Below are 144179 nucleotides of genomic sequence, written 5' to 3'. Positions count from 1 at the left end.
TAGTTCGCCCATTATTTATGGGAGAAGTAAAAAGTTCGTTACACTGTGTAGATAGTACTACTATCTACACAGTGCAACGCACTTTCACTGAAGATAGAGGTACTATCTACACAGGGCAACGCACTTTCACTAAAGATTATCCAAAAGCGCACTAAAACAGGCGTAATTAAGCGCGCATTACCAATGAGCGCAATTAAAGCAAACACATGCGCGCACCGTACCCTCAAGGGGTTGGGTTAAACATTTAACTTTTTTGGTGGGAATTTGGGCCTGGTGTCTTTCATGTAGATGCATACACGTCCTTTTATTTTTGTAGTTAAATTGTTTTAGATGTGGAATATAAAGCAAATAACCACCTTTTGGTTTCAGGCGATGGCAAAATATCACTTCCTCGTCGATCAGAATGTATACGCTATCTTTCCTCAGCTTCGCTTCGGAAAGATAGCGACATCCAGATCGCCTCGGAAGTGATAGTTTGTCCCATCACCTTCACCAACGGTAGTTATTTGCTTACTAACGTAATTTGTTTAGTATTTTAACAACATGCCTCTTGTATTATTTAATTTTTATTCCTCGTCCAAGTTTTTTTATTTTTGTATTATCATGATAATAATGATATTAATTATAATCTTTTAATAATAGTAAAACAGCAATAAGAACAGCAACATTGATAATAATGATACTAAAGCAAAAGCGGAGTATATCATTATGCCTACGTTAATTCCCATGATATTATATCGTGCTCTTTTATTAGTGATTAATTAAACGCTACAAATAACCCTATTGCAAGTAGAAAAGGTAGTAGAAGAAGAAGAAGTAGTATAGTAGACGAAACAGCAACAACAGCAGGAGTGCTGTAGAAGTAGAAGAAATAGAAGTAGCAGTAGTAGTAGTAGTAGTAGTAGCGGTAGCATTAGTAGTAATATTAGTAGTAGTAATAGTAGTAGTAGTAGTAGTAGTAGTAGTAGTAGTAGTAGTAGTAGCAGCAGCAGCAGCAGAAGAAACAACAACATCAGCAGGAGTGCAGTAGAATTAGAAGAAATAGTAGTAGTAGTAGTAGTAGTAGTAGTAGTAGTAGTAGTAGTAGTAGCGGTAGCAGTAGTAGTAATAGTAGTAGTAGTAGTAGTAGTAGTGGTAGTAGTAGTAGTAGTAGTAGTAGTAGTAGTAGTAGTAGTAGTAGCAGCAGCAGTATTATAAATAGTACCAGTAGCAGCAGCAGCATGAGTTGTTTAGTAGTAGACTCGTAGTACTTAGTCGTCGCGGTACTAGTGTATAAACCTCCTACGTATTTCCATTTGTCTGGGGTGGGTTTCACTTACCACATCAGAGCACAAAAGATGGATATTAGAACAAGTCCTATCCCGCTCCATCCTAGGGCAATACCGATAGAAACTAATCAAACAGAGAAGTGGGAGATCGAAATATAATTGTTAAATGTGGTATATATATTTTTGTTTACAATGACAGAGATTTTATTGTTATCGATTGTACGGCAAACAAATTTAACTTTACCAATGTATCCTCGATAAACGGATGTCTCTTGGTATTTGATAATGATTTTAGGGATTTTAAGGGATTTTAGTCTGAGCGACTTGTAATAACAAGACCATTTTAATTCAAGCAAATAAATGTTTCAATAAATTGATCACAAAACTATTTAAAGAAGGCATAATATCCTTTTCAACAACTACTGATTTTAGTCTACAATGTTCCAACAAATGAATAATGGCTGTCCTTGAGATCATTAATTTTTCAGGGGCGGATCTACGGGGGGTAGGGGGTTTACCCCCCCCCCCCCCCCCCCCCCAATTGGGCTGCCAAGTGAAAATATGATATGCACTAACACAATGGCATTGTGTTAGTAGATGCCAGGAAAACATCACTTACGGGGGTTCTAAATAACTAACAAAAATCGCCTCGCCGTTACTCGGCTCGGACTTTGCGGCTGGTGGACGATGCCCTGCATCGTCATTGTGTCAACCCCCCCCCCCCCCCTCCCCCTTTAATAGCAAACAGCTAGATCCGCCCCTGTATTTCACGAAACACGGTTATGTCAAAGAAGTTTTACAGTAATATATTAGACCACGTTATGAAAATAATTGATCGACTGCTTTCAAACTAAAATGGAATTTCAGTTAGATTTTTCTTTCATAAATGTATGAGAAATAGCCTACGTGTTAGTTTTACACACTTACTCTCTGATTCTGTAGTCCCTGTATAAATACAAAGACACGGTGCACATAGGAGTCCGAAAAATATCAAACACTGTCCAAGAATCATGGTGAAAGTAGATAACTGAAGATTAAATCTATTTACACGTTTCCTCAAGCACAACTATAATGGATAATAACAAAACAGGTTTAAGAGGAAGTCATAGCAATTATCGTATGTCAACTAAATGTGAACTGTGATTTTACATGGAACGTCATATTTAAAGGCATTGGTTAACAATGTTAAATCTGGGATACACGGCCTACGTGTTATCAGTGTCTGTGGTATGGTGTAATAAAACCTAACAAAATCCCGCTTCAAAATGATCAAGAAGTGCCTCAAAAAAGTAAAAATCTTTGAGTGACCGGTTTTACCATACCTGTTTTTCCCAACAGACTGTAGTGTTATGAAAACCGTTTCGATTTCCAATCATAAATATCTTGATAATCAGACAGGCGATAGGCTTGTAAAAGTCATGGAGTTCCTGACTGACCTAAAGGTTTATAATTATCATCGCAGCATGAGCTGAACCCAGGATTTTGTTTCAGAATCTGAGACAAAGTTACCGGATCCCTTTAAATACAATCATATATGCCTACACATTAATTTGCTTCAGTCAGGATGTCTGGTACAAATGTGTTGGGATTTTTTCCTGTGAGTCATCGTTCAAATTGTTTTTTTAATTATGAAGTGGATATGAAAACACCGGGGAAATAGGTGTGCTTCTCATTGTTTCATAATTGTTTTGTTATTATAAGTTCTTTGATGTTTCAATTAGATTTTTTTTTTTAAGAGAAAGGGGGTATATACCCAAGCAAGCAAGCGGAAACAAACAAACGACCAAACAAACAAAAACAAACAATGAAGACCAAAGACGCGTTAAATCATGGTTATGGTTGTTTCTGGTCATGCCCACTGCATGAAGTTTGACATGAAAGACTTGTTCGTTTGTTTTTCCTGCGACTTCCAACGGAATCACTGCAAATGATCTTCAGTTGTGTTAATTTTATTTCACAGAATCAAACCCAAGCTTCTTCAAACACTCTGGGATATAATTATGCTAGTGTGCAGTGGCTAAGCGCGAGTGCAGCCATTGAGGGCGCACTTGCATCACAGGCGCTAGTGTTTATAAAGGGACACTTACAGGCGCCAAAGCCATCTATACACAGAATTTGGCCAACATGGCGTATATTATTGTGTTTTGTGCTTGACCAACAAAGCACTAGTCGCCATATTGTGTCCAACTCGAACCTTCGTTGGCCAAACTCTGTGTATAGATGGCTCTGACAGGCACAATGAACTCTATGGTTTATTGAGGGGCACTGGTCTGACACGAACAAATGAAATGCAAATAACAAGACGACCGATTGATCAGGGGGTGGACACTATCGTCCCCTCTGCTTGTCTTTTTCTCCTAATTCTACCTTTCCTATACTCTCTTTTTTTTCCTCTTTTTCATTATTTTTCTTCTTGGTTATTCTATCAGGTGTGCGTGTCCCTGTGCCCCCCGTAGGAGGTAGCTACGCCTTTGAACAAATACAGGTGGAAATAGAGCTACATGATTGTGGTGAGTTTACGAAGTCGAAATATATCTTTCCCCCCCCCCCCCCCCGGTGAAATCGACTTTCAGCTAATTTGTGTATGTTTGTCAAATATATTTTTCCGCTGCTGCCCCCCCCCCCCTTTCTCTCTCTCTCTCTCTCTCTCTCTCACTTTCTACTCTTTTCTGCATTTTGTTTCCTCTGGTTTTCTTTGCTACTCCTATTCTTTCACTCATTACCTCTCGTTTCCTCACTATTCTCCCACTTTCACTCTCTCTCTCTCTCTCTCTCTCTCTCTCTCTTTCTCACTCTCTCTCTCTCTCTTTCTTTCTCTTTCTTTCTCTCTCTCTCTCTCTCTCTGTCTGTCTCTCTCTTTCTCTCTCTTTCTCTCTTTGTTTTTGTTTTAGTATCCCTCTGAATCCTTTTCTACTTTCTCTTTGTTTTACTTTCTGGACTCATTCCAAAGAAACTCGAACATAATATTTAATCAAACACGCCTGTTGTTGTGTTTTACATGCATTGTATGGTTTAATCCAATACGATTTAAGGAACATTTTATTATGGTATCTGTAAAAAATTTGCCGTATTAAAAGGCGTATCAAAACGAAATATACAAATTTACAAAACTACGCCAAATATAACTGCAAATAAGTAATTTCCTTCTTAGTTGTTGCTGTTTATTTGTTCCGTTTTTCTTTCTTTATTCATTTGTGAAAGGCACCTGTACAGCATGACGATGATGATGATGATGATGATAGCGTTTTATCTATAGCATTGTCTAGGATTAACTGGCAGCACTTTTTTCCTCAATTAATAATATTAACAATTATATTGGGTCTACCCAGGGTAGCCACATCATTAGGTATATCGCTCTTCCTGAGGGCCCTTCATGTATTATTATCCCAGCAAGTGAGAGATACCAATTAATACCTTGGTGGAGAGCGGCAAATGTGAAATATATTATTTTATAATATATACAATGGCGTTACACGACAACAAAATACAATTTATGATTATGTACACCATTAATTTCATACAATTAACTATTTTATAATGGATCTGTTTTCTTCAGTTATATCAACCACTATGCACAAACTATATATATATATTTCTTATTTTCAAGTACAGTTGCATAATATAGGAAAAAACATCAACATATCGAATCATTACGTTGTAATATAAAAGCACTCGTTTGAACGCTTTTAAAACTATCACGGCGAGGAAGATGCACACAATTTCAAATATGCTCGCCCCTTGACATACAAGAATCATATGAGAAGAGTATTACGCAAAGTTTGTTTCTCTAAAATGCCACATATCATCTGCTCCCTCAAGAGTACAAATTTACATCTAATTCTATCAGGAACACCGTGGCCAACAGTTTTTATCCCATTTGGAATGGCATGTGAGCGCTTGTAAAATGGCGTCTGGTCGGAATACTCCCCAGGAAGCGGAGCGTGTACACTACTAGTATCATGTGCGGCCTAGCAATTGAATCCAATGACCGGGATAATAATAATTACAATGTAAAGTGATTAGAAACGGAACATTAAGCGCTATAGAAATGATCTTATGGAGAAATTAAAAAAAATATCTATAGCTATGATTTCCAATCTTATATAAATACCACTTTAATAGGGGAGACAATATGAGCGATCTTTATGTGCAGACGGTCTTTACGGCCGGGTTCCTTTAAAGGCAGGCTTTACTACTTAAGCAAGAAGGATTAGACCACCCAGTGAGCCAGCGAGGTCACTGTGACAGGTGGCTATATCATCAACTCAGCTCTCAATTAACATAAGAAAAAGATAATTATGGGGGACCAACAGGCACCGATTGGGGAAGTTTTCTATATAGAGGGAGCAAGTAGATACAAGTAGGACAGTGTGCCTTTAATACGTGTATCAATGAGAAACCTCCTACAAGGGAAACACAACATGTGGTCTGTAGAGACAGGTGGCGTTCTATACAAGTGGATGGTAACACAGGTTTGACTGTATACGTCTAAATGTCTCTTTACGAAAGGCAGCTAGAGAAACAGAACAATTTGGATAGTTTCAATGTTTATGGTGGCACTCTGTTTCTTCCAAATGTCATTGGTTCAACAACAAGTATAAAGTCAAGATAACAATAGCGGTTCTAGAGGGGGGTGGGCAAAAAGTATGGATAATGAGTTGCAGAGGTAGAGATGTTGAAAATGAATACAAGAACCTGCAAGCACAAAATCTTTTTGGACATCATTGTATTTTGTTTGTTAGAACGCTCAGACTTCGGTGGTAAGCGCTATACAAGCACCATATATCTTTATTATTCTTACTTGGATATCTATTGTGTCTAGAGTGACTAGCGTGAATCCTAACCCCTCTCCACCCTGGCTGGACCAAAGCAGTCAAAGTACATGCAGTCTATAATCTGCAAAGTTCGGACTTTGTTATGCATTACGACAGATTAATATGTGTGCATCATCCTTAGCATGCACGGCTTCTTACATTAAAACCCCGTCTTAACTGGAAAATAAAGTCGCGGTGACGTCCGGTCGTCGTCCGGACGACATTTACCCCCTTCTAATTAAGACGCGTCAATCGGGTAACGTCCGGACGATATCGAGGTAAATCTAACCTAAGACGAGCCAGGGTGACATTACCCGGGTGACATTTACCCGGGTAAATTACGTCATCGCCGTGAAAAATGTATACATGTACACAGCGCGAGCCAGCTGATCGCCATGAGACAGGTGCGGTTGTTATGGTAACCTACCCGGGTGAGGTTTTTGCGGATGGCTGATTAAGACGGTGTTCAAAAGCTCACCCCGTGTTTTACGATCAGACCCCCCACTGTTTCTCATCCACATATCGCTCGGGTGAGATCGAACAAGTTCTATTTAGACGGGGCTTTAAGATGCATACAACCTCAACTCAAGCGCGTATAGATCGAAAAATGAAGTCGTTCCCTTCCATCATGTGTATACTATTCTTTAAAAAACCATCAACGTCACAAGAAAATTCCACGTCCATTTATCGACACGACGCTTGTTATATATCTTCTTTCGCTCTATGTGTGTGACCTTTCCGGCCTTCCGTTTTAAACATCTGCTTGTTGTTGTAATGATTTGTTGAGGGACTGGAACTGACAACACCGGTCATTTCTTTCGGATCACTATACTCATGGTAGTCATCGTCGCTGACCGAATCGTTATCGTCTTCATTCTGCGATCTATCGGCTGTACGGACGTGTTTCAGCACCGGTGCTGGATCGACATAAGTATATTCTGACGGACGTTCATCTTCCACATGCGCTGGATGTGAAGGGTCGAAGGGGATGTCGTAGATCTTGCTGTCTCTTGGCGCCTCCACCAGCGTTCCTGTCGCCGTGCTTCCCGGTGGTAAAGTTGGCATCTTGATGCCCAGCACGTCATCAAGCAGAAGAGAAGGATTTGACAGCTTACGACCTTTTGGCATTGCGTTGACATAAACATTGTCCTTCTCCGGATATCTTTACCTCCCTTATTTCCCAGTGGCAAAGTAGCCGTTTTATGGTACTCGTTGTTGACATTGTCATCATCAAGTTTTGTTTCGTCCACATGAACAACATCGTTTGTCTGCATATTCTTTCTTGGAAGTTCGTTGAGCAAATCCAGATCTTCCTTACCGACGGGACAAACTTCTTCTTCTTCTACCGGAAATATTTCGACGGGAGAAACCGAAAAGTTCGGTCCTGTGCTCATCCGGTACGAAGATGATCCATCTTGTTCAGCTTCTCTGTCAGGTTTGCGCATTCTGAGGTACAGCACCCTGTAGAGTAGTGAAGAAAATGACTGGATAATAAATTAATTTATATAATGCATGTTCCCGTTATGAGGACTAATTTTTTCGACAATATGGTTGACGTGTTCACAGAGATAACTAACACGACAGCAAAGACTGCTTCTTTATATTGCATAATGTACCTCTCTTTCCCGTGTTCTTCTTTTCTCTCTCTCTCTCTCTCTCTTCCATTTTCCTTTGCCCTCTTTCTCTCTCATCGCCCCCTCTCTCTCTCTCTCTCTCTCTCTCTCTCTTTCTCTCTCCCTCTCTTTCTCTCTCACTCCTCTCCCTCTCTTTCTCTCTCTTCCATTCTCTCTCTCTATTTCTCCTCTCTCTCCTCTCGCTCCCTCGCTCCCTCTCTCCCTCTCTCCGTCACACACACTCACTCACACACATTCTCCCTCCCTCTCCTCTCTCTCCCTCTCTCTCTCCCTCTCCATCCCCCTCTCTCCCTGTGGCTATGTTATGTGGTTGTTCTTTGGGTTGCTTTCTGTTAACAAGAGTTGAAAGTAACAAGATGTCAGCCATCTTCAATGAAATCCATCACTCACATCCCCAGTGTACTATGCTTTTACTCATTGTGTGATGCCAAATACTTCCATGTAGTTCTTTATCAACGTTTAATCTCGAACATATTGAGCTATAAAATTCTCTTCCTTACATTTTATATTTTACTGTTTGAGTGAAAATAAATTCGAATTGAATTGAACTTCCATAACTCTCATCCCGTGCAGGGCTCCAGTTTCCAGTGGGACGTGTTCATCGGACGTCCCACTGGAAACTGGAGCCCTGCACGGGATGAGCGCGTCTTTGCCTTGGTGCGGGCCTTTCCACTTTATTGGTAAATCAATAATGATAAATCAAAATCGATTTTAGCAACTGTCCACCAAAAAAAGTATATTCTAATCTCAATTGCATTAACTTCATCACATAGATCACTTGAAGTGAGTTTAAGAATATCCTTTATTTCAATAGCCACCTATTGAAATGTTGAAACACGACAATGACATATTACGTATTCCGAAGATGATTCTTTTATTACAGGTATTCCAACGGCGTACTAAAACTGTCATTAATTTAATTTCTTCAAAAGATTTGGGATCGATACGTACTATTATAAAAAAAAAATATTAGAGAGTGTACATAGTATAAACGTATTTATTCTCATAACGACTCCATAATACTATAGTTCGTGATTTCTTACCGGAAAAGAAGGAATAACAGAAGAATTAAAGCCAGGATTCCAACGAGTGCAAGTGACACAAGGAGTCCCAAGGTGACTGCGAACACAAAAACAAACAATACGAATAATAATGTCACACAAAAAAAATATTGCTATGTTTTGAATTTAAACGAGGACTTTTGGTACACTCTTTATGGCGTAACGAAAAAGAAAATACGGATTCATTACATACTTTACGATCAATAAGCTGGTACTAGGACAATTATCCCCTCACAATACCCCCGGCCAATTACCAGCGGGTCAATTACCCCCAAGGACAACAACCCCCATCCCCCGGAAAACTAGCACCGGAAAATTACCCCAATGACAACCACCCTCGAGGGCAATTACACACCTCCCCCAGAAAATTACCCCCTATGACAATCCCCCCCCCCCCCCCAGGACAATTTACTCCCCGCCCCTGAACATTATTCCTTAGGACAATGCAGTTCATCTTTACCGGAAGTAATTGTTATGGTTTTCTGGTCAGGAGTGGTGAGCTGAGATACTGGTGGTGTTGTCGAAGCCATTGTCGGGGTGTTTGTCGTTGTACTGGTTGTCGGATTCGTTGGCAGAGTGGTAGACGTTGTCGGATTTGTTGGCGAAGTGGTAGTCGTAACTAAGAAAAGGAAAAAGAACTCATAGTTTTAACTCCTCTACTACTCTATTTCAACGTGGTCCTTATGACATTTAGGGCTACTTGAGATATCAAATAATTATATAAAAGCGGTCATTAACCTTTCTTAATACATTTTCTAAGTGACTTCCAGTATTGTTCCTAAGCACGCGTCATACTGATTCTAAATGTACGGGTTCCAGATTTATGAAACGGTACTCGGGATAAGAAGCCAATGACGAAGTTTTAAACTTTACAACATTTTATCCTAAAAATACCCCTATTCCACTTGTGTTTGATTGTCTTAATTCAACTCTATAATAGAGGGGAGAACTCTGTGCATGTTAATCCATAGCAGTTTATAGTGTCACATTTTAATTAAAAAAATATATCACTTAGTGGAAGGGAGAATCCATGTTCGGACAATTCCGGGTGAACATGCAAGTGCTTTAAATCAATTTTGTCTCTAAACTGAGAACATGTTTATTAATCGCATCACAGATTTTAATCATCATCAGTTTAGGGACAGATCCAAGCCAATTCCTTTAAAAATAACATTCGCATGTTTTGTTACATCTAGTCATCCACATGCAAATACTTACAATTATATTACTTCGTAAATTAAATATATGACTTACTGTTTTCTGCTGATATAATGACCAAGACCACCATCTGCATCACTATCATAAGCCAGTTGCATACCCACGCCATGTTGTACACAATATGCTCGCGGTATTTTCCACAAATGCTATAAAAGTCAAATGCTAAAACAGCCACCGTATTATTTGTTGGTTTCAAAACCACAATTCAGCAGGAAGAAATATGATGAACCCCAACCAACAGCATGACGAACGTAGTATCAATAGTTCTGGCTGGGTAATAGCGGAAGCGACTGACGAAAACTATATCCACTTTTTAGCATGTCTGAGTGATGATGTTTTTTGTCTGTTTTTAAATATAATATGGTAAAACGACAAACGTACCCAAGAATGGAAGGGGAACACCTTAATCAAATTCTTGAATTATCTTCCACAATTCGCCAAAATGACGATGTGAGGAAAGAGGAAATGCTGCCACAAACACAATACGTCCTTCGCTGACGGTGTTTATTTGTCCTTTGGAAAGATTCAACTTCAATTAACAAACCGTGAATAATAAAAAAATAAAAAAACTTCACGGTCTGAAAGCCATGACTGCAGGGAATTTTAATAGAGCATTTCCTCTTTGACATCATTATGACAAAATTAGCTTTAATTTGTGAGCTAAATAACACGCATTAAGTGTGAACTTTATTTGAAATCGGTTGTATTTGCCCCTTTAATTCCTAACCTTCTATTCAATATTATATTACTTTTGTTTTTTAAAAATCCCGTTGATTCCCAATGTGCCTATAAACTTGATCTCTAGATTTCGGTTTAACGTCATGTTACTATGCGTACAAATATAGAAAAGATATGATTACCGATATGTTTAATCCATCAATACATGTATAATAAAAACTGGCAGAGGAATATTTCAATTTGAAAGCTATGAAACTAGAAAAAATCGGAGTGTGGTGTTAGTAACGGAGCTAAAGGGGTTGCGGTGGGAACGTGCCCCCCCCCCCCCCCCCCCCCCATGATGACAAAAGATGGAGAGGGAGAGAGAGAGAGAGAAGGAGAGAGAGAGAGACAGACAGACAGACAGGCAGAGACAGAGAGAGCGGGAGACAGAGAGAGACAGAGAGAGACAGAAATACAGGAACAAACCGCCCAGTAAGTGCACCCCCCCCCCCTCGAAACCAGGAAAAGCGCCCCTCCGTTGCTGAATCTACACTATGCCATTACCCTTGGCCAATATGCCTTTTAGGTTCATAACACCAAACGTTATGACGTCACAATCATTAAGCATTCAATGTTAATTAGTTAGTTTTCAATGCCTATCTCATCTCCAATGCCGGTTACACATGAGGCATCATAAGCTGACGTACAGGACTGCGTCAGGAATGGGCGCGGATTTGACGCGCCGTTATGTAAGTGCGACATCGTACACCGATCAAGGGAAGAATCAACCTTTTGTTCAATTATTGACGTATGCGCTAATTTATCTGTAATAGGATTAATACGCACATGAAATAACACAACCGAAATAACGCCTCCTGTGCAATGGGCTTGAGGTCGATATCGGGCCATCAAAAACACTGTGATATCATCGTATTTCTCCTGTGTCATAATGTCCGATCACATGTCATGTGAAACATTTTGTATTACTTCAAGACACTTTTTATTACCAAATTATGATTTAAATTTTACCATAAGGTTTTTCTTTTGAGGCCGCAATCCTAGTCAAGCGTCGCTCATGATAGGGGTCTCCTGCACTTTTCCAAAGATAGTTAGGATATACTTTAAAATAATAATATTATATTACGGAAATTAGATAAAATAGATCAAAATTCATATCAGATATGACTTATAAAGCTCTAGTATGTGTGTCGTGCTATGCCTTATTGCATCGAGGTTGCATTCTAGGAACCTCAGGCGGAAGTAGTAGTTTGATGTCAACAACGAATAGATATGCATAAACTGTGCCACGGTAAACTGAATGTGAACGTGGATTAAGTATCGATTGGTTGTATAATAATGCATTATTTATTTGTGGGTTTTTCGCTCAGGACGACTATACCTAGACATGTATTATGCTAGTACGAATAACCAATGACTGCTTCATAGCACCTTACCAATTATAAAGTAACCGACCACAGAGCTTCCCCTGTTATCAACCCCGGTCACTGGATTGAACTATGAACCACCGGACAACAATCTTCTGGACAACTATCTTCTCAGACTACGAGCTTCTTCTTCCTTCCATCATACCATTTGGCAGCTACCTATACCGACTATTCTGGGTTCTGGGGGACATTAATTTTGTCCTAGAATCATTTTTGTCATTTTGTTGTTGTTAATTTCATACCGAATTTGCATGGAATTAAGCTGATCTTCTACACCGTTATTTCCGGATAAATTAGGCGCATTGTATTAGCTCAACGTGATTAACCCAATTCCGTTTAGTTTTTATCTGTGACGGAATGTATCGGTTCCGAATAATTCTTGTTATATGGTATAGTCCATAACCATTGTGACGTTCATGGAAAGGAGTTCCCTTTTCTATTTACTCTGTCGGGATAATGATGTCCTTTAGCATAATACGTGGTTATAAATTATATTGAACATAGTTCCGTAAAGGACGATTGAAACTAAATGTGTCGTTGGGGTAAACAAGCACTGACCAGGTAGAATATGGTTTAATATCTTTCTCTTCCTGATCCGGTTTTCCCCTCTCTTGTTTATTTTCTCTTCTTCTTCTCTTTCATACTATCAACTCTCTCCATCTCCTGTATTAGGCTTCTTAGCATTTTGCACAACATTTACCTTCTTCTGCTACATAACGCCGCTCCCCTAACTTTGCTTTCCTCTGTTTTCTCTTTTTCATCTCCTTCGTCTCCTGCCTATATCCTCCAGCTATTCTTCTCTTCCTCTTGCTTCTTCACCTCCTCTTCTTCCTTCTCCTCCTTCTATCTCTCCGTCTGCTACTTCCCACATGATCATACTCCAGATCTCTTCTTCGTTTATCCTTCCTTCTTCTCTCCGCCTCCTCCCTTTAAAATATCCCTTCCTTTCTTCTACTCCTACCCCTCTTCCTGTCACTCATTCTGCCCTCCTCCTTTCTACCACTCCTCCTTATCATGCCCCTTCTCCTTCATATTTTTACAGAATTATGCTTACACATTCGAACATGGAAGAAATAAAAGCTAATAGGTTAATTGGGCATTCTGGATGTTGGTGATGTCCCCCTTTAAAGTTTTGTTTATACTCGACACGTTTATGTTGTTTCCGATTACATGTAGTGGCATTTCTATTGGTTTTTCTTCAGTAAAATGTATTATCTCTCTTTGATACCAAATATCAAGCGGATTCTCATTTGTAAATATGTCTTTCCGTGAGGAAATGTCAAAAGGAATAGAGTGGTATTACATGTGTCTTTATTCTTTCTCACTTTCTCTTTCTCTCTCTCTCTCTCTCTTTCTCTCTCTCTCTCTTCCTTCCTTTCTCTCTCTCTCTCTCTTTCTCCCTCTCTCTTTCTTCCTTTATATCTCTCTCTCTCTCTCTCTCTCTCTCTCTCTTTTAAGTTCAAATTCCGGGTTCCAAACATATTAATCACACTTAGACAGAAAGCAAAATGTGCTACCCTTCAAACGGAATATATTATTAAAGTCACTTTTAGGGAATCACTAACTAGTATTTTACCCGAAAAAATAGCATGATGGAAAGATGACTCCCCTGATCATAAAAATATACTGTAGCTATATACAAGGACATGAGAATAAGTGCCCCGATCGGCGAGGGAAGAAACTAACTAAACGAGAGGAAGAACGAGAGGGACAAGGAGGGGGAGGGAACGTGAAAAGGAGATGATACGTCCCCTTCAGCACCGTCTTCCTCCTAACCGATTGTTAATGTGATATTTCACTCATTGATTCCACCTCTCTCCTATCCTGATGAATAGTGCCCCCCCCCCCCCCATCAACAATGCCTTGTTCCACACTACGCCGCTGTATAGGCCTACTTTATTACGAGTTTGTAAGAGACCTGCCTACTATGTATTTCAATGTGTCTTTCTTGAACCCTTGGCTCCCAAATGTTATGCAAAATTGCATACATTGGTTGTTGCCATGTCGCGCAAGCCTCTGGCAAGCTTTTTAGTCATCAGGAGAAACTTTTGTTAAAACGTAAACATCAAATTTGCAAAAAGGTCTATGAACCCCAGACAATTAGGATATCAACAAAATTCATGACTTTGCATTTATAATTTCCCCTCTAAAAAAGCGTGGGGTCGTGAAGTTTCACATCAAAAGGCAGTGTACCGTATTTGGCATTCAAATTGACGAACAATACTCGCCATTCATCTTGTTCACAATTGCGTATCAATCAATGGTAATATCCGTGATATTCATCCATGACTGCTCTAAAACCCCAACCAAAGGACAATAATGAGGGAAGACCCGTGTTATTGATTTTTAAAAATGACAAAATGTGTACCACCACAAAAACGAAAGAATACGGTTCCTCCATGCTATAGGGTTTGATCAGGGATATCACCCTAAATGGACGTCGATCTGTAATTGATATATATTGTTCATGGGGGGGGGATGATCTATTCATTCCACCCCCCCCCCCCCCTCCACCCTGAACAATAGATTTTAGGTAAGGATCGAGGCCCACGCCAGTCTCCCATTTCTTCAGAATCTATACTGCTTACTTTGTTTCATCAAGTTCTTATTCCCGAAGGGTTGGATGTAATATTTGCGAAATACACCCCTCGTATCGCCAATGCGTCGGATTCAGTTTATCCGACCTTTCGTTAATATAGAGGCATGTTTTCACTCAGGCGCGTACCCCCCCCCTCAATTTGTTTTGTATGTGTGTGTTTTGGAGGGAAACACCCCCCCCCCCCCCCTTACTGAACGAAATATCGGGCGACCAAATTTTAAAATTTCCGGGACAAAAAAAAATGTGCTCTTATCTGCTGTGATCACACTTTGGTAATAGATTCTATCTATTTTGTGACCTTCGTCAATGTTTTCCTCCCATTTCCGTTTCTAATATTTACACGGTGCATACATTTATACAAAATTGCACCAACAAGTCTTTTTATTGATGACTCGTGTAACTGACATGGGTTTTCCCCTAAACTCAGAGGGCTGTTGTGTTTTGACTTGCGTCCGAAAAGTAGAGGGCGCAGATTTTCAAGCACAAACTCTTGTCAGTCGCTGTGCTGTGTGTAAATTCTTTTCTCGTTACTTTCGCCCTGTCTCCTTTCCCCTCTCTCTCTCTCTCCTTCTCCTTTTTGTAATATATTAATTTATTTATGTATATATTTTGTCACCACTTGACTCGGGAATGTACCCCTTGTCTTGCTTGTATAGCTACGCAGCTAGTTGACATGCGGAAGACCATGCACCTCAGTGGCTCAGTCTATGCGTTAATATGTAATCAATTTAAATAGCGTAGCTACTATATGAATATACTCTACTGCGCTTAATACAAGTATCATTATTATTACCCCGGCTGTAGCTTTAGCTGAACTGCCATAATAAGCCGCTAAAGCATTCAAGGAATGTCTTCCTACCAGGTACCCATTTACCTCACCTGGGTGGAGAGTGGCAAATCGATATATTAATGTCTTGTCAAAGGACATGAGTGTCGCGGTGGGACTCGAACCGCGAACCATGTGACCCACAGTCATGTGACGTATCCGCTAGACAACGACACCTCTACAACAGGCTTTATTTTGAATCATCGGGTCATAACACTACCGTGTGTGTCAAAAAAAAAGTTTACACCTAAAAAATTGCTTATTATTCTAAAAATCATCTATGAACAGTAAATTATTATACATCTTATGAAAGAGTGTTTTATCCCACATCATTTGGTACCATTTTTGTGTGGTATATGTTCACGCTTGGATGAACAGGAGGCATTGTTTGCGAGAGTGCAAAAATCGACTTGCGCCAAAGATGCTCATGTGATGTTTGAATAAAACTATTGGGATTTGGGTATTAATTAGGTTTTTGCAGACCAAAATAACATCCCTAACAAAACTAATCATGCCACACATATCAAAAATCGAATATCAAATATCAACGAACATTTTGTGCGCGTGTGTGGGTGTTTGTGACTTTGCCCTTTGCAAAAGGCATATGCAATGCATTTCATTTGATACATTCAATGCATTCTGTCACTCCACTAATCCCAACATCATACATATACTGTAGGCATCACTTTGGCGCAAGTCGATTTTGCACTCTCGCAAACAATGCCTCCTGTTCATCCAAGCGTGAACACATACCACACAAAAATGATACCAAATGATTTGCGATAAAACACTCTTTCATGAGATGTATAATAATTTAAAAATAATTAGCAATTTTCTAAGAGTAAACTTTTTTTGACTCACACTGTATACTAACCGGGAAATCAATGACCTCCAAATCAACTTGTTACTCAACAGAGAGGGGTTGATCTACACAGCAAAATATACAGATCAGAATAAAGTCGAATTATCATTGTGGAATTGTGCATTCACATTAAAAGTATGGAAACACAGACACATCGGAATAACATAAGAAGTCAAATATTTAAACGATATATTGGCATCTAAACAGTTCAAGTTCATTTTAGATAACACTTTTTCATGAAGGAAAGCTCTACATTAGAATAATTTATTTCGATCTCGTTTTATTGTATTTTTCTCTTTTTCTCAATGATCCTGATGAAAATAATTTCCATAGAAATGCATCTCGTGGCACGTCCATATCGTTGTTGATATGATTGCAATACAGACCTATCACTACAGGCGCGGGAACCTCGAAAACATTTTGTTTTCTTCCTAAAATAATACATTATATAGAAACAAAACCAAAGGTCCGTTTATCGAAACTTGCGGTGAAATCTTAACGACTATGGAAGCTGGAAGCTTATCTAACATTAAAGGTAAAGACCAGTATTGGAATCGCCCCAATTTCAAAAAATGAAATGGAAGCTCTCATTACCAATCATGTGAAAGAATATGTTTTGACTAATACATGATGATAACAAATTTGCCGGGAAACGGCCTACTAATTCATATATTTGGTAAATTTGTTTCTCTCATGGTCTGTGAGAGATATAGGGTAGTCCCATATACATCTTTCTGTGTATAGTGCTTGTAACTTTACGAAGAATGGGCCAAATTTCTTATCATTTTGATGATTCCAGAACCTTGCAGATGCTAGATGCTAGATGATCAACCTTTTCTGATCGATTCCACAACGTTTCTTTCACAATGCAGTCGCATGACTGGTCTTTACCTTTAATGGTACTGTACTTCCTCGTAAAGGAATAATGTAAATGATATGCTATATTTACAGATTACGATGAATAATATTCGTAGAAATGTAAGGGTCGTGCTATATACATGAGGGTGAGTGAAAAGCAAATCCACAATGCCATTGACCCGCTGACAACTGAATTCTCACATCCATGTAGGCTCAATACAATCATCGCTTATTACCCGTAGTCAATGTACTTATTATCATTTCTATCATCAGTTGAATTTGGTTATTATCATTATCATCATTATTATCTTTAAATTAAAAAAAAAAATCTTTTATGTCTGTAAATATTACTATATGTCTGTCGGGGAGCCCACTGGAAATAAGTTCTCGAGCTTTCGTGGATTATCCTGTTCAAGCTGACTTAATTTTGATCTGTTATTCTTGTATATCGTATGTTGGAAACTTGGTGAATAAAGATCAACCAATCAATCAATGGGCTTATCGGGAAAGAGTGGTAGAGGGGTCGGGTCGTGGTTAGCCTTTAAACAAGGCCACTTGTCTGATAGACGCCGAGCGACTAAAACGAGACTAATCGCGAAAACCCGAGTGAACGAGAGAGCGAGAAGCTCGTGACAATTCGTCACTCGGTCGCGCCTTCACTCCGGGTATCTAGACTCATCTCAGCCGCTTAGCCAGAGTCACGAGGCCTTGTCAAAAGGCTAGGTCGTGGTATCTTGCTTTCACGTTCATTTTTTTCCCATCTGCCATTTCTCCCTCTCCTCCTCATTGACGTTTCATTAAACTATTAGAGAAAGCAGACGATTCGCTGTACCGTTTTCGACTCTTAATAAGTCCTATTTATCTTAATTCAGTTTCCCCCTCTCGCGCGAAGCGCGGAAGCCTTGACGTTTCCTTAAATTATTAGAGAAAGCAGACCATTGGGTGTACTGTTCTCGACTCTTAATTCTCGTCTGAATTTAGTTTCCCCTTCCCGCGCGAAGCGCGAAATGCTTAGACGTTTGATTTAATTATTATATATAGCAAGAAGACGATTCGTTGCACCGTTTTCGACTCTTAATAAGCCCTATTTATCTGAATTCAGTTTCCCCCTCTCGCGCGAAGCGCGGAAGCCTTGACGTTTCCTTAAATTATTAGAGAAAGCAAACGATTGGGTGTACTGTTCTCGACTCTTAATTCTCGTCTGAATTCAGTTTCCCCTTCCCGCGCGAAAAGCTTAGACGTTTGATTTAATTATTATAGAAAGAAGACGATTCGTTGCACCATTTTCGACTCTTATTAAGCCCTATTAATCTGATTCAATTCAATTCATTCAATATAAACAACAAATTAATTCATTCATAGACCTACACAAACATCACATGCATTGCAGCCCTTAAATATCATCCCCTTGTCCCTTAAGTTTTAGGTGTGAACAAATGACAAACCACCGAGTAGGACTTGGGCTATGCAACAGTTACCGTATTATTTATCACTCTCAATCAGATGCGTTCACAGTTTTCACACCTCTTGAAAAATGTTTCTGGAATTCATATAATGATACATGTACTGTGTTTATTATTTAAATCTAATGAATTCTTTAATTTCCTCAGCCAAATCCTTTCTCAAATATAAAAATAATAAGAATGTGTACAGACTTACCTTGAAATAACTGAAGAGACAAACGGCCACTGTAAGTCTTGAACACGCCAGGTCTGGAACTTCAGTCTTCATCTACCCCCCCCCCCCTCCCAAACACACACACACACACACACACACACACACTCCGGGGTCGGAGGGACCGCATGCGCGTTCCTAAAATCTCCAGGAAAGGGGTATTTTTTCGCGCGACAAAATCCGGCCCGAGAATTGTAAAAAAAAAAAGGGGGTGTATTTGACTTTTTACCCGGAGATTGGGTTGGGGTGGGTTTTTTTTCTCTCTCTCTTTGGACTCCTGAGAAATGTAAAAAGGGGGTTATCAAATATCTTGAATATCATAGAAAAATTGATCGAATCCCGGGATCAAATTCCTGAAACTCCTGCTAGCTTTGAAAGCTCATTCAGGATTATTTCATTTTGAAAAGTAAAAACATTGGCCCCCAGCCCCCAGTCCCCCTCGATCGACTAGAGCTCACCTGAAATTGGGGGGGGGGGGGTGGTACATTTAGCAGTGTTCCGGATTTGGGGGGGGGGGGGTCTCCAAGGCAGGAAAAGCCAGCGAAAAGCCGGCGAAAGGGGGGATTCAGAAATTCAGAGGGAACGAGCATAGGCGTACCCTAAATAACACTGAGCGGGGTGGGGAGAGAGCCGGGCATCTATTGTACATGATTGCACTTTTTAAGCGCTCGCGCGCTGGCGCACTTTACGTCTAGGCTATAATAATACCTTGCAAAATAACGAAAAATTATTCTGAAGTTTATGAAGTGCTTGTTCGCGCACGTCGCGCAACTACTCTTAATGATCGTGACATACTGTGTACGTGTAGGCTATACAGTTATACATACATTAAAAAAAAACTCATTTCTCATGCATTATGCTGAAAGTGAAACCATCACATTTTTTTTTCTTCTTCTTCTTCCTTTTTTTTCTCTCTTTTTTTTTGTAATCTCAGGGGGGGGGGAATGATTGTACAGGTCACCCCCCTACTTCAAGCCAGGGGGGGATGCAGCCCCCCCCTCCCCATCCCCCCGGGATTTACGCCCCTGACCTGCCTTCTTACCTATACTACTGAATAGAAGCATATCTCGATAGAAACTGAGTCACGGACTATAATTGTTTTCTTAATCGGTTGATGGATATGTTTGCACAAGGAAAATATTACCCAAAGTTTCCTGGAAAGAACCATCATAGAAAACCGATAGGGCAAATATTATTTGCATATAGAGTATAGACGTACGAGGCGAGAGCTATGCCCCGCCCCCGGCCTCCCTCCCCCCGGCCTCCCTCCCCCACAAATTGTCATTTTACCAATAATCATGGAATCACCAACTCCTACTCGTGCAACCAACACGTCATTCGGCCAGAAATGGCGTTGTGGTTGTGATACACAGACTAAATGGTATCGGTCGCAAGAGGGCCTTATTACAGTTTTGTTTCAGCTTGAATTGATGTCATTATTACGGTATCAAAACTTTATCTGGGGAAAACGAGCCAGAATACTATTACAGGCAGGGGCTTACGCAGGGGGGGGGGGGGGTTGGGGTTCAAACCCCCCCTTTGGTATTTTTTTTATGTGTGTAAACCCCCCTAAAAAAACTAACCCCCCCCCCTTTGTTTTGTTTTGTTTTGTTTAGTTTTTTGCCCACGGCTAACGTAAAGTTACCTTACCCCCCCCCCCCCCCCCCCAACGAAAAAAAATGTCAAATTTTCAAATTTCGAGACCAAAAAAAAAAAAAAAAGGTGTCCGCTTGTTTTGACTAATACATGATCATACAAATGTTGTCGGGAAACCGCCTACTAAACGATATATTTGGTAAATTATCATATCGATCCGGCCTGGATAGATCAGTGGCGGATCCAGGGGGGGGGGGGGCCGAAACGGCCGCGGCCCCCCCTATTGGCGGCGCAAAAAAAGAAAAAAAGAGAAAGAAAAGAAGAGAAAAAAGAAAGAAGAGAAGAAAAAAAGGAGAAGAGAAAAGAAAGGAGAAGAGAAAAGAAAAGAAAAGAGAAAAGAAAGAAGAGAAAAGAAGCAGAAAGAGAGGGAAAAAAAGGAGAAAAGAAAAAAAGAAAGGCCCCCCCCCCCCCTCCTCCCTCTCTCCCACTCCGGGAATCTCCGATAAAGGGTAACTTTTCACGCAACAAAGTCCGGCCCGTAATACACAAAATCCGGCCCGTACTGACTTTACACACAGCTCTCATTTAACATAAGAAAAAGAGGATCATGGGGGACCAGCAGACGCCGATTGGGGAAGTTTTCTATATAGAGGGAGCAAGTAGCTACAAGTAGGACAGTGTACCTTTAAGAGTCGAGAATGGAACAACCAATCATCTTCTTCCTCTAACAATATCATTAAACTATGAAAAGTCAAAGCTGCCGCGCTTCGCGCGGGAAGGGGAAAGACTGAATTCAAACAAGGATTAAGAGTCGAGAATGGTACAACGAATGGTCTTCTTTCTCTCATAATTTAATGAAGCGTCCGAAAATTACGCGCTACGCGCGAGCGGGGGAAAACTGAATTCAGACAAGGATTATTTTAGAGTCGAGAATATAACAACGAATCATCTTCTTTCTCTAATAATTTAATGAAACTTTTGTCATGAAAGAGGCTTTAACCCCCCCCCCCCCCCCCCGATGAAAATGTCAAAAATTGTACCGGTATGGTGCTTCTAATATGACCTTGTCAGTATTGGTATGTTGAGTTGAAAAAATGGTCTGCACACTTTCCAAATTTCCGGCTCCCCTATTGGAAAATCCTAGATCCGCGCCTGCCTTAGGTACTAGTCGTACAATCAAGCTTTGTTTTAAATTGCCGTATAGTTTGGAAATTAAGAGGCAAACATCCGCCTGCAAGATTGTGTCATATTGCCAGGAGAAAAAGACATGATAGATAAGAGTGCGAGAGAGAAAGAGACAGACAGAAAGAAAGAGTCAGAGGGGAGGGTAAGGGCAGGGGAGTGGGATGGGAGTGGGATGGGGAGGGGGAGCTTAAGAAAGATAAAGAGAGAGGGAGAGGGCGAGAAGGCGAGAGGGCGAGAAGAAGAAAGATCGCGGAGACTATTAAAAAAAAATCAATTTAAGGCACTTTCAAAAGCTTAAAGCATCACAAATTGAAATATAGAAACATTACAATTGCATGATGACCTTCAATACCCCCCTCCCCCTTTGGATCTTCCATCGAGCTAGGTTCTTACGCCGGATCATCTCTATACTAGATAATCCACTGTTAAGAACGGATACATACAGTGTGAGTCAAAAAAAAAAGTTTACACCTAGATAGTTGCTAATTATTTCAAAAATCATCTATGAACAGTATATTATCATACATCTTATGAAAGATTGTTTTATCCCATATCATTTAGTATCATTTTTGTGTGGTATGTGTTCACGCTTGGATGAACAGGAGGCATTGTTTGCGAGAGTGCAAAAATCGACTTAAATGCGCCAAAGTTTCTTATGGGATGTTTGAATAAAACAATTGGGATTTGGGTATTAATTCGTTCTTTGCAGATCCAAATAACACCCGTAACAAAATAAATCATGCCACACAATATCAAATATCAAATGTATGTGTGTGTGACTTTGCTTCTGCAAAAAGCCTATGCAATGCATCTTATTTGATACATTTAATTCATCCTCTATTACTCTAATACATCACATAAGCAACTTTGGCGCAAGTCGATTTTTGCACCCTTGCAAACAATGCCTCCTGTGAACACATACCACACAAAAAGATACCAAATGATTTGGGATATAACACTCTTTCATAAGATGTATAATAATTTACTGTCCATAGATGATCTTTAAAATAATTAGCCATTTTCTAGGTGTAAACTTTTTTGTTGACTCACACGGTTTAGAGCTAAGGTGCTGTGGTCTAGTGGATAAATCACCGGACTATAGATCACAAGCTACAGGGTTCAGGATCGACAAGTGGACATGAATTTTCCTCGCCCTTCCCTCTTTGGTTTTCTGCACTCTTTCTCGTAAAGTTGGAATAAGTTTGTCCTTCGCCTTTTCATGAAATGGTTCAGCCAATATGGTTTGTATAAAGTTTATATCTTCTCCGAACTTTATTGATCAATCTAAAAAGGTAAAATATTGATCTATAAGGTTATGAGAAGTCACAAACTTATAAATCATATTGTCGGAGGTTTATTCAGGATGAGAGGTAAGAACATGTATTCCAACTTCATATGCAACTGTATATTGTCAATACTACGGATAAAAATAAAACGTACCAAAAAATTATTCTTGCTGGCTGTATGTCGTTCAAACAATATTGAGTGATTGATTTAAAAAATGAAACGGATTTCATATTTTCTTTGTTTGTCATGAGAATTCATAGTATCACGTGGCACTTATTGATGTATTTTCTTTTAACGTCCTGTTGCATGCATCACATCTACAAAAGGTATTAGAAATGGTACCCTGCATGTCTGCAAATGATGAATTTGATTTTAAAAGTACAGGTACACTCATATCCTGTTTACAGATATTCGTTTGATTTCGTCGATAGATTTACCATATATCTTACATTAAAAGAGGATTATGAATGGGCCTTGGCCTTGGCCTTGGCGGGGGAGACCCGAGAATCTGGCGCGGGCGGGTGGGTTCGCGCGTCTCTGGTTTCTCTGGGAGCGGACATGTGCAGATTTTGATGCACTTTGTTGATGGTCCATTATTTGATTTATACTGGGAATCTCGCTCAACAAACCTAGCTTTTCTGAGGTTCCCCTTTTCCCCCTCTCAGTTAAGTCAAGCAATATAAAATATTTTCTCTTATTCTCAAACTTGAATGTACTCTGTAAACTTATTTGATTACGAACATACTTGTCAGTATTTCGTTACTTCTATAATTCATTTGTTCTATTATATATTGTATTATTGTATGGTTTATATATGTCATTTAATTTGTGGATATTTGAGTGAAAAATAAATCAAATCAAATCCAAAAAAAAACAATTAAAAAATGATGAAACTTGTAAAACAATCTTCCAACTTGAATCTGTAAGATATTTATGTCTTCAACCATATTCAATAACTGTCATTAGAAATTGCCGTCATTACTATTTCGTCTCGTCATTTACACTTTAATAGACGGTGGCTGCGACCTTGTGTAAAATAAACTAATATAGATGGAGACTATGTAGTTTGATTATTGGATAAATAAACGCACTATTAACAAAGAGTTAAATATTAGGGTTCGAACCCCTGCCACAGCGCGAATGTCCTTCGGCAAAACATCAATCTACATTTGCCATCCTTCACCCAGGTGAAATAAATGGGTACCCGGTAGGAAGAGATAGATTGCTTCAATGCTTATCATGGCCGCAGGGCTAAAAGCCGGTGTTATAATGTGATCGAGAGTAGTATACATATTATTGAAAATATCCTGCGTATAAACCTCTTCAAACAAAAACTATTATAGACATCTATCTCATTCGTTTTATTTGTATACGTAAGGAAGATGTGCGTGAAGCCAAGCTCAGACAATATGAGTTGGACAATACATGGGTATGTGGAAATACCCGTACCATTAAGCAGCATATAATTATAATAATAATAATAGTAATAATAATAATAATAATAATAATAATAATAATAATAATAATAATAATAATAATATATAATCTTTTATAGTCCATATTTTGTAATCTTTTATTAAGTTAAACCGAAAATGGAAATTCTTTTTGCCCAATTGATCGTGAGCCCGGCAGCCACTGAGCAGCGCCAGATCGACATTGCTCTATCCCTTATTGTTGAACACCAAACAAGGTCTTTTAACGTCTTTTGATATGACGCGGCCGGGGTTCGAACCCTCGACCTCCCGGTTGTGATGCGGACGCTCTACTGACTTAGCCAACACAGGTACATGGACACGGGCAGGGGCGGCGATCCTGGGCCCGATAGGGGGACACGTCGCCCTGGAAATTTAAAAATACAGCTAGAAAGACATATAGCGGAAAGAATTATTGGGCTTAGGGATTTTCTAGAATGCATAATTTCAGCATTCAACATTGCAAAATCTCGCTTGGTCGCTACGCCCCGGCCCTCGCCCGATAACACAAAACTATTAAATGATATGATATGATATGACGCTCCCGGCCGTGATTTATCCATGGTTGGTGTAATAGATATTTTTTTCCTTTCGTTTCTACTAACCTAATTGTGTGCTATCACAATCATGATTGCTTCATGTTCCCTTTAAAGCAGGCGTGTAGCCAAGGGCGGTAGGGGCAGTAAGAGGACATAAGACAAAAAAGGAGCAGACAAAGAAATATTTTTGAAAATTCCGAAAACGGTACAACGAATCGTCTTATTTCTCTAATAATTTAATGACATGTTAAGCTTCTGTGCTTAGCGCGGGAGGGGGAGGGGACTGAATTCAGTGAAGGATTAAAGGCACGCTTTACTACTTCAGCCAGAAGGGGTTAGACCACCAAGCGAGCCAGCAAGGTCACTGTGACAGGTGGCTATCTCATTAACTCAGCTCTCATTTAACGTAAGAAAAAGAGGATCATGGGGGAACAAAAGACACCGATTGGGGAAGTTTTCTATATAGAGGGAGCAGGTAGCTACAAGTAGGACAGTCGAGAATGGAACAACCAATCATCTTCTTCCTCTAACAATATCATTAAACTATGGAAAGTTAAAGCTTCCGCGCTTCGCGCGGGAGGGGGGGAGGAACTGAATTCAGACAAGGATCGAGATTCGAGAATGGTACAACGAATCCTCTCCTTTCTCTAATAATTTAATGAAACGTCAAAGCTGCCGCGCTTCGCGCGGGAAGGGGAAAGACTGAATTCAAACAAGGATTAAGAGTCGAGAATGGTACAACGAATGGTCTTCTTTCTCTCATAATTTAATAAAGCGTCCGAAAATTACGCGCTACGGGCGGGCGGGGGAAAACTGAATTCAGACAAGGATTATTTTAGAGTCGAGAATATAACGAATCATCTTCTTTCTCTAATAATTTAATAAAACTTTTGTCATGAAAGAGGCTTTAGCCCCTCCCCCCCCCCCCCCCCCCGATGAAAATGTCAAAAATTGTACCGGTATGGTGCTTCTGATATGACCTTGTCAGTATTGGTATGTTGAGTTGTAAAAATGGTCTGCACACTTTCCAAATTTCCGGCCCCCCCCCCCCCCTATTGGAAAATCCTGGATCCGCGCCTGTAGATGATAATAATAATAATAGCTAGTTCTTATATAGCGCTTCTCAGGACCGAAGGCCCTCTCAAAGCGCTTTACTGATATATATATTATTACCGTGAATGATATCGTGAATGTACTTCAACATTGAACATTTGGGCATATATTTCTGCTTTTTTTTGCGAATTTAGGTTGAAGAATTGCCACCTAAACCTCTGAAGGCAATATTTAAACAATATTAAATGGATATTTTGCACCAAATTCCCTTTAACCGCAATGTTACCACTACCGGTCTTTACCTTTAACTTGAAGCTTCAATGCGACAATGGAGGCTTGCTGTCCTCCATCCCGGGCCCCCCCCCTTTTTTTCTTCATGTAAACATTCAAAATTCAATAAAAAAGAACATGAAAAATGCTTATATCTTTTCTAAAAGGATGCACATTTCTAATAGTGCAACTCTAGGAAAACGATCCCCCCCCCCCCCACCCCCTGCCATATCGAAATCTTGAATCTGCCCCGAATCAGAATTAATTTCAAACACCAGCGATGCATTTCATGACAACTATAACACCGACATAGCAACAACCAATGCCTGTAAAGCCTCAGTCACACATAACATTACGACGATTTTGTAAGATCTTCTTAAGAAGGCCGTACGAAAACAGCGTTAATAGACCGTTCGTAAGTCGCAGACTTGTCGATAGTCTTGTCTAAGATTTTTATCAACCTCGTTCGAAACCCTCTCTTCGTAAGGCGGTCTTACGAACGTCGTAATAGCATTGTAAGAACCACGCAAGGTCTTCGTACATTTCGTAGAATCGAGAGACAATTCTAGAAGCCTGAAATTCTTACGATGATCGTAAGAACGCCTTAAGTTGTTGTAGGGGGATCCTACGGTGTTCGTAAGAATGCCTTACGAACAAAGATTCGTATGGCATTCATACGAAAGACTCCTGGCGTTCGTTAGGCGTTCATATAGTGCTTGTAAATCCTCGGTCACAAATGCCATAACGAACTGCTACGAACGCCGTACGAACGATTTTCAGACAATGGAAATTTGGGAAGACAATGGAAAAAAAGGGAGATTCGTACGAACCTTTGTGACTGTAGCTTAAAGCTACGGTCACAAAGGTGTACGAATACAATTTATGCAGCGCCCTTTTTTTTTTTGCAACCCGACAAAATATACCAAAAAATCGTAAGATCTTCATGCGAATGACTCGAGAATTCCGTCAGTTACACGTACGACCAACTTGCGAGAACAACAACTCGTAAGATGGCCGTAAGCCTCACGTTAGAAGAACTCAAGGCATTCTTACGAGAGAAAAAAAACGAAAAGTTGAACGCGTTCGTTCGAACTCCGGAAGAAGGACGTAAGAAACTATGCCCCATCAGATCTACGAATCTCTACGAACTCTGGAATTCGTACGAACATGGGGATTCGTGCGAACCTTCGTGACCGTGGGCTAGAAGCTAGGGGAGAGAAACATGTAGAAATCACAAAGTAAACATTTGTTGATTGGATATCAAGAAATGACATACACAAATTTATCAAGTATCAGTTGACATTTCTTGGAGAGCATATCAAATAAAATATATATGTTCATTAGTAAACAGGTTCAATGTTTGAATGGTATTCGAATTCTAATACCATCGGCGTGAAAAACGGGAGAAATCAATCATACATATATTATTGCCAAAATATGATTGGTATCAATAAGATTATAGGAATCTAAAATTCTTCCAGATATCACGCACATAAACAGGTGCATTAAAATCCATGTTGCGTAATGTATGAAGACGACGTTTTAAAACAAATTGCTTTGAGACTGTTCCATTATAGCTTTAGAGGGGTAAATTGTGAGAAAATATGTACATCATTTTGAAGTTTGTCTTTCTTATTATCATCATCTATCTAAAAGGTTAACATTTTAGAATATATTTTAATCTATGCATTGAAATAATGTATGCTAAATGAAAAGGCGCAAAGTAAAGGAACTTGATGTATTTTTAGTGCAGTTGACTACCCTTTGAGAAATCGACGAGCTTTCACAAACTTTCTTCTATTTTGAGAGGAGCGGTGACGGGTTCTGGTATCCTCGTCCAGCAGGTGACTGCGCCGCACGGTAAGACATGTAACGTATGTACATGTAAGCTGTATGTAAGGTAAAAGACGGAATGCACGGAACTATTGAACCGATAACTGCTGTTAGCTCATCTATTCTTATTCAAATTTTACCCTTTCACAATTGAGAGCACCTGGCTAGTTTGCTGCGATCGAATACAGCATATGTACACTGTAGGGCAAAACATAACAAGACCGCGATAACAAAATGGAGAATACTGGAACTGTAATATCTTGATCAAGTTGACTGCAAAGTTTTGAGGAGGTGTGGATGTTGTTACCACCAGCCTCATCTTGGCCCTGCACTTTCGGGTGGAAACTCTTTCAAGATGTCGCTGATCGTACACGTCCAGAGTGCCCGCGGGTTCCATTCCAAGGGGGAACGGCTTGCTAAAATAACTTTTAGAGGTAAGTTTGTGGTTATTGATTCTTCACTGTCTTCTAATCGTGTTTACCACACATAACTCGCATATAACGACAGGGTGTTACAGCTAAATTTGGAAGGAAGACCTGCTTGATTATAACTGTCCAACTTCAATTATAATCGGATCTTGATAAATGTGAAGTCGATTGTGTTTCGATTTTCGTGATATTGACTTGCCATAGAGATGTTTATCACTGAATTGTGTAGGTTGCATAAGCCTATGTCTTGCAATCTTGGTTCTACCATTTGATTGTAATTCAGGCCTGTATCCATACAGCTGCAAGAATGAGCAAAGTATCTTGAGGTAACTGATCCTCGCCTCATTTTCAAAGAGATTCATTTTCAGGAGAAAATATAGGTCAAAGCTCAGAGAAGCTGTTAACTTGTAAGAGAGATGAGTAAATAAAAACAAAAACAAACTAAACCATTAAACAATTAAACCACGTGTCTACTTTGGTGTCAATTCTTTCTTGGCCACCGCTCTGAGCTTTGGCACGAATATGTAAAAAAATGTCAGACTGTCAACCAATTCAAAACACATTTATTCAAAATTGCTTTCGATGATTAACTTACTCTGTTCACAGTGATGTATATTTCATATGTATTGTAATTTGTAGGTTTATTTGTAATTTAGTTTTGTTTAATATGTAATTATTTATTAGTCTATTTTGTTTGTTATAGAGCTTAGAGACTTCAGTGGAAAGCGCTTTATAAGCACTGTTTTTTAATTTTTATTATTTGGAAACAGATGAGGCCTATATAAAGCAGAGTTCAACTCACAGATTATATTATCAAAAAAAAAGAAAAAAAGAGAAGCTTAGAGTATGAATTTACAAATAGTAAAAAAAAAGATAAAAAAAAGTGAATGGCGTAAATATTCTAAAAAAGAATGAAACGCCGATAATACCAAACATTAACAACAACAACAGAGGCTGTGAGTGAAGGAGAAATATGAGGCAGAGAATGGTGGGAAAGAAGAGAAATAATCGATAGATGAGATGCCAAGAGCTTTGAATAGACAGAGGGGATTAAAGATTTAAAGTAAGCACAAAGTACACTTTTTGAAAGAAAATGATGGGACAAAAATGGGGTATTGGGAAAGGTTTAAAGATGAATGAAAGATGAATTTAAAGTGCTACAATTACTAAAACAGTTGATGGTGATGATGATGGTGAGAGATGGGGGAGGGGGTCCAGATAAAAGGTAGAATGCTGTCCCCTCCTTGGGCATGGCCTATCAATTCTCATAACAATAATCATCCCTAGAGGTGACCATCTGCCTCCTCCTTGTTATTGAATAATCCAGAAATAGACTTATTGCAGTTTAAAGCCCCACTGTTCCACTTGTAGCTACTTGCTCTCTCTATATAGAAAAGTTCCCCAATCGGTGCCTGTTGGTCCCCCGTGATCCTCTTTTTCTTGTTGATACATTGTAGCTGAGTTAATGAGATAGCCACCTGTCAGTGACCTTGCTGTGTGGTCTTATCCCCTCTGGCCCAGTAGTATTGACGGTCTTTAAAAGGAGCAAAGTACAAGAAAATCAAGAAGTGGTATAAGCCTACCAGGATGCCGGATGACAGTGATGAAGAAGGAACACAAAATGTGTGAATTTATGGGTGGTATTATAGAGCAGACAAGATGAGAAAGTAAAATTGGGAAGATATGAAAACTTGCAAACTTAACTTTTTTAAGAAAGAAGAAATTTGTTTTGCCTACTGTATATTGAAGTACAAGTTTGAAGATTCATTAGAAATGTATTGATTTTGAAAGAATAATGTCAGTTGTATTTAAGGAACACACAATGTGTGAATTTATGGGTGGTATTATAGAGTAGATAAGATGAGAAAAGTAAAATTGAGAAAAGTAAAATTGGGAAGATATGAAGACTTGCAAACTTAACTTTTTTAAGAAAGAAGAAAGTTGTTTGGCCTACTGTATATTGCAGTACAAGTTTGAAGTCGATTCATTAGAAATGTATTGATTTTGAAAGAATAATGTCAATTGTATTTCAATAAAGAAGAGTGAATCATAGTGATTGTATACTTCAAGGGTGTTAAAGTTTATCCACAACATCATTATGGAAAATTGGAAATGAGATCACATGAAAATTGAAGGAAACATCAGTTGAGAGTTTAGTTACATGGTGTTACTCAAGTTCCATAAATCATAAACACACTGTTTTTACACAAAAGTGTTCTTAACATTATCATAATTTGCTCGCAAAATATATATGACAAAATATTGTTTACACCATCACTGTACACTGTAGCTCTCTGGAACCCTACCATATGGTTAGGCAAGTGGAAATTAATAAATAGTTGTTTGGAGCAGTTGAGTCCATTTAGAACTTTCACTACTGTACTTTATTAAGTATCCTAACTGATTATACACAGTCTTCCATACGGTCCTGTGTTTATATGGTTTGACCATCTCTATTGTGCCAGAGAAAATCAATATCCATTCTTTCTCGAATGGTGCAGTTATCAGGTCCGCCCTTACTCTTTGTCTAATTTAGCATGAATAGGAACACAATGACACTGTATTTCCATTTCCATTTCCATACTATATGTCTGTTCTGTTAATTAAGCTAGCTGTGTTATTATTATATTTTAATTATGATATTGGTGGCTGCAGGTATGACAATGTTTTGAAGTCTGCAAACTTGTCATATATCATTAACACAGGAACATTCTAGATTATAGTTATAGAAAACTGTGTGTTTGCTAAAAGAATTCGGACAGATGTACATGTGCATACACAGTACATGTATGGTGAAACATGTAGCAATTGCAATGGAACTATTGTTATTTGAAACATAACTGTGAAGGTACATGTACATGTACACCTACATGTATGTTGGATCTTTTTATTGTATCATTATTTTATAATTATTTTTAAAGGGCTTGGATCAAATTTAATTAGGCTGTGTTTATTATTCACATACCGAAAATGAGACAGAATTCAAGTAACACTTTTGATTTTTAAGGTTTTCTTTAACATTAACCATCATGTTTAATAGCTGTAGGCGAAATACCAGAAATTTGATAGCAATTTTTTTTTGGTGCTGTTGACTTTTGTTCGATTTCCCTGTAACTTTAGACAGGTTACAAATATTGTCTTGTTTAACTAATAGATCATTGGCTGTAGGCAGGAAGGTTGTCACTTCCATTGACAATGCATACTGTAGCTCGTATTGCCTTTTTGTGGACAGAGGATAAGATGTGGGGGGGGGGGGAGCCAAATGAGTGTAATTAACTTTTAAAGGGAATGTTTAAATATTTGATATATACAGTAGATCTAGGTTTTCAGGCATGATTTAGATCTACATGTACTATACATGTAGAGCAAACTCTACTTAAGTTCCCCAAACCATTACAGGCATAATTTTAATCTTCCAGTTTTATGTAAATCACTTTAAACAAAATTTGGCTAAGGGCTATACATATGTACATTTATATACATGTAACTGTTGTGTATTATTATATTATTTTTTCATCACATTGTTATCCAGTAATAAATCTCTTGTTAATTTTGTATTCTGGTAATTCAGTTTAATAGGAAACTCCATCTTTCTAAAGGATGGAGCCCTTTTGTAACATGCATTTTTGCCATTCTCTGTACACTTTCAAGTCATGGAATAAAAAAAATTATATTTTGTTGTTATTCTCTGATGACTAAAATGTATTTAAAATATATTGGATGATTTGATAGGGCATCAAATATCTTAAGATGCATCAACACATTAACGTTGAGACTGTTAGTGCATACCAAGTCTTCAACAAAGAGAATTGGTACTGATGGTGGCACTAGATTCAAGAACAAACCTTTCTGGGTTTTTTTTCTTCAAATTTATCCCTGAAGACTGTTTGCAAAAGGAAGGTCTGTTGTTGTGCAAATATTTCCTGAAAATGTCAAAACTGTTCACCTTTTGATATTCCTTGCACTGGTATTGTCTAGCCAAAGATTTACAATACCATAGATTTATTTGAGTTGTGCGAGAATATGCTCAAACAATATCTCCTGTACATACATGATGTATCTCTACAGTATGTATATTTGTGCATTTACAAGTTGTCAAACAAATTATTTGAATTGATCTCCAAGGAAATGTCAACTGATACTTGATAACTTTGTGTTTTTCCATTTCTTGATATCCAATGAACAAATGTTTACTTTGTGAATGATCATTCTTAAAGGCTCCCTTGCTTTGCCTTAGCACCATGAATGTTGTCTAATGTTGACAACCCAGTTATTGGGAGATGTAACAGTATCTATTCTTTGTATTTCTTTCTTTTCTTTTAGGTGTAAGCCAAATGACACAAACCTATGAAAATATCGCAGATGAGGTGGTTTGGGATGAGGTTAGTTTGTCAAAAAAATTGTCCCAGTTCTATATCAATCTCTTTCATCATTTGTCTCCCCCCCCCCCCCTTTCTCTCTCCCTCTCTTTCTCTCTGTGTCTCTCACTCTTTCACTTTTTATTTCCTTCCTGTTTTTGTAATTATAGTTCTTTTACTTTATCTTCATATCTATTCCTTTTAACTCTGTAAACCTCTCTCTTTCTCTCTCTCTCCCTCTCTCTCTCCCTCTTTCTCTCTCTCTCTCTCTCTCTCTCTCTCTCTCTCTCCTCTCTCCCTCTCTCTCTCTCTCCTCTCTCCCTCTCTCTCTCTCCCCCTCTCCCTCTCTCTCCCCCTCTCCCTCAATATCAATATCAATATCAATATCCATCTATACATGTATATATCGCTCTCTCTCTCTTACTGCTTATTATCTCTCAATCTGTAATGTTAAAGCCCAGTCTGTTTCATAAAACTTGATATCAATAACAAGTTACAAGCTACTGTTATAAGCTACTGAAATCATGGCATCTAATTGGCTGAGAGCAAACTTGATATCAATAACAAGTTACAAGCTACTGTTATAAGCTACTGAAATCATGGCATCTAATTGGCTGAGAGCAAACTTGATATCAATAACAAGTTACAAGCTACTGTTATAAGCTACTGAAATCATGGCATCTAATTGGCTGAGAGCAAACTTGATATCAATAACAAGTTACAAGCTACTGTTATAAGCTACTGAAATCATGGCATCTGATTGGCTGAGAACAAATTTGTCATAGAAATTTAGCAGTTGTTATACATGTAGATAACAAGTTTTATGAAACGGGCCCCTGATCTTTCCTTCTTGACAAGTCTCTTACATGTTATTCTTTCTGGTCAGAAGTTTCTCAGCTGGATATTTTTTTTTTTTAATTCACTACACAATTTAAATTCTGTCAGTACAAATGTTTGTAATGATGCTAGGTACATATTCTAGTGTACATGTAGACAAGAACTGCATTAATGATTTAAATGAGTTGTTGGGATACTTTTATGACAGCCCTGTGATTGTTTTCTTTACTTAGCAATTTGAATGGGCCATGGGGAGCGGTATTGTAGCAGATGAGATGCTGGAAATTACAGTCGTCAGCTTCAACAAATACCTTTCCAACAAGTAAGTTTCTGTTCAAATCTACCTGTTTCCTTCTCTTTTACTTTCTAACCATCCTCATCTCTTTTTTGGTCTGAAATTGTTTTAAAGGCCCACTGCACTACTTGTAGCTACTTGCGCCCTCTATGTAACAAACAATGCCTAATCGGTGACCATTGGTCCCCCATGATCCTCTTTTTCTTATGTTAACTGAGAGCTGAGTTGATGAGATAACCACCTGTCCAGTGACCTTGCAGGGCAGTCTAATCCCTCCTGTAAACTACGGCAGATAAGCTTTAAAACTCAGTATCACACACTTTCTCCATCTCACCCTGCCTCTCTTTCTCTCTCTCTGTGATTCCCTCTGCACATGTGATTATAAATCCCCTCCAAAAAAATGGAGCTTGGTGATTTTCATGAATCTTAGAGGACAGATCAAATTCAGTTTGCACAGGATAAAGATTAGCTTCTGCACCAACCACGTTTTAGACTACTTTGAGCTGTAGGCCTAAGTGGAGAGCGACACATCAGAGAGAGAGAGAGGAAAAAAGGCCCACATTTATTTGATTAAATGAGGTGCTTGCTCTTTATGATGTTATTGATGACCCGTTTTGTTTCATCAGATTAGAACGACTTGCATGAAAAATTCACTATTTTTTAAAGGACCCTTAATATGGAATAGTATACCTCAGGAAATTAAAAAATGCAAAACTCAAATCTTTTCAGTATTAATAGCATGGGCAAGTTTGACACTTTTTTTTACTCTGATTATACATGATAGTATGTTTTAGTTTGTTTTTTGTTGTGTTCTTTTGTTCTTGTTTTCCTGTATGTGTGTTTTTAGGGGAGGCTTTCATATAAGGAATCCCTCCTTTCTGCCTATCCCAAATGCTCTTATCAATTCCTGTTGTAATTTGTTATCACTTTCTTGTTGTTTTGTTATTCAATTCTGTATTTGTATGTTTTAAATGTTTTTATGAAGAGTGTTGGATAAACTTTGAATTGAATTTGAATTGAATCTCTTGGGTTGTCAGGTCGATAGGGTCATTCAGGATGGTGCTACAGGAGGTGATGGAGAGAGGGTCAGTGAAGATTGGAGAACCCCTCCTGGACAGTAACAACAGAGGCATGCATGTGAGTAGTCCACATTCTCTACCTTTTTTTAATATATTTTTTTTTAATTATTGGGACCCTACAAAAACAAGCTATGCTTTCCAGTAGGTTCCTGTTTCATTTCATAATTTTGAACTTACTTTGTTAACTATGTTCTTTATTATGCAAACAATTGTTATATGAAATGAAATAAAATTAATCAATCAATCAATCAATCAGTCTACATCATCCTCCCTTACACACATACCACACAGATCGCACAACCCCCGAAAATGCAAGGGTAAGAATGAAAGGCAAGCACTGTCTTCGGTTTAGCGTTGAGGGTGTGGTAATTTCATAATGTACTACACCCCCCTGTACATGTAAGTAAGGTCCATGATGTAGTCAACCTTAATCACATAACCTGCCCCAATTGCTTTCATTGCAGGCACAATATAACCACATAACAATGCCAGTACTCAACTTTATCTTTAAGAATCTGAATGTACTTTGAAATCAGACAAAAGATTAAGGCTGTATTGTAGTACTTCAGTGAAAGAGTTTGATTGAATCAAGAGCATTCAAGCATCAGTACATACATCCATGTAGTCTCAGTGCACACAGTAATTGCATGCACTCAAGCATGTAAAATGCAATGTGTCTTCTTTGATAGGTTATAAGTGTTGTAAGAAGAAGTTATAGTAACTCCAGTAACTCAAGGGCTGGCAAGAAATCAAACCTTGCTTAAATCACTGATTTTTAGTCATGATTTTTTTTTAGATATATGTAATTTGAATAACTTTCTTTCCATTAGTAGTTCTTTCAATTGTCCCCACAGTTATAAGCTTAATATTTTGTAAAAATTTCTTTAGATATTTATTGAATTTTTCTCTTAAAAAATTGCATGAGATTAATATGCTGTATAGTGTATACGTTTTCTATTTGATTTGATTAACCGATTTTATTTTTTACTTTGTAAAGCGCAAAGAGAAACTTCTGTTTATTATGTGCTCAATAAATCTATCTTTATTATTATTATTATATAAATGGGAGCCAAGTGGATCATGTATTAAGCCTTAATTGAGAGAATTCAGTAGTTGATGTATTGAAATAATCTCAAATATTCTTTAGCCTGCGATAGTTGGTTTATACATTTGCAAACCATGTCAAATCAAACTGAAGAAAAAGAATTCAAACTATGCATGTATGCTGTTTATCCAAACAGGTTGCCATCTTCTTTGAGGTGTTCTACCAGGCGCCGGACGGCACTGTGGGAGATTGGCAGCAGGAGACCTTCACGGCCCCTCCTCCTTCCCATCATGCATCAGATAACTTGGGTTTCATGGGACAGGAGATGGACTTCGATGAAGACGGGTCTCGGTCCGTCTACTCAGAGAGCTTCCAGCTCATGAAGAAAGGGGCGCACCATGGGTCCTCACAGAGTCTGAGCTCTAACAAGAGGTTTGTAAACTACTAATCCTTGGTGACCAGTGACATGGCATGAGTCCACCAGTAGAGGGGGCACTAGTCGTACTCAGAAATTTGAATTTAAAGGGAGAGAGTCATCAGCTTCTATGTGCAGAAGGTCATAATTCGCTGACACCAGACTTTTGTTTACTCAACACCCCCCCCCCCCCCTTGAGCAAAAAAAAAAGTTAAAATTGTGGTTACCATCTTTAAAAAAACTTTTTGTAGAGCCAGGGGTGGGACCCCAGACCCAAAAGCCACCCCCCCCCCCCCCGATCCACCATTGTCTATAAATACAAGTGCTATTTCCCCCCCCCCCCCCCAAAAAAAAAGAGTTTTAAAAAGCTAGAAAGTATGAACGTGTCCGACATCCATTAATATAATCATTGTAATTAGATTGCACAGAAAAATATAAATCGCCCAACTTTACCTTTTCTCCTCTAATATATATATATATATATATATATATATGTATATAATATATGCTGTAAATGTATATATTTAGGATTGATATATTTCTGATTCTCCTTCATTTCCTTAGTTCAAAGAGCATGCTTGGCAAGATGAAACTGAAGAAAAAGAAGAAGAAAGATGAATACGTAGCAGATGTTGGTATAGAGAGGATTGGCAGTAAGTATACAGGGCAAGGCTTTCTTACACTCTAATTAAGATGCATGTGTGGGATTATATTCAGGAAGGAAAACAAATGTAGCCCAAGAAGGAAAAAAGTTATCAATTTGTAGTCAAAAATGATTGTTCAGTGCCGACATGTATTCTTGAGCAGGTTTGTTACTTCACATAGTTCAAAGAAGTTATGGGAGAAACTAAAATTTTCTTGAAGATTGAAACAATGAAATGGATCGTTCATACACACTGAAAATTGAGTATTACAGCATTTATTTAAATAGGGATGTTTGGAGCAATGATATTTTTTAATGCAAATGTATTGCATCCCTTTTCTTGTACGAGTTAATGGAACAATTGATATGGTTGGTGTTCATCTGATAGACTTCAATTGTATTTTCTGGGAAAGCATGCAAGTTTGTTTTAAGTTTTACAAGAATTTATGATTTAGCTTGGGATTGAGATTATAGCTTCTTCATGGTGTTTGTGGGGGGTTCAATGTTCTTAGTTTTATTAATACATTGCAGGTTGATGATGTAATGTTTATTGCTTTATAACAGTCTACTTGGATTGATGTGTGTCTTGGGCTTTTATTTTTTCCTGTGCATTCATGTCAGGATATGCCTTGTAGAATTTATCTGTGTTGTTACTGAGTGGCCTTCCAACCTAGGCCTTAATTGATGGAGATATTAAGTCTTGCATGTCTCTCTTTGAATATTGTGACATGCTAATTAAATTGTAATACAATCATAAAATGTATTCTAACAGTTCGCAAGTTATGTAATTTTACTTCACTTCATTGTAACACTTCCATTCCATGCATACTTCTTTGCCCACTTACTGCCTTAGCCGTTATGCATCCACATGTATTGACATTTGGGGGCTTTTGAGCTCCTAGTTATTCATTCCATCCTAATTCGCTTTGATGTTATACTGGTACTGTAGTTCACTGATGCCCTTTTCTCGTCCAAAATGTACCTTTTCCCCTAACTATTAGTACCTAATTCTACACATGAGCCAACAGAGTCTTTTATTTGAATGTTTTGAATATCCCCTCTGTCTGTCACAGAAAAACATAACAAATCTATTGCACCTCAGGGCTCTTTTGCATTTACAGGTGTACTGCAGTCATGCATAGATGTTATAGTTAACTAAATCACTCTTTTCTATTGTATGTGCCTCCCATTAGTAAGCACTTCACATGAAAATATTTGCTCCTCATTGTGGGGCTCTTCTGCTCGTAATGAATCTATACATGTACCTTACTTGTAATAGTTCACTCATTCTATTCAGTTCCATGTTCTTCTGCTAACCACACCAACCATGTCCTACTTTAGAAGTATAGTTCACTCATTTATTCTTTCTATTCCTTGTACCTCTCTCTATACTAACCTCCTCATACTATCTATTGCCATTAGGAACTCTTTTGCACATATTGGCCCGAATTCACAAAGGAGGTTTGTCGACAAACCTCCTTTTGTTTCGTCAAACCTCCTTTTGTTCTTTACAAACCAGGTTTGTAAAAAACGCATAAAAACGCGTCATATGACGTACAAAAACCGAGGTTTGTCGACAAACCTCTTTTGTGAATTTGGGCCATTGAATCCATGCTTTACTAGCAAGCAAGCTTTCAGGAAATATCAGAAAATAAATGCTCTTGTTTGTTTTTAAATAGGGGCAAATGAAAGCAAGCTAAATGAGAAATCTGTTTGCTACACCACCATCTGATGATTTTGAAAATTCTATTCCATGCACGTTTTTCTAAGAACGACATCACTGTAGGTGTTATAGGTGACCACATGTACATGTACAGTACTTGTAATTCACTCAATGCATTCTAAACACCTTTCTTTTCTCGCCATCAAATCCCATGCATTTGAAGATCTTATGCTTATATTAAATCCATTCTTTTACTTTAGTAGTTAACTAATTCTGTTCCGTCCCATGCATATAGTTCTACTAACCACACTTACCATGCCTTAACTTAGATGTTATAGTAACACTAACTCACTCATTCTATTCTATGCATAGTTGTCTATACTAGTTACGTCATTTCAGAATAACATCTACATCTACATGTATTCCCCTTTGGGGCTCTTTTGCACTTATTGAATTCCTTCTCTACTTCAATGTTATAGTTACGATTCCACTCACTCATTCTATTTTATTCCATGCTTATTAATATTTTTCTTCATGTATTTTTCTACTTACCACACAAACCATGCATTACATACATGTACATGTTATACATGTAGTTAACTAATTCACTCGTTCTATGCACCTCTCTCTACTAACATCCTCATACTAACATCTATTGCCCTGCGGGGCTCTTTTGCACGTATTGAATCCATGCTTTACTTGGACACAGAGGAGGCACCGCTCCTGGAGATCGATGAGATGGACGTCAGCGTGATGGGGGATGAAAGCGACGTTGAAGAGGACCCTGGGATCCCTCCGTATAAGAAGATGGGGCCTATTGGCAGTGAGAATCCGGCACAGAAGTTTCAAGATTTCCAGGTTGGCTAGATCTCATTTCATTAAAACTTTTTGTCAATGATAATAATGAATAAGATTTTGGTGCCAAACCCACTTGAAGTCAGACCCTCAAAGCAAACTAGTGCAAAGGATAAAATCACATGAAACCATCTGCAGTATACTCAAAAGAACAACTGGGATATCGGCATACAAAAACTGTAAAAAAGAACAATGAATTATATGCCAAATCAAACATACGGTACACATTTTTAGATATTTGTTTAATACTTCAAGTGATCTGCTATCACAATTCTCTTGAGGGAGAGCATTCTTTCTCCTCACTTAGCACTGAGCTTAGGAAGAACAAGAAATCCATATGTTTGAGAGTGTGAAGAAAAAAAAAAAATCGTTTTTGAGAGTGGAAAGAACTAGATTGAATGTACCAGTAATGATTTGTAATGTTGTACTGTGGAGCAGAGCCATGGACACGATGAGATAATACCAAAAGAATAAAAGAAAAGGGTTTAAAGAGATATTGTCCGCTTCTTTCTGATATGAATCTTGTTGGAAATGTTAATTAATCTAAAATGTAGAGAAATACATTCTAAATGGAAATGGGGATGGTAAGTGCATTCCTCTTGAGCTGAATTTATTCAATTTTAAGGTTTCAAAAAAAAATTGCCTTTCACAATTCATAAGGTCCATTCATTCTATCATGCATGCTCCTCCTGGCCAACGTTAACTCTCATTTTTCACACGTCCCCTATTTTCTTTTGAGCCACTCTGTACATGTTTTGCTGTATATTAATCAATAGACAGGCACTTCAGCCGAGGCTGACAACAATAGCTCATTGTGTAACAGATGTTTATTCTAAAGTGTTCCAGTTTCGCAGACTCTGTGCTGGAAGAATTGCGCAATGTCAATTAAATTTTTGATGTTTATGGTGCTTGTGGAATGAATATGCAATTTAGGATAAATGTAGTATTGAAGTTATTTGCATTCTAAAGTTTATTAAAAAATGATTTACCGGTATTGCTAAGTACAACAAACCCCAGAAATGCAATGGATGCTCTAGAGAGAAAATAGTAATAATTCAATTCAAGATGAATTATTATCAAACAAATATACTTTTTAACTATAATTCATGTTGAAGCAATCATACAGAACATTTGTATGTATATTTTACAGAGATATTAGGTTTTTTTTTTGGTATTATTTATCTTGTTGAAATCAGCGTTACTTTGCATCAAACTTCACGTTTCAAGAGTCATTTTAGATTTATAGAGAAAAGAGGTGCCTTTTAATCTAGTATATCTGTATTCATTAGCCGATTGACGACTGAATTTGCACAATCCCATAGGCATAGTTTTACAGGTAACATCTGGTTCCCAGACACAATGTGTTAGCTTGCCAAAACTTGTAATGAACAAGTAGCCTGTGTTACAAGGCTCAAAATACACAGGGGCATAATCCCCTCCGTCAGATCGGTCACGGGGGCGAATGCAAAATTAAAAATCGCCCCCGTGGAATTATAAAATAAAGATTATCTTTTCTGTTTTAACTTTCACACAATATTGAGTTTCAACTTTCAAAACTTAAACCAATGAAATGGAAGTCAGATTAACGTGCAGCATTTCTCGCTCAAATTTTTCAGTGTCTAGAGGTCGCCATACTGTAAACAAATGTACACAATATTACCAATACAAACCGTGAAAGCCTGCAGTGCAGTGCGTCCATCAGCAATTAAATACTACATGTAGCTGCGCCGGTAGTACCGGTGTGCAGGCTGCATGCCGCCCCATATCAGCTGGCGCAGATAGGCTCACAGGGGCTCTTTTATTTTTGAAGAGCCCCCGTGGACAAAAAATTAATTTGAGCCCTGCTGTGTTATAAGTGTGCTTTTCAGAAAATTATGTTTGTGTGAGAAGTGACAAAGTTAATGTCAAAGCAGGAATGTTATTGTTCAAGGAAATGTAGCAAGTTTACTTGAAAGATGACAGTAAAGTGAAATCCGGTTAACTGCTAAAAATTATTCATAAAATTACCAAGTTTTGTAATTTTTAAGTTTGTGACAAGTTGATTTGTCCTGATTTACATTTCGTATGAATGTGATAAATTGAAGCTTACATCTAAAATATTCATCAAAGGCCCTTATTCAAGCATTGTTGAGTTACAAAACACACAAAATAAAAATAAAATTTACAAGGGTTTTGAATAATTTAGTTGTTAACTGTATTTAAAAATAAGGCTCTGAAAAGGTTAGGAACGATGTTAATCATTTTGATCTTTCGGTCATCTTGACCTCAGGTATCCATCACCGTACATGAAGCCAGGCAATTAGCAGGACTGGACATTGACCCGGTCATCTGTGTTGAGGTTGGAGACAAGAAGAAATACACCAGCGAGAAGAAATCTACCAACTGCCCCTTCTACAATGAGGTGAGTATCGTTCACTCTTGACAACCAAGGCAGGGTTTCACAAACCTGTAATAAGTACAAGTTCACTGACATCCCATTGAAATGCATTTATTAAGATTAACATGTTTGTTTTAATTGGGATGTCGGTGAACTTGTACTTATGACTGTTCGTGAAACGTTGCCGAGCTCTTCTCAATTTGCTCTCTACAGAAAATGTTATGAACTTTCATTTTCTTGTTATTGATGACTGAATAGATTTGTTTCATACAAGGCAAATGGGGTGAGTATCATTTACTGTCGTCATCCATCTGAAAGCAACAAATTGAGTTGGGTTTCACAAAAATCTCAGCATTATATTCGAGAAATAATATAAGAAGCATCTTGCTTGTTGTATTAATCATGACTTTACAAAGTGTGAAGTCTCCCATTTAAAAGCCCCTTCTACAATGAGAGTCATTTGCTGTGTCCATCCGTCTAAAAAACATACATGCTACACATGTTGGGTGTCAGAAAATGTCAACAATATGTTAATAAAAAATCATCATAGTCCTGTTTATTACAGTGTATGTGCTGTACTGTGACATCATTTGGAATAGTGGGATGAATGGGTATATGGTGGTTTTGACTTCATGGTGGATCTTTCCAAGAAGGCTCTGCCTACCCAACCAAACTCCACACTTTAAAACCTGTGAATAGTGACAAAAACAGTTCAATGCTAATGAAGCATTTGAAATGAATTATACTGACTATTGTTTTACCTGACTACTAGAATAGCATGTATATGCTTGTAAGTAAACAGTCAAGGAGCCAACGGCTTTAAGTCCTCTAGCTCCGAGAGACTAGGTAATGAGGATTAATGCCTTACCAAGGGGCATGGGCGTATTGAATTGCTTTTGTACCTGGGATCTCCCGGTTACGAGACCACTGAGCCAGAAAACTTATTGGAATATCAACATTTCTGTGTGTTTTTTTCCATTTGACAGATGTTTGTGTTTGACTACCATGAACCACCAGGGATCATGTTTGACAAGATCGTCAAAATCACAGTAAGTTATTCATTATCTACTTCAATCTTTTCCACTTAAATGCTTTTAAAAAAAGTTCATACATATTATATAGTACATGTATATTATTGCTCGGAATTAACACTTACCATTGGTGCTTGTGCAAATGTCTCTTTTGTTTTTATGCGAGCAATAATCTAAATCAAATCACAAGAAATCAAAATCAGGACAAGTAGTAGGTTGATGTCTGAGCCTGCATTTGCATGAGATTAAAACAGACAAGCGCCAACATTGTAAGTATTAGTTCCATGCCATTTCAGTTGTTATGACTATTAACATTGTTTTTCTAAGCATAAAAGATAGCGTTGTTTTCAGAATATAGCCCCTGTTTCATTTCGAAACGAATCATGGCTTTAAGAATGGTACAGTGAAACCTGTCTATAAAGACCACCCAAGGGAGACAAGAAAAGTGGTCTTTATAGGCAGAAGGTCTTTATGTACAGGTGCCTATAGTACATGTTTCAATAAGAAACCATTTTGAAGGGAGAAAACAAATGTGGTCTTTGTAGACAGGTGGTCACTAAAGCATGTTGAATGTATATTTATGATTTCATGTACTCTCTCTTCTTTACCCAGGCTCTACATTCCAGAAATGTCTTGCGGTCTGGGACGGTGATTGGATACTTTAAGTTTGACGTAGGCACACTATACCAGGCACCAGGTATATATGACGGTCAAGTTCACCTTGTTCATTGAAGATGCTTTTTGGGAAACTCCCTTTCAAGCCTTTTTTCAATGACAAATGACAAAAATCAGTGACAAATCTGCTGATAACCAATCAGAAGCAAGGATTTTCACTAGCTTATAACAAAAAATGTCATTTGTCATTGATGTCAAGTTTTGTGAAATGATGTTTAAATGTGAATTTTCCCTCTCAGCTTACATTTTCTCACTCCCCCAATCTATTTCTCTCTCTCTATCTCTCTCTCTATCTATCTATCTATCTCTCTCCCTCCTTAATTACCCACTCTCCTCTCTTTTCCTCTCTTTCCCTCTCTTTCACACTCTCTCTCTCCCTCTCACCTCACTGTCTGCCACTCACTTCTTCTCACCCCTCCTTCTCCCTTCTCCACCTCTCTTCCTCTCCTTCTCCCTCTTACTCACACTCTCCCAACGCCCTCCCCATACCACTTCATTCTTATCTATCTGTAATTCATTCCTCAACTTGTGCCTCCATTGTGCCTCCATGCAGACCACGCGTTCAACAACAAGTGGGCCATACTGACTGACCCGAACGACGTCAATGGAGGTCCCAAGGGGTACGTCAAATGTGACATCTTGGTCATGGGTAAGGGTGACTCGGTCAAGCCTCCCAAGAAGACCAAAGACGACGGTGAAAATATTGAAGGGTAAGATGATTTCCTCGTCTTAATCTTCTCATTAACATCTTTCTCATGTTGGTTGATTTTCTTAACAAGCAACACACTGCTTTAGTCAGTTTTTGTCACAAGTACTTGACAGAACACGGATTCAGTTTATGGCAAGCAAGTTAGGAGATTATATTCTTGTTATAATTATAATCTTGCCTTATTCACAAATATTATTCTGTTCTTCTTGAGGGTCCTGCTATTATAATTGTTGAAATTTCATAAGTGTGAATAAAGAGAAGGAAAGCAAAAAGAAACCTTCATATTAATCGCTTGAGATAGACCTTATTTTACCAAAAGTGTTGAATAAACCAATAAGGGAGAGGCTTTTCATATATATTTTCCTATATCTATATTTTGTTAGTAGGAGGGAAGTGTGTGCCTGAAAAGAGAATAACAATTAAAAGAATATAAGAAATGAAGAGATATATGCCTTTATCACTTCAATATATGTGTGCTGTTAAGTTGCACATTGGCAGCACTGTTCATGATTAATGTGGAGACAACATATCTATCAGTAATAATGAATTATACAAAAAATCATGTAATTGGACCATCTTTTGTAGGAACTACCTCCTCCCCGAGGGTATCCCAACGATCAGACCGAGAGCCACATTCAATGTGCGTGTCTACAGGGCTGAGGGTCTACCTATCATGAACTCTGGTCTACTAGCCAACGTCAAGAAAGCTATCACTGGAGAGCTCAATGATCTAGTCGATCCCTTCGTTGAAGTCACATTTGCAGGGCAAACGGTAATCCTTATTGCTGTTACAGTATTAAATCTCTCTTTCTCACTTTTTTTGTTTTTCTTTTTTTTTAATATAAATTTCTCTTTCTCTTTCTCTTGCCCTCCATTTCTCTGTCTTCCTCTCACTCTCACTATCTCTTTCTCTCACTCTTCCTATATCTTTCTCTCACTCTCCCTTTCTTTTTTCTCTCACTATCCCTCTATCTTTCTCTCACTCTCTCTTTATCTTTCTCTCGCTCTCCTTTTATCTTTCTCTCACTTTCCCTTTCTGTCTTTCTCTCACTCTCCCTCTATCTTTCTCTCACTCTCCCTTTCTCTTTCTCTCACTCTCCTTTTCTTTCTTTCACTTCCCCTTTCTGTCCTCATCTCACTCTCCCTATCTCTTTCACTCACCCTCCCTTTATCTTTCCCTCACTCTCCTTTTCTCTTTCTCTCACTTCCCCTTTCTGTCCTATCACTCTCCCTATCTCTTTCTCTCACTCTTCCTTTTTCCCCTCTCCCTGTCTCTTTCTCTCACTATTCCTCTCTCTTTCTCTCCCTTTCTCTCTCTCTCCCTTTCTCTTTCTCTCACTCTTCCTTTCTCTCTCTCTCTCTCTCTCTCTCTCTCTCTCTCTCTCTCTCACTAATGTACCTCCCTATGTTTCTCAGGGGGAAGGGAGTATGACTCCTCTGCCCCAGCCCATGAATCACTGTCAAACCAGAAACTTCAGTGCACATGAAATCTTTGCAATTTTTGTCAGTTGCTCAGATTTGCACAAGTTTCATGCTGAGAAATAAATGAATGACAAGTGACCCAACAATGAATTTCTGCAATTTGCAAAGATTTCTTGCCTTGGAAATCCCTTTCATTTACAAACTGTGATAGTATCCTTTTGCGCAAGCTTCTTGTTTGCAGTGAGCTAACTTTTATAATGATAACACTTGTTATATCGAACGATAGCAGATTGTCAAGCATTTCATTATAACATTCCTATTTTCATGATGCGTTCCTGTAGGGCAAGACATCGGTGAAGAAGCACCGGTATGATCCCAACTGGAATGAACAGATCTGCTTCAGTGAGATGTTTCCCCCGCTGTGTAGGCGCATGAAGATCGTTCTCAAGGATAAAGACAGCATGATCGACGACACGATCGGAACCCACTTCATCGACCTTGCCAAGATATCGAGTGAAAATGATGAAGGTACAGCATAATATGGATTAGAGTAGGGCACTATTAATTGTTTATGAATCTATTGGTGTTAAAACAAAGAAGGAGAAGAACAAGAAGGAGGAGGAGGAGAAGAAGAAGAGGAAGGTGAAGAAGAAAGAGGAGGAGACTTATTTGTGTATATTAATATTGATATTATACCTCCAATGTGGGGTATAGTTCAAAGGAACAAAATAATTTTGAAGAGCTTAAAATGCTTGGTTACTTAGCCCCATTGAATGTGTAGGATTTGTTCAATTTCTGTTCCTGTATACAGGGTAAAGGGCATTATGCACTATGCCTAACCCTTAACCTCACCCTATTCCTGACGCTTAAACCTGACCAAAACCAAATGCCATACATAGCCCTAACCTGATATCTTTGGTGATATAAGTCCTAGAGCAAATGGCAGGTCACCAATCAATGTGTGTAGAGTTTGGAGAGAAGAGCGATTCGAATAGTTCTATTGGTCCCTACTAACCATATGATAGATTATACCACTGTGTAATCCTCATACTGTTGCTCAACCTGCCTATTTTCTAGGGTTCTTGCCAACATTTGGACCCAGTTGGATCAACCTGTATGGCTCCACCAGAGACTACAATGCGGTGGACTCCAATCGCAAGCTGAACAAGGGTGTCGGGGAGGGCTGCATGTACAGAGGACGACTCCTGATAGCCATCAAGACAGAGGTCCAGGATAGTACCCTAGAGTCAGGCGCGGTCAGGGTGGATACAGAACCCTGTCTACCAATCTCAGAGGTGAGAAAGATGTGCAAAGTGGGGTGGGGTTGGGGAGGGCTGCATGTACAGGGGACGACTCCTGGTAGCATTCAAGACGAAGGTCCAGGATAGTACCCTAGAGTCGGGCGGGGTCAGGGTGGATACAGAACCCTGTCTACCGATCTCAGAGGTGAGGAAGATGTGAGGTGGGGTTGGGTTGGAGAGGGCTGCATGTACAGGGGACGACTCCTGGTAGCCATCAAGACAGAGGTCCAGGATAGCACCCTAGAGTCGGGCGGAGTCAGGGTGGATACAGAACCCTGTCTACCAATATCAGAGGTGAGGATGATGTGAGGTGGGGTGGGGTTGGGGAGGGGTGCATGTACAGGGGACGACTCCTGGTAGCCATCAAGACGGAGGTCCCGGATAGTACCCTAGAGTCGGGCAAGGTCAGGGTGGATACAGAACCCTGTCTACCAATCTCAGAGGTGAGAAGGATGTGACGTTGGGTGGGGTTGGGGAGGGGTGCATATACAGGGGACGACTCCTGGTAGCCATCAAGACAGAGGTCCAGGATAGCACCCTAGAGTCGGGCGGGGTCAGGGTGGATACAGAACCCTGTCTACCAATATCAGAGGTGAGGATGATGTGAGGTGGGGAGGGCTGCATGTACAGGGGACGACTCCTGGTAGCCATCAAGACAGAGGTCCAGGATAGCACCCTAGAGTTGGGCGGGGTCAGGGTGGATACAGAACCCTGTCTACCAATCTCAGAGGTGAGGAGGATGCGAGGTGGCGCTAATGATGATGGTGATGAGGATGATGATGATGGTAATGATGGTGGTGATGTTGATGAGGATGATGAGGACGATAATAATGGTAAGGATGATCTTTTGGTATAGAGAAATCTTTCAATCTCAGAGGTGAGGATGATGCGAGGTGGGGTTGATGATGATGGTGGTGATGAGGAGGATCATAAAAGTGATGGTGATCTGGGGGGTATTTCACAAAGATCCTAGGTTTAACTTATCCCTTAGTTGGACTAAAAATGTATGGAAAGCCGTTGTCATCTATGACAATATTCTGTACAAGTTACCGTAAATCTCCGTGTATAAGGCGCACCCCTATTTTTTTTTGCCGACACCAACTGAATCGGCTCTTTTCAGCATGCGGTCCCGTTCGGAAACCAAAGCCATGATGCAGGGAATTGCGAAGGACTTTTTATTTATTACGACTTTACAGTCAAAAAGTCAAAGTAAAAAAGAATAGTAACAATGTTGTTTTTAAACTAAAGATGACAGAAAAATTTTCCTCCCGAGGAATGATACTGCATGATACAGGTGAGTGAGCTGGAGACACGGGAGAGCTTAGGCCGGCAAAGTGCTTTGTGAAGGGGTATAATTTATCGAGACTGAAAAAGAAAAAAAGAAAAAACTCTCTTCCCTTCAAATTAGGAACGTAGTTTAACTTCAAATAGTAGATCCTATTCTTTATTTGCATTATGTAATTCATGTTGAGACACAGAGATTTTTGGAAACCACTAAAAAGTAGCATTTTGAGAACTCAAAATATCCTGTACCTGTGTATTAGGCCCACCCCAGACTTTCGATTTTTCCCGACGGAAAAAAAGTGCGCCTTATACCTGGAGATTTACGGTATTTTAAAAGGCATAAAATGTTGATTCATATTTTCTATTATCGAGGAGATTTCATGTTCTTGATATGGATTTAATAAAAAGTCTAAAATACTGGAATTTTTGCTTTTGGATATTTTTTTTTAAAGGCTACAAATGGCTCTCCATAAACTTTAAGTCCAACTTTAGAGTTTATTTCAACTATTTGAAACATCCCCCTGTTGGTATAGAGAAATCTTTCAATATTGAGGTACATGTAAAGCACAAGGATGATCGTCATCCTGGCGGCATTATGTTTTTGGTGATGTTGTTCATCTTTGTGCCAAGAGCTAGAGATCACTATTTCTCCACAATAATGATAATAATAATAACAATGTATTTATTAGCGCATTTTCCATACATGTTCAAGTGCGCCTTACCATAATGTCATTAACAGAAGAGGTGAGTTTTTAGATATTTTTTTAACGTGTTGAGAGATTGTTGGTTGCGAAGTCATCTGGGTAAATTATTCCACAGTTTGGGAGCAGCAGTTGTGAATGCTTTGTTACCGAGTGTGGGAAGCAGTTATCTGGTATTCTTCCTGGAATTTTTCTGATGAATCTTTTTTTTTCTTCACTCTGCAGGCTGCACCGGGAAGGAAAGATGAATTTTTCTTCTTTGCAAGTCTCTTTGAAGCTTCCATGATAGACAAGAAGCTTGGAGACAAACCAATCACCTTTGAGTTATCCATAGGTAAACAATAGTTCATAACTAGAATGTGTTGAGTTCATCATAGCTGAAATAGATTGTCATTTCAAGTCAGCACACTCGTAGGTTCTATGGAGACATCTTTCCCAGTAAATCAAACAGACTGAATCATATTTATATTTCAGTAGTCTAATCACAATCATAATACAATTTTTTTTTTTTAATAATGTATTCAAGGACTTTGTTGATGTTCTGTACTATGATTATAATTGATAACATGACATGAATGGAATAAAGATTGCTGTACATATAGGGGCCAAAGAATGTGGTCTTCAACATTTTAATCTAGTAGACTCATGGACAGAATGCATTAATACCTCTTTCAGACAGTGTGTTGCTAAAACATTTTCAAACAAATTATGCATATTCCAACTTTGGAAAGTTATCATGCATTTTTGGAATCCTACACAACACATTACCATTAATGTGTCAAGCTCCCATACAATTTCTACACGATTCTGTTCATGACATTGTATTGTATTGTATGTTATATACCTCACTTAAGTAATCCAGCAATCTGATTGGTCGAAATTGCATTCATAAACTTTAACTGTTCCCGAAAATTCCCAGTTACCATGGTTAAAACAGTTCTAAAATCCCAATAACCATGGTTACCGGGAAAATAGTTCAGTCTCCATGGTTACCCCATAGGTTCACATGTTAAAAAATGGTCTGAGCGATCGAGGATACCGTACGTGTGCGAAGAATTGGTCGGTAATTTCAATACAATTGAATCTCGATCGATCTTACCGACAATTTTATCTTGCATTGTTGACATGAAGACGAAAATAAACTTCCAAAAACAAAAAAACAATATCTGCCGATAGATCTTGATCTAAGTTTGTGCCAATATGCATTGCAAAAGTAAAAGAAGGGCCCGTTTAATGGAGCAGCGGCGAAGCATCCGTCACGATAAGCCGTTTTCAATCCATTTTAATGTATATATTAGAGAAAACTGCTATATATGGTGATAGAGCGCGCTGGCCGAGCGGTTTAAGGCGCTGGTTTTAGTTACATCACCTTTTGTACGCAAGAGATCGAATCCCATCTTCGACAAAAGTTTTTTTATTTTTTATTTTTTATTTTTTAGTCTATTTTTTTTTGGCATATAAAAGTATTAATGACTGCTTTAATATTCGAGAAATAGTTGTTTTTATACGCTCTCGGGAAGGTTACAATTGGGCTACTGCCCTCGGCACGCCTCGGGTAATAGCACAATTCTAACCTTCCCTTGAGCGTATAAAAACAACTATTTCTCTCAAAGCAGTCATTAATACTATATTGTATTGAATGTTCCATACTTAGCAACTTTTGACTATTTCCTCTGTAATACCATTCTAGGTAACCATGGGAACCAGATCGATGGACGCAACATGCACGCGGCTCGCACCACCTACGACGAATCAGACTCCGAAGAGGAGCAGCTAATCCAGCCGAACCCGTCTGAACCCGTGCAGGAGGTGGGCGTGTCCATGACCCCACCCATGCAGCCCAAGATGGTGGACAAGAACTACTACTACATGCCGTTTGACGAGAAGAAGCCGATCATGTATCTCAAGTTCACCACCGAGGACCATAGAAGGCGCTTCTATAACATGAACATCCTCTACAAGATCGCAGAGAAATTGGTAAGTCAATATAATGATAATATTATTTTCTCTGCATTTATATAGAGCTTAATAAATGTCTCTTAGTGCTTTACAGTCATATTATTACACCTGTCATCAGATTAAGGCTTGCTCACACACAATGTATGATGTATGCACATTCTCCACTCCCAAGCGCCATTTTACAGATGCTCACTTGCTGAGCAAACTACATTAACATTCGCACCCTATCAGGTACCCATTTAACACCTGGGTGGAGAGTGGCAAATGTAGACTAATGTCTTGCCAAAGTATGTTAGTGTCAGGCTGGGATTTGAACCCTGTACCTGGTGACCTGCAGTCGGGTGACTTATCCACTAGACCACAGCGCCTCTACATGCTGGCCTTTGAGCACCAGATGGGTGTTAATTCCTTAGCATAGAGTTTGCACCTTTTGGGGGGGTTCCGAGGATGTGCTTGTACAGTTTGTTGCTATGATTATTCTTGAATTCTTGGTTTGATAGAAAATGTGTATGTACTGAGGGAAACACTATTGAATGGAATCTTCAAGATTACAATGAACATGTAAATGAGATCTGCCAAGAGAATTAGGTAGAAAATATTGAAGGAAATCAACTTTGTTTTTCCCCCTATCTGGTAATGATGTGCATGAGAGGAACTTTTGCCACCACTACCTTCCTACCCTAGTTGATCATGCATGGCCCAGATAGGAGAAAACTAAATGTTGATTGGCACAAGGCCTTTTGACTTGAAGCAGAGTGAACGATGCACCACAGGTTTTATCATGAATCCAGCGCTACTGGAACCGGAGAGTTTGTGTATTAACTCTTTGGTTGCGTTCTTTACCTCTCTCATTTGCTACATGTGCATATCTGCCCAAAATAAGAAGCATCGACTTATGGTAGAATTACCTTGTACAACCCAATTGGTCTGTAACATTACCATTTTATGGTCTATATTAATTAGCTCTATAACAACCCTTTTATACCAATAGAGACACTAAACCTTGGATTGGAAAATATTGGAGCCTTTGGTATATCTATCCCATGAAGATAACGTCGCACATGGATATTATTTTTGTGGGATATAAAGGGTCAAGAGAATGAGAGAGTTCAGTATTTGATTGGTTCAATATGCTTTACCTGACATAACATATCTATCCCTGATTGTCCTGTTTATAGGAGCAGGGAATAGCTGATGTAACCGACAGACTCTCCAAAGAGAAACCAAACTGTGAGAAAGTGCTACGGAAGGTCTTCAAAGCATTTGTTGAGTCCTGCACGTAAGTATAACGATATGACATTCAATTCAATTTATTCATCATCCAACAATGTTAAAACACATATGACAGTCATAAGTACACAAATTGGCAAATTAATAGATGAAAGCATACATTTTCTAAAAGCACAAGTCTGGTAAAACAGAAGGCATCGAGTGTTTCATATGAAAAATGATAACAAAGTTGATACAGACACAGCGCATGAATGTGGACAATAAGATCTATACATACAGTTAGCAACTCAATTATTCATACCCTTACCAAGTTTCTGACATTTGTTATTATGTTGAAATTGATTTTTCCCCATTTTATGTTTCTTGAGAATGTGACATATCAAAGCTTATTACATCTAAGAGTATTCTACATAAGCCTTATTTCACCAATCCACCTTTCATACTTGAGTTAAGACAAACACAAACAAAATATGAAATTTACAAGGGGTGTGAATAATTAAGATGTAAATGGTACATGTACATGTATATTTCAGTAAAGGTGTTGATTGATTCTGAAAGACATCAACACAATGGACCTAGGATGCTCAATGGAAGAGGCTGAAGCTGCAGCAAAGGACCGCAGAAAACCTGAAGTTTCTCTCCTGTCAAGTGCAGTAATTCATGATACTATGCACTGAGTTGAACTGTTGTTGGTTATCAGAATTAAAGATAAACTTGAGTTCTGGTAAAAAAAGAAAATTAATTCTCACAGAATCTAACGAAACTTACACTGAATGTTCAAGATTACAAATGAATGTCATGTGCCAAACAATTTTGGAAGAAAATGTATACTGGCTGAGTAATGAGCATAGAAAGATAAGGAAATCAGGGTAGTACTAGCCCTGACACCATATGTGTTGTCCCATATACATCTTTTTGTGTAAGTGATTGTTACTTTACCAAGACTCTGCCAAATTTATGATGATTTTGATGACTCCAGAACCTTGCATTACACACCATTACTTACATGCTATATTTTTCTGATCCATTCTACACCTTTTCTTTCACAATGCAATCGCATTACCAGAACTCAAGTTTATCTTTAAGGCAACATGCAAACAAGATATCTTGAGCAAAATTGAAGTAAACAGTGAACTGACTTATTCCATTGATACCTGTATATAAATACCACCCTAGGGAGACAAGAAAAGTGATCTTTGTAGACAGGTTTCTTTAGTACAGGTTTCAATGAGAATCCATTTTTAAGGGAAATAAAAATGTGGTCTTTGTAGAAATGGTTGTCGCTAAACCAGGTTCGACTGTTGTATTGTATACTACATGAATATGTTCTACAGGTCAGATAAATATACACTTTCTAATTATTATCTGCAGACAATTCTCCAAGCTGACAAAGGGCACAGGTGGAGGGGCTAACGCAGGCAAGACTAAGCTGGACAGAGAAAGACATAAATGGCTGCTTTCTGAAATGGTTTGTATTTCACATACTATTCTCAATCTCATCAATAGTGATTTGTCCAAAGACATTGTCAGTGACCCAATAATTTTCCTCAAACAACTATCATCCCAAGTGCTTTGATTGAGAGCCATCTGCTTCACTTTACCAAATGCCAATAATCTTCACTTGCCATATTCCTTAAAACCACATTCTCATTTGATTTCCATAGTGATGCATAAACACTGTACTTGTATATTTACTCATTTTTATATTTATGAGAATATACAAGAATCAATGAAATGGAATTCTCAAGGTGTCTGCCACTCTGTCTTTCCATTTCTGTTATATGTTGATGACGTCGTACGGCTCATCGTGTGACGTCATCAATATATAACAATTTCCTTTAATCATTTTTTACAAGTTTCACACTTCAATTATCATCCCATAGATTCGTACTTAATATTTTGTTATCATTGATCAATTTGTGCTCATGCAATCTCTTTTTGGATATCACTAGCTTTTTTCATAGTCATTCATTGTTCCATCTGCATATGAATTATCATAGGTAGATATACTTGGAATCATTATACTCATGTATCATTACATAATATTACAATTGGATACTAATTCTAACATATGTCTTTACACCTTTTCCCCAAATTTTTAATGCTCTCATTGGCCACTGGACTGGAAACTAATTAATGTCTACAAATTCTTTGATTATTTATTGCGTTTATTCCTTTTACCATTATTTTGCCTGCACATTACATGCTGCTGTGGTTTTATCTGTCGTGCAATTGCCACTTGTCTCCTATTATCAATCATTTGTCATTAACTTTACTACTGTCTCCTTTGTGCTGAGGATTTCAATTGACAAATGTCTGTGCTTGTTTGCTTGCTTTGCTGTGCATGATGCAACTTTAATAATTTACGGAAAATATTTTTATCAATGCTGCACTTGATGAACTTGAAATATATCATATATATATTTCATTTTGCTTTGATATAAACTTACCTAATAATAACATGTGGGTCTTTATGTAATCATATTTTTTTTAAATGTCAATCTAATCCTTTATGATGTTGTGAATGAAAAATTATCTATGGATGTGACAAATGTTTCATTTTCGGTTGTATCTATATATTACATTACAAAAAAAATGATGACTAAATCTACAATCGAAAAAAAATATCGATCACTTTTTTTCCAATTATAAAAACTATGTCATTGAATATTCTTGGACCCAAATGGGGTATAACGACATACACGTGTACACTACCATTGGTGTTAAAATTGCACTGTGGGGGTTCAAAAATAGAAAGTGTTGATGATGGATGCCCAGGAGGTGCTGGGAGATGAACATAACGAGCTCAAGAGAGGGGGGCATGGGACATACAGGGGTGGGGGCGCAGAAAGGTCCCCTAGGGGTGTATCCCCAGCCCAGTCCCCTGTCAGACAATCCCCTAGGAAGGCCAAACCTCGATCTATGGATCTCTTCAATCAGGTATACCCTTACGCTGCCTGCTTAGAGTCTATCGGACTCGGTAGACATGAATTGGTTATGGATGTCCATTAGGTCAGATGATATTGAGGTCAATTTTGCTAGATAAAGTATGTTCACAACTATTCAGAATATGTTAACTTTAGTCACACTCACAATGTGTGTAAAATGTGATAGAAATACATGTATTTCACTTTTGGAAGATTACGTTGTTGTGAAAAATCACTGATAAGGTAAATTAAGGTAAATTAATATGTACTTGTACATGTAGAAAGAAAACAACAGTTGTTTTAGAGCTATTTGTGAACGTAAGATTATCAAATGACTATAGCTCCGTTCATTTACTTTGTTATTTGGGGTAATTCAAAAACTGTTTTGCCGCAAGTACATTACTGTAACTGTTTATGTTCATCGGAAAATAGCATTGGTCATGTACATTTTTACAGAGGTAACCATGCTAGCTTGATCAATGTAGCGAAATGTAGTAGCACACAAAAATGTGTGCCTTTTGAAGAAAGAAACTTTGTTTTAAAAGCCATTGTATATCATGTTTCTGCATCTGTTGAGCTACCTTATGATGCATGCAGACATACCTACTCAACCTTTGCCTTGGTACCTACCTGCCAAACATTTATACAAACAACATTTTGAGAAAGAAACTTTGCATTGTTCAATAACATGCATCCAGAGGGTAATATTCCTCAGTCTTATACAGTTAACAGCTCAATCTTTCATACCCTTACCAAGTGTGATCATTTTTTTTTTAAGAATGTGAAAAATTGTGGAGTTACAGAAATCACAAGAGAATATTAAATTTACGAGGGGTATGAATGATTAAGTTATTAAAGATAAACTCGAGTTCTGGTAATGCGATTGCATTGTGAAAGAAAAGGTGTGGAATGGATCAGAAAAGTTGATCATATAGCATGTAAGTAATGGTGTGTAATGCAACGTTCTGGAGTCATCAAAATCATCATAAATTTGGCAGAGTCTTGGTAAAGTAACAATCACTTACACAGAAAGATGTATATGGGACAACACACACAGTGTCGGGGCTAGTACTACCCTGATTTCCTTATCTTTCTATGCTCATTACTCAGCCAGTATACATTTTCTTCCAAAATTGTTTGGCACATGACATTTATTTGTAATCTTGAACATTCAGTGTAAGTTTTGTTAGATTCTGTGAGAATTCATTTTTTTTTTTACCAGAACTCAAGTTTATCTTTAACTGTAGATGTAAAAACACTCTCATACCTATCTAAAATGTTCAATATGATCCATGTATCTGCATGCTATCCATTTAGTCTTTTATTTGTTGCCTAAAACTAGCTGGCTATATCTATGCAGTTTTTATTGGACATAGAAATTGGTCTTCTTGATACTTGGTAAGGATGCTTGTTTTTAGTTGAATTTGAAACCGTGAGTGTGAATAACTCTTTGGTTGATCAGTAAGTGGGTATAGTTGGTGGGTTTTTCTTTTACCTTGCAAAAATCATAGTTTCTTGCTTAATGGGATATCTTGTTGTGTAAACTTTTTTGTCTCTATTTGGGTGTTATTTCCTTTCTGATCAAAGTTAGATTGTGATCTTGCAGTATCAACCATGAATGAATCTGCATTCCTTCTTTACTTTCATTTCAAAATTTTCAGAAGACTTTATTTAGTGTGTGAGAATTGCAGTTGGGCTAAAGGCACTATTTTTTTTTCATTTTAGGTGGTGGAATAGCGCATTTATCCATCTTGAGAAGCCTAGAAATAATACTTGGGAAATTCAAGCTAAAGGATTGTCACATACAGTCCTAAAGGGGAAAATGCTTTGTTTGTTTTCTTTATAATCAACGTCCTTGTGGCCAAATTGATCAGGGTGCCTGAAAATATAAACCATAGTTCAATTTGTTAACAAATGTCTTTTCACTGGATGTTCAATTCTAATGATTTTTTTGCTGTCCATGACTGATTTAGCATCAACGCACGTAAAATATAAATGCAAATGTACAATTGAATCATTTTAGCCGTAGGATAGCTCTCAACCCATTGCTAATTGGAAACAAGGGTTCCTGTATTAAAGGAAACAAGAGGGTTCGGTAGTCAACCAATTATTATCGACTTGTAATTAGTGTTTCCAATGCCCATGGATGGATAAGGACTTAAACCTCCATAAGCCAGTCCTGTGGATAGGATTGAATGTAGTTTGTCCTTTTTTGTATCTTACAACCATCTTGATTTACTTATGTTCATAATTTCTAAAGAAAAACAATCATGAATTAAGGTGATGCAATAGAGAAAGTAACAATTACTTAAAAGATATTAAGAGCAACATTTCCAAGCGCAACCATTTGGTGACATGGGAGAGAAATAACATCATGTGAATATTTAATTCCTCCTCATTAAATACCTCATTCATCTCATGCCTATCCAATCTTTATTCATGCATGCACTCACTGGTTTTGTCAGGATTTCGATTTGGATGACAACTTCATCACCAGACAGGCATGTTATCCTTTCTTATGTGTTAGAATCACTATTCTTGTGTGTGGGAGTAGCACAAAAGAATTGACAACCAGTCTTTGCTTTTGATGTACTTGTTACATGTATGTTTGTACAGATTACTGTTATAAAGTACTAATACATATTAACACAATGGGATTTTAACAATCTGTTTGTTGTGGAATCTCCACGTTGCCTATCACAAGATAACTTATCAAACGTTATGTTGCACATTTTGAGGTGTTTTTTACCATTTAAATTCAGAGCAAATATTCCATGAAACAATAAGATTTACACTGTTTTCATTTGAGGCAATAGCAGCCAATACAGGTAAATTTATGAATCCTTGCACAAATGGAGTGACCCGTAACACTTACAAGAATTTGTCTGCTTTGTTCAAGGAGATAGTGAGCATTGCTCGTGTAATATTAGTGTATTCAGTTATGTGAGCTATTCAGAAAAAACTCATAACCACACAAATTTTTCTCCCATTATCCTTGTGTGAATGGAGAGACCGTAGCACTGTGCATCTTTGTTTCGATTTGTGATCATTTCTTTGTCGTCATGACTAATATAGAACATGTATATGCTTCCTGTTTTTCCAGAATTTTGTTTATTTACACCAGTGTTATTCATGTTCTGCTTTGACTCTGTGGCAGTAATGCAGTTGGCTTGGGATTGTAACTGCTAGCTCACGATAGGTAGATGCTCTAGACAAAATTATTCACTTTTGAAGAATACTGGTTGCCATCATGTGAATCGCTTTGTCAATGTATTTATAGTGCGTGGCGTGTGGTGTAAACATTTTGCACAGATTTAGTGATGGCATGTATGAGGAGTCAAAAATCTTGTCCTTTCATGGATATTTCTCGTTGTATTTCAGGAGGAAATAAACAAGAAGACAAAGGACTTGTTGAAAGGTAGACGATGGACCCAAAGAGCCATTAAGGAGAAGCTTAAGGCCGTCAGGGGCTTCCTGCATCGTCTGAAGTTCCTTGCTGATGAGGTGGGTTCTAGCTCTCTAATGCTTCATTATGTTTATCAACAATAATCATAGATCACTATGAATATGACGGACAAAGAAAGCGGACAAAACATACAGTTCCTCAGGTAGATAAAGGAACATCCCTTTTACTGCTATTATGTAAAAATGTGTAGAACAGGTGAATATACATGTGACACCTGTTCTACACATTTTTACATAATAGCAGTGAAGGGATGATCCTTTGTCTACCTGAGGAACTGTTTATTTTGTCCGCTTTCTTTGCCGTCATGTTCATAGTGGATACATCTCCAAAAGTCAGAAATTACAGCCATCTTATATTTCATTCCCAATTTTTACTTTAATTGCATTCCATTAAAAAAAATTGTTTACAATACATGCACCTATCATTGCCTCTGGAAAATATTATTGGGAATGGCTCCGTAAGGATCTTTGCGTGATGTACATGTACACTTAGTGGAGAGAGAGAGAGAGACAAATAACTATGTTCATGAAACCCATAACCTATGTAAGTATTTGATAGTTTTTGAGGTTGCATACATTCATGCGTGTGAATGCTTGCGTAATACAAACGATTCCTATTGAGCATTATGATGCACACTTTTGCGTGTGCTGGAAACTCAGTGACCGCTGGAAGTATTCATGGTATGCTTTATGAATATATAATATTACTATTACTGTTATTTTAATTTAAGATAAGGAATTAGTAATAAGATTATATATGTATTGTATTCTTTCCTATTAGCCCCAGAACTGTCTTCCAGATCTGTTTGTTTGGATGATCAGTAACGGTAAGAGAGTGGCTTACACCAAGATCAAGGCCAGGAATCTCATGTATTCTATGGTGGAGGAAGAGAAAGGAGATCTCTGTGGCACCATGCAAACTCTCTTCTTGAAGGTAAGGACTACTACTTTAGGGCAAAACGTAAGGAAGTATGTTAATTGGCGATGGTAGTCAGTTTCCATGTGCAGTAGGTCATTATTTGCTAACGCCAGACTTGATGGAAATAACATTAATGGCTGTACAACCCCCTGTCCACACACAACATTTTCCGTGATTAGCTATACCGTTTCGCGATAGTGATACCGTTTCGCAATAGTTTTACGATGAAATTGTGTGTGTGGACGCTCACTAACGATACGTCGTATAACGAAACTAGTCTAACGAAACGCAGGTTTGGGCATCGTTTCGAACTGAAAGTCGATAAAGAATCACGCCTAATCACGAAAATGTTGTGTGTGGACAGGGGGAGTGTAACTAGTGTAACTAACTGGGCGGGGCTTAACGTGACCTCGAGCGAAAGGAGACCAGACTGTAGAGTTTCAGGATTACTTTCTTCTGTTTATGGACATCCTTGAATTTATACGATGATTATTTATATGACGTTTCTTGTGTGTGGACACTTTGACGCAGGTTTGGGCATCGTTTCGAACTGAAAGTCGATAAAGAATCACGCCTAATCACGAAAATGTTGTGTGTGGACAGGGGGAGTGTAACTAGTGTAACTAACTGGGCGGGGCTTAACGTGACCTCGAGCGAAAGGAGACCAGACTGTAGAGTTTCAGGATTACTTTCTTCTGTTTATGGACATCCTTGAATTTATACGATGATTATTTATATGTTGTTTCTTGTGTGTGGACACTTTGAAATTTATACTATGATTCTTTATACGACGTTTCGTTATAGAGTTTCGGGATAAATTGTTTTGTGTGTGGACACGCTGCAAGTCTTGTACACAGCAAACCTGTGATCCCATCAAGAAATACCTCCTAGTCTCTCAGAGAGTCTCAGAGAGGGAATGTAAGATGATTACTTTCCTTGTAGGGCAATTGATAGAAAACGCAGAGCATTACATAAGGTCTGTTGGTCATAAAACTGAATGCTAATCCTGGTGATTGACAGCACCTGTCATTGGGTAAACACCTGAATATTGTCAAATTCCCCATGAGAGCCCACTACTATGGGTCTTCAGCATGAGAGACTGTCTTGTCTCTCATATGAACTGTACAGTGTTCCAGTCAAGTCAGCTTCACCCTCATTAGATGGGATGGCTACTTCTTTTACCTCAAGAAATTAATTTACCATTTCACTCAAAGACCACAAATATTTGTGTGGTTTTGACCACAAACAATTTTCCATGATATGTTTGTATAGTCAGTAGGCTAGAAATGCCAAATTCCATGTGAGAATATCCGCGGTATCAAATAGTTAACCACCTTTTAATGCATTCGCTGACCATTAAGGTCGTGACTTTCCATAGACTTAGTGAATCTTCTTCTAAAGCTAGATTATTATACGGAACGGTAATGTTTCAATAATGATAACTCATGTCAGAAATGGGACACCTTCTTAACTAACCACCTCCCCCCTCCTTGCTACCAAAGTCCTGCAAATCAGAATATCTCCAGGACTTTGACCCTCTGCCTTAGTATGTTTTATGAAGTGCCCAGGGGAAATAGTAGTAACACAACAGTAAGATTCTAAAAGAATAATAATTGATACCAAAAAAACACAAGAGCAAACATTGTTTTAAAACATGTCATATGTTGCCAATTTGTCATGACAAACGTAGCTCCCAGGCAAGAAGGGGACTGGTTCCGGAGGCTGGTCAGTGCAGGCCAAGCTTGATGTCTTCCTATGGCTAGGTCTCAACAAGCATCGTAAGGACATGCTGAAGGGACTACCCAGTGGCTACCATATGGACCCAGAACTCAAGGCATCAGTCAAGCCTACCAAACTACCCCCTCCTCTCGTCTTCTATAGAGGTAAGGCCAATGACCAACTAAACTACTCTGGATCCATTGTAGCCCATATTTTTTTCTCAGGAGTATAAATTTTTTTACGCAGAACGACATAATTGAATACGTAGTATTCAACACCACCAGCATTTATATGCATACATTCATATTGCTGGTTTGCTGTGCAGTTTTTATCAAATTTTCTTGTCCAATATCTCCATTCAGTATTGCTATTAAGAAGCCAATACTTCTCACACTTTTTCAGAGCTTTGTTCTGCTGAAATAATTTGTAGGACAATTTACAACCACTATAATACCTAATGTATTCACAACAAATCAAAGGTACTGCATCCAATCTCTTAAAAAAAATATTGCGCGTAACAATTCATTACAAGATTTCAAGGACTGGTACGAGTGACATGGGTTTTTAAAAAGAAGTCAGAATCCACAAGTTTTAAAGGCCCACTGTACTACTTGTAGCTACTTGCTCCCTCTATATAGAAAACAATGCCTAATCGATGACCATTGGTCCCCCATGATTCTCTTTTTCTTACGTTAATTGAGAGCTGAGTTGATGAGATAGCCACCTGTCAGTGACCTTCCTGGATGGTCTAATCCCTCCTAGCCAAACTAGTACAGATGGGCTTTAAGTTAAGCAGCCTTTGCTTCTATTGCATTATTTTTTTACATGTGAACTCTGCCACCTGTACAAATTCTCCCTGTCCAAGATCCTCTGAAGATCCCCCAGAGCTAATCTCCCTGTTCCATTCGCTGCATGTATTACAATGCACATTTACCTCTTATATACTGTACCTCCCGCAGAGAAACTGGTCTTCCAGCTACGATGCCACATCTACCAGGCAAGGAGCCTCATTGGGTCAGACTCTTCCGGTCTCTCTGACCCCTTCGCTAGGGTCGTGCTTCGGGATGAGGTCAAACAGACAAGGGTAGGTTTATTATCCAAGGACAAGTGTGCCTGGCAGAAGGACCAAAACATGAGATTTTGGAGAAAATATTGTTTGTATTGCAATGATAGAGACTTTTTTATAAAGATGTTATAACATACATGTATCACCATCAAAAGAATTGTACCTCCTACCTTTTTGTCGCCCTCATACAAGACTTAACATCTAAACATTGTCAGGTTTGTTCCGATGAGAGTATACATTGTATTCTATGCCTATTATAAGTTTTACGAAATTCAACATTAAGGGCTACTGGTGACTTTCCTCTTCATCGAAGTACCCCTGTCCTAATGGAGACACTTGCACTCGGTTCCCTTGAAGTTTTAGAGATAATTTTAGATTTTAATCTTTAAAGGCCCAACATAGCAAGAGATATGATTGCAGAACAGTATAGGTGCATGCTAAGTACACCCTGAATGTCATTTTACTAATGTCCATTGCTGTCCTTGCCCAACATAGCAGCAATGGTGTGTCTGGCGGAAGGGTACAAGCGGATACATATATAGCTAGTGTTTATGTAAATGGGATTTAACTCCATCAAGATATTGCATGGGATTTATAATCACACTCTTTACTTAATACTATAGTAATATATGAAGCTGATATCGTGATTACATATACTTCACTAGTATGAAAAAACAAGAAACAAACAGAGAACTTTTTTTTAGAGATATTCCCCCATTGACTATTATTATTTGCGGTAGAAAACATTATTTGAAATCTGAAATCTATCATTCCCGTACCACCCTTTTCCCAACACAATGGATTTGGAGTCACCTGTGCTTGGGAGTGGAAACGCAAACTGAATCACTGTAACCCTTCGTTCTCTCCTCCGTGTGTAACTAATTGAGGTGTGCAGGTGTACCACTACACAGGGGTTTCCCCTAATCTCTTACGATGAATGTGTTTCTTTGTGTCCTTATTGAGCAGGTGATCCAAGAGACGCTAAGCCCGACCTGGGATGAGGTCCTCATCTTTGAGAGGTTTGTTGTTTATGGGAACAGAGCGAACATGAAGGAGGAACCACCCATCATCTGTATTGAGTTCTTTGATATTGACATTGGGGTGAGTAATGATGATCCTTGAGTTTTTTTTTTTTTAATTTATATGTTGAACCTTGAGTTTCATACATTTACATGTAGATCTTCTTTCTTATGTCATTTCACCAATGAAATTCCCTCTGCACATGTAATTACAGGTTGATTCATAGCCCTCTGTACAAAAAGTTTTTTAAACCTTTTTATTTTCTTAAAACCCTGGATTGCCACATTGTTTGTGGTATATGGACCTACACAGTGTATGTGTGCCAAAAGTCAGTTGTAGCAATCCACCGAATGGTCCATTCATCAACTGAAGCTAGTAATGGGTTAAATGCAACTTCATGTAATGAAAGCATAACTGGATTTTTAACCAATCATGATTGCACATTTGGGATATTCAGTAGTTTATTTTTTAACTTTTTTGAATGATAGATGCCACATTCCAAATTTATTTTCATTTCTTCTTAGTTCATAACACATTTGCTACATAGTACATACAAGCCATTGATTCTACTGCAAGCTAAATGCATGTGGTAAAGTTAAACGTTATTTTTATCCGTTTTTTAAATGTATGTTAATTTGTTTTTTTGCAAATTGTTCATGATGCTGACATCTACACATTGTGTTCCCAAACTTTCGGTCACGCTCAATAATTTTACACAGAAATTGCAGTAGATTAGATGATTTTCCACTGCGAGATGTCAGTGATGAAATACCACTAAAGTATTATGAATTTCTACTTTGATGACAGATCACAGATGCAACAAATCCGGTAATTTTTTGTATTCAGAGCTGTGCATTTAAGTCATGAAGATGCGCTGTTGGCTTTTCATCCCGTTTGGGTTGGTCACGGCATTCACTTCAATGTTTAGATACGGGATGTTAGAATATTGAGCTTCATGTAATGTTTTGCAGGTAATAATGTATACTGCAGGGCCATTATGATGTTAGCTAGACTGTGTGTAAATAATTATATTACTTTTATCACTGGGGAATGTCATTAGATTGGTACATTACTGGCAAAGAAGTCATTTCACAGTCCGATTATTCCATGAATAATTGTTAAATTTGGGAAGAAATTGGAGAAAAAACTTGGTGATCATTTAAGCCTCGGTCAGATATGCAGTGGTGAACCGAGGCGATAATTTGTATGATGACATAAGTGTGATACACTTCACATATCCCTATCTTATAACACATAGCTCAATGGATATGTGCAAATCCTTTATTGTGCGCAGATGCCGTTCATTTACACGTTTAAAACAATGTTTTTTGTATGGTTTACCACTTCATATCTGAACGAGCCTTCAGTCATGGCTTTTAAGAATAATCATTGTATATATAGATGGTGGTCCGATTCTCTCCTGTTCTGATACTATTGGTACAATGTACATTCATATTTACCTACATGTAGATATATATATATATATATATATATATGCAAATCTATCATAGACTTATGTATCATGCCAGCAACATCAAGAGAAAGTATTTTCATCATGAGGAAAAGATTTCATTCATCTTGATAGTCTCATTTCAGGCAGACATCATTCATGCACCACAATATAATGCCATTTGATTTTGTATCCAATTTTATGTACAAAATACATCTCATGAACTTGTGTAGTTAGTTCTTTTTTGTTGTTTGAACAAGTAAAGACACCTGTGTGCTTCTTATTGTGAAGTCACTGTGTTCAAATTCATGTTATGCGCAAACCGTTATATTTCATGTACGTTTCGCTTCTTATTTCTGTCTGACTGTTTGTCTGTCTGTGTTCCTATGTGTTTTTCTCGTCTGGGTCTCATTGTCTCATTGTCTCATTGTCGTCCTGTGCTCAGCAAAGGGTAAGAATCGATGCGTGCAAGTGCATCTAGCTGCTAGTGAATATATTGATCTTGCTCCGTCCAACAATAAAAAACCTAGAAATAGAGAATGGAATCTCCTCTAACTATAACAGCTGTCACACTCTCGAAGGACAATAGGCAAAGTTTGTAGTTGAAAAAAATCATGCTTTATGATTGCTAATTATTGTTAATTGTTACATTCTGCACTGGTATTCCATTCGTATCAGAAATTTACATGCACTAATTTATGTGTATGCAAAACATGCATGAATTGACCATTATATACAAAATGTTCTAAAACGTTTCATTGCTTGATTTTTAAGAAAAATTGCATAAAAAATATGAATGCAACTATATCAATAGGGAGATTACATTTTACTTTTACTCTCTTTTCCTGCCCTCTTCTGTATACATATATCATTTTATTGCAACATATCCCACAGTCAAGGGTAAGAGTTGATTGAAAAGATGTGAAAAAATGAATAAAACATTCAGTTCATACATTTATCCATCAGTAAAAATGGAATCTCACATAGTTTGTTTTCAAGATCTAGTTTACACATATGGGTATTCACATTGTGAGAACTATTTCAAAGAGATTTTGTGTGGTATTAAAAGATAAATATTGTTTTGCTTGGCAGTTCTAAAGCTGAAATAGTCATGCATTTCAATATATGATCAATAGCACTAATGAAAACTCTCAAATAACTAGAAATGCAATTTTAGAAGAAAGTTGTATTCTAAAAAATATGTAAGATTCCATTTTTGTCCTCGCCAATATGCATGGAAAATTTATACAAAAGGGTAATGAAAATTTGTTATTGGGAATATATTCACTGCATGGTAACTGAAATTTTTACTTTTTTATCAACTTTATGTAACTTCTTTGGCATGTTGCACAAATTGTGAACTTTTCGGATGGCTAAAAATTACTCCTCATGTACACGTTGCAAAATTATAATCCCTTCATAATATATGCAATTTTTTTTATACTGATTTATAAATAAAAAAGAAATAACCATTAAAATCTCCAAAGTTGCAATATGCTCAAATGCACGTCATAGTTCTTCTTCAAATATATTCATTTTTTGCTGTATGATATATTTATCCATTTAAAGAATATATATATTATATTTTGGCATGTGTTAGTACTGTGGGAAAATATTGGAGTTTCCATTTCAACATGCAAAAGCAGATTCATTCTAGCTTTCACCAAAACGTATTTTCTTTTATAATAGAAATTTCTATGTTTCAGAATAACAAGTCCCCCTTTTTTTTGGGGGGGGGGGGGGGAGGGGGGGGGGGCTGTATGTGTAAGTCATGCGCATGTACACCATTCAGAATTAAAACTAATTTATTAAGTTACGATGGTGATGATAATGATGATGAAGGTGATGATGATAAACATATTAATGCTGCTGCTCCTGCTTCTGCTGATGATGATATTGATGATGATGATGATGATGGTGATGCATTTGATAAAGTTTTAAAATTCTCATTTATTTTTCACATGTCAAATGATTTTGCTAGCTGTCTGTGTACAAGAGGTGTGTTTCAGATTGTGCTATTCTATAAGCAGTGCGCCCCGCATTTACAAATTAGAATCATACCATTACATTTTAGAGAAAGGAAAACTATAGTTAATTTTCAGAAATTAAAAAGGATGTCAGAAAATCCATAAAAGCTTACTAGTCATTGGGCATACCGATAGAAATATTTCCATACTTTATGTTGCTATTTTCAAAATTTGCCTCTTCCTCTTTGTTGCCGTTGCATTTTCATAGTCAGAAGATACATATCTATCTCTTCTGTTTTTCATCATCTTTTTCAAACAACTACTTCGGTTATTCTAGATCATAATGCCCTGCAATTTCACTCCATTGACAAATCTCTTAAAGTTTTGTAGAAGGTTGTTCATTAAGACCATTTAGTTTTTGCAATTTTATTTCCATAATCTTAAAACCTTTGCATTACTTTTCATTAAAATCCAAACTTAGACACCCAGACATGATCAAAAGCTTACATGTATTCTTTGAAAACATATTTGCAATTTAATTTGCAGTCTCTCTCCATGGTAGAGAATATATCCATAGAAATTACAGTTAAATCTGCATAAGTCAAATCTGATGGAACCACAAAAAATAGTTCAACATCCGTAAAATGCAACTTTGAAAGTATACCATTAGATTGAGCATACTCACACTGATTTGACAAGCTTTTTCCATTCAGTTCTATTTTCCATGATCTTTGGGAGTTCCTGCCTTGGTAGACTAGATAACACACATTTTGTATAGTTTCGTCCAAAGAATTGATTCAAATTATGGAAATTTTGACTTGTGAGACTTCAACTTATGCAGATTTAATTGTACATATATATTCCAGCTCCTTGAATCAAAATACTTTCAAATTTACATTTTCACTATCTAGAGTACTATTCTTTTATCATATTTGACAAATCATAGTCAAACTCATTTTAGAGAGAGGTTAACCTGTATTAACCATAATTGACATTCATTATATCACCTTTGTTCATCTAGATCATATTAGAATTGTAGAAAGCATAATTTTTTTTATACAAACATAGCAAAACTTAGCCAAACATGATGCATTTGAAGATATGAATTTTGATTGTTCTGTTGTCTTCTCATCATTCAAAATGTAAACCCTCTTCTAAATTGATCTACCCCTTCCTGATGACTTCCGGCTTAAAGATTCAGGTACGAGTATCAAATGTCTGTGTGTTTGTTTGTTTGTTTGTTTACTTGAATAACAATGACAAATATTGATATACATATACATGTACCACACTTGAATGACATTTCTAGGGCACCATTAATTTATTATTGTGCATTGAAAAGAACAAGAATGACTTGTGGAATACAGCCTGCCAATCATCCTATTGTGTCATCCACACAAATTACTTTAATTACAGAACTTATAAATATATTCATTATGATTGCACGATTCATGTGCACTACTGAAGATAAGGTATTAATAAAGCCTTGTCATTATACTTTCTATATTAAAGGTACTCATTAAAATGAGCAACTGTTTTGTATGTTGGTCAAAATGTTCGTAGAAAGCCAGGAAGATTGCAGAGAAGAACTTTTCATTTTTAATAAAGGAATGACAATCATTGAGTGTTTGTTATAAACTATTTTGACAGATTTGCACAAATTAATTACCCCCCCCCCCTTTAATATTCACTTGACATTGTTTGATTCCGATAGCACAAGTATCTTACGCCCAATAACTGTGTACCATTCATGGTTTGCATTTATTAATTACTGCAATTAATACGTAGCTGAATCACTTGCTGAGTTACTTTAGATGTATGCTAATTAAATGTGTATGATGTTGACATATGAGTGAGAGAGTATGTGAATGTGACATGAAAAGATTTATTTTTGTTTGCTGTGTTGTGATTTGATGATGGGGGCAATTATCACCCCCCCCCCTTCCCTTTCTCTTCATGTGTCATTGCTGTGATATAGGAGCACCAATACATGTAACTGATATCAGCTTACCAATATGTCTAGATCAATTTCCTGCTCATGTTTAGTAATCTAATTTCTTGCAAATAGAAAGTTGGATTTCTAGACTTTTCTTAAAAAGGGCATATAATGTCTTTATATGGTTTGCACTTGCTTTTTATCATAAAAATGTTGTAAGCTAGTGCATGGGTATGCATGCAGATTAGTCTCCTTTATGTTTTTTATTTTCGTAAAGCCTTTTAAATCACTTCTGAAAAGAGCAAATCAGGAATGTAGCCATGTTTTCTCGCGCGTTTTATGCAAATATTGTTCACATAGTCAGGGTTTTTTCTGAATTGCGTTCCACTTCATTTGTTTTTTTCATTCTATGAATGAATTAAACCAGTGATTGTTTATAGGTATAAGAGAATGCAGGATTAAAATAGTCTTGTTTGAAGTAATTGAATAGATATATCAAACGTTTAGTGTAGAAGTGAAAATAGAATTTAGTTTAATGTTAAGTCATGGAAAGTTGCAATATTTTCCTTTAAAACTGTTTTCTATCACTTACCGGTAGATTTCCATTATAATTAATATTATAACATTCTGCCAAGGGACCAATATTCTCAATCTGTTAGAGTAGAATACATCTAAGCCTTCATCAGTAAAAAATTAGCATTTTATACTTTGATCAAACATTTTGTATACCGGTGCAGCCATTGATTAAAGGTACACAAATATTACACATGCCAGAAGCAAAAATCAAAACACATATGAATGATAGAAAGAAACATGTTCATTCAATTTCATACATAATTTAACTTTGAGAAGGGGTAAGATCCTTGCTCACTGTACAAATTAATAATAACTGACATAATAAAATGATCATATTTTCTGATTCTGATGGTATTTTATTGGACTGTCTTCACCTCTTGTAGACCGGCTGTGAATTCATCGGTCGAACCCTGATCAGACCAATCGTCAACATGCTTGATGACTACTATGAAAAGCCACTCTTCCCTCCTATGCTACAGTGGCATGATATCTACAGGGGGCAGAGCCAAGGAGGACAGCTGCTTGCTGCGGTCGAGATGATTCAGGTAATAGTTCTTCTTCTTCATATTCTTCTTCTTCTTCATTTTCTTCTTCTTCCTTCCTTTTCTTCTACTTCTTCTTCTTCATCTTCTTCTTCAAAATGTACTACAGTTGTTCTGTTTTTTTTTATAGATCTCACCTGTTTGAAGCAAGACGAGCATAAACTCATAATCATAGAATAATTGCCCTTTTGGCTCTGTCACTCCAGACAGATGATACTTTTCATGAATTAAACATTAATAGGATGTTCACTTTTGATGTGTTTCTTTTTGTATTCCAGTTGACGAAGGGCAATGAACCTCTTCCTGATGGTATTCCAATCACCATATCGCTCCCTATGAGGAGAAAAAATAGATTCCAATAGATAATATCCAGAGGGAGGAAGGAAAGGGGAATGGCTCAAAATGTTGTATAGCTGTTCTGCGTGTTTAGCTAGATCTCAATTGTTTGAAGCCAGGTGATGATAAACTCATAATCATTGAATTATTGCCCTTCTGGCTCTGAATAGATGATACTTTTCATGAATTACATGTACATACTTAGTAGGATGATCACTTTTGATGTGTTTTTGTTTTGTATTCAAGTTGACGAAGGGCACTGAATCTCTCCCAGTTGGTATTCCAATCATCACCATCCCTCCCTATGATGAGAAGAAGAAGGAAACTCCAATTATCAACATCCCAAAAGAGATCAAGCCAAGACTGTGCAAGTTCAGAGTGGAAGTAAGCACCAAAGTTCAGTCATATTTTCACTAGCGAACACCCTATTGGTTCAAATGGCCAATAACTATTTGACGGTTTCAGGAGGTAAATTAATAATTATATGATGGAGTATTACATGGAGATTACTAGGCCCTGGAAACTACCTTGAGATGTTAGGTGTCATTAAATCAAAATATTGTGTTTTATTAAAGAAAACTCTACTGGAGTAAACTCTATTGTGTTAACTTGCTTAGAAATGTATACTGATTACAATGCGTATCACGTTTGCCTCATGGCATACCTTCATTTTACGCCATACATGTCCCGCTGACTCTTGAAGATTGAATGGGTTATTTACTTTCATTTTTATGCCTCCGTTACGAAGTAGCCGGAGGCATTATGTTTTCGGGTTGTCCGTCCGTCCGTCCGTACGTCCGTACGTCCCGTTCTCGTGATCGCGTTATCTGAAGAACCGATTGATGGATTCCTGCCAAACTTTGGTCATGTATGTTACTTGCAGAGCCGATGAACTGAATAGATTTTGGGGTCACGAGGTCAAAGGTCAAAGGTCACAGGGCTCATTATGTATGCAAAAATAGCTTGTGATCGCATTCTCATTAGAACAGATTGATGGATTCCTGCCAAATTTCGATCATGTATGTATCTTGCAGAGCCAATGAACTGAGTAGATTCATGGGTCATGAGGTCAAAGGTCATGGGCTCATTATGTATCCAAAAACAACTTGTGAACGCATTCTCATTAGAACTGACAGATGGATTACTATTTAACTCAGGACATCTTGCAGAGCCAATGAACTGAGTAGATTTTAGGGTCATCAGGTCAAAGATCAAAGGGTCATATATGTATATGAGAAATTGCTTGTAATCACGATATTCTGAGAACCTCTTAATGGATTACAATTGAACTTGAATTTGAAAAATTTCTTCTGTTTTGGTTTGTAAAATTGCTCTATGACGGAGGCATCATTTTCGACTGCGCGCAGTCGAAGTTCCATCTAGTTATCACATGAACCCCAGAAACTGTTTATGATCACAGGGTTGTGAACAATGGGCTTACATAATAATAAGTAATAAACAGTATCATAGATGTATTCACTTTATACCTCCCAAAGTTTAAATCAAAGACGCTTTGTTAACACCATGTCTAGTTTCAAATTGTACTCTTCTATTGGCTCAAGTCAGGTTCATGACTGCTTTAAAGTAAAAAGCTTTATCCATAGATGTTTTATGTATAGGGGTGCCAGTTTTCAGGCAATAGCCTGAATTCAGGCCCTGGCAAGTTATTGTCAGACCATAGTTTAGGCATTTTTGTGTACAAAATAGCTCATTCTAGGTAATTTTCAAGCCCTCTGATCAATTCTAACTGGCATCCCTGTACGTAGTATTTCGCGGAAAAATGACAATTTTGTGTTTTGTTAGCTTGAGAATAAAATCATGAAGTTAAATAGCATGGAAGGGTCGCTCAAAAAGCTAGGAGTACATTCAATCCATGGTTTTGTCATTGTATTAAGCATAATTACTAATTTACCACTTTATTGATTTTTGTTTAGATTCTGTTCTGGGGTGTGAGAGAGTTGAAGAGACTTCAGCTGATGACCGTAGACAAGCCTCGTTGTGACATAGAGGTCGGCGGGGTCACCATCTCTTCCAGTATCATCTCCAATGCTCAGCGCAACCCCAACTTCCCCAACAATGTCCAGTTCATTGATGTGGTAAGCAACATCACACAATGCATTCACTGAAGTGGAATTTATAGTTCATACTACAGTCCAACCTGCTGTAGTGACCACCTGTATACGAAGACCACCTGTCTACAAGGACCACATTTTTTGTTTCCCTTGAAAGTGGTTTCTCATTGACACATGTACTAAAGGAACTACAAAGACCACCTCTCTACAAAGACCATTTTTTTTGTTTCCCTTGAAAATCTTTTCTCATTGACACATGTACTAAAGGAACCTGTCTACAAAGACCACTTTTGTGTTTCCCTTAGATACATTCACGTGTATGGCTTAATTTCCTTAGCATTTTTTAACAGAACAGAAAAGAACTGAAGTGAATTAACCCAAACTGAACTGAATTGAAATGACTGAATGGAACTGAACTAAATAGAGCTCCGATGAACTGAAATAAATCAATTGATGAAAGAGAACTGAACTCAATTTGAATGCAAACTTCATTGAAGTGGACTTTAAAACTGAACTGAACTGACGAACAAAATTGAAATTAATTTAACTGACAAAGCCAAATATAATTGATCTGATCCTCATTATTCTCAGCTGACTTGCAATATCTAAATTTTACCAAACATCAATCTGTATGAATCTCAGTGGAATATAAATGAGCTGACCCAAAATGCATCGAATTAAATTGAATACGTCTCAAATGAACTAAATTGACTCGATTTGAACCAAAAAATACATCAATGATATTTCACTTCATCATCCTCCACAGGATTTGCCGGAGAATGACCTCTACTGCCCTCCACTGACCATCAGGGTGGTGGATTGTCGTCAGTTCGGACGTTTCACCCTGGTCGGTACCAACGTGGTGGGCAACCTTTCATCCTACAAACTCAAGGAGAAAGAAGAGAAACCACCGGAAGAAGAACTGGGTAGGTTCTTCATTCATGATCACAAAGCCCTCCACACAGTATATCACTTGACTTGACTACAATCCAATTTCAGTAGAATTCATGTCATGTGATAGTCTAGACTTGTAAAATCTACTTATTTAAAGCCCCACCGTACTACTTGTTGCTACTTGCTCCCTCTATATAGAATACAATACCTAAGCGGTGCCTTTTGGTCCCCCATGATCCTCTTTTTCGTACGTTAATTGAGAGCCGAGTTGATGAGATGACCACCTGCCAGTGACCACGCTGGGCGGTCTAATCCCTCCTGGCCAACTAGTGCAGACTGGCTTTTTTATAGTCATACAAATAGTAAAATCCCAGTAACACACAAAACAAGACTCCAGACTTGCCCCAAACCAAACATCTCTTAGCATTGGGAGGATAAATTTTTGTTCCGTCTGTTGTCTGTCTGGAATCGGTCTTGTCGGTATCACAAAGATATAAAACTGTAATTGTGGGGTGTGGTGGGTCTTCCAGTCAGAGAAAAGGCTTGTTCCGAAGTGCATTCCTTGAAATGCTTGAGTGCCGTAATGGCAGCCGTGCTAAAGCCAGGGTAATAATCAATAATTATTTTGTATTGGCTGCACTGTAAGTGTAATATTGTCTTTTTGTTTTAATGTAATGGATGGATTCAAACCTATTACTTACTTTGTTCTAGTCCATTGTGTCTTGACTATACATTATGTGGTATAACCGTACCAATGTCTAATTGTACAATGCTTCCTTTTGGTAAACGTGTCTGTTTTACCGTCTGTCTGTCTGTCTGTCTATTTGTCCTGGTTCCTATATTGTCTGCTTTTTAGAAATTCCCTTTGGTTTTAAGGGTGTCGGCCTGTTTTCCAAAGATACTCCTGCAACTGGTAGGTTATCCCCTCATTTATCAGTTCTGCATCAACGTGTAGCAGCAAAAGAGAAATAATATTCCATTGCTCGCAATAACAATTGAAAATCATGTGAAATACTAATAATTGTTTTTCTAAATGTTATTCAAGTGTGTTTCCATGTTTATAGCACTTAACAATTGATTTGTATGTGTGCTTTGTATACTGACTACAAGTACAGATAGGTTCCTTTAATATTTTCTGTCTTCTCTGTTGTTCTGTTTCTTCCTCTCTGTATTTGTAAATCTACACAGTACATCTCTCACTCACTCTCTAACTCTCTCTCTTTCTCTTTCTCTTTCTCTTTCTTTCAATTCATCATCATTTGTTTCAATCATGAAACCATAAAACAATATATATATACATAAAGTAACATGAAACAATCATAATCTTAAAATTCTGGAAATCATGAAGGAATTTGAGACTATAAAGGAATTTTGAAAAAAAATTGTAAGCAATAGTCCCTGTCTTTTCTATCGTTCTGTTCTTCCTCTTACATGTCTATACCTCTATCTCTCTCTCTCTCTCTCTTTCTCTTTCTATTTTCCCTTTCTCTCTCTCTCACTCACTCTCAATTTCTCTCTCTCTCATTTTCAATTTCTCTCTCTCTATCTCTATCCTTTCTCTTTCTATTTTCCCTTTTCTCTCTCTCTCTCACTCTCAATTTCCCTCTCTCTCTCTCTCTCTCTCTCTCTCTCTTTCTCTTAATATACTGTTTTTATACTGCTCCCTCTCCTTGCCCGTTCTCTCATACCTTCCTATTATCTGGATCCAGAAGGGCGTTAACTCCTATACTTAAACACAGAGTTAATGCCTTTCTGCTTTCAAGGAAAACATATTATGTTCTATATATGAATTTCTTTTCTTCATCTGATCGTTCAATCCCAAAATGTTAATGTTTCTCTAAACCTGCTCATTTTATATTCTACTACATTCTTTCTATATCTTTGACAAAATTGTCCTTTTTTTTTCTCCCCTTCTCATCTTCACCTTTACTTTTTTTTGTTTTCCTCCATTTCTTCAACTGTTTCTTATTCTTGACAAACTGCGTGCACCATCTTTGTATTGTGTGTTTGTATGTTGATGTTACGTTCACACATAAATGTATAAATGTGTCAGCATTCATCCGTAACCTTGTTTTTGCATTGTCTAGTTTTGTTTGTTTTTAGTCAAGCATGTACTTAGTTCCCTCATACCTTGTCACATTGTAAACATTAGAGAGAAAGGGGGAGGCTTAAATCCCATCGCATTCTGTGTCCACACGTTCGTCATCAAAATGCACCAAATATTAGTTATTGAGTTCAAATTGACAAACCCTACTGGATATTAAAGGAGTTAAGATGGGAAAGGAATAGTACCAAAGTTGATAACTACTATTAATCGTCATTTATAATAAATATTCTATATAGAGCTAGAAGTGTGGTTTTTTGATTGAAAGGTTTTATTGAAGAACAAAATACATGATAAAAAAGGCATAGTGTAATTAAATGTTTAGTTCCAGTGTAAAGTTAAGAATCTGTATAGTGTATGAAGTAAACTGCAGAGCAATCCATGCCGGAGCTTAGAATGGCAAGCAGCGAGTATTGTATTCTTCTTCTTCTTCTTCTTCTTCTTCCTTTCCCTTCTTTTACGTATCCTCTTATATGAATTTTCCATTGTCGCTTTCTACTACTACTTCCTATACCTTTTCCCCTCTCAGCCTTTTAACACTGTTCCAGTCTTTAAATCTATCCCACTCTTAATTTCAATAATTTACGGTGTATTTGCAAACGTTACTCCTCACCTTTCAGTTTTACTCTCGATTTTTTGCACCACATACACTTGCTCCGTTTACCGCTTATTGCTTACTTTAGTCCTTCTTTCACATGATTTCAGTGCTATTTAATGCTATTTAATTCAGATTTCTTTCTAATTTATGTTTCCATATGTTGCAATAAGCTATATTTCTCGTATTTATACTGATTTATTTTACAAATTCAATATATCATGTTATGCTATGTTATATATTACATTATGTGTTATTAATTTTGTTTGTAAACTTTTGTAATTTGGCTAAACGCCGCGATGAAAGTTTTATTTGAAATAAACCATTTTGAATTGAATTGAATTGAATTGAATTAAAAACTGCAGAAAAGTATGCTCTACAAAAGGAAGAGATGATTTCTCATGCCATATGTCGCTAAACTCCAGATCTATATTGCATTCATTAGAAATACATGCATACATGCTTTTGATTTTATTGCAGAAAGATTCTGTCAAATCCATGAATAACCTCCATGACATTTAGTAGCTCAAGAATGCATCTACATTTAACAACTGAATTATCAATTCATACCCTTGTAAATTTGATGTTTTTCGTAACTCAAGAATAAAAGGTAGTCTGGTTGAAATAGGGCATTTGTTGAATACTTTTAGATGTAAGCTTTATTATGTCACATTCTCAAGAAACATAAATTGGGACAAATCAATTCACAGATACTTTTTTGAAAAGTTGCAAAACTTGGTAAGGGTATGAATAATTTAGTTGGTAATTGTATTGGAATTCCTACTAATGGACATGTTCATTGAGTAGTCCATAGAGACAGAGCATTAATGTAGAATAGAAAGCAATTAGTAGTTTGTAGGAGATGCATCATCCAATCAAAAATCTGCAGACAGTTATGCTCTAGGAAAGCAAGCAAGATATAAGTTCATATATACATGTAATTGTTGAAAACCAAAATCTAGTTCTAATGAAAAGCCAGATCATGACCAACCTTGACTTGAAGGAAAGAAAATAGAAAAGGATGTGCAATGTAGGTTGTACAAATCATCTATATGAACATAATATTGCTACTATAGTTATCACTCTACCTTTAAAGGTACTATGTCCCATTTGCAGGCCAAAAAAATGAAAAAGTTAAATTCTAACTGAATTTGAAAGATAATACTAATTTAGAACTTCCCTAAAAAAGGTGGGGCTTGAAAATGTCTTCAAGTGGGAAAATTACGACTATTGGTTGTCAAATCGACTTTAGGGCTATAGAGCCCAAAAGTAATAGTCTTGATTTTCAGACAATTGTACCGAATGGTCATACGTTTTATGCCGCGCAAAGATTCAATCAGTTTAATCTTGGCCATCACAAGAAATGGGTTATTGATGTAGACAAATGCTCATGTACCCTTTACAACTCTTTTCATGTATGTTATTACCAAAGAAGACAAAAAGCCAGTCAGTCACTCAATAGTGTCTGACAGTGAAGTCTAGCAAGTAAACGGGTTTCCTTGCATAATTTGAATATGAGGACACTGCTAACGTTTAAATTTCACACACAGGACATACATGACATATTCATAATTCCTGCAAAGTTCTACAGAATTTGAAGTTGGCTGCAAAAGGGACATAGTACCTTTAAGGCTATGTAGTTCATGACAATACTGTTGCGAGTGAACAAAAAAAAAATGTTAAAACCTTATCAAGTATTGAATAGAAAGAAACTAAATCATACACTTACATGTACAGTTCAGATATAGGCCAATTTTGTGTGTATATTCTTTTAAAAAGGGTCGTTCTAATTGGCAATTTTTATTATTTTTAAAGATAAATTTCATTTGCCAATGGCTACTAAATCAATTTTGTTTTGACACTTTTTTACAATTAATATTATAATAACGACTTTGTAAAAATATCTTGGTGTTTATTGGTATGGGATTTTTTTTGCTTTAGATTGTTTGCATTATCATTTACTGCTTTTTACCCTGGTAAGTCATGCAAAATGTGTTGAATCTTCTTCAGTTTCAGCAGCGGACGTGCTACTAGGTGTTGGTGGTCCAGGTGGCCCAGAGAGAGGTGGCCTGAACGGATCCGCCAGGCTCCCCGGTAATGGCTACCCCCGCTCCCTCAATGGTAATGGAAACCTCCTGGGCTCAGGCCGGGCCTCTAAGCCCGGCTCCAAGGCCGGATCCAAGGCGGGATCCAAGGCAGGCTCCAAGGCTGGCAGCGTGATAATCACACTGGATCCACCCCTCGATCCAAATGGTAAAGGCGATGCAGTGATAGACATGCCACCAGATGGGAAGCCTCCATTAGAGGGAGAGGGGGGTAAGGACGAAGCAGGGAAGGAGGGATCTATGAAAGGTGGTGATGGAAAGCCTGGAGAAGGGTCCAAAGACGGAGTAGAAGGAGCAGTAAAAGAGGTCAATATTCCATTTATATCATTGAGTGAAATGAAGATATTTGTCAACTATTCCAGAAATTGAAAGTACATTTCATTGAAATTGTTCATGTTCAATTGCCATCTTAACCTCTTGAACACCTAGATAACTTGGCTGGAGTCTTTGGAAAATGTGTGTAATATCATAATCTAATTGTATCCAACAAGTAGTGATGCAATCACGGGCTAATGGTAGCAATAGTGATAGTCAAATTATATTGCTCTCTTTCCAAAAGATATAAAGCATATCATATTATGACTGTTAACATGGCTTAATTTAGCTGAGCTTACATTACAAGGTGCTTTAAGTTTCAAGGAAGGAGCCTGTGTATGTTGGCCAGGATTTTTATAATGCCATAGACTAATCTTGAATTTTCCTTTGTTAAAAATGCAACAAGAATATCTAATGGATGCGATGATGCATGTTGTTTTCATTCATGGTGCAACCTTGACTAGCTCTTGATGAGGCTGTCTGCACCTATCTATAGCAGTCAGCTTTTTTATGATATATGAAGCTTAACCAAAATATGAAATCAGCAATATACCAACCAGCTTTTTAAGAATAGCAGATAATAGACAGAAATGGAGGGCCATGACTGCCAATGTCTGTAATGTACAGACGATGACGATGACGAAGATGATGACGATAACAATGATGATGATGATGATGACGACAATTATGGGGATGAAGATGATGATTGTGATGATGATGATGATGATGATGATGATGATGACAATGATGATGACGATGGCGATGATGATGATGACGATGATGATGAGGACGATGTTGATGATGATGATGATGACAATGTTGATGGTGTTAATGATGATGATGATGATGATGTTGATGACAATGTTGTTGATGATGATGACGACAACGACGATGATCTTGATGATGATGAAGAAACTTACAGACTCGCGATATATTAGTGCAAATATTAATAATAATAGTAATATGTATATTTTTGTTTCCCCCAGGGTGAGAATGCTGAAGGAACACCGGGTGCTGCCGGTAAGAAGAAACTGGACGAGGATGAGGAGAATTCTCTAGACTGGTGGTCTAAATACTTCGCTACCAGGGCTGCCCTTGAAAAGGTATGTACATGTAGAGCAGTATGAGCATACATGTTGGAGCACATTTATGTGCCGTAGCCCCTCTTCTCACTTTGGTTATCTTTTGGAATGTAATTACTTATTACCGCATCAGTCAACTTCTATCATGTGTAGTTTGGACTGGAATATTACTGATATACCTCATGATTTGGCAGTCCATGGGAAGTGTTTCACAAACTTCACAAAGATGAAGAACGACTAAAGTTGAACTTGAACTATGGCAGGCCGTTCATGCCATTAGCTCTTCTAACCATTCCTGTCATTGTTTTATCAAGGGACATACATATCGTGGTCACAAATCTACAGAATTTATATACATTTTTTGATAGTTCATTATTGAAGGAAAAAATATGTAAAGATCACAATTTCTAAGGTTTTTTTCCTTCAATTTTACATCTGGTTCAAGATTTTTTAAGGGCATAAATCGCCTACCATAGTATAAGTCCAAGTCTTAAATATATCTTAGGTTCACAACGTAAGTAACTTTTTAAAAAAAATATAGATTTGTGATGTCCCTTGATGAGAGCAACCAGTGGCATGAATAGCCTGCCATAGTTCAAGTCCAAATCAAGTCAATCTTTGTGAAACACTCCCCAGGGCCTTGTCCTATAAAGAATTGTGATTATTTCACATCAATCACAACTTGACGTTGATTGCAATCCTGTCCTACAGAGATAGGAGTTTGTATAAAAGTTTGTGATCAATCACAATCTATCTCAAGTATTTTTAAGGCGGGCAGTTTGGTGGTGCCAATGATTTAGACCTTCTGTGTAAAGGGTAAAGAAGCATTCTCCTACAAGCTCATAATTTAGGGACATTGATAGCAAGTTGCAAAATAATGAAAAGGTTTGAATGGTGGCAAAAGTTCTGAATTCAAAATGTTTTATATGCTCATGAATGTTGAATGTGTGAGACTTTTTAGAGCAAGTAGCCACAACACGATCAACATCATTTTAAAAAAGCGTAAATTTTCAATTACATGGATACTGAGTTGCTTGGTTACAGCGGAATTTCCCATACTATAATCATTTGATATAATAATGCATATTGATATCTTGCAATTAAAATTTGTGTTGCTCTACAAACGTGTTGATTGTTTAAATTGTAAAATTTAATCTAATGTATTGTCTATTACCTATGTGTAAACGCATTCATGGTATTGTACACAGGAAGAAATAGCAAATATGGTGAGAATATGTTTTTTTTAAATATATTATATGTTTTTATTATATTCAACGCAAGTTTATATAAACCACATCAAATATCACAAATATTGGGAAAGGGTACATTAAACACTTCATAAAATAACTTGGTCCTGCTATATTTCAGATCACACTCTGACTTTACAATTAGACTATGTTTTTGAACACATAGAACGACCTGATTTCTAACCAGATTGAAGGCAATTCTGGCTGTATTAACCCTTTGGCTACTGGAACCCTATGGTCCCTGTGTTATGTCTATAGGATTGAGAGGATTCAGAAGTCAACAGGTTGAAGAGGTGTCCATATTTTCGGTTGAAGTTACTTGACTGAGATCAAAATTGTTGTTTATAGTTTTACTTTTTAAATCAAGAGAAGGTTGAGTTCTGGGAAGAGGTGGAAAATAATTTGCGAGCGTTATCATTATATTATGTAAGTGTGGAAGAACATCAGATACAAAATGTGCCCTGAAAAGCATAGCTCTTGATGAAATGCCTTAATATTATAAAGATGGCATGTAACATCATAAACATCGGGACAGATTTTTATGCCACATGTTCGTGAAGTACCATATACATCTTTCTGTGTACAGTGCTTGTAACTTTACCAAGACTGTGCCAAATTTCTTATCATTTTGATGATTCCAGAACCTTGCAGTACACACCAATACTTATATGCTAGATGATCAACCTTTTCTGATCGATTCCACAACGTTTCTTTCACAATGCAATCGCATAACCAGAACTCAACTTTATCTTTGAACTTTTGATAAGGTTGATATGTATATGTATATTCAGTACAAAATAGGTATGAATTTGCACACTAATAGTTGGCAATATAGCTTAATGTGTTTGTTTTTTTCTGGTGTTTTTTTCGTAGATTCTCACTTTATTGCAATAGTTATTTAGGATTAATCCTAATTTCTTTTATAATTTACTATATCGTCGGTGGGGTGACAAAACCTTGTATCTCAATTTTTTGAGATTTTGATTTTTTTGCATAATTGTGTACCTAATGGCCTACGACACCACCTGATAAATCCATGGAACGCCTCCTGTCTCGTTTTTTTTTCACAAATTCCACACAAAGGACGGTGTCACAACACTAAGTCTGTTGAGACAGGAAAGGTTTTTCTGCTCTCCTGAAAATTCATGATTTTTGAGATACGAGGTTTTGTCACCCCACCGACGATGTTATACATGTAAGTTATGTAATAGTGGGTTATGGAAAACGTTTATCTATCGCCTATGTGAACCAGATTGTTCCTCTGTTAATCCTATGGGAGTAAGAGAATTCAGTATTCAAGGATTTAAAGCCCCTCTAAAGTGTTGGGAGCCCCAAAAATTTGATGGAAAAATTTCACTTAAATTGTATCATAATGTGAAAGAGGATGTCATTTTAAAAAAAATTCTGAAAGGATTTTCAAAACAAATGTGTTTGAAGTCGAATATTGTGAAAGAATACAAAATTGAGGTTTTCTGCGTACAACAGAAAACCCAAATTATGTATTCTTTTATAAATATCTGTCTTCAAACACATTTTTAGGGGTAAATCTTTGCAGAAGGGAGTATTGAATGACATCCTCTTTCACATTATCAAACAATTTAAGTGAAATTTTGCCATCAAAATGTTGGCGAATTCGGGGCTCCCAACACTTTAGAGGGGCTTTAACTCCTGATTGATTCTTTGATACAATAGGGGTATGAATTTGCATACTAATAATAGTTATTCAATCTGTTCAGCTTATTATTTTTGTGTCTTTTGTTCTGACTCATAGAGAATAGGAATAACCACTATATTTCATCTCTTTATTTGTATGTATCATGTGCAATTAGCGGCTTATGGTATATATTAAGCTCATGGTCAGTTATGAATGTAGCTTGAAATAAAATGCTGTGGAAATCATTTCAAATTCGTCATCATAATTTTTAAGAGGTAGCTTAGATAAATGTAGTGGCACAAAAACAATGAGAATTGCATAATTGTGACATTCCAAAATCATAATTCATCCCCCAAAGTTAAAACCACATCATTAGGATATAGAGTGGTGAAGTGTGACGTTAAGTATTGGCTGAGATATGAACATCTGAATGAATATATGTCCTATGGGAGCTCAGTGTTATATGCTCTGGCTCCTAACCATTAGGAGCCAGAGCATATAACACTGAGTTCCTATGGGGAGTATATTTATTCAGATGGTCATATCTCAGCCAATACTTTACATATTCAATTGGTTTTCAACATTTGGACATTATTTTTTATGTTCTTTCGGAAAATGAAGAAAAAATTGAGAAATTCTAAAAATAGATTTTTATGACGTCACAGCTTCGGTACTCTATGGAGCTGGTAAGTGCATATACCATCTCAATGAGGTATAATGTTAGCTAAACTTTCATTTAGATATGTCAAAAAAAGAACATTTAATGAACGCATCTTTTTGTGCCACTCTTTGTTGCTGAGCGACCTTATCATCCTCATTATCATGATGATTATCATCATTGTTATTAGCACCATAATGCGTTGTCCTTGATATAATCATGAACATCATCGTTTACACAGTATGGTCATGATAGTTGGAAATTTATAACAATCCAAGTGTACATGTAGATCATCAATACAAACAACATTACAAATCATTCGGGTATATCATATTACAAGTAAATAATTTCAAGAAAAAAAGGAAACAGCATAAACTTGAATAGAGAAGGAAAGGGAACAAGAGAGGGGAAAAGAAAAAGAGTAAAGAAATGAGAAAGCTGCAATGATCAATCAAGTAAACTCTACATTGTACATCCAAATATCAAAAGAGATAATGTTATTATAAAGAACGTCAAAGTATGGGTATAAACTGATAACTACATGTACTGAATAATTATTTCAAATTGATACTCTGAAGCAAAGATAATAATATATATGTATATATATAATTAATAACCAGCAGCATGTGTTGGGGTACAAGCTCAAAAGAATATGGAATGGTTGAAAATGTATATTGCACTAATCACCTGCTTATTGTATATTATACATGTATACACACCAAGGGATAAAACTATTCTTTTTAATCGGTTTGTTATACACCTGGGCAGACTCACTTGTTTACTTCTCCTTAGGTTATATTTTGTCTCTCATTTTGGTGGGAGAAGGTCATTTAGGTTGTGCTGTGGTTTCTGTATTTGATTAAATAATTGCAAGCACATATTATTTCTACGATCAGCTAGGGAATCAATGTTCAGCACATTTAAGCGTCAGTATAAGGTGGGTCGAGGGTGATTATTCTCAGGGCACGTTTTTGTATTGATTCCAATTGGTTCCAATCTTTGGTGAAAGACTTGACATGCATATTCCAATACAGACCTTATACAAGCTTTGTAGTAGCCTACCTACAACCGTTTGGACCAAGAGAAATAAATGATACAACCCTTGCATAAACCTTTTCCACATGAGTATTCCAATTCAATTTATCATTGATCAATAACCCTAGTAATTTTATTTCTTGGACACAGTCTACAGGTTTGCCATTAATGGTAAGTGGATGAACAATCACATCTTATGTAAAATTAATTACCATTTCATTTGTTTTCTGTGGGTTGATCTGCTTATCATTGGCCTTTGACCATGTGATTAATTTGTCTAATGCTCGTTGTAAGGAACACTGGTATTGTACCTTACAGATATCATACACAGTGGTATCATCAACATACTTAACCATGGAGAATTCAAGCTTTAGATCGGATAGCATGATGGTATACAAAAGGGGACCGAGTTTGGTCCCCTGCGGGACACCGCCTTGAACGTATGTCCGCCGGAAGGTGGATTGACCAAGTTTAACCCTCTGTTGTCTTTGACATAAAAACGATCTTATCCAACTGACAGTCTTATTGTGAACACCGAGCCTGACATCATTATCAACGTCATCAGTATCATCATTAACATTATCATCATCATCACTGTCATCTTGGTACACGTTTCTTCGTCTTCATTCCTAAAGAATTTTCCAGTGCCATATTTTGATAATGGTTCTAACAATATTGTTCTTATGTGTTTTCATATCATGTGATGGAAATGAATATTATGTTCTGAATTCCATCCTGTATGAACAGCGTCGACTGAAAGAAAACAAGCAAGGGGTATGCATGTGCTCCTGTTTTTAGATGTCTGAAAGTGACTATTTAAATCTGCATGCCAACACATGAATATCTTGACATTGTAATCAATTTATGATATTAGAATCAAAATAATTAAGCTGTTGCATGAGCAGTGCTGTAATAGCTAACATTCCTCATTCATAGCTTACCTGTTGTGTTCTCACCCATTATGTTATTCTACTCATACATTCCTCAGAGTGCATGGGGAGGAATTATCTTGCAGATTAACTTTAGAATTGTCTGAACTCAGAAGCACCGAAAGGCATTTGCAAAGTGGACTTTTCTGAACTTACCAAATGTGATATCATTCACTGGTTAAACTTTGTTTATTTTTATTTTTTCTAAACTGTGTACATTTACTGTATCTGATAAACTTCAAGTAACATAATTATGATAGGCATGATTTAATATAGGCAATTATTAATGAAAATATACTAGACTTTTACATATACTTGTGCATGAAAAAAATATTTCCAGAAACCATATACCAGAAGATGTGAAAGGCAGGGGCCTGTTTCATAAAACATGTTATCAATAACAAGTTCCAATAGCTGTTATATAAACTACTGACATTTGATTGGCTGAAGGCAAATTTGTCATAGAGTTCTAGCATTTGTTATTGATAATAAGTTTTGTGAAACAGGGCCCTGGTCCAAGCTATTTTGTCCTGTACATGTACATTACCAGCTTCATCCTAGAATTCAGTATATTTAATGATTTATCAAAACAATTATTTGCAAGCTTTATTCGACCTTAAATCAGTACAATTATGGAGAAACATGATACTTGTTATTATATATAACTTTTCTATTATAATTACCGTAATACTTGGTAATGCATGGGACACTCATCAAATGACCTGCACCTGCCCTTCACTTTAATCAACTCTTTGTTATTCATTTTCCTGTTCTAATATTGTATCATAATTGTATTATCTGAAAACAGAATGATGTAGAAGAGGTGAGAATATATTTGCTTCACATGTGTTCCCTTTTGGTTGAAGTGATTTTTATTTTAACTTGAAATTGAATGTTGTGAACTTGAAATATTTCATACAATTACTGATGGATGTTGGATGTCTCTTGATGTGATATGCGACATCATGATCAGTTGTTTAATGTGTTTATGAACGATGTATGCTGGAATTAAAACTTTTTTGGCCATGACTTCAAAAACGTTTTGGCAATGACTTAAAAAATAACACTTTAATTGGAGATAAAGAGAGAGAGAGAGACTCCAAGGTTGATTGCCAAATATTGTAGAAGAAATTTTGGAAGAAAGAAAGGTTGTTTTTCTTATACCACAACCTAAATGTTTAACATAAAACATAAGATTTAGAACTTGTTTGATAACTCACACTTTTTCAGCGTTGTGCCGTTTAATTTTTCAATTTTTTTTTTAATTTTTCAATTTATTTCCATAACCTTTAATAGTTTATTTGCAGTTTTGCATTTTAAGTATCTTTCCTAAGGAGATAAATTGAAGGGAAGAAGAAAAGAGAGCAAAAGAGTAAAACGAAGCTGATCGAGACACAGATAAAGTGAGAAGGTTATCGTGTGTAATGTAACTTGAAAAAAGGTGGAATTTTTTTCTCTAGATTGCATCAACAAATAAATGCAACTAATTTTTCAGTTGTTGCATCCTTAATGCAACTGATTTTTCTTGGATTCAAAGTCAAAACACTTCCAAAAAATTAGCAATACACATTTTAAACTATGACTATCACATTTTTTTGTCTTAATCTCATCCATAATTGTATAATCCATTAACACATTTTAATTTTGTACTAATGAAACATTGACAACAGAATGTTTAATTCGTCCCTATTTTCACGAAGTGACGGTAGTGAGAAAAATCATCACGCAAAGTGAATGCAATTTTTTTTCACTACCGTCACTTCGTGAAAACAGCGACAAATTGTTAGAATATACAATCTGCATTATGTAATGTTAATATTCTCATAACCTGAATATTGTTTGTCTCTTTAGAGTCAGAAAGGCATTAATTTGGTGTAAAATGATAATGTCCTTCTGGCTCAGAACTAATGATTTCTAGTGTGGTGTTTATTCTGTCTGCCTCTTGTAATAACATTTTCTTTGATATTTAATTTTCCCCATTACAAGCTGCAGTGAAATCCTATAGAATAGTGTACTATATACTCATTTTATGTTGTATGTATCATGTCACATGTACTTTTCATCTATTTTTCTCTGTGAATAATGCATGTAAACACAACAAATTTCCTTTTAGACCAATAAAATCTGAATTTGAATTTGAATTTGAATTTAGGAACACCTGATTTCTTGCCAAGTTTTCTTATATTTATGATTCTTTGAAATAAAAATGAACACAAGCAGACCAATGTTCTGCAAGGAAGCTATTTGGTTCATTATTTTAAGAGTACTAAGTGCCATATTTTATCCTTTTCCACTTACAATAATAGAAAGGCTTTTCTTCCAAAAACACAAAAGAACTCCATAAATTTAAAAATGTGAACTACTCATTAATTGTCCGCATTCTACTCTTGTATGTCTTTTAGGACAATTACACAATTACGGAACAAACCTTTTGGTTTAGAAAGGGTTCATTAATTAATTTTCTTTTCTTTACCTATTGTAATGTTTGTTCTTATGATTGTCTAACAGGAGCAAGCGGATCAAGCCGATGGAAATCAAGACATAGACCTAGAGCAACCAGAGAATGAAGGTATGTGAACATAGTAATTACAAATCTAGACCTAGACCTAGAGCAACCAGAGAATGAAGGTATGTGAACATAGTAAATCAAGACCTAGCTAGACCTAGAGCAACCAGAGAATGAAGGTATGTGAACATAGTAAATCAAGACCGAGCTAGACCTAGAGCAACAAGAGAATGAAGGTTTGTCAAAACAGCAAATCAAATCTTGATACAAAGACTACCACCCAAAATGATCTAGGAATGCAGTTTTTATTGGGAGTTCATCTTTCCATACAGGATCTTTTAAAGGCTGGTTTAAAGCCCAACTGTACTACTTGTAGCTACTTGCTCCCTCTATATAGAAAACAATTATGCCTAATCGGTGACCATTGGTCCCCCATAATCCTCTTTTTCTTATGTTAATTGAGAGCTGAGTTGATGAGATAGCCACCTGTCAGTGACCACTCTGGGTGGTTTAATCCCTCCTAGCCAAACTAGTACAGACGACCTTTAAATGCAGAGTATTATACGTAAAACAGGAAATGCAGTATTCATACACGTAGGCTGACTTCGTTCATTGTGATGGGCCTAATGCTCTTTAATATCTTGTTCACTGATCATACTTAGCGACTCAAGTATTTTTAGTATTAAAAAACGACTTGGTTTTTAGGGTCAGCTAATTTAGTAATTAATTAAGCTGTCATTTTGCTTTAGCTTGTGCGATCTTATCCTGCGAAGATCCCAAAGTTTGCATCACCTGCTGGTGTTCTTTCTTATTCATGCAGATGGTTTCCATTATCCTAATTATTCTGTTTTAACAGAAATATGGTGGGATATAAAATGCTATGAATCATCATCATCAAATCAACATAACTTGCAGTGCAAGTGGTACTACTATAACATTCCATTCATTTTGAATTTGCAACTCATTTCTTGCCAGACCTTATCGTCATAGATACCACTGAGAAGAAGGAGAAGAAGGAGGTGAAGGAGGAGGGTAAGAAGAAGGGCGGGGCCCTCAAGAGGATGGGAGGAGGGCTGGCTGCTGCCAAGAAGCTCATGAAGAAAGGCGATGGAGACGAGGACAGTATGATGGATATGAACATGGAGGTGAGCAGATGAAAAAGAAAGATGGCCAATGGTCAAGCAATTACATTGTGATGGAAATTCTAATTCTAACTAATTAGTATTGTTCCTACGCAAAAAAGTATGTAGTTTCTAGCCCATGTATTGAGAAAACATTGTAAACACTAGAACACTATTGTATTATGTATGTATAAACAACAAAGTTCTTAGAGATAGAATTTTTAGTACCCTTCCTGCTCTCATTCAATGATAATATACATTTATAAAGCACAGACACTATGCAAATATATTCTACTGTACTGCAAGAACTCATGATAATTGTGCTTAACAGAGCTGCCAACCATTCCGTTTTTTCCCGGAATTATTCTGTTTTTTCATCCAATTATGTTTTTTTTTCCCAAAATACTTTTTAAAAATAAGTTTTATAATTTGTTTTTCCTTTACATACCGCACATCCAACAACTGCCCTAAAATGTTATTTTGATCACAAAGTCAATAGAAAACTAAGGTTAAAACATACTCGAAGACAAAAATATTCTCAAACAGAATGAAACGCTGATAATACCAAAAGAGCAACAACAAAACACCTACTTGTAAATAAACTATACATGTAGGTCCTAATATGGAAACAAAACTGCATGAGGAATGGACATTTCTGCATTGGAAGTGTGTCGCCCATGGTTGTGAGTTTCCTTTTAATGAATTCCTATTTTTTGCTTGAAATTCCTTTTATTTTTGCCATCATGGTTCCTTTTTTTGGTCGCACAAGGCTGGCAGCTCTGGCTTAAAGTCTACAACATTAAGTTAGCTGAAAAGATGTCCTTTTAGTTTTTATTTAAAACAATTAACAATGGTGATTTCCTAATTTCCATCAGTAAGTTATTTCAAAGTTTTGGGCCCACGCATGCAAATGATAATTCATCTATGAGCACATGAAAAGCATTTTCATTTTGCAAAATATCGTTAACACACATGTGGTACATTTAGAAGTAGTAAATTTTAAAATGGCAGTAGTAAAGAACATTAGAAATGAAAGCACTTGTAAATATTGCACAAAACATGAGCCATAAAATAACTTGCCCTCTCCTAGAAATGCTGAGTAGTTTAGACCATAAGCACACACAATTCAGAGTACCATAATTAACGGTGTATAAACCGCACTTTGTTGCCGCCGAAAAAAATTCAAAGTCTGGTCATAGCCCAACTGACTCCAAACCGACCGATCCTGGCCACAATCTACATTCATATTTGTTTTTGGTGGCCTGGTAATAATGCCTACATCTCAGCAGACTTTATCATATTCACAGCAAGCCAATACATGTATGTTTTTTAAATACATTACATTTATAGCAGAAATCATTAATATGTTGACTTTGCTACAATGAATCCATTTTGCTTACAACATTTACATGTGTTAATATTATTCTTAATTTTATTTGATCATTTTTATTGCTGTCTTTAGGAAGAGGTAATTTTATTTGTAATGGTAAATGCTATAGCATGGCCTGCAGTGGTTTGTTTTTGTCTTGTTTCCTTTGCTGTGTTACAGAGTGGATGTGTTCAGATTTCTTGCATATACATGTACACACTGTTGTTTTATAGGTCCATGCACAAAGAGATAAGTTCAGTGTGTGCCTGTATTCCTAAGAGAGTTGTGTGAATGCATTAAGGTCATTTAAGGACCTTTTGCAGTAATGTTTGTGCACATCCAACGGCGCAGTGCCAGGTGGTTATGTATTCACATTTACATGGAGTACTTGGAATAAGCCATTTTTGCGTAATGTAACCAAATTCATAATCCAGTGCCTCGAAATTCACCCGTTACCAATAATTGTATGTCAATTGTCAGAATGCAAATTGCATACATTCCATGGTGTTAGATAGGACATGCCATAATATTTGTCCTATATAAGTACTTAGCAACAACCAATGTACGCAATTTGCATTCTGACAATTTAAATACATGTATTTGTAACAGGTGAATTAAAAGATTCGTATCAAGGGCTAATGTCAAGTTATCAATTCTTCCTAGCTGGATGATGGAGAACATTCATAGACAATTAAAACAACGCTTCATTTTGCAATTCACAAAAGTATGTTGTTGTATAAAAAAATATCCATCTTCAGCAATTCTTGAAATGTTCATGTCGCGAAAGTTTCTGGTCTTACAGTAGTTGTTAACATAATTTGCAGTTACTATCTCGCTTGAATGATTTGCTTTTCAGGGAGGCGGTCCTGGATCATTTTGGGTTTGTTCCTACACATGATACAATTCTTCCACCGCTCATCATGTTTACTATAACCCATGAATGCATAATAATACGAATGCTTCTTTTTAATGTGTGCTGTCTTTATCTTTTCAGTGTTTACATGTGTTCAAACTGTATATTTCATATGGTCATATGCTGTTGGTTTGTGCCCATACATTTGCCATGTTCTTTATCCATTGCTCTATACATGCATGAACTTATTGTGAAAGTAAATGTAATAATATAAAGAAGGTGCTTGCTTTGGTCGACTCATTTAAAAAACATTGGTGTGCCACGGTTGACTTTTGTCACACATATATACACTAAATAGTGTGGCAGCCAAGGCTTGTGATACATGGCAAGTAAAGAGTTGAAATGGATACATATGTTGAAGGTGCTTGCTTTGGTCGACCCATTTAAAAAACATTGGAGTGCCACGGTTGACTTTTGTCACACATATATACACTAAATAGTGTGGCAGCCCAGGCTTCTGATACATGGCAAGTAAAGAGTTGAAATGCCCCCCCCCCCCCCCATTGCATAACACTTATAATTGATGGTTACTTTGCCATTAAGGGTAACCTTGATTTGATTGGTTGTTGAGTGATGTTGCCATGGTAGTGATATTGATGGCAAAGTTACCATCAAATGTAAGTTTTATACATTGGGGCCCATATCATGCTAATGTCTTGTTGAACAGAGCAATAATACAATTCTAAGGTGATACAGCTCGTAATACTGTTCATCTGTGATGTCTGTAAGTGCTTGACAGAAATATTATTATTCCGGTCTTTTGGTTTTGATTGTTTGTATAAACAGTAGTTATATTTCATGGTACATCATGATCTGATATGTATGTTCAGATAAGAAGAATTCATGTCATCAGCTTTGGTGAAAATGCTAGTGCCTAATATATGAAATCAGGCTTAATCATAAGGGCTTTTAAACCTGTATACGGTATGCTGGCTTCATCCAATCTACTGTAATTTTGATGGTTTGAGGCGCTTTTCAGGTATCATTATCTCATATTGATGGTATGATACTAAGCCTGGGCTACTGGTAAATACATGCAGTTTGTATGTCCTTGGATACATATATACTGGTATATATGTAGAGTCGAACTTTAAAGGTCATGGTTGATCACATAAGGCGAGGCGTCAAAAATATCGATACCAGCAGGCTGCCGCCTCACGTATTGGCGCATCGAGGCTGCAATTACGGCCGAAGCCTGGCTGGGGCAATTATTTTTCACTTATTAGCCCAGCCGGCTTGCGCCAGGCTGGGATCTGAGGCTCGGTTTCCATTCGAAAGGCGGCAGCCGGCGCATGCTTTTGTTCGGAGACCATTATGATGACATCATGAGTTAATTGAGGGTCCTACCGCCAGCGGTAGCCGGCTGAGCTAATTTAAAAAATGCAGCCAGGACGCACAAGTGCAGTTAGCTGCCGCTGGCTGGTATATTTATTTTTGACGCCTCGCCTAAGCAATGCTGAGAGTATTTGGCAGCAGTATTAGAATTGTGAGGCTTAAATTGGTTTGACCTACATACTGATGTCTTGAAATACTGAAATACTTGAAATCTTTTTCAGAGGAAAAGAAAGAGAGAGCAAGTCTTGATAGTTCAAGACTCCAGTCAATACCTTTTTTTGAGAGGGGGAAACATAATTTAACTAAAATCCATGGTGGGAATTTGAGATTTATCCTTGGTATAGTCTATATTATAGCACAACCAGCATATAGCCCCAGTACTGCCCTTGCAAGATCCCTATGTTTCCCTCGCAATCTTGGGCACAACCGGTATGGATGATGCTAGGCTCTTACAAAGGTTGAGTAACGGGAACTGTAATACTAAGGGCTGTCAACTTTGGGGAACTGCTTTGAGGGAGATCATATGCAATTTTTAATTTTGCTCAACGGGGGGGGGGGGGGGGGGGGGGGGGGGGGGGGGGGTAAAAAAAAAAAGGGGAGATTTTTTCATAAACCGGTAGATACCGGGAGATACCGGGACAGCGGGAGGAAGGGCGTTGTGGCAGGAGTCCTCGCTACATGCTGGTGGGTCGGCGGGAGAATGAGCGTGGTGGCATGAGACTCCCGCTACGTGCTGGTGGGCCGGCGAGAGAATAATAATTAATAATAATAATTACAGTGCTTATATAGCGCCTAACACTTACTTTGTCAGAAGTCTCTAAGCACTCTACAATAATGCAGCATAATCTGGCTTTAGCAGTGCAGCTGTTACGCGCGCTGCGTTTCAAGGAATAAATTCCTACCAGGTACCCATTTACTTCACCTGGGTGGAGTGTGGCAAATATAGATCAATGAGCGTGGTGGCATGAGACTCCCGCTACGTGCTGGTGGGCCGGCGGGAGAATGAGGGTGGTGGAATGAGACTCCGCTACGAGCTGGTGGGCCGGCGGGAGAATGAGCGTGGTGGCATGAGACTCCCTCCTTATACGACTATTTGCTTTTTAATATTTTAGAGTATGAATGTGTACCATACACATTAATTGGGAGTGTTATAGTTTATATCTTGAGTAGAAGCATATATGTATGCAGTTAGATTAATTTGCATGACAGATTTAAGCATGCAATTGACTCACACTATTTTGTTACCAGACAGTTTACATTTGTGTATGTGCATGAATCTTTTAATTTTTTTATTTGCCTATACTTGGAACTGGTGGGGGGGGGGGACATTCAGAAATATAACCACCAGCTCCTTCATCCTCATAAATTGACCTTATACAATCTTATTATAATGCAGGCATTTTGTGTGTAAGAAATCCTTCACTCCCCCCCCCCCCCAACAAAAAAACAAAACAAAAAAAATCAGCATATACTCAACAATTCATATTACTTGTGTATGCATGTTTAAAGTATTACTTTAAACATTACTTCAACTTTATGTACTTAAAGTCATAGAGTTGAAATATTTTGGACAAAAATAAAAAGAAGATTTGTCTATCAATAGAAATAATATCATTTATTTGAGCTCCTTTATGTTTGCATTTGTCCAAAATCAGGTTTAGTGCCTATAGTTTTTTTAGAAAGTAAATCAAATCCCCCTTTTTGACATGTAAAAATACCTATTGTGATGAAAACTCTGTGTTGTTGGGCAAGACTAACAACCAAACTCAATCATTTAAGTGAAATTTGTCTTTCATTCTTCTCTTTTGTAAAGACCGATTGAATTTGGATAGTACGGACCATACAGAGACAATGCTACTTTATATATCTGTATCGCTTACTTGTATATCAAATGGGAGAAATAGGCAAGTGTAGTGTATTAGTAATTTTGTATTCTCTTAGCTGATGAACGTCTAGCACAAAATAACCTGTTTGTGAAGCAGGATATACAAGTTGCATACTTCTACATTCTCTTATTACTTTACTGCTTCTATATGATAACATTTGAGTGTTACTGTCATCCGGGAGGGGGGTTACAGTATTTATCATCTGAAATTAACATTTGTTTTCTATTTCATTTTTTTTCTTCATTTGGATAAAAACAGGAGGAATTAGATGTCTGTCTCATACAGGTGAGAACACAATCATTTATCTTGTGTGAAGCTTTCATAGTTTAAGGTAATACAAGTTTTGGTATGGGTTCATAAATGTGGTTCAAATGAACATATTGGAAGCATATGCGATTTTACAATATTCAATGATTGTTGTCGCGGTTAAAATCAAGTCTAAAGTGAAGAAATTGTAAATAATAAACTCTTTATGTTGTATAGCTCCCTCTCAAGACTGATATTACTTTAGCTTTGAAACAATGTTTCTTGACTACAATCGACCGATTTGCTATTCCCATTTGGAAATTATATATCAGAACTGCATATTCTGAGATTTTCATTGTCGCAGCTACCATGGAATGGCCTTAGACGCTATTCAAAATATTTGAAATTACCGGGAGCACCAGTAAATTTTGATTATTCAATTTTCTCAAAAGCAGAAGTGTTTTAGGGGCTAAATTTTATAGTGTTTATTATACATCCACCGGGGCATCCAAATATATCTTTTGTGTGCCTGCTCAAAGGTGCAAACACAAATTTTGTTGACGTTCTTCATTTTTGTCTCTCTTTTTTTGCTTTTTTTGTGAAAGGGTAAAGAAATGATTGATATAGAGAAGTTGTAAATTGTATCTATCACCTTACTCGGTATGATAAGTGTTTTCGTAGATATAGTCAAAGAAAGTTTTATTAACTGTACATTTGCTGACCATTTGTTCCTGGGCGCTGGGTGAATTTTAAAAAGTATTTTTCTTTGTATGATGCTGCATTGCACATGTATTAGCTAATTAAAACTTTATAAGGACAAGACCAAAAAGATAATGCTATCGTTCAACAAATTGTCCTTTTTTTTATCCCATTCATATGGAAGTTTTATACATCTGTTAAAACAGAGATTTTACAACAATGTTTGTGTAAACGTTATATTTTAGAAACGCAAAGAATAAAACCCCTCTGTCACCTAACTTTGATATTCAATTAACTCAATGTACATCACTTGTTAAACAAACAAGAGGTTAACGTTCATCAGGGTAATAATCGGGAGAGCGCCAGGAGTGTCAAATCTGACAGACATGAACGCTATACAAGAACCCACTATTATTTATTATCCATCTCCTTCCTTTCGGCATCAGTTCTACTCGACTGAGCTGGAGAATGTTCCAGACTTCAATGGGTTCAAGGAGTGGCTTCACACCTTTGAGCTTCTACGCGGGAAGAACACCGGAGAGGAGGACAGTGACAGCAGGGTGGTGGGCAAGTTCAAGGTAAGACCAATAATAATAATAATAGCTCACATTTATAGTGCGCCTAATACTTTGTTTCTAGGCGCGGAACATATTATTACCCGGGTCATCGGATTCAGGCTTACCCGCACACAAGGTGTGCACATTCTCCACTCCCTGGGGGGCATTCCAGCCAGTCGCCATTTTACAGGTGCCATTGCTAATCAAACCACATTAGCTTTCGCATCCTATCGGGTACCCATTTTAACACCTGGGTGGAGAGTGGCAAATGTAGATCAATGTCTTGCCAAAGGACATTAGTGCCGCAGCGGGACTTAAACCGCGGACCTTGTGATCCACAGTCCGGTGGCATATCCACTCGACCCAAGGGGGTGTTTCACAAAGATCCTAAGTCGAACCTATCTCTAAGTTGGACTTAGCAATTATGTAAAGCATCTATGAAAATATTTTGTAAAAGTTATTTTAAAAGGAATAAAATGTTGATTCAAGGAGAATTCATGTTCTTGATTTGGAATGTAAAAGAATCTAAAATAATTGAATTTTCGCTTTTGAATATATATTATTTTAAGGCTACAAATAGCTCTCCATAGTTTTTAAGTCCAACTTAGAGTTAAGTTCGACTTAGGATCTTTTTTAAACACTCCCCATATCATTTGTTCAAAGAAAGAAAGCCATTTTTCAAACTGTGTTTACCCTTTCAGGACAGGATTGCTTTTTAAGGCTAAATATTTCACATTCTGTTCTTTAAAGTGGCAACAATATTTGTTCTTTTATTTCTTCACTGTTAAAATAAAGAGTAATAATGTCTCTGGAAAAAAATGTTTGTGGGTGACAATGTTGTTAAAGAGTTTTAAAAATTGCAAATTTTGATTACAAAAATAAAGATTTTTGAAACTTTCAACCTGTTTCCAATTTATGCATTTAAAAGGATATTTTTATTTTATTTTTTAATTCCTGGCATCAAACACAATAAAGTCATGCAATGAAAATGGATGCAGTGTTTGCAGATTTTCTTTCCCTTTTTGACAAATTTGCCATTTTTCTTAAGGGCTTTGAACAAAAAATATATTGGGCCAAACCAAAAATGTGGACTGATTGTCGCGTAAGGGTTTAAGTATATTACTTATGGCCCTTCTTGCTCCTAGCAGATGATCAAATCTAGGAGTATCTTTGAACACAAGATGGTGCAACAGCCATTTCAACTCTTCATTGTCAATGTCGTAATTGTAACTATTATCAATTTTGGGTTCATATCCCACTGCTGCCACCAGGCAATTAAGGTTAAATGACAAGATGCCAGCCTCAGAAAACGTTAAAGCTCTTTAGTTAAGACAATCAAAGAACCAGCAATTATTAGTCACTGCAGAAAACAATGGCTGATCGTAGCTGTACAAACAAGATTGAACAACCACCAATTGATTAGCTGATGCTGCAATGTGGCACTAAACATTAGCAAATGACATGAATCTTCAGAATAACATGGTGTAAATATTAAATGTAAATTATTACTATTTTCTATTTGCAGGGAGCCATAGCCTTGTACAAGTGGCCCCTACCCCCTGAGATCGAGAAAGACCCTACCAAGATGTTTGGTAGCTTGGATCCCAAGCTGGGATACTTTCAGAAGCTTCCCAAGAACGACCCCATGGGTGTCCTAGTGAGGGTCTACATTATCAAGGCCATCGACCTTCATCCTACTGACGTCAACGGAAAGGTATAGCAGGATTTAAAACAATTTATCATTGTATTTCAGGAAGGAAATTGTTCTGTTGAATGATTTTATATTCATTTCAACATCAGGATACATTTACAAACAATAAATTATCAGAGACATGAATATATTGATTACAGAGTGGAATGTCTACGCATTACAAAAGTCAGTGCTGAAAGTTAGGAGTGAACATAAAACTTATACCTTATGTATATATTAGGGGTATTAAATAGTGGCAAAAGTTACAATAATACAAAATTGAAAGAAATGTAGATTTATAGGTAGATGAACAGGAAGTGGAGATAGAGGGTAAGAGAGAGGGAGAGAGAGAGAGAGAGAGAGAGAGGGAGGAGGGTTGATGAAGAAGAAGAAAAAAGGAGTGTTATAAGAACTTTACAGATGATCAACATTTTTAAATGTCCTTTCATTATGATATGCACTTCCATTTCTCTCATACCTAAACCATCTTATCATCTTGTCTTTGCCTGCAGGCCGATCCGTATGTCCAGATACACCTGGGCAAACACAAGACCAACGACAAAGAGAACTATGTCTCCAAGAACCTCAATCCAACCTTCGGCAAGTAAGTAGACAATTATTGTATTCAAGTAAGCAATTTGTTTTTATTCATACAAATGGATGAATACTGATTATAAATGTAGCCTCTCTGTGTGGGAAAATATAATTTTGAGTAAATACAAATGTAAGTGTTTTGCATTTCCCCTGACTGCATGCACTTTATCCAGTTTTTATTTCATGTGTACAAATCATTTTACATGTTAAAAAAAATAAGAATAATGAATTGATGTATCACCTGTAAAATTGTATAGCATTTGGTGTCCTATTCTTGAGGAATAAAATGTCAGAATTTGTATGTCAAATAAAATTCTCCTCCTCTTTTCCCTAGGTGTTTTGAGTTTGAGGCTACCTTTCCCATGGAGTCGAAGCTAGCCATTCAGATCTATGACTGGGATATGATAGGATCAGACGATCTCATCGGTGAGACCATGATTGATCTTGAGAATCGCTACTACAGCAAGCATCGAGCAACATGCGGCTACTCCAAGGAATTCAATCTGTAAGTCTTTATGCAGAACACTTCCATTGTATCACAAACTAAGTTTCTAATTATTAGAACAACCATTTTGAAAAGTTCTGTAGTTAGCATGGGACAACCCTGTATGATACAAGCTAGAGAATTCCAGAGCTAAAGAGGATGTCCTTTGAGCCCATTCATCTATCTTTGAGATTTTAACCTGTATACAGTGTATTTCCATAGTAAGTTTTAACCAACCATATTCTAATACTTTTATATTTAAACTTAGAAAAACTTCCCCCACTTCATAATATTGAAAATGAGCTGATTAATGGTAAAGTTTGAAAACATAGAACATTCATTTAATCAAAAATTAACAATGATGAAAAAAGTAAACTATGACTGCAATTTGTCTAACAATATTTTATTTGCAATCACTTTACCACCATAAAGTACCTTGATGGCACCATAAGTGTTCAGGAAAAGTAGTCATTTTCAATGAACTTTAGGTGGGTGTGAAACTTATTGGATAATTTGGTAGGCCTGGTAGGGATTCACGGACATTGAAGATGAAGAAAGCAATTAACATTTTTATGGTCAATTCACGTCTGTAGATGCAGGTTGTTGTCTGCAAGATTTGTGAGTGTTTCCATTATCTGAACCTTACCGTTGTTAGTACTAGTCTGTGCATCAATGGTCTTGATACCTCATTGGACTGTGGATCACATGGTTTGCAGCTCAAGTCCAGTCGCGGCACTAATATATATGTCCTTTGGCAAGACATTAATTTACATGTCTCTTCTCCACTCGGGTGAAGAAATGGGTACCTGGTAGTAAGAAATTCTTTGAATGCTTTAGCGCCTTGTTATGGCGGCTCAGCCACAGCCAGGGTAATAATATAATACTGTTTATTAAGCGCAGTAGAGTATATTCAAATAGAAGCTGCACTATTTAAATGGACCTATAATTATCATCAATGTATTTAACTTATTCAGGTATGGATACAACAATTGGCGTGATCCTCAGAAACCTGCCCAGATTCTAACCAGACTGTGTAAGGAGCACAAGGTCGAACTGCGCTTCGCTCCGGGTCAAGCAGAGGTCGGAGACAAGATCTACTACGGAGAACAGTTCATTGAAGATGAAAGTGGTATGTCAAAAAAGCTTGTCTTAAATTTAGTAACTATGTAGAAAAATTGTCTCTTCTCCTTATATAGATTTACTTCATACCGGTCTGGTATGTGTTGAAGACATGTTTTAAATTGAGAAATACTCATGTACATGTAGATGAGTTACTGCATGGTTATTGAACAAGCTACCCACCATCCTAAAGACTGCCATATCTGTGGATCAGCTCAAGAAACCTTTGAAGGCCCACTTGTTTTGTTAGAGAACATAGATTTGTGAATATTTGTATTGGTTCAGCTGCCCTATTGAAGTGTTGCGTCATTGTTTAGAGTGCATAGATTTTTAAATATTTGTATTGGCTTAACTGAATTTATTGAAGTGTTGTGTCATTATTTAGATAGCATAGATTTTTAAATATATGTATTGGCTCAACTGGTCTCATTGAAATGTTGCATCATTATTTATGTGGCCCTTATACTACCTTATGGAGCAAATAGTGAAGTGCTTTGAAACTGCGAGGAAACCATACCTAACATTATTTCAACTTGATGGATTGGGAGTCTGATGTAAAATAATGAGGTTATGAAATGAATTAAATTGAGGCAACTGCTTCAAGGAGTCCGTCAAGGCTGCAGCCTATCACCATATCTTTTCAACATCTATGCTGAATTCATTATGAGAAAGGCTTTTGATGGGTTTGACTAATAGATGATTATTTTGACACCAATTTTGTTTTGTTTGACGTAATGTTGTGCAGGAAACAGTAAGGCTACTGATGACCTGACCTCATTGGAAGCACTGCTCCACTGGGATGAAATCGCTGAAGTGGGATGTAAGCTGGTCCCTGAACACGTGGAGACAAGATCACTCTATCATCCTGATAAACCAGGCATTGAACAGGTCAGTAGGGAGGAATGATCATGATGGAGAGAGGAAAGTTGGTTGAAGTGATGATGGCATGGAGATAGACATGATATTGTTATTCAAAGTTGGGACAGACGATGATATCAGTGATAACATTGACCTTGATTGTGGTGGTAGTGGTAATGATGACACTAGTTAGTGATGATGGTTTTGATGGGGATGATGTTTGTCATGGTCATAATTGTGATTGTGGTGGTGGTGGGGATAATGATGATGATATTGATGATTGTGGTGGTGATGATAATGATGATGATTATACTGATGATGGTGGTGATAACGATGATGATGCCAGTGGTGGTGGTAGTGGTAATGGCAGTGATAGTCGTAGTTATGGTAATGAAGATGATGATGATGATTATGATGATGACAATCACGATGGTAGTGGTGATGACCATTGTCGGTGCTGATGGTTAATTAATGGTTATATTGGTGGTGTGTGTAGAGGTGATGGTACCTTTGGTGGTATTGCTGATAATATTTTCCCCTCTCCTCTCTCCTCTACCCCTCCCTCTTCACCCCCAACCAGGGCAAGGTAGAGATGTGGGTGGATATGTTCCCAATGGACATGCCCCTCCCTCAAGCTCCGGTGGACATCTCACCTCGTAAACCCAAGCGCTATGAGCTGCGGGTGATCATCTGGAACACGGATGATGTGGTTCTTGAAGATGACTCCCTCCTGACTGGAGAGAAGATGAGTGACATCTATGTCAAGGGGTGAGTAGATTGAGGATATCAAACAATTGAATGAGTCAGGTGATCTACATGTATGAGTATATTGGTGTGGTACTTGTGTTTTCTTTTTTTAAATCAACTGTTTATAGAGCCAGATTAGTAGCACTCTGTGTAATAGAGTACCGAAGCTGTGACGTCATAAAAATCTATTTAATGGTTAGGAGCCAGAGCATATAACACTGAGTTCCCATAGGACATATATTCATTCAGAGGGTCATATCTCAGCCAATACTTAACATATTCAATTGGTTTTCGGCAATTGGACATTATTTTTGGTGTTCTTTTGGAATATGAAGAAAAAAATTGAGAAATTCTAAAAATAGATTTAATGCCCTCCTGGCTCCAAACAGACAATGTATCCCCTCAATCAAGTGGCATAGCTACAGGAGCATGCATGGTGGGACATGTTGAAACATGGGGAAGAACTGGGCAAAGAACAGGTGAGAGAAGGCCTGTACATGATGGGTAGAATAGGCAAGGGGAACATGAAAAAGAGACCATACAAGCCCTTATCAAGACCATACAAGCCCTTATCAAGACCATACAAGCCCTTATCAAGACCATACAAGCCCTTATCAAGACCATACAAGCCCTTATCAAGACCATACAAGCCCTGATCAAGACCATACAAGCCCTGATCAAGACCATACAAGCCCTGATCAAGGCCATACAAGCCCTGATCAAGACCATACAAGCCCTCATCAAGACCATACAAGCCCTTATCAAGACCATACAAGCCCTTATCAAGACCATACAAGCCCTTATCAAGACCATACAAGCCCTGATCAAGACCATACAAGCCCTGATCAAGACCATACAAGCCCTGATCAAGACCAAACAAGCCCTTATCAAGACCATACAAGCCCTTATCAAACCTTCCCCAACTCTTCCACTTAGCTACTTCACTCTCTGTTCACCTAGCAATATCCATGAATGAATACTGACCTCTTATATGTGTACACCAGCGCTTTATAAATCTTAGATATTATTATTATTATTATTACAAGGTCTTCTGAAACCAGGCGGTCATAGTATTTAAACTTGAGGGAAATGAGAGAATGTAGTGGACAAAATTTTAATATTATAAGGGTTGGTGGATTTTCATCTCTCAGATGGTTGCTTGGCCCGAGCGCGGACACCCAATCCACGGATGTCCACTACCGTTCCCTGACTGGAGAGGGTAACTTCAACTGGCGTTTCATCTTCCAGTTTGACTACCTGGCCGCTGAGGAGAAGATGGTCATCAAGAAGAAAGAGTCTGCCTTCTCCATCGACGAGACGGAGTACAAGGTCCCGCCTAGATTGAACCTTCAGGTCTGGGATGCAGATCACTTCTCTGCTGATGACTTCCTTGGTATGAAAATTATTTTCTCTGAAAGCCCCACTGTACTACTTGTAGCTACTTGCTCCCTCTATATAGAAAACTTCCCCAATCGGTGCCTGTTGGTCCCCCATGATCCTCTCTTTCTTATGATAATTGAGAGCTGAGTTAATGAGATAGCCACCTGTCAGTGACCTCGCTGATGATCTAATCCCTTCTGGCTGAACTAGTACAGCCAGCCTTTAACCATTTACCAAATAACCCTCTCCTGTCCTGTCGATCACTGGTAGATTTAAGCCATTGCTTACTGGAACCAGGTGGTCCCTGTGTTAAAGCCTATAGGAATGAAGGAATTCAGTAGTCAGCGGGTTAAGAAATGTGATGGAAGAGGCATTTTATTGCTTGTCCTATAATGCACCAAAAGTGCCCCCACCCTAACAGAGTGCTAGGTCTTAGGGTTAGATTAGGGTTTGATAAAGCATTTGGTCCAGGGTCAAAGTCACAACTTTGTTTAGTGTAGCTCTTACAGGTGTATATGAAGCACTGGGCAATTATCTTCTAAGGCTTGGTTCATACAACCATCTGACAATGAACTCCTGACAATTCTGTTCTATGAGTGAAGGATCAGATCCTAGATCTGAACCTTTTCCATTTTGGACCAAGACTTTCAAAAAAACGTTCCATTGAGTCATTTGAAGCTATCTTTGTCATTCTTTTAAATCTTACCGCAATGTCTTTTAATATTTGTCAAACTGCATTTTATGAATATAACTTTCTAACTGTGACTTCCAAATAATGTTCTATCGAGTCATTTAAATTTTAAGCTCAACATGTATCAGTATTTTATCCAACTACATAATGTAAATATCAAATTCTGATTGTGATACATTGTGTGTACAGGATCACTATCACTTGATCTGAACCGGTTCCCGCGTGGGGCCAAGACGTCCAAGAAGTGTTCCATCGATTCATTCCGAGCCATGAACAAGATGTCAATCTTCAAACTCAAGAGAACCAAGGGATGGTGGCCTTTCATTGCCAAGTCAGAGAAGGAAGGAGAAGAACTCACGGTAAGAAAGATCATACTTTAAAGGGCAAGTCCACCCCGATATTGAATTAGTTTTAAAGCCCCACTGCAGTACTTATAGCTACTTGTGCCCCTCTATATAGCACACAATGCCTAATCGGTGCCTGTTGGTCCCCCATGATCCCCTTTTTCTTATGTTAATTGAGAGCTGATTTGATGAGATAACCACCTGTCAGTGACCTTGCAGGGAGGTCTAATCCCCCTGGCAAAAACTAGTGCAGACAGGCTTTAATAATAATAATAATAATAATAAAAACGTTACTTATAAAGCGCTTACCACCGAAGTCTCTTAAAGGGAAAGTCCACCCTGATATTGAATTAGTTTTAATAAAAGCATAAAAATGAGAGAAACAAATCAGTGAAAGTTGAGCAAAACCTGATTAGAAATAGGAAAGTTATGAAATTTTTGAAGTTGTCATAAGTGAAAGACATATTGGAAACACTGTGACATCATGCAAGCTCCTTTCCAATTTGCCCTGTACAGAAATATTCATAAAGTTCATTTTCTTAGTTATTGATGATGGAATAGATTTTTTTCATACAGGGTTATATGAAAACATACTTGCAATAATTATAGGTAGGGTGAATATATGTCAAAAAAATTATAATTTTTTTAATGTTTTAAGTACAAGATAAATGGGAGGGGAACGCGCAAGATATGTCACAGAGTTGCAACTTGTGTTTGATTGCTTGCAACTTCTAACTTTCTTATTTTTCATTGGTTTTTCCTCAAACTTTCACTGACCTGTTTGTCTCATATTTCTGGTTTTATTAAAACCAAATTATTATCAGGATGGACTTCCCTTTTAAGGGGAGATACCCCCGTGGGTGGGGGGGGGGGGTAGTGAGCACGCAAACCACTTACAGTTCTCCTCCCCCCTCCCTCGCGTGCGCAAAGTACGAAAGCTTTGACATTTCATTAAATTATTAGAGAAAGAAGACGATTCGTTGTACTGTTCTCGACTCTTAATCCTTTTTCTTCCTACGTCCTCTTCCTTTCTTCTTTTTTCTCCTTTTTTGGGAGGGCAAACGTTTTTTTTGGGGGGCGACTGCCCCCACTGCCACCCCTGGTTACGCGCCTGATGTTCATTGACCTAATCCATAGTGAGATATGGCGGACTGTTGGCAAAATGAGGAAGAATATCGCATATGCATCTTACCAAGCCCACCTTTAGGTTATAAATGGGTTTTCTCATCGTGCACCCATACACACATTTAGTGGGATACATGATGTAAAATTATTGGTCCACACATTGCATGCATATTACTCTGTCATTGCCATAAATGTATTTATGTATTGTGTAACTGAACCTATATTTCCCAGTGAGCTGACCCTCTAAGTATTACCTAAACACATAATGGATTCCTTCACTCAAAGCATTTCATCCTATTTGCCTCTCTCTGCCCAGGGTAAAGTGGAGGCTGAGATGGCTCTCTTGACTGAGGAGGAGGCAGAGAAGAGCCCTGCAGGGAAGGCTCGTGATGAACCAGACCCTCTAGCTAAACCAAAGTATGTCCAATTTTCAATCAGTATCTGTCTTTATTCTATATACCAACTTCACATAATGTAATAATTACTGACACTATTATTTTGTAGCGTGGAAAGTCTGTTGTTATTATTTTCAGGTAGCACATGGAGGATGTCCTCTGTGTGTGTGAACATTAGACACAGCTGGAGGATGGTGTGCCCCCATCCGTGTCCTTCAACACACTTTATCATAATAACATCATAGTTATATTTTGTGTACCCCCTTTACTTTGTATGAAGGTACATGCACATAGAAGAGGATGTTGTTTTACAGGTTGTAGAGTGAAACGCAACGGTGCTTCAGGAGAAGCAGCAAGTGTTTCTACAGTGTTTCTAAGACGAGTGACGAACAGAAGAACGGTAATGGTTGTTGTGATGAGAAGGAGAATTAGGAAGAGACTGGGTTGTGTGGTATGGAATGATAAGAGTGAATTGATGAGAGAAGATAGGAATAATGAAGAAAGAATAGGAAGATAAGAGAGATTTTATTAAGGGTAGAACAAAACCATCAGACATGCAGAGAAGAGAACCATTGGAGTTTCTGACGGCTCCTGATGATGAAAGTACAGATGATCCACAGCATTTGTATGTCACCATTAATCTGTTTCAAACATACAAAGGCGCCGCTCCTCCAATAGTTATGGACTACACATTTGCTTGAAAAGATGGGTTTTGAGGCCTGACATAAAGCTCTCTAGCTTGTCGGTGTCGCGAAGAATAGGAGGGAGGGAGTTCCAGAGGCGTGGAGCAACTGAAGAGAAGGCACAATCACCATACACCCGGAGTCGTGTAGGTGAAACTTGGTGAAAAAGTAGTCCTGACAAACGTTATCCAGGACGAGAATGATTTTCTTCTACCAGGGAAGCCACTAATCCTGGGGACTGATCTCCCTGTCTTCATGACATCATTGATGAACATCACTGCTAGCAGATGCATGCCAATACAAAAAGATGACCATACAGAGAGAGATGGTATCGTGGCAGAAAACTACTTCAAAAGAATTCTGGCTAGTGGTCATCCTCTCTTCATAAGTATATATCACAGGTAGCTAATATGCAGTTCTTGGAAGCAATGTCCCCAGTTTCTTCATAACAAGCTATGTGAACATCATTGCTCTCAGATATACCTGTACCACAGTAACATGACATGGAGGCACATCAGATATACCACTCATTATCTGCCATGATCATTCATCATAACATCAATTCAATCAGATAGGTGTGGAATAGATAGCTGCATCCCTATGTTAATGCCATTTGTGATCCTTGATTATTGAGTATTGTTTATTTACATGTTTATGATGATGTAACTATTTTGGATATGTGTTCTCTTTATATTTTTCTTAAACGTTGGTGTCATCTCTGCACCCTTGTCACAGCTTTTATTCATCGTGTAACATTTGTATCCTAACATTCCTTTTTTTTCTTCCTCAAAGTGCTCTTTTTTCATATATATATGTTTTTCTCATCATTACTAAATTTCACCAAACCCTTTAATAATAATGAATAACATCATTTACATGTACCTCCATTATGACTATTAGGAACACAGAAAGTTTTCTTTTGATATCCTTCATACTTGCTGATAACATGAAGCTAATGATGAGGCATTTCTTTTAAACGATTCAGTATACAACTGGAACTAAAAATGGAATAGAACCTCTGTCTACATGTATAATTTACTATTGTCTGAAACACATTTTGCTTTGTTTAATATATTTATACTCTGCTCTCTGTGTTGTTTGCATTATGCACTGTTCATTCATCATGACACTAATATTTTTGTTGGTACATATTCTTGAAAGCACCTTTCACAATAACCCACTAACTCATTGATGTCTTGTTTATTTTTACCCTTTCTCCATACCCATCCTGCATGATATGCATGCATCTTGTGGTACTTATTTTGATGCCCTTTTTGATATTTGCTCTTAAATTTTTGTTTTTGTTAATGTCACATTCTCCATGTAAATGAGGGACTACCTAACATCTACTACTTCTGCATCTTCTATCTTCATATCTACTACTACTTCTATGTCAACTACATCTTCTACTTCTTCTACATCTTCTACTACTACATCTACTACTTCTTCTACATCTTCTACTACTACATCTACTACTTCTACATCTTCTACTACTACATCTACTACTTCTACTACATCTTCTACTACTACATCTACTACTTCTACTACATCTTCTACTACTACATCTACTACTACTACTACCTCTACTACTTCTACTACATCTTCTACTACTACATCTACTACTTCTACTACATCTTCTACTACTACGTCAACTACTTCTACTATATCTTCTACTACTACATCTACTACTTCTTCTACATCTTCTACTTCTACATCTACTACTTCTACTACATCTTCTACTACTACGTCAACTACTTCTACTACATCTTCTACTACTACATCTACTACTTCTTCTACATCTTCTACTACTACATCTACTACTTCTACTACATCTTCTACTACTACATCTACTACTTCTACTACATCTTCTACTACTACGTCAACTACTTCTACTACATCTCCTACTTCTACATCTACTACTACTACTACCTCTACTACTTCTACTATATCTTCTACTACTATATCTACTACTTCTACTACATCTTCTACTACTACGTCAACTACTTCTACTACATCTTCTACTTCTACATCTACTACTTCTACTACCTCTACTACTTCTACTACATCTTCTACTACTACATCTACAACTTCTACTACATCTTCTACTACTACGTCAACTACTTCTACTACATCTTCTACTACTACATCTACTACTACTACTACCTCTACCACTTCTATTACATCTTCTACTACTACTTCTGCATCTACTATTTCCACATCTACTACTACTTCTACGTCTACGTCTATTACTTATACTGTTACTACTACTACTACGCCTGCTGCTACGTCTATTACTTTTACATATCTACAATTTCTTGATCTACTCCTACTACTATCTACTGTATAAATTGTTATATCTTTTACATTGATATTTTCCTATTTTACTATCATATTTTCTTATAAAACTGTTTATTTTATTCTATCGCTTTGGTTAATGATGCTGCTTGTTCATTTCTATGTTTCCTGTAATTTTCTTATTCAATCTGTAAAACTGGCTTTTGGCTGCACTTAACTATTTGCATGGCTCCTGCATCCCCAAACCAAATCTCTCCATTCTGGCAACCTCCCCTAATCCTACTAACAGTCGTCCGGATACCGCCTTCCGCTGGTTCCTCAATCCGTTCCTGACCCTGCGGTACATCATTTGGAGGAGATTCAAGTGGTACATCATCAATGGAATTATTTTCCTCCTCATCCTCATCCTCATCATCCTCTTCGTCTACAACATGCCTGGCTATACAGCCAAGAGAATCATCGGCGCTTAGTCGTTTCTAGCTCACCATTTACTCAAAAATATTGTAATTGTATTAAATTTGGTCAATACTTTCCGTAGAAGTTAAGTTGCATATTACTATTCCCCCTCATCCTCATTGTCCATATTATTTCATTTTTCATCTAATACATAACTGACTTTACAGGAGTCCCTCTCCATTTGTTTTTATGTCCTGTTATATTGACCTCAATCAATGTTTTCAATTCTTTTGGAAGATTTCAAAAACATCCTCATCTTCCATAATTTCTTTGTCCTTGTTCATTTCATTTACATCAAGACTGGCTATATTGCCAAGAGAATCATCAGCGCTTGATGGTCTCTTTCCATTTTTGTGTTCATTGGATGGAATCATTTTTTTAATTGATGTTTACAACACTTTTCGAAAATGTCTAATACATCAGCATCATTCTAAATTACTTTTATCATTATCCTCTTTATCTACTACATTCTTGCCAAGACACTTCATGATCCTTTTGTTTTACAGTAAAAAAAAAATAATAATAATAAAGATAAGTGCAGCAGAAAGAGATTTTGCTGTGAAATACTTTTTTAATCAATTATAAAGCATCGTCATTGAAAATAAATTAAACATTGACCATAGAGAAAAATACTTTTCCATAAGAGAATAAACTCTAATGCTAACTCTTGCTAACAAACAACCCATTAACACTAGCTTTATATTTCATTGTTGCTATGTTTGTTATCAATGTCTTAAAAACTTCTAGAGAAGGTTTGTTATATTTGTCACCTCCCTCACCATCTTTCATTTCATCTAAAATGTGCCGAGCTTGCGATAGTGGAGTCCATCGGCGCTAATAGTCCCTGCCATATGTTCCCATGTTCTGTTTGTGATCCATCTTCACCAAATTAACATTGCACGTTGTGTCTGTACAATCATAAGTATTCTACCCAATAATATCTCAAGCATAAATTCAAATATTGTATGTGTATTTTAAATGAGATGATAAGTATATACATGTGCATTAGTATAGCACTAATCCATGGTTTCTGTATTAATATATGTAGTGTATAAATATGAGTATTGTATTAGTGCAAGAATCAGCAAAAGCAGGGCATTATTGGCATGACTATTATTGAGGTTACACTGTTACTATTAAACCTCTAAATGTATTGTATAAATGCATGTAATGTTCATAATATACTCCAATAGCATGACCATTGCTGTATTTTATGTTTTACACAGGGCAATATTTGTCACCATCACAGTGCAATATTTGTGAACATCATGGTGCAATATTTGTGACCATCATGGTGCAATATTTTTGACAATCATAGTGCAATATTTGTGACAATCATGGTGCAATATTGGTGACCATCATGGTGCAATATTTGTGACCATCATAGTGCAATATTTGTGACCATCACAGTGCAGTATTTGTGACCATCATGGTGCAATATTTGTGACCATCATGGTGCAATATTTGTGACAATCATAGTGCAATATTTGTGACCATCACAGTGCAGTATTTGTGACCATCATGGTGCAATATTTGTGACCATCATGGTGCAATATTTGTGACCATCATGGTGCAATATTTGTGACCATCATAGTGCAATATTTGTGACCATCATGGTGCAATATTTGTGACCATCACAGTGCAGTATTTGTGACCATCACAGTGCAGTATTTGTGACCATCATGGTGCAATATTTGTGACCATCATGGTGCAATATTTGTGACCATCACAGTGCAGTATTTGTGACCATCATGGTGCAATATTTGTGACCATCATGGTGCAATATTTGTGACCATCACAGTGCAGTATTTGTGACCATCATGGTGCAATATTTGTGACCAACATAGTGCAATAATTGTAACAACCTATCTTAAATCTTTCACTTGCTTTATTTTGGGACTTGCAATTTACTGGTGATTTTGACGGAGCCATCATTTGGCTACCTATTCATAATTAAGATATCAGAAGTACATATTTTTGAATTGGCCAAATAAACAATGATCTATTTTTTTTAATTTATCAAATGTCTTGTCAAGATGCCTGCCACAATTTAAATAACTGATTATATTGGGCAGTCCCCTTTAGTATTTCAAACAAATTTATATGTTTTCTTCTGTTTATGTGAATAAATAAGAGGTAATAGAAGAGTAATTTAAAAAAATGTGCAGGCTTCAAAGTAGCAAAGTTAGGAAGTAAGAAATCTGAGTTTGTTTTACTTGATCTTATAATTATGTTACATGTATATACTATATTTATGTGTTCAGACTTTTCTTTTTTAATATACAGTCCATAAACAGATGATATATAGTTCTTGCCTTTGTGTATACTTAAAGAATCTACAACTTTAGCATCTATTTTTATAACATGAAATATCTCATCAAGAGCATGTTATACTGCATTGTGAATATATATATATATATATATATTGATTTTTATGTTGTTATTGCTCTGGCAAAGCAGAAGTCTTTTAATTGGTTACAATTAATTTGTGGTCACTTATTTGATTAAGAAGTTAGCCTTCCTCGTTCAGATGTGCATTTACTTAATATGTTATGATGAAACATACTATATTTATTTTGAATGACAAGAACTAACTATAGGATACCATAATTTATATGCTTACATTTTGAAGAGAAAAGTGTGGCTCACGTATAATGAGCTTCCATATAATGAGAGATGATGTTAAGTAAGATTTGTCGTGATATATTATATATTTTATATATTTCTTGGAATCTTGTGGGGTAATTAAGGCAAATGTATAGCTTTCATGTAATATTCTGCATGGAATGAACAAACTACTTACAGGAAATGACCTTCTTACATAGTACATATCCATATATCAATTATACATGTATTCTATCCTTAAGCTCTATGCATAGACGCAGTTTAAAAATGTATGATGTATTGTATTGTGTTGGTCCAATTTGGTACTGCATGTTTGACTTTATTCATTTTCAAAATTAGTCATCTTGACATGGTGTAAGAAATGATGTTAAATTGAGAATATAAAATGACAGTCTTCCTGTAAACTATAATACTGCGATATGACTACTATTGTACAACCATACAAAACATATCATATAAATGAAGAGCATGCTCACGACAAGAAAAAATGGAGGTAGGGAGTGTCATCATGGCGCGAATGTCAGTAACCACTTGTAAGAGGAAAAAGGCTGACTCTGATGAATAATGATGATGGTGATGATGATGATATACTAGATATATATTGATTATTTGATATTGTGTGCAATGCTTCTCAAGATACCTATATTATATGATATATATATTATACAATTTATTTATCTATAGCTTTATATACATTTATGTGTACTTGGAGGGCCTTTATATATTATATTACATACACTTGACTTTGAGTTTATATGTATCAGTATTGTAATTTTGCGCGTAGGACCAACAGTGATGAGTTCGTCCAAATTGTAGAGAGTGACCTCTGCCTGTATTAAGGACTAATAATTGGATGTTTATTGTATAATATTGATTCCTGTAAATTGTTATAGTAGTATTGTAAACAAATCCATGTGTTGTCATGTGATGTCTGAATAGGTTTGAATAAATGTCTGTGACTATAAACCATACATGTTTGTGCACATGTCATCAATCTGTTGTTCATTCATGTTTAACCATAAAGTTTTGATTGATTTTTAGGATTTTACTTTTACAGTCAAACCTGTCTATAGCGCCCGCCGAAGGGGAACAGAAAAGTGGTCTTTGTAGACAAATGGTCTTTATGCACAGGTTCCTTTAGTACATGTTTCAATGACAAACCATTTTCAAGGGAAACCAAAAATGTGGTCTTTGTAGAGAGGTGGTCACTAAAGCAGGTCTGACTGTCATTACTTCTACCGGTACTTACTTTGAGAAGGCCTATACTTGGCCAAGTTGATGTTTATTTTGTGGATGTTTTTACAATTTTCCTGAAAAATTCAGGTTTATTGTGTGATTTTTTTACATAGAAAACTGTAGAAATGTGTTAGGGGTTCATTATGCATTCTTAGGTTGGTTTTATATCCAAATTGATGGTTTATTATCATAAATATAACTTTGTGATTTTACTTTATTATGAATTTAATTGTGCAGTGCAAGTACTAGTTTATTCTTGTCACCTTTTGTTTGAAGACTTTTCTAATTATCTTCTCTCTGTTTGTTTTTTCCCCAAAATTCCCCTTTCCCATTCCTGTCAAAATATTATCAATTTCTAACCCTCTATTTAATTGGTGATAAATATTACATGTAATGTTTTAACCCATGTACTCCTGGTGGTGTCACTATATATGGTATTGTGTGGGAAATAAACCTTTATATTATGCTGGATGTTTGTTGTAAATCATTTATTGATTTCTTTTTTTTCTTCATACATCTGCATCTAACGTGCTGGGATTGTAAATGTTTCATTACTTCTTCATTATACATGGCTAATTATGTATTAACTGATATTTTCATTCTAATTTATTTCATATTGGGGAAACTGTGGAATATTCTTTTTCTTTACTGAATGTGTTGTTATTCATTTTTTCTCTCTCTCTCCTAAATTCCTATTACTTGTGCTGGGAATTACTTTGTTGATGGATTGTAATGGTTTATTTGTCATTGGATAATGCAATAACTGTAATTTTGGAAATTTGTATTTCAATGTGGTGTGCTTGATATTTTCATGTGCATATGAATCACTTTCTTCCCCCATTTTATCGCTATGGAAACTAACTCATTTCCTTTTACTGACAAATCTCCTCCCGACTCTTTTTCTTAAAACTTTTGACTTGGATATCCTGGCTGACCCCCTCCCCCCCTTACCCCCTCCTTACCCCCTCCTCCCCTACCCACCGTTCCACTTGCTGTGGACCCCCCCCCCCCCCTTGTGGATTACCCCTTGGTGTCACCCCTCAGTCGTCCTGATACGTCATTCATGTGGTTCATGAGTCCATGGAGAGCTCTCAAGTTCATGATCTGTAACCGTCTCAAATGGCTGTGTATCAAACTCCTCGCCGTATCCCTCGTCCTGCTTCTAGTCGGTCTCTTCATCTATGCCTCGCCTGGATATATAGTCAAGAAGATCCTTGGAGCATAGCAGATCAATATTGTCTTCATGCGATGCCAATTTGATGATTAGTTACTCTTTATATTATTATTTCTTTCTTCTGTATGCTCTCCACCATTAACTTCACTCATGTCACCCTAGGCAATGTAATGTCTCTTTTATTGAATATCTTGTTGGTCTTTTCATCTATGCCTCCCCCTGGATGCATAGTCAAGAAGATCCTCGGAGCCTAGTGGATTATTATCATGGACAGTGTGATGCCAATTTGAAAATGAGTCTGGCTCTTTGTATTTAAAGAAAAAAAAATTACAGTTATTTTAATGCAGTCATTCATTTTGGTGATATTTAATTCATAGTCAAATAAGGGGCAGTTTATTGTGATAACAATCTTCAGAAAAATATTTGTATACTAATTGCATTTAATATGTACTTACCTGTATTCTGGTAGAGTTTAAACTTGGTCAATTTGGGCTTAAATTGAATGTTATAATAAATTGGAAAAGCAAAGTTTGAATCCCTTTGATGCATAATTTTTTTTTAATTTTTTTTTTCCCTTGAAATCCATGGTGTAATGGCTCTAAAGTTACTACAAAAAGCAAAATACTATTATTTAGAATGTTACTTGAGAATCTGAATTACTGCATTCATGTCATTAGCTCAGTATTTGATATGGGGGGGGGGGACAGATTAAAATTTGAGTTTCTCTTTTTTATTTATCAGCCAAATTCGATGTTAAATCATACTACATGTTTGTGGGGGGGGGGTACCAAATTTTTTAGGGTTTTAAACTGTTTTGCTTGTTGAAATTGTACTAGAAACAATTCTTGCTTATGGTATTTAAAGGGTTCACATCACTACCAAAATACAGGTCATTAATGTTTGGTGATTGTTTGTCCTAACTGCACTACTTACAAGGGAGATTTATACCCCTAAACTAATCTTTCCGCACCTCCTCCCCCACCCTGCCCCCGAACTCTAGCCGCCCTGATACCTCCTTCATCTGGTTCCTGAACCCTTGGAAGGCACTGCGTTACGTCGTCTGTAAGCGACTCAAGTGGTTGCTCATCAAATTGGCACTCCTCTCGCTTCTTGTCATCTTTATCGGTCTATTCATCTACGCCTCCCCAGGCTACACCGTCAAGAAGATACTTGGAGCATAGCGGATCATTGTTGAAGCACTTCTGTGATGCCAATTTGAAGATTTGTGCAAATTAAGTGTAATAAAGGGGAATCGTGCTAATAGAGTTAATTCTTAACCTTCTTTTCCTTGATTTTTATATGTTTTTTCTTCAAGTATTTTTTTTTTCACTTTTCCTAATTTACTTCCTTCTCCCTGAACTATAAAAAGTAAAAATGTAATGTTTAATTATTTATAGACTGGTAATAAAAGAGGTTATAAAACAATTCTATTTTTTTATAAGGGAATCATTTATATATAAGAAAAATATTTGACAGCCTATTGAATGAGTAACACATAGTCAGAACCTAAAGAAATTGCACGGCTATTAAAGTCAATTACTATTAAGAACATTAATTGCCTGAGTATGTTTCTTTGCTTTTGCATCATATTGTTTAGACTCTTCATGATATCAATCCTCAGAAAGTTCTGTTACATTGAATTCAACAATTTTCACCATCAAGAAAGAGACAATTGCAATGAATGTAAAAAGAAAATAAGTAAATTCTGACTTTCCTCATGAAAACATTCAGCAGGAACGGAGAGTAATGATAAAGATTTGATGTGTAATCAAAGAAATACTGCGAGAAAGTGCAATTAAGAAGATTAATGCAGTTTAAATAATAACCATAGTCCTATTTCGTCCTATTTACTTGAGTCCGCCCACTGCACTGTTTGGAGCGTGTACTAATATACTTACTTGTGGTGTGTTGATTGCAATTGTTTCTTCTTTTATTTCGACAAAAGAAAACCATATGGACACATACATAGTGATAATAATGATGTTAATCGTAGAAGAATTCATTTGATTTTAAATTTGTTTATCCTCTCAAGTAGATGGTAAGTCCTGATTATTCTTGTTGAAAATCCTCAACTTTTCTCTGATTTGGATCTACACAATGATTTCAAATGGTAGATTTTGTAGATATAAATTGCACTAACTCAAACCAAAGCAATCTTATCTGTAATTCTGAAGATATTGTGTAGAGATTTAACTGTATGTATTTTGTATATTATTGTATTTTGTGGGATCATGTATAAAAGGAAAGAAGGTCAGTGTTAAGATAATATGTAGGCAATGTACTAAATGTATAAGAGTACTTAATGACATTCAGTCTTTCAGCATAATTTGGTCAGGTATGCACTATGTTATATATATAGAGGAGATTTGCTTTCATTATATCTATAATGTGATGTATTCAAAATGTCAAGTTCTTAAGGTTTTTGTAGAGCTTTTTCAACCTGACAGATTACTAATCATTCTGTATCAATTGTAGACATTAAAATGTCACCTAATGAATATGATATTTACATTTGTCAACGAATAGCAAACTTTCTGCATTGCTGAGAAAATTGTTGAAAATATTGTCGGTATTGGAAAAACTCATCTCCAATTCCTCAGAGAATTTTTGACAAACATAATATTTATTTTAATGAGTTTGATAAGATCGAAAAATGTATACCGGTATGCATTTGCTCACTTGGTGCCTTATCCGGAGAATGGACATTAAATACTCTTTTTTTTCAATTAGTTTCTAATGACACAACACTTCTTCTATATTGCATACTCAGAATGAATAATGATTTTCAAACTAAAGTGATCAAAAAAAAAATTCAAATTAAATTAAACTTCCCACTCTTGAAATGAAAGTAATGATGAAAATTGATGATAATTAATTGTACGGTATACAATATCAAAATGATTCTTTATGAAGGTTCTTTAAGTCTTATAGATAAATTTGAATGTACTGCTACTTCTGTGTCATCAGATCATACATAATTGTCTTGAAAATAGGAGTCTTTGAAATTGTAATGTCAGCTAATATTACCTTGGTTCATCCATGTAAAACATTGATTTTGTATTTTGCTAATAACAGTACTAATTCTTTCATATATCTCCATGGATTTGCAAACTACTGCAATATAATAGACAGTATAATGATTAAAATGTCAGGTAGGCCTATTCTATTTTTCAACAGTTTTTATATGTATGTATAGGTTTTTTTATGAATATTCAATCTTTTGTATTTCATAAATCCAGCATAGGCACTAAATAGCAACTCATGTGCCTTAATATTCAGTATAAATTTGTTTATATTTTGATGGAATAAGAATTAATGAATAACTCATATGTGCTCTATCTTTCAGAAATATATTTTGTTGTATAATCATTATGGGACAATAATTTACAGTATATGAATTTATAATGTACACAGTGACTATGTGAATATTTAATTGTGATGCAGATCTAGGATTTGCCTGATGTTTGGTATGCCAATATATATGCCATCGTTATCTTTGTCCTCTTGGAGCTATGTTTATCTCCTATAACTTCACAAAGCCCTTCTGGCTTCCATGAGATGTAATGGCCTGAATTCACAAAGAAGGTTAATCTTAATCCATGATTTAAACCTCCATAATAATAATAATAATAATAATAGTGGGTTCTTGTATAGCGCTCATGTCTGTTGGATTTGAAACTCCTGGCGCTCCTGCCCCCATAAAGATCATATATATACCCATGTATGGGTTCGTTTTAAATTGTCAATAGGACTCTTTTGTTGACATGCATATTTATGCTAATTTAGTCCATAGCGGAGGTTTAAACCAACCTTGTTTGTTAATTTGGGTCAGTGGGTAAAAGGAGAAATTTGATTTTGAGAAAGTATGTGATGATTGTACATGTATGTTATTAAGGTCAACTGACTTTTGAATGCAACTCTGTTTTTGTTTAAAAGAGCTAAGCTATATACTATCTCTATTATTCTGTTCAAATTATGTAACATTGTGAAGATGATTCGAGACGTTGGTTATTCCCTGTATGGATAATATAATGGTCAAGGCAATAAAATATATTTATACACTATACTATGTCATGTGTGGGGACTATTTGATTATATATGTTATTCATGATGCAGTTACATCATTTATTACTAAGTATTTCATTTTCTTCCTAGACCAATCTTGCTGCATTTACACTTCATTTTTTCCTAAGTTTCTTATCATTCATGCTGCGTTAAGGGATTGCTTGGCTAACTAACATTCTTTTTAGTTCCTCTATTTTGATTTGTAATTCATTTTATTTCCAAGAACACTTTCATTGCATGACTTTGCCGTTAACATTTTTTCTATCATTACTTCTTCTTATTTTATAGAATTATGTTTTGCTCATAGATAAATGTTTGATGTCCAATTTCAATGATTATTTCCCCTTTCATGTATACTGAGTGCTCTTTCATTTTGCTTTTCATTGCATTATTATTTTTCTGTGTATCCATTTGCATTTCCATATTTTTACATGCCATTATCATGATTATATATGATTTAGTTTTCATTGCATGCATGGGAAATACGGGAAAATTCTAACATCGCCTTACTCATAGTTCTTCCTTTTTTTTCTTAGCATTGCATCTACGGTGCATAGAAAATACTGTTTCTTTTTATGTTTCATTGTTGTTTCTTGTTTATGCATGCCATATACTTTAGACCATGTATTTAAATACAGTATTAGTAAAGCTCTCTGAATAATCATTACTCTCTAAAAAAAAATCGCGTGATCACGGACGTCACTCCTCTGGAGAGTGAAAATGTAGTGAAAATAGAGTGAACATTCACTCTTTTCTTCTTAGAGAGCACTCTAAAATCAATCGATTTTCACTCCTAAACAAGTGATCACGGACGTCACTCCCAAGAAAGTGAAAATAGAGTGAAAATTCACTCTCTTTTTTTAAGAGAGTAGAATAGAGAAGTTGATTAGTGCAATGACTTCCAAATTCTGTTCCCTTTCCTTTAGAAAAAAAAGAAAGATATGTTGCCATTATCCCAAAAAGGTGGTCAACCAGGGTTGGGGATAAATAACATCTATCAGAAATAAAATTTATAGGTTACACTGTTAATCCCATAATTGGAGTATAATTGAACATTACAACATTAAACCCCCCCCCCCCTTGAAGCCCCTGTTCATAAACCCATGGCCGTAAAAGTCTATATTCATATATGATCTACTTTTTAAGTGTACATGTATATTAACCATATCATTTATCTTTATCATTTTTCATGCTTCTCAAATGCTTGCCAATCACTTCATCGCTTGCCCATATTGTGTTAACCTTGTAGTCGTCCAGATGGTTCGGTTGGTTGGTTTACTAACCCACTCAAAAACCTATACTACGGAATATGGACGCAGTATAAGTGGACATTGCTGAAGATGCTCCTCGTTCTCTTGCTAGTGCTGTTCGTTGCCTTGGCGATATATGCCATGCCGGGCCTGACCATTGAGAAGATTTTCAATGGTTGACCAAAGTGGTGGGTTTGTGCAGGGGTTAAACTTGCTGTGGATTAACTTATTACTATTAGATGCGGTTTCATAAACTGAACACTAATGTTAGATTTTGAGTGATCATTGTGATGGGATGGTAATGGCATATCCAGAATAGATAGGCTTGGACAGATGTAACTCCCCCTCCCCCTCCCTGACTCTATTTGAAGGCCATGAAGAAAAAATAATTCATATCACACATGGCTTCTAAGGTATATTACGTTCTCCTGCGCCCCCCCCCCCCCCCCCCATTTATAATTTTCTGGATACGCCACTGGAGTGTGATGATAGCAAGATGATTTTTGAGATGGTAGTGATGGGAACGACGATGATGGTGGTGATGAGTATGATTATCATAACAATATTGGTAATGATGGTGATGATAATGAGGATAATGGCGATAATAATGATGTCTTGATGATTGTTGTAATATATGATCTATGTGATGTGTGAATTTGATCAGTACAGTTTGTACCGCGATTGCTTTTGAGAAGGGGGGTGACATTATGTACATGTATTAATATCTTTGTTATGGTGTGCCGTGTTTTTATTGCACCATTAACTGAGGAATAATTACTGGTATCGGGTGTGGTGACAATAGTATAGATGAGATGAAAACCCGGATGACAAGATGATGGTAGTGAAGATGGTCGTGATGATATGAAAAGGTGATGATGAATATGTGCATGATGAATGGTGATGTCTGTAGCTATATATGAGGAGAATGAGGGGTGATGTGGTGATGATGGTAGCTACAGGGCAGATGTGGATGTTAATGGTCGTCTAATTGGAGCCAGAAGGGCGTTAACTCGTATGCTCCAACACAAAGTTAACGCCCTTCTTGCTCTGAACGACATACTTTCACATGTATTTGTTTGTTATTGATTGACTGACACCCAAGATAGCGTGCAAACATGCAGCACCATTCCATTTTGATGAGCTGTGTTCTGCACAATAATAATAATAGACCCATTAACATGAGGTCTTAAAGATACTATGTCCCTTTTGCAGCCAACCTCAAATTCTGTAGATATTTGCAGGAATTATGAATATGTCATGTATATCCTATCTGTGAAATTTAAATGTTAGCAGTGTCTTTATATTCAAATTATTCAAGGAAACCTGTTTACTTGCTAGACTTCACTGTCAGACACTATTGTCAGTATTGAGTGACTGACCGGCTTTTCTTCTTTTTTAGTAATAACATACATAAAATGAGCTGTAAAGGATTTGTCTACTACAATAACCCACTTCTTGTAATGGCCAAAATTAAACTGATTGAATCTTTGTGCAGCATAAAACGTACGACCATGCGGTACAATGGTCTGAAAATCAAGACTATTACTTATTGGCTCTATAGCTCCTAAGTCGATTTGACAACTAATAGTCGTTTTTCCCCACTTATAGACATTTTCAAGCCCCATTTTTTTAAGGGGAGTTCTAAATTAGTATTATCTTTCAAATGCCATTGGAATTTGACCTTTTCATTTTTTGGGCCTGCAAAAGGGACATAGTACCTTTAAATTAATCCTTTCCCAAGTCTTATTGCTCTTTAACAAGATCTCCCTTTGCTCAGGGATATGTGAGTTACATATCCCTGCTTTGCTGTTTGCTGACTGCAATTAAACCCATTTGTCAGTCGACTTGTGGTTTCCATCATGTTCCGGTCGTTACGTAAGTGTTTGCATCATTGTTTTATTTGCAGTTTAAACATCATTAATAAATTAGCTGATAGATGCCTTCATTGTTCCAGTATGGAGAAGTGATAGAAGAAGACAAAAAATGGCTGTTGGAAAGAGAGACATCCCCCCCCCCCCCGTAACAAAAGAAAAGGTCTACCCGTATTGACTTTACACACCGGACTTTTGCTGAAAAGGGGGAGTCGCTGGGAACACGCATATGCGTACCCTAATTAACACTGAGTGGGGGGGGGGGGGGGACATTAATACAATTTGAAGAAGATACGTCATTAATTAAACCCTTTTGAGCCAAATATTAAAGTGGTGACTGTAATACTGCATAAATCCATGTTGACCGGTAAATAATATCTATAAATAGACATGATTGCAATGAAATGGGGCTATCAGCTGAGAGCCGACAGTGACATCGCTCTATTACATGGGAATGGGCGACAAGGGTCACAAGGAGATTGAGCTAATTGGAGCTGTGATTGACTCGTGGTGTAGATGTATCGCTTTGAGATTCATATGATATAATATATAATAAATTAATGTAATTATTACATGCACATGTAATATATTATATTGTCAATATCATCGTGAAACAAGGTATTCAGGCATACATTTTTCTTCGATTTCTTAACAGATTTGCGAATGAAACGAAAGGAACTTCATCGACGCATTAAACACCCATCCTCGGAGATTTACATTGGCTCCCAGATAAATTCCGTATCCAGTTTTAAATTATTTTTCTTACCTTCAAATAACTCAATGGTTTGTCTCCAGAATATCTCTCTGGTCTTGTCTTGTCTTGTTCCACCAAAGTCCTTGCGTTCTGCATCTTAAAACCTCCTTGTAGCTAAGAGAGGCAGACCGAAGACATAATGTGATAGGGCTTTCACTCATATAGCATAATTTGTATGGAATTCTCTCCCAAACTCCCTACGTTTGTCATGTATATCTAATACTGAAACATTCATATCTAAACTTAAAACTTATCTTTTCAAATTAGCATATCAATAGAACTAAAGGATAAGTAATATTGTATTTTTTCTCTTTGTAAGAACTTCATTGTTTTCTATATTTGCTTCTGTTTACTCATCTTCCTTTTATGATCTTGTTGTATTTCATATTTTAAAGCACATAAAAATGTCAACAGACATGAAATGCACTACAAAAGAACGAAGTATTATTATTATCCACCAAGGCGTCATTTTTTGTTCAGATGTATGAATCAATAATGTGACTTAATGCCAAACAACGTGTAAGCTCATGGGCCTACGTCGTTTACATGGATTTATGTATTTATCATGTAACATTAAAGTTTGCATTAATGTTTTACTCTTATCACAGCTAGGTTTTACATTAGATTCCAATCAGAGAAACGGTCAACATTCAATTTGAAAAATACATGTAGTAGGTTATTCACTATTCTAATATTGTATTTTTTCAGTGTATTTATCAGGATATTGTGATGACTATTTTCAATTTTGTATTAATAGCTTTCTGTAGTATAAAGAGTAGGAATCGTTTTTTACGAAAGTTCTTACTTCCGGAATTGAACTTTCCCATATGACCAAGGGGTTCATAATTCCGAAAATGAAATAGGGTTTTTTATTATTACAGAGGTTCGTAATTCGTCTCGATCCGGCACTGGGCTGCGGTCGATTCATGTATATTCTTAAATAACAATTTTGTTGTCTTTGAATGTAAAATAAGAACCAATCATGAAGGTCATGAAAATGACGTAACATTCACAATCTTGCTTGAACTTAGATACCAAATATTCATTTCAGAATGTTGACCTAATTATATGCGACAACCTTGTAGCTTAAAATAGTTATCGCTTAAATTTCGCTGCAGGTATAATCATATAAATTAGATATGCATGAGTTTGATTAATATGTACATAGTTTTCTTTCTTAGAGATACTATTTTTATAATACATTTTGTATAAGAACGATAATGTTATCACTTTAATAATTATTATTTATAGTGCTTTGATAGAGTGTAGAAAGTAGTTTGTGCAATAAACCATAGACACGAATGTTTATTCTGCAAAGTGTATTATTCATTTGTCATCCGATTAGAATAGAAAGGGGCCGAACCAGGGTTAATCTGAGAGAAGATATGGTGTAAGAAAGAGTGTTACAAGAGGGCGTGTGAAAACGGCCGCCCCCACCCCCTCCCAAATCTCTTCCTCTTTCAAAATTTTTGTCGGCAATTTTTGAGGGTGAAAACGGTCATTTACGCCACAGTGACAAAAAATGCAATCAATACAATTTGCTGTCATGATAATGCTGACTGCTGCCCATGTTGAAAATTTTAAAAACAGCTCGTTGAAGAAAAACTTGATTTATCGTAATTTAGTGTTAGGCTACTAGAATTAGTTGACACTGGATGAAAGGGTAACAAGCAAACAACGATACTAATGGATATGAATTTGGAAACGGAGAGAGAGAGAGGGGGTGGAGAGGGAAAGAAGGAAGAGAAGAGAGGGGGAGAGAGAAACATGGTATGAGAGAATGGTTTTTTAGGGGTTTTAGGGAAGAACAAATATAAGAAAGAAATTGCATGAGGAGGATTCCGCCGTAATTATGACATGTATCAAAATAATATCACGTGAGTGTAATCTATGTAGGCTAACAAACGAAGAGTTTTACATTGTATAGGGCCCTATCATCTAATGTTGAAACAACATTTGTCTGGAAAATTAAGAGAGGAGGTTTAGGGGACCCAAAATATTATGTTTCAGCTCCCCTCATCCCAAAATCTTGCACACGCCCATGTCTATCCTATACATAGAATGTTTTATTACGCTAAATATGTTTTCCATCAACCCTCATTCCACCCCGGCCCCCACTCAGTGTTATTAGGGTACGCATATGCTTGTTCCCTCTTTTTGAAAGCCCCCCCCCCCCCTATATCTGAGGACTGCCAAAATTTCTGGACTCCCCTTTCGCGGGCTTTTCATGCCTTGGAGACCCCCCTAAATCCGGAACACTGCTCAATGAACCCCCTTTCTCAGGACATGCAGACCAGCCCCCCACCCCCCCCCCCCCCCCCCAGGCGCGGATCGAGGATTTCTTAGGGGAGGGGGCCCAACTTTTTTTTTTTCATTCCCGAAAATTTGAAAATCGCGCAAAATGAACTATTCTGGTCGGCCTTTGCAACCAATCAAACTTCTCCAAATTAGCTACACCAACGATTGCCAATTTGAGAACTTTGTATAGAAATGCAGATTCCCGTTGTTCAAATATGTTGATAATTGCGGCCAATGATTGACAACAAACAGTAACTATAGACAGCGCCGTCGCGAAGCGACGGGGACTGGGTGGTCTAGCAAAAGGGCAGTTGTTGCCATAGGCTTAGTTTGCCTGTAAAAGCAGATGTCGGGGTGTTTTCTAATGCTGCTTTATATGATATCGTGTTACGTCAACCACCTAGTACCGGGCTTCATCACAGAATCTAATTATGCATGTGGGCTGCATGCATGATGTACATGTAGTTTAAATGAAAGAGATGCGGGGTGGGGTGGGGGGGTGGGGGGGGGCGGGGTCAACACAAAAAGAAATGAGTGGTCGAGCTGATAATTAAGAAGGACCAATAAAAAAAAAGAAGAAGAAAAGAAGAGAAAGAAAATTCCTCAAGTAAAAGACGTGTCCGGCAGAATAAAAAAAAAAGAAATAAAAGAAAACCCGACATATTTTGTTGAATTTTCAACCCTTGGTACTAGCCGACAAAAGTTAGTGTTAAACAGAGCCATAGCATAGTGTGTCTATACCCCCCCCCCCCCCATTCCGCTACATACACTGGCAGATCTGTTGCGCCCCCTTGTTTGGAAACCACTAATTTCACGTACATTTTCACGTACATGTAGGCCTAATATCAGAAAACTATCGCCTGCCCCCCCCCCCGTTTTTTCAAATTTTCGGGCTGCGCCCGGCCCCTATTTTCGAATCCTGGATCCGCCGCTGTAGTGCGCACCCTTTCCTTACTTATTCCAAGTGCCATTTTAATATCAATTGTCACAGTTGCTACGTGCACCTTATACTTTGACAAAGTGGCCCTTGTACCTTTTATGCATTTCCCTTGTAAGCATGCCCTTTGAATCTGTGATGGGTGTCCCATCTGTAAGTTACACATTTTTTTCTTTCCCTTTTTTAAAAAAATTAGAATACTTCAGTCTCAGAAAGGCCTCATTCTCTGAAATTTCAGATAATTTTCTCATTGCCCATGTAACTGGCCTGCATGGAGTGGTTATCTTTATTCTCATGTGCTTTCGATGTAGAAACTGTGAAGCCAGTCAGTGTGGTGTAAGGAAATACTTGTGATTAACTGATCATCCATAAAAAAATTAAAAAAAGAAACCATGAGCCTGCATGCATGTAACGCAGCAAAAAAGAAAAAAAAGAAGAAAAAAAGGGGATATGGGACAGCGTAACAAGGGTTGCGTTAGTGGGGGGGGGGGGGGGGGGGGGGGGGCAGGGGGGAAATTTAAATTTTATTTCAAAGGGTCCCAAATGAGAGGTGGTTTTATAAGGGGGAAGGTACCTAAGAGGGACATGTGAAAGGGGAGATGTGAAGGAATTTAGGGAATCATAATTACACAGTCTACTCCCGTTATAACGAGCACATATACGAGATTCCCTTTTAAAGACGCAATTCTACTACCGTCCCTGTTTCAAACATGTGCACATGGGTCTATGTGCCTATTTCATTACAAGGTAATTGGCTTGGTCGCAAGCACCTTGTTATTTTCTAAATGTATTCATTACTGTTTAAACCAATTTCATTTCATGGAGCCAGTCGTCGGCCGCCTGGGTCTGGTCTTCAGCCACCTTATCAATCTTCTCTCTAATTTCTTATAATAAACTTAATATGGCCTAATTCTCAATCAATATCATAAGGTACATGCCCGGTGGGGTCACTCCCCTGCAAAGAGTGACACGTATGACCGTTACCACCAATGCATATAACCCCCTTTTGCGGTCAATTTCAAGGACATTTTGTGAAATTTAACCCCCTTTTTTACGTCAAAACAAGGACAAAATCGTACTTTGGAATACCCCTATTTATAAGATTGTAAGGACACTTTCGCAAATTTACCCCTATTTTACCATATTTCAAGGACAAGACTCGGCTCCGAGAATTTTTCTTCCCGGTTTTTCTCTTTTCCCTTTTCCTGACCCCTATTTATCAATTTCGGGGACACCTGTGCCCCCCTATTTTCTTTATTTCGAGGAATATTTTGTCCGCGGACATTGCTTGAAATTGACCCCTTTTTCCGCGATTTTGGTAACGGTCATGCGGTCCGGAAGTCACATTGAGTGACCCCACCGGGGTACATGTAGCTACGTCAATAGTTATTACAACTTTATGCTTGGAATGTTAAAGCTTCACGAGAGGATTTCTTAAGAAAGAATTTTTACTGTAACTCTCATTGTGTTAGATCGGATGCTCGATCTGCATATGAACGAAAACAAGGAAACGCAAAGCGTAGCATCCCCCTCGCACTTATCGCTCATACGTACGACTACGAGGTTGACCTACGACTACGATGACAATGAATGCTGAAGGTCGATGCTGTCGAAATTCACGTTGACGTTATCGAGTTCGCGCCCAGATCAGCATGCTGTGTCGCAATATATCGTGCCGAGTATGCACGTGCGTGCATGCATAATTATGATATACATGTACTCTATGCGCATATAATAATAATAATACATAACATTTATTAGGCGCTTAATACTGATGTTTCTAAGCGCACAGTGTTCTGATTAAGAGAAGACTATAGCCCGTAGAATTAAATTAGAAGAAAAAGCAAAAATACAAAAGTAACATAGATAAGGTAAGAAAAACAGTGGCAATCAACTAAATAAGACAAATATCGTGCGCACCTCCATTGACCGACGCACAACTGCAATTTACAATTTGAAAAGATAGGTTTTGAGTAGAGATTTGAATTGAGATACAGAGGGGGCGCAGTGAATAAAGGCGGGCAGTTTGTTCCAGAGAGCGGGGGCAATAACTGAAAAGGCGCGGTCACCATACCGGGTGTTAGTGCGGGGTCCAGGTGTTAACAGTAATGTGGAAGATGAACGAAGTGTTCGTGACGACGTACGGGAACGTAAGGATATGAGATCGGAAAGGTAAGAGGGGCTAAGCCATTGATAGCTTTGTAGCACAGGAGAAGAATTTTGAAGGATATGTGGTGGTGAATTTTAAGCCAATGTAGTGAGTTCAATATTGGAGTTATGTGCTCTGATTTACGCGAGAGAGTCACAAGCCGAGCAGCGCTATTCTGTACCCTTTGAAGTGGGACTAGATGTGACTGAGGCAGTGGCGGATCCAGGGGGGGGCCCGGGGGGCCCGGGCCCCCCCCCCCCTTGAGAAAAAAATCATGTAAAATCACGTGATTTTTACGATTTTTTGGGGTTGGGCCCCCCCCCCTGGCGCTCAAGGGGGGGGTGCAAATTGAAATTTTTTTGAGGACCAAAAAAAAAAAAATGTGCTCACTACCCCCCCCCCCCCCCCCCCCCCCCCCCCCCCCCCCCCCCCCCCCCCCCCCCACTGAGCGAATTTTTGGCCGGCGCGTTTTTCAAATTTTCGGGAGCAAAAAAAAAAAAAAAAAAAAAAAAAAAATTGTGCTCTGTACCCCCCCCCCCCCCCCCCCCCCCCCCCCCCCCCCCCCCCCCCCACTGAGCGACTTTTCGGCCGGCGCGATTTTCAAATTTTCGGGAGCAAAAAAAAAAAAAAGTTGGGCCCCCTCCCCTAAGAAATCCTGGATCCGCGCCTGGACTGAGGGAGGCCAGAAAGAGAAGAATTACAGTAATCGATATGGGTCGAGACAAAAGCATGGACTAATTTTGAAGTTGTGGTCGGTCAGTAGCCTCCTGATATACTAGTCAGTAGGTTATTTATTTTTCGTACCGCGCGCGAATTTTTTTTCCGTACTCGAGAGGGCAAATACCCCATGTGCGCATGCGCGTGGACTTGTGATTTCTCTGCTACTTCCCATACGAAATGTATGTATTCGCATCTACTGTGCACGATTCGCGTTCTACGAGTAAACGATGGCATAGTAGTCTTCAAACACAGACTCTGATTTGCCAGTTTGACAAAACAATTACGCATATATCGTGCGTAGCAATAGTACTAGTATTCAAGTCTGAGTAGTTGTATGATTCAGACATTTTAGTGCTTACAGAAATGCATCCCAAATTGAATAGCATGGTATAGTAGTCTGCAAGCACAGACGCTAATCGGACAGTTTGACAACATAGTGTCTTGAGTAGTGCTCTATATTCAAATATGTGTAGTTTTATGATTCAGACCCTACTGGTGCGTGTATTATTATGTCCTTGCAGACTACTATACTACACTCTACACATTGAGATGCATTTCTAACGCACGCACCAGTAGGGTCTGAATCATACATCTACGCAGACTTGAATAAAGTACTTCTCAGCACACTACTAGTATGTTGTCAAACTGTCAGATTAGCGTCTGTGCTTGCAGACTACTATACCATTCTATACAAGTTGGCGACTTGAATAAAGTACTTCTCAGCACACTACTAGTATGTTGTCAAACTGTCAGATTAGCGTCTGTGCTTGCAGACTACTATACCATTCTATACAAGTTGCAATGTATTTCCATATGCACTACTGGGTCTGAATCATACAACTACACAGACTTGAATAAGCACATCGCGACACATACGCATATTGATTTGTCAAACTGGCAAATCAGAGTCTGTGTTTGAAGACTACTATGCCATCGTTTACTCGTAGAAACGCGAATCGTGCACAGTACATGCGAATACATGTACATTTCGTATGGGAAGTAGCAGAGAAATCATAAGTCCACGCGCATGCGCACATGGGATTTTTGCTCTCTCGAGTACGGAAAAAAATTCGCGTACCGCGCGCGGGTAATTCCGTACGAGGTTATAAACCTTATTATTAAGTAATATTTCAAAAAAAAATAATATTGGTTTTCATTCCAGCAATAAATACAAAAGTATCAAGATAAAGCTAAAATTTATTTTTACCATGTTTATTCGACACAAGTAATAAAAATATACGCGATTATATAAGCAGAAACGTTCGGCCAATGTCGGATAAGAACGGCGGCTTTCGAACGTATCTGCGAACGAGTCGATCCAGTAGATTCGTTCCGCGGAACAAATTGCCTACCACACCGGCCGAAAAGTCGCTCAGTGGGGGGGGGGGGGGGGGGGGGCAGTGAGCACAATTTTTTATTTTTTGGTCCTCGAAAATTTCAAAATTTGCACCCCACCCCCCCCCCCCCCCCCCCTTGAGCGTCAGGGGGGGGGGGGGGGCAATCACAAGTTAACCACATGGTTGGGTTACATTCCTAAAGGCGTTTATAAATAACCCTCCCTCCCCCCCCCCCCCCCCCCCCCCAAAGAAAAAAAAAAAGAAATCGAGATTGGTGCTATGATTGAGAATGCTGCAAGTGATCCCTCAATAGCTGTATCCAATACGTCACTGGGCGTCACCTGCAGGAAAAATGATTTGCAGAAACCAAATCACATGCAATCAAACTTTTGACCTATTGTCATGCCGCTTACATAAGGCAGACTGGTGCAACTTCTTTGAGATTTATGTTAATCAGAAACAAATTGGGTAAGGTCAAATTACCCAAATTCATCATATTCTACACTAAAATGATTCAATATTATGAATTCTCTGTCATATCATCTTAAATTCTACCAGGATAAATCAGATTTCAGGATGAAAATAAGTTTAAATGACGAACTAAATCAATAATTGTCAGGCTTTATGTAATAGTAGTAAGATGTGATACTATTCTCTCAATGAGTATATATATGTGCATCATCCGTACAACTGAGAATCACGAGTCCAGTTAAACTTACACTGCCGAAAGAAAAGGAGGAGAAAGACGACTGGAAATAATAAACTCCAGTTAGAAAGGAGGTGAAAACGGGAGATACGAGAGATGGCTTTCGATCTCTCTAAAATTGCGAGTAATCTCGTGAAGAATTTTGCGACAGGAGAGGTGAGTAAATAAAATAAGCTAATATTAAATTTGTGTAAGCAGCCGGCAGCCGCTAGCTGGCCGCGTAGCGATCCGACGCCTCGAGATCGTGAGTGCCTCGCCTTCGGCCCGGGCAGGAGGTGCATGCTGATGGTGAGGTAGGCATGATCTGATGAAGTGCTGGTGACGGCGCTAGTTCAGAAACCTATCCAAAATTTGACCCGTAACTCCGGCGTGGAGATAAGATTCAAGATTCAAGATTTGTTTATTTCTTTCCACTTGCATAAAAAAAAACATTTCATTCAGTAACAGTAGTAACAAGTTCATCGTAAACTAGCATAAAAAGCATTAACAATGAAACAGTTATAAAGACTTTAACAAATGTGGAAAAAGAGGTGGTCTGTTAAAAAAGCACAGCTTGTTAAAACACAGATCACCTTTACAGAAACAACATTTTTTTTTAAAGAAGTAGGTTATATTACAGGGGGAGGGGGACTAATACTAATCTAGTTACCTATACAGACTATAAATAAATATCAGATCTACCACTAATTTACAAAATATGGTAGACTAAAAAAGAAAACAGAATAAAGATAATGAAAAAGTAAAGAAATAGGGGAAGGAGGATAATGTACAACACGGGGGGGGGGGGGGGGGGGGGGGGGGGGGGGGGGGACAATGCTATTCCAGTTACCTATATTGAATACTATGAAAACATACCTAAAATGAAGTAAATAGTCTATCCGTTAAATGTCCAAATAAAGATCATGAGTTAAAAGTTGTTGGGTTTATTACTAGATCTAGACGTAACAGTTAGGCAGAAATAACCATCTGATTTGGGTCATTTCTTTAATAAAACTGACATTTGTTGTCATTCCCCAATACAGATGGTAACCCAGAGATCTCCTACCGTGGGGGTGGCTATGAACATCTTTTCGTTCACGACATTTTCTTCCGGAAAAGAAATAATGAATATTCATCAACTAAAACCAAGACGGATAATGTTGACGACGAGACTTTCTCGGATTAATCATTAATTTAGGATCTAAATGAGCAAGCTATCGTAAGTCAAATAAGCTATATATATGTTATTTTTAATTTTTTATTATAATTGCAGCAGTTATGAGGATGTAAAGAGTGAAAATCTTGTTGCATATCTCATTCATCGCGGTCCGGTCGAACCAAACCATTTGTTCTGTACAGTACCGTACAGTCCCGATGGGACATACTTCAGTCTCTCTTTAATCGGAGGTCTGGTGGAGCCAGACGTAGTCTCAGTGGAACAACCGACGATTAGAGAGACTGAAGCTTTCGGTCTATACTAGACCTAACTTCAGGAAGCTCCAACACAGGCGCCGGTGTTGGAGCTTCCCGGAGTTAGTTTATTACCTGTTTCGTGTCAATTTTCTTGTTATTTTTGGAGTATTTTTCAGAAAAAACATTGATATTAGTTGATCTAGATCTATACATGTTTCACGGCAAACTCCAGGAAGCTCCAACACTGGCGCCGGTGTTGGACTTGGAGCTTCAATTCAGACAGCATACCGATGGTGGGTTGCGGGCGGGCGCGCGCCTGTGTGAATTTATCTACCGTAATGTCTCAGATCCTCATTACGGTAGATAAATTGACACAAGACAGGTAATAAACATAACAACTTTTAACTCATGATCTACTTCATTTTTGGGTGTGTTTTAGTCTCGGGTCGCGCCATGCCTTTTTAATTTCTTGGCGAGAGGCCCGGTCTAAGCAAATAAGACTGTAAGTCAATATTGTGTGCAAATCAAATCATCAGAATTAGAGCTCGTTGGAACTTAACTTACTGCAGGATGAGCATGCAAAGCAGTAGAATTTATCATTTTATACTCTGGATCTGAAAGGGATCCTCTTCTCTCCATTTTTTTTTTCCTTTTGCAATTGAATTTGAAAGATAGAAAGATAATAATAATAATAATAACAATATTATAAAGCGATCCTCCCTTTGAAATTTGAAGATATATATATGAATACTATCGAATAGTGCATATTGTGGTCAGTGATTTTAAACTGCCTAGATCTACAAGTGCAGATTGTTACGATATGCGATATCCGAATATCCGGTAACCATTGTAGTAGAATAAGTAACATGTCTACCATAAACAAACCATTCTGCCGACTCTATGTTATCCTGAGTTAAGACCCTCTACTAAGACCCTCAAACTCATCCCAGTTTGCTAATGTTTATCTCTTTATCTTTATTTTAAGATGGTGGCGATCTCTTCACTTTGGGAGAAGCAAGCCTGTGTGATCCACTTCATGAGACGGTTTGGATGATCCGCGTGTCGGCTGGGTGCCAGCGAGCTTGATTCGCTTAGACCCAGCTTGATGAGGCCGACGTACGACTCGTCGGAATCGGCCTCGAGGATCTAGGAGCACAGGAGTTCCTAGATGGCGGGTTTGGAAAGGAGGTAAATTTAATTTGATTTTAAATCCCTTAAAACATACTACTTCCGTCGTAATCTTCTCATTTCTTTAGTTGTGTATATTTGGGTTCTCTTCAAAGTTCAAACCTGTGATTGAAAATGCTAGATGCCTATGGTACTACTTTTTAGTGCTCAAAATATGTGATGTTTATTGAGGCTTGTTTGTGTGGGAACCAGATGATTTTTTTTCCCTTCTATTCTACAGTATATCTACATCATAGTAAATGTTTGTTTCTGATATATGTTATGCAATAGCTAGTTAAATTATATGATTGTATACTTATTGTATATTTATTTAAAGATGGTGGCGATCTCTTCACTTTGGGAGAAGCAAGCCTGCTAACAATGTAGTTAGCTTTATTTACATTAATTCAAATGTTAGCATTGTTGGGCCAGTTATGTGGAAATGCTAAGTGAGGATTATTGTGTGTATAAAAGAGTAGGGAAAAGAGTGGGTGGGCAGAGAGATATTAAAGGTAAAGACCAGTATTGGAAACACCCCAATTTCAAAAAATGCAATGGAAGCTCTTATTACCAATCATGTGAAAGAATATGTTTTGACTCATACATGATGATACAAATTTTGCTGGGAAACCACCTACTAATTGATATATTTGGCAAATTAGTTAATCTATTGGTGTGAGAGAGATAAACGCACGTGTCGCGCACATGTGCGTATAGTCCCATATACATCTTTCTGTGTACAGTGCTTGTAACTTTACGAAGACTGGGCCAAATTTCTTATCATTTTGATGATTCCAGAACCTTGCGGTACACACCAATACTAGGGATGTCAGACGCTCGCGCTGCAATCCTGAAATCGAGCCATCAATGTGCGTACGAGCCAACGGTGATTGTAGTCGAAATAAAAACATGCAATCTTCAAAAATTCATTAAAAATCAAAATTAGCAGGAAAGAACTAATTGATTAAGAATTACCGTAGATTAAAGTTGTATTCCAATATTGGAAGCATTTTCTTCACAAGTATAATCGTAGAATCAATCAAAATATGGCAGTAAAGATGAGCTTTAATTCGCCCATTGGCCCTTTGCAAGCGTTTGAAAGGCATTGCAGCAGCCATGGCACTGCTTTTCTGTGACTCTCTGAAAAACTGCGCATGTTTACATCAAAATCTGGAGGTGATCCCGGGGTCACACAATGCCCAAATTTGGACATGCCATTCATGAAACTTAGAAAAGTTGACCATGCGCGTTGACTTTTTTGCCTACCCCATACTTTAATATATTTGAGCAGTAAAAAAAAGTTCCAATTTATAGCGATCTTTTTCTTATAAAAATGAACTTTTTGCAAAAGTCAATGTTAGTATATTTATAAGTGATATCCAAGCTATCTTTGAGCCAAAAATCTAAGGGAAATTCATTCAGGATCATCTACAGATAATCACAAACTTCCGATGTATACTACCCAAGACTGAACAACCGTAAGTCTTGACACTCGCCCTCAACCCCTGGTGATTCTGTGCTGAACACGTACGGACCGAACGAAATATTTGCATCTAGAAACTACTTTCCATGGATAAATTGAGAATTTTGATCGACTACAAACGTTGAATATAAGTTTTTCATAATTAAAGACTCCATTATTAAAGCAATAACTCAGTATTTATTATAGAAAAAGAAGTTGAAATGTTGAATGTGTGTACGAGTGAAATGCCGGGAGGAAGTATAAATGAAAGAAAAGCGTGATGTTATCATCAAGCCGCAATGGCCACGTGCGCGCACGTGGAAATTTCCATTGTAAGCGCCAGCATGTGGCTCTTCTTCTAAGTGTACAAACTCCCTCTTTAAAAAAGATAAAATGCAAGAAATTATTAAAACAATGTTTCAAGGGAAACTAAACACCGTTTCGAGGGAAATTACGTAGAAATGAGCAATTCTAGTGACTCAGCTGTAATTGTAAATATACAGGTGTTATTCTCCTGATACATTTGTAACATTACAAGAGGTTTTCTGGACATTTACCATATTTGTTTTCCTTTATCAAAAAGCAATTTTACATGTACTTGGAATTGATATATTTTTCCACCATGACTGCCAGAATTTTAATCCAAGTTTACATTGAAATATCATCTTATATTTGTATCGCTGATTATTTGAAAATCTTTACTTGAAAATCAGCGATCCTCCAGATCCTCAAATCGATCCTCAAATTTTATCAGGAAACATTTTTCCTGCGATTTTTTTTTATTTTTTAAATCTTTGTTTTCTTTGTTTTTCTTTGTTTTTCTTTGTTTGTTGCCATGGCAACCTTATATTTTAATTTTAAAAATGTTGTGGAAAGATGTCCCTGCCATTATCTTGGAATGCAAAGTGTTTTGAGTAGCAATTTGATCTGGAAAGTAAATATACCGGTATATTACTTTTTAAATATTTTCTTATTTTCTTTGTTTTGTTTCCATGGCAACAATATATTTAATTTCAAGGTTTCTCTTAAAAATGTTGATAAAAAGAATATAATGAAGAAAAGTTCTGTTGAAATTTCAATGAGAAACAAGATATATTTTTTGAGATATGGCACATCAAACAATGCTTGCAATGTTGAGGTATGTACTCTTTACTATGTACTTAAATTACACTCGGTGCCATGCTTACATTGTAATTTCCTATGCAAAAACTTCAGGAAATACCCCTAAATAAAAATATTAAAAAATTAATATCTCAAGAATCGATTTATATTTTGACTCCATTTTTTTTCCATATTGAATGATAAATTGTGTTCTCCAAATACAGTGCAAAATTGTCATGATTTAATGGACTTCAATTTTTAGTCTAACATCCCTACCAATACTTATATGCTAGATGATCAACCTTTTCTGATTCCATGTTTCTTTCACAATGCAATCGCATGACCATAACTGGTCTTTATCTTTAACTACTATTCAAAATTTTGGATTATATCTGATAGTTATATTTCTCTGTTTTTTCACAGATTTATTCATAGATCAACAACAGAAGAGTTATCAAGGGCTAGGCTTTAAGAAATATAGCCTGATGAGCATCATGAAGGCTGTCTTCTCCGCTAAAACTAGAGCTGCACTATCAAGGGTATGTGCATTTCTATTTTCAATCTGTTCAGTTACTTAAAGGTAATACAAGGTTTTGGTATGGGGTAATGAATTTGGTTCAAATGAACATATTGGAAGCATATGCGTTCCCACACTATCCATTGATCGTTGTCGCTGTTGAAATCGAGTTTAAAGTTATGAAAATATAAATAATAAACTATTTATGTTGTATAGCTCTCTCTCGAGGTCAAGATATTAATTTAGCTATGAAATGATGTTTCTTGACTAAAATCGACCGATTAGCTATTCTCGTTTGGAAATTGTATATCACAACTACATATTCTGAGATTTTCATGGTCGCAGCTACCATTGTACGGCCATAGGCGCTATCTGAAATTTATCAAAATTTACCGGGAGCACCGGTAAATTTTTTAATTCAATTTTTCTCGAAAACAGAAGTGTTTTGGGGGCTAATTTTTTTAGTGCTTATAATACATCCACAGGGGCATCCAAATATATCAAATTGTAAAGATTCCCTTTCAACCCAATTTTCAAAATTTCCCAAAACTTTGTATTACCTTTAACTTCTGGTTATATATTTCAAATATTGGGCCTTTGTGAACAATTTGATTCTATCTTTTTATGGAGATACATCCACAGAGAAGAAGTAGAATATACCGGTATACATGAATATAAAACACATTTATATAATATATGTATTTAAAATTTTACCTGTACATAATATGGTATAACTGTCGTAGACTATGAAGAAGTCAATTTCACAGACAATAATCTCACATGACGAATATTTGATTAAAATTTGATTTAATTCATTTTATCTTGTAGACCTAATTTTAAACTGTTATTATCATTTCTGAGAAATTGAAATTAAGGAATTTGTAGCTAAACTTAATGAACAATATATTTTATTTTAACATTTTCTTTAGAATAGTGAAGGTTTGATACACTATTTTGCCAGTAAACAGAAGCATTTCAATCATATATTCATGTAGATTTAGTTAGCATATAAAGGCTGTTTAATCATAGAGCTCTATGTAGTTTGTGGAGGATCTTGAGGTGGTTTTATTATATCTCTTTTTCAAGGCTATTTGATCTGCTGCTTAATCCCTAATATAAAGAAACCATATAAGGACAGCTCAAAGTAAACATGCTAACCTTGATGTGCTGTAAACACAATAGATGTACGATTATCATCATTTCCTCCTGCTACATATACACACTTTTATATATTTTCTCTCTCTCTCTCTTTCTCTATCTCTCTCTCTCTTTGCCTCTCTCTCTCTCTCTGCCACTCTCTATCTCTCTCTCTCACCCCTCTCTCTCTCTCTCTCTCACCTCTCTCTCTCTCTCTCTCTCTCTCTCTCTCATATGTAACAACTAAATCAATATATTATGTATCTGTATTGCATTTAGCTCAAAAAGTTTACCTTTGCTTCAGAGCTCAGAAGCCCTGAGATGTACGGTACACAAAATTACATACAAAACATCAAATAAGAAAGCAAAAGAACAAGAGCTACGAAAACTTGATGAGGCATTCATAACAATATCCAAATCAGATACTAGATTAATTGTACTACAAGGAGTGGGTCTTGTGAGAATCCCAGGGATATTCATTTTGTTCACTACTTATAAAATTGAGCGCCATGTCCATTCCAAAGTATTCAGAAGAGAGGCCGATTTCTTTCCTTTTCGTTTTGTTTGCAGACCACATGCAGTACATGTATGGGATTTAATTTTGCCTCATCATCACCGTTTTATCTATCAGTTGACCTTCATTGATAACGATGTGTGCGCTAAAGATTAATTTTCAGCAGAATAGTTTAGTTAAATCTCTCATGTACTTGTGCAATATACCTGCATGTCAGCTCAGCTACAGTGACCAATTTACCTACAAAGTAAACAAATGACATATTTTGTTAGATGACAGAAAGCCATTCCCCCAAACTATATCATCTATTTGGAGCCACAAAGGCGTTGACTGTCGTCTGTGACTGTGTTAAAGTACATGTATACGAGTTGTGGCGTCTGTGGCTCCATCCAAACAGACATTTGAATGCCTATGAGTATAGAGCATGGTTTAACACATGTCATGATCCAAATAAATCAAACCATAGTAACAAAGGGAAATATGTTATTGCACTATTCACTGATATAAGAATGCACGTATCCGGACACCTTCCCCCTGGACATCCACCCCTCCCCCCCCCCCCCCGATAACTACCCCCAGACAGACTACCCCCTGGGACAACTACCCTGGGACAACTACCCCTAGACAACTACCCCCGGACAACTTCCCGCAGACAACGATCCCCTACGTCAACTACCCCCTAGGGCAACCACCCTCTAGGGCAACCACCCTCTAGGACAAATACCCCACAAACGACTACCACCCGGACAACTACCCCCTAGGATAGTTGTCCAGGGGGTAGGTGTCCTAGGGGATGGTTGTCGTAGGGGGTAGTTGTCCAGGGGGTAGTTGTCCTAGGGGGTCGTTGTCTGCGGGAAGTTGTCCGGGGGTAGTTGTCTAGGGGTAGTTGTCCCAGGGTAATTGTCCCAGGGTAGTTGTCCCAGGGGGTAGTTTGTCCTAGGGGGTAGTTGACTGGGGGTGGTTATCCGTGAATGGATGTCCAGGGGGTAGGTGTCCTAGAACTATACGGTACTGTACATTGTTGACAAATATTATTTATCCCTCATAATAGTTGTGTGTCACAGCACTTGCTAATGTTTCAGTTTGTGTGCTTTGGTGATGATGAACAGGGAATACTTGTCTACATCTGGAAATCCAGAGTTTAATTAAAGACTCTTTCATCCCCATAATTGTAGGCTCTCTCTCTCTGCTGAAGTGTTAAAAAACAATCTTAAGAAATATCTGTTTAATTTAGCTTATAATTGATTACCATAACCTTTCATGTCTGTACCTTTTCTATCGCACTTTGTATAAATGTATCATGTATGTATTTCATCTTTTGCACAAGCTGCGCCTTGAGCATTTGAATATCAAGTGGATTTGGCGCCTTATAAATCATATGTATTATTATTATTATTATTATTATTATTATTATTATATAAACTGTCAAATGTAAAGTAGTAGACATTATTTTGTATGATTATTGTTTATTCATTTTTTTTTTGCTTTTCAAAGGCAAGTGACAAGAAGATCAAGGCTAATTTGAAAGGAGACAAATTGCAAATCGGAGGAACTCTCATCATAAGCAAAGGTTTGTATTCATCAAAAAGCAATTCACCCTTTAGAGGAGAACTAACCCCAAAGAATGAGTGTAGGTATTCTGAAAAACAAGATTGAATCCTGCATTTTCTGTACAATAAATCTTACAAACATGTATACAAGAGATATAAAAATGAAGATTTCTTGGCTTTCTCATACACTTTGGTGGGAGATCTTGTAGATTGATGGTCAAGAACGCAATAAATCTCTCAGAACAACTAAACTTATTCTTTTGAGTTAGTTTTCCTTTAAAAGGAAGATAAATCTCAGATATCAAGATTGGTCAAATTCAGAACAAATCATACTGAATATGAAACTTACAGTATTCTCTTTTTAGAGTTCAGATCATACTGTACAAAGAGATAGAAATTCCATGTACTGGAACTTTATAAATGGGTAAATACAGTCAAACCTGATTTAGTGACCATCTGTCTACAAAGACTACATTTTGTTTCCCTTGAAAATAGTTTCTCATTGAAACATGTACTAAAGGCACCTGTACATAAAGACCACCTGCCTATAAAGACCGCTTTTCTTGTCTCCCTTGGATGGTCTTTATAGACAGATTTCACTGTATCATTGTGATGCTAAATAGTTCACCTCTCTGATTTGTTCAACAACACCAACCCCCCCCCCCCCCCCCAAAAAAAAAAAAAAACGCACTCCGACTCTCATCCAATGATTTGGCAGAGTCTGTTACCCACAGCTTGGAAAAGGTTCAGATGGTGTCATCGATGAATAATAATAGCTCAAATTTATAATGCGCCGAATACTGTATTTGTAGGTACATATTATTATATTATTACCACGGTCATGGGTTTCAGGCTTACTCACACGATGTATGCACATTCTCAACTCCCTGAGGATCATTCCGGCCAGTCGCCATTTTACAAGCGCCACTTGCTCATCCAACCTCATTAACTTTCGCATCATACCGGGTACCCGTTTAACACCTAGGTGGAGAGTGGCAAATGAAGATTAACATCTTGCCAAGGACATTATTAGTGGCGCGGCAGGACTCGAAACCCCATACCTTGCGATCTGCAGTAGGGTGATTTATCCACTAGACCTCAACACCTCATCAAGTGGTTTTAACACTTGTCTACAAGTCTGGAGATGCAAGGGGTCATGGGTTAGAACCCCAGCACAGCACCAGTATCCCTATAGGAAAGACATTCATCTACATTTGCCACACTCCACCCAGGGGTTTAATAGAACCAGGGGGGTGTTTCATAAAGCTGTGCATAAAGTTACAAATGACTTTACAAATGATTTGATATGAAGAGCCAAATGGGATGCCCAAAGTTTTTCCTGACATTTTAATAAAGTGTGACTGTATTTCCCATAATCTCAATTAAGTTGTAGCCAAAAATACACTTTGCATTAAAGTGTTTTGTTAATAATGATAAGGTTAATCTACATCTGCATATTTTAACTTTATCTTATAAAATGCAATTAAAAGGATTTGAGAATCCCATTTAGCTCTTCATATTCAAGACATTAGTAAAGTCATGCATAACTTTACGCACAGCTTTATGAAACACTCCCCAGGTAGCGGAAAGAAGTCTTTGAACGCCGTAATCACCAATATCAATGCTAGAGCCAGATGGTGAACATGAGTGCTGTTTTAGTATATTATTCTTCAGAAAAAATCTTGGAACCAGCGGGACTTGAACCTGCATCTACTGCTTGCCGGGCAGCGACTCTACCACCAGGCCATCACTGGTCCATGGCACAGTCAAATGAACTAGAAACAAATACCCAAGCTCTCCTGATTCATTCTGACTTGTTTTTCAATACAGATCAATCAATCGATCTTATTTACTGGGTGTAAGCCACAAATATATTTAAATAATTGAAATTTCTCCCAGGAAACATTACATTTATATTAAAAAAATGTTATTCTTGTTATCATTCTTAATTGTCCTTTTTTCCTTCCAAATCGTTGCCTCTCCTAACAGGAGGAGAGAAGGTTCTAGTAGACTTCAAGCAGGAGGCCCCCGGAGACCACATCCCCCTCCAGACTGTACTTGATGCCTTCGGAATCAAAGGAGAAACGCCCAAGACGGAAGGAGCTGAGGGTGGCACCGTTGTATGCAATGATGATGTATGCCAAATGAAGTAGATAGCCACAATAGAGTGGTGAAGTGTGACATATTCCAAAATCTTTTTTTTTTTTATCATTTTCCGATAGAGCATCAAAAATAATGTCCGAATGTTGAAAACCAATTGACTATGTTAAGTATTGGCTGAGATATAACCATCTGAATAAAAATATGTCCTATGGGACTCAGTGTTATATTGCTCTGGCTCGTAATGTTATGAACCAGTCTATAGAGAGAGAGATAATGGACTCTTCCACTATTTGAAGGGGTGGTATTCAGCATTTCGCAAAGCACCACTGATGGCATTAATTTTCTTTTTTTTCTGTCGGTGATCAGGGTATTGTTTCATGAATCTGTCATGAGTACAACTTAACTCACATCTTATTGAAATGCCTGTTGATTGTAATATACCCACAAATTTCAATGGGATGTTGGCAAACATGTACTTGTGATGGTTTTGTGAAACGCTGTCCAGGGCACTGATGCACTATTTGATCTTCTGACTTCAAGAGTAATTCCACAATAGACAGTTTATGCATCACTTGATTCTCGTTCACATTTTTTTCAATGATTTAAATATGTCGGAGAAGGCAGCAATTTGTTTTTGGATTTCTTTGTGGGGACTCCCCTGTTTACATATTAATTGGATTCGTTCTTCTGTTTAATCAGTATCATCTGTGTCACAGCATTATCATCACGTACAAAGTTTGTCTTTCAAATTGTTTCTTGTGGTTATTCCAGTATTCCACACAGGTTTCCACATTTTTGTAATATTTTTCAGTATTATGCAAAGAACAGAACATTTAATAGATGTTGGTGCATGTAGTCTGTTATAACTTAGCAAGCACAAACATATGCACAAACTAGAAACATTTATATATGAAAACATATACCGGTATCATAATTTCGGAAAATGTACAATATTTTAAAAGTGCTTTTTTTTTTAATTGTAAAAAATGTTCTGCAGGTGTTTAATCCTATATTTACTGTTTCTATCTGTTGTACCACTTTCCATTATTCAAAGCAAGCCCTTTATAGCAGAGAGACATTGATATAATAATATAACTTAATTATTAGCTTTTGAGATAACTGAACGTTCATTAGTATACATTCCTGTTCCTCACATTATTTATGTTCGATGGAAAACTATTATGAAGTGAGGAGAATGGAGGGACATGGCTACATATCATTTACATTCTAAATGATACAGTTATGGGAGCCTTTGCAGCCCTTAAATTTCAATATTTTTAGGGCAAGGCCACTTTTCTGTAGGGCACATTCCTATATTACAGCACAAATGAGAAGAATTGGAAAGGGCACAAAAAAATCTCCAAGGCCAATGAGAGGGGCCTTGAGGCCAATCAAAAGGGCATCCACGGCCATGGCCTTGGTGGCCTTGGATTAATTTAAGCCCTGCCTTTGAATTATTCCTTGATTAAGAAATCCCCCTGAGCCCCCCCCCCCCCCCCCCCCCAAGAGATATCAGGTCATTAGTGGATATATATACTGATACTGATACATTAACCCATTACCCAATGAGACCGGACGGCTCCACTATCTATGTTATGATCTACCCTCTGAGTTACATGGGGTTATATAAATACTGCCTAAAATAAATGCATTTCTTTGCCTGATTTAAACTCATGATTGCTGAAATCGTTCAAATTGATTCATGGATGTGTATCATTGTATTATTAATATTGTTTCCATAGATATTATATAATATTGTATAAAACTATATAAGCAAATATCGGTGTAATATTTGTGTAATGTATCTAAATGAGATACTTTGTCACCTCAACATGTTATTTCCCTGTGAAACAGAATTTGCATTGACCTTTTGTTGACCTTTGACCTATGACACTTGGTTAGGGAAAGTCCCCTTGTTGGATCCTCACCAAGTTGATGCTGTATGTAATGTCACGCAAAAGCACAAATTCTGTCTCATTGGTGGACAAACATCTTGTTGGTTTAAGTAGCAATATATGATTATTTATGCACATCAAATATTTGCAATAAAATGAAATGAAATAAATCGTTGTTAGTCTCTTTTTGTGCATTCTCTCCTGACTTTCTTTGACACAAGATTGTACTGTTTTCTAGAATGTCTTTTAATGATTTTTAAATCTGTGAAAATGCTTTCATGTTGTCTTTCTATTTGATAGTGATTTTTGTATTTGTCATTCTCTTTGGAAATATTCTTTTAGTATGTTGAAATTATCTGTGCTTGAAAAAAATAACAAAAGTTTGAATCGGGATTAAGGTATGATCGTTTGATAAGTTGATTGATGGAGTGATTCGTTGGTTGGTTTATTGATTAATTTGTTGATTGATTGGTTGGTTGATTGACTGATTGGTTGGTTGGTTGGTTGGTTGACTGACTGATTGATTGATGGAGTGATTTGTTGGTTGGTTTATTGATTGATTGGTTGGTTGATTTTGTTGATTGATTGGTTGGTTGATTGATTGGCTGATTGGTTGGTTGGTTGACTGACTGTTTGATTGATTGATTGATGGAGTGATTGGTTGGTTGGTTTATTGATTGATTGGTTGGTTGATTGATTTTGTTGATTGATTGGTTGGTTGATTGATTGGCTGATTAGTTGGTTGGTTGACTGTTTGATTGATGGAGTGATTGGTTGGTTGGTTTATTGATTGATTGGTTGGTTGGTTGATTGATTTTGTTGATTGATTGGTTGGTTGATTGACTGATCGGTTGGTTGGTTGGTTGACTGACTGATTGATTGATTGATGGAGTGATTGGTTGGTTGGTTTATTGATTGATTGGTTGGTTGATTGATTTTGTTGATTGATTGGTTGGTTGATTGATTGGCTGATTAGTTGGTTGGTTGACTGACTGTTTGATTGATGGAGTGATTGGTTGGTTGGTTTATTGATTGATTGGTTGGTTGATTGATTTTGTTGATTGATTGATTGGCTGATTAGTTGGTTGGTTGACTGACTGTTTGATTGATGGAGTGATTGGTTGGTTGGTTTATTGATTGATTGGTTGGTTGATTGATTAATTTGTTGATTGATTGGTTGGTTGATTGACTGACTGTTTGATTGATTGATTGATGGAGTGATTGGTTGGTTGGTTTATTGATTGATTGGTTGGTTGATTGATTGATTGGCTGATTGGTTGGTTGGTTTATTGATTGATTGATTGATGGAGTGATTGGTTGGTTGGTTTATGGATTGATTGATTGATGGAGTGATTGATTGGTTGGTTGATTGATTGATTGGCTGATTGGTTGGTTGGTTGACTGACTGTTTGATTGATTGATTGATGGAGTGATTGGTTGGTTGGTTGATTGATTGATTGGTTGGTTGATTGATTGGCTGATTGGTTGGTTGGTTGACTGACTGTTTGATTGATTGATTGATGGAGTGATTGGTTGGTTGGTTTATTGATTTGATTGGTTGGTTGATTGATTAATTTGTTGATTGATTGTGTCATAGAATGACTCTTTTCTTGTTCTGAATGTTATGTTTAAGACTTTTGACGAGACTAGAA

The 144179-nt window shown here is 37.2% G+C and overlaps 2 protein-coding genes across 10 annotated transcripts; both read left to right on the top strand.

Moving 5' to 3' along the window:
* The first annotated feature begins 28214 nt into the window (after positions 1-28214).
* Positions 28215-121525, top strand: LOC588154 (otoferlin). Of its 9 annotated transcripts, XM_030982697.1 has the most exons (51): positions 28215-28588; positions 32906-32964; positions 34011-34099; positions 35110-35209; positions 36393-36628; positions 37176-37264; positions 39627-39775; positions 42042-42173; positions 43136-43198; positions 43793-43877; positions 44409-44565; positions 45150-45336; positions 46328-46514; positions 47064-47281; positions 49498-49606; positions 50963-51249; positions 52410-52510; positions 53833-53929; positions 55216-55401; positions 57854-57889; positions 58770-58892; positions 59635-59787; positions 61463-61655; positions 62451-62575; positions 63524-63658; positions 68190-68195; positions 69890-70051; positions 70631-70768; positions 72319-72480; positions 73223-73382; positions 74207-74263; positions 78060-78460; positions 79456-79572; positions 80760-80777; positions 84296-84316; positions 87583-87643; positions 88556-88725; positions 90164-90169; positions 94463-94489; positions 95596-95727; positions 97232-97420; positions 97909-98000; positions 98325-98495; positions 99449-99603; positions 100339-100481; positions 101032-101219; positions 102350-102591; positions 103459-103628; positions 105055-105155; positions 118917-119105; positions 121444-121525. In XM_030982697.1, the coding sequence occupies exons 1-50, from the start codon at positions 28510-28512 to the stop codon at positions 119095-119097; spliced, it is 6645 nt and encodes a 2214-aa protein (XP_030838557.1). In that variant the 5' UTR covers positions 28215-28509; the 3' UTR covers positions 119098-119105; positions 121444-121525. The 9 variants fall into 9 exon arrangements, with proteins under 9 accessions (XP_030838557.1, XP_011675040.2, XP_030838560.1 ...); XM_011676738.2 differs by lacking the exons at positions 118917-119105; positions 121444-121525 and adding an exon at positions 113473-113920 and having other exon boundaries at positions 28216-28588; XM_030982700.1 differs by lacking the exons at positions 68190-68195; positions 118917-119105; positions 121444-121525 and adding an exon at positions 113473-113920 and having other exon boundaries at positions 28216-28588.
* Positions 121526-129662: 8137 nt separating this feature from the next.
* Positions 129663-141833, top strand: LOC115918552 (prostamide/prostaglandin F synthase-like). The gene is made up of 5 exons (XM_030982696.1): positions 129663-129845; positions 132067-132269; positions 135235-135350; positions 138474-138549; positions 140519-141833. Exons 3-5 carry the CDS (start codon positions 135297-135299, stop codon positions 140680-140682), a joined length of 294 nt encoding a protein of 97 aa, XP_030838556.1. The 5' UTR covers positions 129663-129845; positions 132067-132269; positions 135235-135296; the 3' UTR covers positions 140683-141833.
* Positions 141834-144179: the final 2346 nt, after the last annotated feature.

The sequence above is a fragment of the Strongylocentrotus purpuratus genome, unplaced genomic scaffold (genome assembly GCF_000002235.5).
Source record: "Strongylocentrotus purpuratus isolate Spur 01 unplaced genomic scaffold, Spur_5.0 spur5_scaffold_13, whole genome shotgun sequence".
Taxonomy (NCBI): Eukaryota; Metazoa; Echinodermata; class Echinoidea; order Camarodonta; family Strongylocentrotidae; genus Strongylocentrotus; species Strongylocentrotus purpuratus.
Note: the sequence above shows the minus strand (reverse complement) of the source record. Positions and strands in the feature narration are given on the sequence as shown.

What these genes read in the sequence shown, in the direction of transcription:
- LOC588154 (XM_030982697.1), top strand. Translation starts at nt 28,510, where the DNA reads ATGTCGCTGATCGTACACGTCCAGAGTGCCCGCGGGTTCCATTCCAAG. An exon ending in AGTCTGAGCTCTAACAAGAG is followed by an intron (nt 36,629 to 37,175) that starts GTTTGTAAACTA and finishes TCATTTCCTTAG; the next exon opens with TTCAAAGAGCATGCTTGGCA. An exon ending in TAGAAGGAGCAGTAAAAGAG is followed by an intron (nt 78,461 to 79,455) that starts GTCAATATTCCA and finishes TGTTTCCCCCAG; the next exon opens with GGTGAGAATGCTGAAGGAAC.
- LOC115918552 (XM_030982696.1), top strand. Translation starts at nt 135,297, where the DNA reads ATGAGCATCATGAAGGCTGTCTTCTCCGCTAAAACTAGAGCTGCACTA. An exon ending in CTAGAGCTGCACTATCAAGG is followed by an intron (nt 135,351 to 138,473) that starts GTATGTGCATTT and finishes TGCTTTTCAAAG; the next exon opens with GCAAGTGACAAGAAGATCAA. An exon ending in AACTCTCATCATAAGCAAAG is followed by an intron (nt 138,550 to 140,518) that starts GTTTGTATTCAT and finishes CTCTCCTAACAG; the next exon opens with GAGGAGAGAAGGTTCTAGTA.